The sequence below is a fragment of the Eupeodes corollae genome, chromosome 2 (assembly GCF_945859685.1).
Source record: "Eupeodes corollae chromosome 2, idEupCoro1.1, whole genome shotgun sequence".
Taxonomy (NCBI): Eukaryota; Metazoa; Arthropoda; class Insecta; order Diptera; family Syrphidae; genus Eupeodes; species Eupeodes corollae.
In genome coordinates, this window is record NC_079148.1 from 30,230,422 (window position 1) to 30,372,674 (window position 142,253).

Consider the following 142,253-nt stretch of genomic DNA (forward strand, 5'->3'; position numbering starts at 1 on the left):
TATTCCATTTGAATGCTCATACGTATTTACCTACTTAAAAATATCTATTGCATAAAATGTTATATTTATTTACATTAACAAAGAAAAAAATTGTGTGATTTGTTTATATTTTTTGTTGTTGTTGATGTTTTTTTTTATCAAATAATAAATATTTTGTGAGTTCGTGTGTTTTTGTAGATTTTTTAGTTGTGGTGGTTGGGTGTATGGTTAGAATTAAAAATGTGTTTGTTTCCTTTTTTATGATTTTTTTTTAAATGTATTTTATAACTAATTTTTATTATTTCTAAAATTATTCTTTATTTTATTATTATATATATAATTTTCTTCCTTTTTTTGTTTTTAATTTAATACAATTTAAATATTGGCTAAAGATCATCTGACATAAATGAGTTTTGGGATTTTAATTCCTCTAATAGACGAATTTGCTGACGAAGATACATAATTCTGAAAACAATGATAAGATGTGATTAGATTGGTTTTAATTTTTTTTGTTTAAATATACTCACTTTTGTTCTTGTAGCGTTGCTGTTATTTCTGTTATTCTAACTAAACTTCTAGCTGATTTTAATTCGGCGGATACTTTCGTGCATTGCAGGTCACCATGCGCGTGGGTTTCCTCAGAACACTTTTGAGCCTGAAAGAAATAATTAGCATTTTTCATTATATTGATTCTTATATTACAAATTTTAAGGATGTTGTCTTCGACATTCAAATATTGAATCGTTTTGTAAGCTTTTGAGGTTATAATGGGTGATATTCTTGATATTTTATTTTTGGCAACATTGATTTTGACTGCTCATGTACGTTTCGAGTTTTGTGTCACTGTCAAACATTTTCAGTTTGGTCTGTAATTTAACCATGAATCTTCTCACATAAGAACAACGCTTGCAAATTATTCAATTTTATAATAATAATAATAATTAGTAAGTAATAATAATAATTAATAAGTAATAATAATAATTAATAAGTAATAATAATAATTAATAAGTAATAATAATAATTAATAAGTAATAATTCAATAATTATTATTATAAAATTCAATTATTTGCAAGCGTTGTTCGTTTGTGAGAAGATTCATGGTTAAATTATTATTAAATTATTGAATTTTATTACTAAATAAGAGGTACCCGTGGCATGATGGTTACTGCGATGGACTGTCATGCGAGAGGTCTTGGGTTAGATCCCTGCCTATGCCACCTAAAGTTTTTTTCACGGGTACTGCCTCTTGCGAGGAATTGACAAATTCTCCAAGAGTAATTCTTGTCATGAAAAGTTCTTTCCTAAATTTGCCGTTCGGGTTCGGCTTACAACTGTAGGTCCCTTTCATCCCTGACTACAGTACTCGCACACTTGCGCCACCCAATTTATTTATTTATTATTACTAAATAAGAAAGTCTATAGCGCAGTTCTTCCATTTTATGGTCTGGTTAATCGACCTACTGCTCTGGCTAATGAAGCTTTTGTGACTAAGCACCAAATTAGCATTGTTGGATATTAATCCATCAACACACTTTTGTAGATTACAAACTGAGGAAAAAATAACAGCTTATGATGACCACGAATTACCAATTCGGTTGGCAGTAATTAGGCCTCGTTTCTGCACTAGAAACCGAAATTTTGATGAATGAATTTGACGAAAATCCAGTGTTCAGCGACGAAGCTCAATTTTGGTTTAATGGATACCCGAACAAGCAGAACTTTGGTATTTAAAGTGAAAAGCAGTCAAAAGCATTGTTAGAGCAAGCAATGCATCCAAAAAAATCTTTCTTTGGTGCTTATTATAGAGTGACGGTATCCCTTGTCCGTGAGATGCAATGCCATTGTTCAGTTTACTTTCATAATTCTCCGGAAAATAATGACTGTTTACCTTTAATAAAATAAACATCGTTCGTTAACGCCTGGCGACAATAAATAGTTAAAAACTTATAACGATTTAGTTTTTCTCTGGAAAAACAGCCATTTCATCTTAACTGGGTCACATAATACTATATTTTACTTTAAACGTAACAACGCATGAAAATTAAAAGTATGCTTCAACTCGAATTGCAAACCGAGATATTTAAAATCTAACTTGGTATAAATAATATATGGGTAGGCACATCACACTCTGTGAATGGTGAGCGCTACTGTGCGATGATAGCTATCTTGTTTTTGTGCAAAATGTAAGAGCTTGACTTGCATGACATGCGGTTTCAACAAGACAGCGCCACATGACACACAAAATGGCCGGTGAACAGTTTATTTCACGTTTGAAGACGGTCTTTTTTTCGCATATATCGTGCAACTTAACGCCTGTGTTTTTTTTTGTGGGAATATATTAAGGTTCATGTCAATGATTGACGCACTGGAAGAAAACATTTAGGCATTTATTCGTAAGATACCGGCCGAAAAATTGTACTTATCTAATTGATTATTTGAGGCGACAACATTATCATGAAATAATCTTCAAACATTAAGTTATATCGATCGTATAATCTATTCAAATAAATACTTCATGTATTTTGATGAATTGTATGTGTTTATTTTGTGATTCCGAAAGCTCTGAAATTCGATAAAAAATAGAAGTAATTATTTTACGATTGGGCAATAAAGAAGAATGTGCATTAAGATCGACCTATTGCCTTCAAACAAGACAATATTAGCCCTAATACATACATTTTGAAAACAAGCTGAAGACCATGAAAAATAGTGTCCCATTGACTGTTTTTGAACCTTCGATGAACTGAGTTCAAAATAAAGAAACTTTTGTATCAATGGCCTAATCTTATTAGATTTAGCGAATTAAACAATTGCGTATTATGCCCACGATTGAGATTATGTAAGCTTAATTCAAGAGCATTTTTTTGACTATGGACAAAGAACCGTAACCATGAGGCCTAGGCAATAGACGTATTTTATTGGTAAATTATAGCTAGTGCAGTAATGGAAAGTAAGTGCAGTAATGGATAGTGTGAATAAAACATATGTTCACTATTATATGCACTCTTATTTTAAATCTCCAAGTTGGTATCTGTGCAATCATACTTATGTCAAAATCAGCTGTCAACAAAAAGAATAATTACTTGAAAAAAAAAATTAAAATGGATAACGAAACAAAAAAGTGAAAAGTTATTAAAATTTAAACTTCTTGCCAAAAATAACTTTTTTTATTTCAAATCTTATTAGAGTATTTATTGGACTAATCATCAAGCAGTGAAGAAAGCAGTTCATCATCAGAACTTGATCGCTTAATGAGCTCTGATCATTCTTCATCTGATGAGAAGCACGCAAGCGTTTCGAATTTTAATGAAAACTATCGAGGATAATATTGAGCTCGATTTTAAATCCCACTTCAGGTTGAATCGCTAACTGTAGAGCAATTTGGGCTGATCGGTGTGGACTGGGTGTTAACCCACACAAAACCGATCTGGTCTTATTTTCGAGGAGATACAAAATTTCATTTGTCAACCCTCCCTATATTAAAGGAATCCAATTAAAATTCTCAGACGAGGCTAAATACCTGGGTCTTGTCTTAGACAAAAAAACTAAATTGGAAACGCAACGTACAGGAAAGAGTCAAAAAAGCTACTGTAGCTCTCTTTTCTTGCAAAAAAGCTATTGGTAATAAATGGGGTTTACAACCCAGAATCACGCATTGGCTATACACATCGGTAATCAGACCGATTTTAACGTACGGTGTGGCAGTATGGTGGACTGCTTTAGAGAAAGGTATAAACAGGGATAAGTTAAATAAAGTCCAACGTTCAGCCTGCCTATGTATAAGCGGGTCGCTTTGCACGACCCCGTCTGCGGCACTGGACACCTTGCTCTACCTTACACCTCTTGACATATTTAGCAAACAAATAGCTGCAAGATCTGCTATTCGCCTTAATGCTTCGTCGCAGTGGACTAACAACAACATTGGCCACTCCGTAATTCTAAGGTACTTAGAATCAATTCCAAAGCACACAGACTACAAAATCCCACAACTTCCAGATTTCTATACCTACCAGATCTTTTTGGAAGGATAGGACATTCTTGGAGGATAAGTCAATCCATTTTTACACAGATGGCTCAAAAACCAAAGAAGGGGTTGGTGGAGGTGTGTACTTTGAACGACTGAAATTTCCTTCCCAATCATTCTAGCGTGTTCCAGGCGGAACTTTTGGCGATAAAAGAAGTCTTGTCTTGATATCCGTATTTTCTCTGATAGCCAGGCCGCTATCAAATCTCTGGACTCTGTCTCTACAAACTCTATAAGAGTCCATAACTGTCGATCATCTCTAATTGAGATGGCGCAACAGTTTAATATTCACCTTTGCTGGGTGCCGGGTCATAGAGACATTCCAGGTAACAGTAAGGCAGATGAACTCGCCAGGAACGGTACAGTACAGCCCATCCTACCACGTTTGGCAAGTACTGGCATACCAATCGCTACTTGTAAACTGCTGCTAATGCAAGACGCTGTGAGGAGGGCAGGCACCAGGTGGAACAACATTACCACGTGTCAAGTCACAAAAAACATCTGGCCAACACTGGATTTAAAACGTTCAGGGTGCTTGCTCTCTCTAAGCAGATCGCATATAAACTCGATAATAGGTGTCATAACCGGACACTGTCTAATAGGAAAGCACGCCACGAGACTAGGCGTATTCTCAAATGACTTTTTCGGAAGCTTTATGAACGAGGAAGTGGAAGAAACGGTTCTTCATCTTCTCTGCACATGCCCTGCTCTAGCTCGAAAACGCATTAATTACCTAGGAGAATTCTTCTTTAACGATCTAAACGATCTAAATCATATCGGTATAATCAGCCTCTCACGTTTCGTAAGGGACTCAAGCTGGTTCCATTGAGCTTAGGACGAAGCCTCAAGATTCATGTGGTATCACAATGGGCCATTAAACTGGCCTAAGTGTGTCCGTTTCCATCTTGGACAGCCACTTTAACCTAACCTAACTTGTAGGTTCATCTAATTATTTATTTAAAAATATAAAAGCATTTTCTATTTATTTTCAGAAAAATACTCTCAATCCGATTTTTTTTCAACAAGAATGGATCATGGAGGCAAAACAAAAATTGAACCCAGAAAAGAAGTGTATTTCGGAAATTGGGAAACCTATTTTGAAGTGCAACGTCGTCAGCATGGTCTGTAGTTGGCCGTGTGAGCAGCTGGTTGTTTTCTATAGGAAATGAACATATTAAGTGGCCACAAGGTGATGTCATTGACCAAATTTCTCGAAAATTTGAAACCAAAAAGAAAATACCGGGCATAATCGGGGCCATCGATTGTACCCATATCACAACTACAGCTCCCAAAAAGCAACAAAGAGGCTTAAGGTCCAACTATAATAGGCATAAGCAAACATAAGCTTATGTCAAAAACCCAACGAAAATTTACTTAAGTTTGCGAAATTACTGCATAGCCATAATGCAATTTTGTTCACGTATCTACATGTCAGATTTTACTTATGCGGCGAGCGACTGGGATCGCTCTTGCTTAAGGGTGCTTAAGTTAACGAAACTGAGATAAATTGAACGAAACGGAGCTAGACTCCATTATGTTCACTCGTATTGAGATTCTTTGTATTCGCACGTTTACTAATGCGCCCATATGCTAGCTTATGCCTATTATAGTTGGGCCTTTACTATAACCGAAAACAAAACTTCACTATCGTGTTGCAGGCCGTCGTTGACGTTGACAAGAAATTCATCGAAATATTATGTGTTGGAGAACCTGGTTCTCTGCATGATAGTAGGGTTCTCAGAAGGTCTGCGATGCGCATAAATTTACCAATAAAAAACGCCTTATGTAGTTGGAAATCTGACTTCACGAGCATAATTTTGACTATGGACAAAGAACAGCAAATACAACCTAGGCAAAAAAAACTTTCTTCTAACAGTATGCAATTCTATTTTGTTTATTAAATTAAGAGTTTTTTTTTAACTTTTGGAAGTTTTTCATATCTGATATCAAAACAAATACATCCTGCAGCTGACTTATAAAATGTAATACTCGCTTATAAATGTCAATTTAACAAAATATAAAACATTTAGTCTTTGTTTCAATTTGTAGTGTTTTTCCTTTTTTATGACCTTATCATTGGATCTCGATTCTGGGCCTTATGGGACTATGTTCCATATGATATTACCAATTCCGCTTTGTACATAGATTATAATTTTTATCGATTTAAACCATAAACATATGTAGACGTTGCAGTGATTTTGAAATTGGAAACAGAAAAATCGAAATTCCTTTTTTTAAACATGAAGTTATTTTTATTGTCATGGCAACATATGTTATTTTAGTTATTTCTCTTTATCAAGGACCTTTATCTCGTGGAAATAAATTCAAGATTAGGCACGAAGTGATAAGATATACTGTACTATCTTTTGTTATCTGCAAACAAGATAAAGAGCTGAAATCCGAGAGAACTCATGAAAGTAAGATAGTACCAAAATGGTGAACCATGGAACTTGCGCATATTCATGTAGAGGTTTAAGGATAGCAAAAATAATAATTTATTCTTTGGCAAAACCGATGAAGTGCGTTTATCAAATATTTAACATTTATATAAACTGTCATTAGTAAAAATATAAATACATTTATGCATTTAAACAAAAAAAACTCACCTGTTTTTCCAAAATGTCGGCTGGCCAATTTGTTACATGTGTTATCAAATCGGCTCTAAAATACTTTGCTAATTTTGGGGACAAGTCAGGTCCTTGCCCTCGACCAGCCTGACCCGTTGTGGCCACACAACTTTGTAAAGTACTTAGAGAAGCTGATGTACCTTCCACTAGAATAAAAATTAACAAATAAAATTTGAAAATTAATTTTATCGAATAAATTATGTAGGTACTTACATTTTCTTTGCTCTGTGTTGTTGCCGCTTATATCTAGTTCCTGTGTTGGTGTGGGTGGTCCTTCAACGCCTCCACTGTGCCCACCATTTCCACTAGACACAGCACCACCACTCGAAATAGACGCATTTGTTAAACTAGATGGGCAACCAACCATATTTGGATTGACGCCCTCAACAGTCTTTAGGCCAAATTGGCTGCATGGGTATGAACCGCCAGAAGCGCTGTTATTTGTTCCCGTTACCGGACTTTTTGAGTAATTCAACGGTGACATACCGTGTGCATGCGATAAATTATAATGTGGCGAATTAAGCGAATTATCTCTGAAAAAACAAAAAGCTAGATTAAATAAATCTTTTTTGAGTCTTTAAAAATGTTCGTACCTTAAACTAACAACGCCGGGCACTGTTCCAGTATGATGTCCATCAATTAGTACAGCATTGGCCTCTGAAGCGCTAGTTCCAGAAATTCCGTGCGCCTGTCGAAGCATTGAACCCTTTTGTTGGGAATTTATGTCCATAGACTCCAACGATTTTGTACCCAGTTTTGGGGGGCCAGGAGCGTTTGAATTAATATGATGATCATTTTGATTCGACGTTGAACTTGAATTTTGCGAACCAGACTATAAAAAAAAACCAATACATTTCATTTAATATTGCTAATGCTATAAAATATAAATAATAATTATTTACAGTTGCTTGTATGGGAGGAGAAACTGATAGATTCACTTGTTGCACTACAGACTCTAGCTTTCGGTGATTACTGTTATTGGATTGCGCTCCAGAACCACCCATATTCACATTACCACCACTGGAAGCCGATGTAGTAAAATGCATTTGAGATGAAAGCACTGAAACATTTGTTGGATGTGATGCGAGACGGGGTAATGCATTCGGTAGTAAAACAGTAGCAGCTCCGCCAGCTGCAACTGTCGATGATCCAATTGTTAATGGGACAGATTGATCATTTAATTGGGCTGTGTTGGGTGTGCCCGTTAGTGAATAGCTAGCTTCAGATGTTGGTGTTGAATCCCCTGGACTTATATCCATATCAGGATTGTCTATTTAAAATATAAAACTAAAATAAATGTCTCTTGTGTAATTTCGTATGAATGCACCATCAATTCGCCTTCTATGGGCAGGAGGTCCACCACCGTCATTTTCATAGCCCCACCTTAAACGTGAATTTCCCCGAGAACTGGAATGTTTTGTGTAGGCTGCTGATATGAAAAAAAAATATATTATTATTGTTCTTTACCTTTGAAATTCCTTTTAAGTGTATAATTGCTTTGTAAAAAATATTAAAAATATGTTAGAAACACTCATCTATAGAGTAACGAAATGAATAAGTTTAATTTCTTTCAAAACAAACTATTTCAATGTTTTTCAGGTGTTTTCACCTGATTTAAAATAAATTATCTGCGATGTTTCTAAACCAAGCAGACATTAAGTTAGTTCACACTCGTCATTAAATAATTTATCATATTTATAAATATTTCAATAAGCTTTTATTAAAGCTTTTGTACTAATTCGGATTACAACAGATACACTTTTTTTGTACAATTTTAAAAAATGTGTATGTATCAAATCACTAGAATATGTGAAGAATGGAAAAGTTGGCTCCAGATAACCCTCATTTGAATGCAATTTCTTATGCTTTTGAAAAGTGAGTAGATTGAAGGAGTTTTCGATACAAGCATATAAGTTATACATTTCAAAAATGAGGTTTGTATTGGCATGATACTTGTATATTATATAATCAAACTAAGTAAGTTACAAAATACAATTTTCAAGGAAATTACATAGTTTCCAAAAAACATTTTAAAACTAAAAAGGGGGATATTGACGATATTCCGGGCATATCATATAAAAAACAACTTTATGTACATCACAAAATTTGCTTGAAACCGATTTCCTTGAAAAAGTTAAACTTATCTTGAAACCAAGGACATGTAGGTGAAACATTATCATGTGTTTGGGTTTAAATCCGTTTCCTATGTATTGTTTTTTTTTTGTTATCAAAATTCTTTTTTCTCGAAAAAAACATCCAATTTCATCCTTAAAAAATTGTATAAATATTTTTTTGTCGATAAAATGTTGCTTCTACAGTTAATATACATATATTTGATATAAAATTTAAGAAAACATTTGTAGAAAAATTTGTATGAAACAAATATTAAGTTCACTATTTTTTAAAAACGTTTATGAATTTAATTTGGGAGTATTTTGAATTATAAAAAACTACTAACCAGATCTTGAAAATCTATCTTCACGTTCCCTCTCGCGTTCTTTGTCTCTATAATCCTTTTCTCTATGTTGATCTCTTGTAAGAGTTCTAAATGAAATAGAAACGTATACAATTAATGTTTTGTATTTACTAAATTATTCAATTTGTTTCTCTTACCTTTCCTTTTCAACCCACTCCTTTGGTTTTTCCCATTGCGATTTTTCAGTTTTGCAGTTGTAGTAATACATTTTACCTATTTTAAAAGAAAACAATATTTAATTTAATTTGTGTTTTTAAGATTAAAGATTTTTATACACGAATATAGAATTATTTTGAAAAACAATAAAATGATTTTGTTTTGGTTCCTATACATGGGCGTTCTAACTTTTTAAATTTCCTCGGTTGTAACTTTTCTTTTCCCTATTCATCTTTAATATTTTCAAAACAAGGGGTTTACATTTTATGGAAGGAAAGTTTAAAGGACATCATTTTAAATAAAATCGGAGTTTAAAAAAAAAAACAAATTATGGTCACCCAGACTTTAGGTCGTTTTTAAATATTTGACCTAAAAAAATTTAAACAAAAACTGTTTTCTAACAAAAATTAAGCAACGATTTTCTTGAATTGTGCATTAAAAGTTTACTTTACTCTTAACCACATTTTCATTAGTATAAAGTTTTCCAATAAATGGCTTCTTTTGAATATATTTAAGCAGATGTCATTTTTAGAATGTTACCTGCCTCCTCTTCAACCTGGCCAAGTTACCAATTCCAGCCAGACATTGGCTTACGTAGACGACATCGACATCATTGAGAGAACCCAACAAGCTTTGCCCGATCGAGCAGGCGGCACAAAATCTGGGGCTGTAGATTTTTGAAGGAAAAATAAAGTACAAGGTTGCGTCGCCTGCGAGAAGAACAATAGGTCAAACAAACAAGGTAACGAAGCATGAATTTGAAGTAGTGCAAAACTTCAAATACCTTGGGTCAATAGTAGCAGTCGATAACATAAAAATAAAACGCAGACGGTAGCTCAATGCTAAAACAGTCCGTTTGAGAACTAGGTCCTAGTGACTGACAAGAGGGATGGAAGGGACCTACAGTTTTAAGCCGAATCCGAACGGCAAATTTGAGAAAGAGCTTTTCATGACAAGAATTACTCTTGGAGAATTTGTCAATTTCTCGCAAGAGGCAGTACCCGTGAAAAAAACTTTAGATTGCTTCGGCAGGTATCGAATCCAAGACCTCTCGCACGACAGTCCAACGCATTAACCATCATGCCACGGGTTCTGCCAGTACTCATATATATATAGTTCCGAGACTTGGGTGCTTAGTTTTCTAAGTACTTTCCGAGTACTCCGACCTCTGAGGCGCATTTGAGAGGAAAGCCTTGCGGAGAATTGTTGCCCTCTTAAATTGAGAGAGGACGATTCCGGAGAAGCTACAATCAATAACTGTACACAATCTACCACGAAGCTGAAGTTGTTACAAAAAATAAGCTCGGTAGGCTCTTGGGGTGCGCAGCTGATTTGCGTTAGCTCGCTATCGAGGTATAAGGAGAAAATTGTTGTATGAGGCCAGGTCCGAATGTAGATTGTCGAGCCGATGATGACCTTATTGCCACACAAGGACGCAAAAAATTGCAAATTTTAAGCAAAGGTGATCAGAATTTCCCAACGAAATCTTGTGATTTAACACCTATAAACATTTTTCTTTGGGTCACGCTAAAGATAAGGTATACGCTAATGCTCTTCAATTGAATCAAGACAGATGCAAATAAGCAAATTGGTGATAGAAAAATTCATAAAAATGATATGATGTTGCTTATACTTTTAATGTGGTTGTTGTCAGATCTTTCTGTTTATAATAAATTATACATTTAATAATTTCTCTTAAAAAAGACTTGTTTATTATTATTATCAAAATAACACAAATAAAAAATGGATGTAGCTTATCCTATCGCTATCACGATCTCATTCCCACATACGTGTATAGAAAATCTGGTGAATCTATTTCCGCCGACTGTGATCGATATCCACTACATATAGCCCCTATTTCATCGTGAGGTACATTTTCATTAAAAACTAGTTATAAAAAATTTTGAGTACCACTTGAAGACCTCTAGTCAAAAGTTGTTTTATGAACATTTTATATGTCGGATAAAATAATTTTTTGGCACAAAATATAATTTTGCAAAAAGGGCTGGATATATTTTGTTTTAGTATTGAAAAAATTTAACTAAAAAGTAGATTTGAACGGACGACTAAGAAAACAGCAAACAACTAAGGCTGAATTATATGAGTTTAAATCTTCATTAAAAAGCATGATGTGAAAAAAAAAATATCTTCTTGCTTTATGAAATTAAATGTCTGAGATCTTTGATAATTAAGTTGTCTAAAATTGTCTAAAAAGTCCTCCCGAAGTAAAAGAGAAGTAAAGATTGCCATATCTAAGTTGAAGTCTAATAAAGCCGCTGGAGCGGATGGCTTGAATGCCGAGCTTTTTAAAGCAGCTGGAGATAAGTTGGTTAGGAGCATGCACCAACTTATCTGTAAGATATGGTCGGAAGAAAGCATGCCCGATGAATGGAACCTTAGTATTGTTTGCCCGATCCTGAAAAAAGGAGACCCTCTAAACTGCACCAACTATAGAGGAATAAGTCTACTTAACATCGCATATAAAATCTTATCTGCCGTAATATGTGAACGTCTAGAGCCCATCGTCAACAACCTGATAGGCCCTTATCAGTGTGGTTTTAGACCAGGAAAGTCCACAGTAGATCAAATATTCACATTACGGCAGATCCTGGAAAAAACTTAAGAACACCAAATCGACACCCACCATCTTTTCATCGATTTCAAGGCCGCATATGACAGCACCTACAGGGACGAGCTGTATAGAGCCATGTCTAGTTTTGGCATCCCTGCCAAACTCGTCCGTTTGTGCAGGATGACCATGGAGAATTCACGCTGCTCCATAAAGGTTGGAAACAACTTAACAGAACCTTTCGATATCAAAAAAGGTTTTAGACAAGGTGATGCGCTGTCATGCGATTTTTTTAACATCGTGCTTGAAAGAATAGTGCAGAGCTCACACGTCAACACTAGAGGCACTATCTTTCAAAAGTCTGTCCAATTACTGGCATATGCTGATGACATTGACATAATCGGAAGAACTCAGCGTGATGTCAATGGGGCTTTTGTGAGTATTGAGGCAGAGGCGGCAACAATGGGTTTAACGGTTAATGAGGGCAAAACAAAGTACATGCTGTCGTCTAGAAAGGACATACAAAACCGACGTTTTGGTCAAAACGTCACAATCGACAGACGTAACTTTGAGGTAGTCAAGGACTTCGTCTACCTAGGCTCCGCTGTAAACGCAGAAAACAACACCAGCGCTGAGATAAAACGCAGAATAACTCTTGCTAACCGCTGTTTCTTTGGACTAAGAAAGCAATTGAGTGGTAAAGTCCTCTCTGCGGATGAAAGCACCTTGGGTCGCTTCGAGAGAAAAGTTCTTCGTTTGATCTACGGTCCCGTATGCATCGAAGGGGAGTGGAGGAGAAGATGGAACGACGAACTGTACGGGCTGTACAGCGACGTAGACTTAGCCAGAAGAGTAAAAGTCGAACGACTAAGATGGCTGGGTCACGTAGAGCCCATGGAAATCAATGCTCCGGTGCGGAAAGTCTTCGAATCAGCACCCACAGGACAGCGCAGTAGAGGAAGACCGCGGATCAGGTGGCGCGCACAAGTGGAAGGTGACCTCACCCAATTTGGAGAGCGAAACTGGAGACATCTACCTAGGGACCGAGCTAGATGGAGAAGTTTGTTGGGTGAGGCCCCAGTTCACACAGGACTGTAGCGCCACCTTAAGTAAGTAAAATTGTCTAAATTATTTTGAATATCGATTTTAAACTAAGGTTTAATAGACACGGGTAAATCGCTTTAGAAAATTTCCTAAAGCTAAAGAAAGTATATTTTTTGTTGTTGCTTTAACTTTTACTCACCAGAAGAACTGACATGTTCACTCCAATCACTTGCACAGGAAGCTCGTTCACTTCTGTCATTCCTATCACGTTCGCGATCTCTATCACGATCGTTACGGTCGCGATCACGATCTCTATCACGCTCCCTATCCCTGTCTCGATCACGGTCATTTCTATCTCTTTTTCCGTCTCTTATTTCACGTTCCCGATCACGGTCCCTGTCATCCGAACCAGAACGCTTATCACCACTTGAAGAGCATAGTTTTGATCGTCGATCAATTCTATCATGATTGGTGCGGTGTTCAGTTTCGCGATCATTGCCACGTCTATCTCGTTTGTCTGTAAGTTAAATTTTAAACAAAAATTAAATTAAATTATTAATAATAATTATAAAAAAATAATGATTAACATTACCAGAATATTTATCCTTTTTGTAGACATCACGATCACGATCCCTCATCTTTTGGATGTAGCTGAACCTATCGCGATCACGATCTCTATCACCACGTATATCGTGTCTAGACGATGGTGAATCTATTTCCGGTGATTGTGATCGGTATGCACTATTACCATTGTTTAGCGAACCACCAGTAGGGGTGTTATCACGTTCGCGGTAATTTGATCTACTTGAAGCCTCTCGATCATAGTCGCGTTTTGAGCTATACTTCGAACTCTAAAATTAAAATTTGAAAAAAAAAAATATATTATGAGTTATGCCGTTCTGTCATAAGTATCAGGAAATAACGTTCGAATTGATCTACACCTATCTATAACAACAACAATGAAATAAGTATTCTCCAACATTGATTTCATAAAACTATTAAATGCTGAGGGTAGCTGAGAAAAATAAAAAAGTGGAATTCAGACCTGCAAGAATAAGAAAAAAGAAACAAGAGCAGCAAGAGAAATATGGTGATTCAATTTTGTTATGACATGAGAGTAAACAAATTATATTGTTTTCCCAAAAACCCGACAATAACAAGTCAATTTAAACAAATCAAAATTTATCAAATTTGAACATTGCAGTAGCATCATTGCAAAAGCAGTTTATTTTTTTGAAAACGTCCATGAACATTTTCAAGCGTTATACACCGAAAAGCTTTGTCGATAAAAGATTAAATTGTATACCATTAACAAGGCTACGAGGCAGTTCTTTTCATACAATTATCCATGACCAATTCTCAATTCGCGGCTGTATATTCTCGGTAGATTCACGAATATTATCTTAAGGAAATGATTGTAGAACAATTTTTTTACATTCTGTAACACAATCCATTTAACGTAATTGTTGCACCAGCCTCATTTCAATAAAGAAAGGTTCCTCACCAAACCAAACGGTGCCATGTTGAGGACGGACAGACTATACAGCAATTATTCTTGTTTTATTGTAAGCACCAAATGCGACCGATTCTGTTTATTAAGGTAACGAAGATGATGTTTATACGAAAATAGGTATCATTTTGATTAATTTCAAAGACCCAATCAGCGAACATACGACATTGGTGGTAATCGGCAAGTTTGAAATTTTATGTTACTAGACTTTGAAGTTATTAAGACCAAAGTATTTATGCAAATTGCGGTGAATTATCGTTTGTGGAATAAATGATTCCAAGGACCGACGACGAATAAGAAAAACCATACTTTCGTCAACACTACGTGCTACAGGAGCAATATTTTTAGTTGTTTCGATTCTTCACATCACTAAGTTCCCCCAATGTTTTAAGAATTTCAATTCGTTGTTAACGCGTGGTTTGTTCCACTTATAGTGTAGTTTTGGCTTGTCAGATGTTGGCATACCAGGGTTTTAGCTGCTCAAGGTACTCAAGGAGATGGTTAATTAAAAAAAATTAAGAACACATGATAGTTCACTTTTTTTACCACTGGAAAGAACCACCGCATAGAGTTGATAATAATTTTTAATAACATGGAATATTAGCCTATTTGAAAGTGATGGAATTATCTACCATTATTTAAGAAGTTACTAGTTGATTGAAGATATTTTTAATATAATAGCGATAAAATTAGGTAATTTAACACTGAGCTTCAACAGCTGAGGCTACATAAAGATTTAATTCATAGCTATACAGTGATACAGCCCACGGTTTCCAGACAATGTATCCTATCGATTTGTTTTATTTGCCTCAAAGCAACTAGCTGAAGTAAGAGAGCCAATATTAATAGCTATTTATTATGGACTGTAAGTGCATTGCTCAAGGTGCTCGTTTTTTAAACAACTTCATTATTATGGTAAATGTTATACGTTTCCTTTATATTTTACAACAATTTAACTAGCAGAAAACCCAATCGCCTTCTCTAAACTATTTTACTAACCAAAATCGTGGATTAAATATAAACGATTAAAGAAAGAATGATTTGAAATCGATTAGCAAAGTATTATTAAAAATGCAATAGAAATTCACTTTTTTTAGATTCAGTGGAGCAAAATAAAATGAAATGTCACTCTTAAGCTTTTTAGCAACACAGGTAATATATACACATAAATCTTCAAATTAAAATAAAAGGAAGAAAAAACAAATCGATAACCCCTGATAAATAAGTTTTCTTCAAAAAAAGATCCAGCACAGACATAAGTTAAATCCTACACTTGAATTTCGGTGTATATAAGAAAAATAGAAGCGTATATACATTCCCCCCCGAACAGCATCCATCATTTTAGAACAGAACTTCACCAACAACCAGCAAACCAGCACAGGCACAGCCCAACCCTAATGCAAATTTTTACTACACTTCCGCTTAGGCCAACTAGATACAAGATACAACATAATAGGTATGTAATATGAAAACACCGGATAAATTTAGAAAGAGCAAAAAACTCCTCAAAAACTAAGATTTTTCAAAACCCCACTAACCAATAACACTTTTGTTTAAATTATAGGAATGGCATATTTTCAACAACACTCACCTGATAAGAATGGGATTGATGCTTCTCAAAGTACCTGAAATGAAAGTAACGAAACAAAAAAATAAAAATGAGTTAAAAAAGGAAAGAATCCATAAAGGAAAATGTGTGATGAGAAGTGGGGTTGATGATGGATAGAATGATTATTAGTGTGTGGACAAAATATGGAGAAAAAAAAAATAAAATAAACCAAAATGGAAATGGAAATGAAAACAAAAACGAAATAATTAATGAATTAATTGAATTTATGATTAATTTTATTACCCTAAATTATTAACAATGTTGTAACTAATAATAAAATGAAAAATATAAACAATAAATAAAACAAAATGAAATTAAAGAAAACAAATAAATAAAAGGAAACAAAAAATTACCCATCGCTCATACGTTGCGGTTTTCTAGCATGCATTACCATCAATGCAAATTCTTTTGGATGTCTCTATACAGATATTTCAATGATTATCTTGTAGTTCCTCTCTCAACTAATTGATAGTTTATTTTATTCTATTCTATTTGAATCAGTTTTAGTTTTAGTTTCTGTTGTAGTTTATTTTCCTTTTGTTTGATCGATTTGTTCGCAAATTCAATTGGAAATTATTTCATCTTTTTATATTTTTTTATTTCTCCTTTTCCGTGCGTCTGACTTCTGACACCCTTCCTTTAATATTTTATATTGTAAAGGTGAAAGAAGCGAACGAAGCGAGGGGCTGCGCCTTTTCCTATCGCAATTTGTAGCAAGCTGTGTGCATTGGTTGGTGCCCAGTGGAGCTCTAGTCGATTTTTCTTCTAAATTATTTTCTATTAGACGCGATCTACGGATCTACTATTAAAATGTGAGTTTTAACCGCAGAATCAAAGCTAAAATGTTAATTCTTTTTCTATTTTTCTCGTAGAAGAGAAAAATTAGAAAAAAAAAACTTTGATTGCGCCTGGTGTGCTACATATATATGTATTTAAGAAGGCTCTCAATATGCCCACGTATTTTTCTTGTTTTATTTTTTACATTTATATTTTTGTGTCCGGCATTTTAAATTTTTAATTTGAATTACTTTTTTTTAAGATTTTCAATCTGGAAAAAATTTCTGTCGCAAGGATGAGGAAAAGAAAAAATTACCGACTGATGGCTGCGCTGATTGGTGGTGGCAAAGGCAAAAGCAAAGGCAATACACTTTGGAACGACGAAGGCGATGTCTTCGTCGTCGTTGAAGTTGTTCGTGTTTTTAATTGCTATTTATTATGCAATATAATCGCTTAATTACTGGCAATTCGTATTACCAATGTATTTTTAATGATTTATTGTTGAAAACTTAATTAATTTCAAATAAAAAATTCAATTAAATTTAGAAATATTTGTGTGAAAAAATTCGCCTCAGTCTAACTTTATTTCTCTTCTACACAGTACAGCAGACGCCGCCATGTCACATTCGGGTGAGTGAGATGGATTAAATGACAGATTGTAAAATCGTATAGGGTTTGCTCGTTTGTTTGCTCATGAAAATACTATCTGTCTCATTTTAATGTGGTGATTAGGTCAAATGTCTTGCTCAAATTGGAAATTTTGCTGTGAATTGAGGTGAGAATAAGAGGAATTGACGATGAAAATTGGGAGAATGGAGTGTGGTAGGTTATGAAATCCCTCTAGACACTAGATGGAGCGATTCAAAATAAAACTTTGTATTCACTGATGTACATTTATGTTTACACCAAGTTCACATTGTTTAGGGTTTTGCAATGAGACTTTTTTAGGTTTTAAAAAAGCGATTATTTAATAACAGATATCGATGGATGTTTTTTTTTTTAAATGTAACGAAGCAATGGAAAACGGCTAAATGTCACAGCAATGGTTAGAGCACCATATTCTTTTTATGTTAGGTTCCGTGACCAAATAGCACATCTGCACCAGTAGGTTGTCGATAACTTAACGTATCATATCTTTTAAGTCTTCAATCAATGGTGGAGCATTAGCACATAAATATTCTTTCACGTGATTCCAAAGAAAAAATTCCCAAGGGTGCTAAATAACGACATTTCTGTGAGCAACAGTGATAACCTCTTAGACATGTTAGTTCTGGTAGCAAAAATTTTACCATTTTTGCAGTGAATCTCAGTTTGTTGTAAGTCCTATATCATTCTATATTGAATAATATTTTGCTTTTTACCTGTAAACTTTCCAAATAACGGGCTTGCGAATCATGTTATTAGAAAACCCTATAATAGCAAGTTTAGATCTAATAAATCCACTACTTTTTTTTATAATTTCAATATAAATCTTATCAAACTATCAAATGATTACATTTTTTCCTAATTTTCTTATGACGTATAATTCTATGAAAGTATGTTTTGTGAATCTTTTGGATTGATTTAGTTATGGTATTTTTCCCTAGTTAAACAGTGACTTTATATTTCTAAATACATACAAATTATACCGGCCGAATTGTCCACCTTCAAATGCTTGAACAGTTAAAGAAAGCAGTTGTAAGTAAACAATCCTTTGAATTACATGTTAAAAATTTGATGAGTCAATGCAAGGTGCAAGCTAAAATATAGTCAATTAATATTGAACATATTGAGAATACAAATGCATGATATATTAATATCGCATATAAAACTTTCAGGAGGACACAGAACAGGACACTTCATTTCAATTGACCAAATTCGCTATTCGCAAGGTACTGTTGCCACAGAACTAATGCCACAGAAGAAGAAACAGGCTTATTTGCTTTTCTTTTTCCTTTGCCTATAGAAATGGCGATCTCAAGGCAACCTAGCCTGAGATCCAATTAGCGCTGTAGTGCGCCATTTTGATACTTCCTTTGCCTATAATGTCATATATATTTGGAATAAAAGAAACAGGTTAGTGCACTATTTTTCTTTAATACTGTCGTTTCGTATTAATAAACAAGTTTGGAAATAAAATTAATTTTCTAGGTATTTTTTTTTGTTTGTTTAAATGCGATTATTTTGATGATTTTCTAGGAAATTCTCTAGCTACTTCGATAAGCTTTCTTGGTCGAAAATATTCCATAAACATTAATAATAAATGACACAAAGAAACTACAATCAAATATGGCCAAACACCACTATGCAGAACACCCACTAGTTTTTCACCCAACGTCGGTTCAGGCTCACTTAAAATTCTTTGGTATACTTTTTCAGTACGCTGAGTCACATTTTCCCAATTGTATAAACTAGCTACAATTTCGTTGCATTTAAACGGATCTAGTACGGCGTCTTCACTAATTTTACTGGCAGTAGGTTTAGATTGCGAGGCTTTTGCTTTTAGTTTCTTGAAAATTTTTCCCACCTTCTTGCCCACCGATCCATTAGTTAGTGAATTTTTTCCATCTGTGGTTAATAAATTGCCATAATTTTGGTTTTCACTTAAATTTAATCGCGTTATAGCTTTGATAATTCCTTCATAGATGGAATCGACTTCTGGATCAGTGAGTATTATTAAGTTCGAAGGAAGAACTTCTGGAATGCCGCCAACACAAGTAGATACTACTTGTAATCCACACGACGCTGCTTCAACAATTGCCATACAATAAGCTTCGGTTAGAGAGGTATTCAAAAATATATGACCACGTACAAGAATATCACGAACTTTGGAATGTTCAACAGATCCAATAATTTCTACTCGTTCTTGCATATTTGTCTTTTCACGAACTTCCTCGAGTGTGTCACGTTTTGGACCTTCTCCAGCGATTATAAAATTTATATTTGCCATACGTTTAAAACGAGGAATTAAAGCTGCCAGCAGGTCGATGCCTTTTCGATAAACAAGGCGAGAAGCAACCACAATGTTTACTGTAAACAAAAATGAAAACAAAATATATGTATATTTAAAAATTGTCTATGTACATTATTGCGACTAGAAAAGAAACTTATTTAGGTTAGAACTTTTTTAAATATAACTCGCTGTGTTCTTTTTTTATGAAAAAACAGAGGAACCCTGAAAGATGTTTTTTTATATGTATATATTTAAGTTGAAACGTTTAAACACAGTCCGAGGGTTCAGGAATTTTAAACTTTCAACTTTGTAGACCTTATATTATTCATTAAATAGTTTTTGTTTTTTATTACTTTACGTTGCATATTTTGATTTATTAAGGACATAATTTACAACTGTGCTAAATCTTAACTTTAAATCTTCACTAGTTAGTTTTTGATTAATGGTACTCATTTTAAAGCCAATTAAACTTGGTTTAAAGGAAAATAAGAACTAATCACTCAAACTAATTTCTTCAAATCGATTGAGTCTGTAGAAAATTAGTTTATAACTTTGTTTACTTCAAAAATAGACCCTCGGTATTTGTGGTGTAGCACGTTAGAACTCGTTTTACTTAAAATACCATTTTCTCAGAAAAGTATCTTTATCTCTTTGAGTGGAGACAAATATAGTTAATTTTTATATTTGTAAAGGCTCAATTTAAAAATATCTTATGACTTACTGGTTCCATTTTGAGGTCTTTTTGTTGGATCAGGTGTGAAATGGGCAGTATCAACAGCATTAGGGATAACAGAAACTTTGTCTTTGTGAACTCTTGCCCTCAAGACAGTATTTTCTTTACCTAAAATGGAAATGGAGATATATATTTAAATCATTGTTTGATTATTATAGTCGACAGCTAATTTTTGGTTTGCAAATATGATCTAATTTGACGATATGACAGATCATTAAATAGTTGTATCAAATGTAAAGTCTTTAGTGAATCTTACAAAGATAAGATAAACTTTTACAATCATAATTAGTTAAACTCTTGTACTCAAAATGTTCATACGTTTCTGAACCAAAAATAAACTGTCGGTTTAATTGAAATCAAGATTTATAACCTACCTATATGGGACACACATATACAATGATTGCAGGTTGATAGACTTATCTCTAAGAACTTATTTGTAACTACAGCCGAAAGATCAGCAAATCCAAAGAGACTGTGATCCGTAAAAACTGTCTGTAATAAAATAAAACAAAATTATTCAATCATTTAAATACAACACTTTATGATTTAAGACTCTTACTCTTAAACCTAATAATTTTCCTATTAACATAGCTTCATGAGCTAAAGCGCTAAATGCCGAATGACCATGAACGATGTCAATTTTTTCACGTAATAAAATACACCGCAATAGAGGAATATTGCAGACCATAGTTGGAAGAATGCATTGATTGTAGAAGACGGTTATTGGTAAATAGTAGACTTTTAATCCATTCGTCATGTAGCGGACGCCAGTTCGGTCACCATAGGAATGTGTTATCACTACAACCTGCGATAATAAATCTTTACCATTAGATACAAAATTCAATATAATTTAGTTCTTATTATGTTTATACTTTGTGTCCATGGGAGAGTAGGATTTGTGATAGATTGAAAATGTGTTCCTCCACTCCACCAATGCTGGGAAAGAAAAAGTCTGAAGCCATACTGAAATCATTGTTATGATATGATTAATTTTTTGCTGGTTTTGTATGATTTAAAAAAAATAGTTGCTTACCATAATCGCATTATTTTTATTGCAAAACATAACAAATAATTATGTTTTGCTGGAGAGCATTTAATTTTTTTTTTTAATTTTTCAATGACAGCTAAAGCTAATTTATGTGACATAAAATTGTGCCAGAATCGGATGTCAAATGAAGTTCAGGTCGACAATTTTTGTTAAGCGCCTGTTACATGCGACAGCGAAATTTAACATTTCATTCACATGAGACATCTTGAATTTTGTTGAACACCATATGATATTTTAAAACTACAAAGTAAAAGATTTGTTAAAGGAGAGTTTTTATTTTGTTGTTAATAAAATTAAAGTGTTCATTAAGCGAAATCAGTAGATATTTATACTAATATAAAATATAAAGTTGCCATTAAAAATGGAAAACTATATTATTAAAATTAAATTTAAGGAATTTTGTGGATAGTTTCACGACCTATCTCAATTGATTAAGGTGCAATGGCATAGAACTTGCCTTTCCCACGACCCTTAAATAAAAAGTTGTTAAATAACAAGATTTTGGGGTTCAATTTTGATAAATTCTTCAACAAATAGCTCGGAGATGTAACTTTTCTTACAAAACTGCGAACTTCAACATTTGTATATTAAATGTTAACAATTAAAATACATGTGTTTCATTTTTAGTATAGCGTAGTTTTTTATATGAAAACTTAAAAAAATGACAGGTTCCAGAAGTGACAAAAAACGTATACACAAATTAGCATATTTATTTTGAGGTTGGACGAAAAATTTGCAGTGAAAATCGTTTCAACTTGCAGGTTATTTCCAAGTATTCAATGTTGTGTTATTTTGAACTGTCTTCGTATTCAAGATGTTTTAACGTGAAATTTTTAAACATATGAATTATATGGGGTTTTTCTATCTACAGAGAGGTAATAAAATAAAATGTTTCTTGCAATTTAAAAGTAAAAGTGCGTCTGCCTGCAAGAAATAATAAATATAAAATAATTAGCCTTCGATATGCCTTAAATAGGCTAACAAAATGGGGTAAGCAATGTGGCTTGGACGTCAATCCACGTAAAACAGAATTAATACTCTTTTCGAGAAGATATAAAATTCCTCAGATTATCCCACCCAAGATTAAAGGAATACCATTAAGCTTTTCCGACCAAGCTAAATATTTAAGCCTCATTTTAGACAAAAAACTAAATTGGAAGGCAAATATTGATGAAAGAGTAAAAAAGGGTACTGTAGCACTTTTTACTTGTAAAAAGGCCATACGATCAAAATGGGGCTTCTCCCCAAAAAAAACTCACCGATACTCATGTATGGAGCTGTCGTATGGTGGACAGGACTGGACAAGATGGTAAATCTAGATAAGTCCAGCTGTCAGCAGTCATGTGCATCACAAAAGCACTTCGCTCAACACCAACCGCTGGACTGGAAGTACTTTTAAACCTAACACCTCTTGACATCTTCTCCAAAATGGTAGCAGCCAACTCATGTGTGAGGCTTAGAGCCACCTCTCAATGGAACACTAACAATACTGGACATACTACTATTCTAGACAGTATTAGATCTATCCCAGACCGCTTAGACTATACCACCAGAAAAATTGTACTCGGTAAAACCTTCCATGTGTCCATCCCTTCAAGATTCTACTAGGAAAAAGAGAGACCCCTGGAAGACGATGCGGCACACTCCTATATAGACGGTTCAAAGACCTATCACGGAGTTGGAAATGGTATCTATTCGGAACAACTGAATCTCAGTCTGTCATATAGACTTCCCAATCAATGTAGTGTATTCCAGGCAGAAGTAATGGCGATTAAAGAAACACTATCCTGGATCAAAGAAAACGTTATATCTTGCAATCTTATCAGACAGCCAAGCCGGTCTTAAATCTCTCGCGTCTGTCTTTACAAACTCTCAAATAGTCCACGATTGTCGATCATCTCTGAATGAGATGACGGAATAGTTTAATATTCACCTCATTTGGGTGCCGGGCCACAGAGACATTCCGGGAAATTGCAAAGCCGATGAGATCGCCAAAAACGGAACACTTCTGCCTAATGTTAGACAAAAACATAACATAGGATAGGAACACCACTTGCTAAATGCAAATATCTTTTCAAACAATATGCTCTAGAATCAACAAATGCTAGATGGTCACAGAGTACCACCTGTCTAGCAACCAAGCAAATATGGCCAAGCATAGACTTTTTAAAACGGTCAAAAGGCTTGATATCCCTGAGCAGACAAAGTATAAGCTCTACAATTGGAGTAATAACAGGACACTGCCTCATAGGAAGACATGCTCTGAGGCTAGGGGTCTACACAAATGACTTCTGTAGAAGCTGCATGGACGAGGAGGAAGGGGAAACAGTCCAACACCTTCTATGTACATGCCCATCACCTTCCATTAGAAGGAATAACTTTCTCGGCATTCCCTTCTTCGATAATACCAGTGAACTGGCAACGATTGGCACAAAATGTCTCTCTAACTTTATTAAAAGTACAAAATGGTTTGTTTAATTTCATTACTCTCCCATGAGTTCCCTCATTAGTGGTATCACAATGGATCCTTGAGTTCTAGGTGTGTCAATGACATCTGGACAGCCACTCCAACCTTTTTTTTATAATAAACACACACTCAAGGGGATATTACTACACTTATTATACACAGGCACAGTGTGAGCACTAGGAAGAGGAGAGAGGGTTTAAAAGGAGATGTCGGTGGACATTGGTTTTGAATTCCTGAATATTGCAATGACTAGGAAAGACAGAGTGTGGTAAGGCATTCCACATTCGCGTAGTGCGGCTAAAGAACGAATCTCTGTATTTGACAGTACGGCCGAAGTTGGGCTTGAGGGTATACTGATGAGCATTCCTAGAAGGGCGAGTATTACGGTTGAACTGTTTAGGGGAGGAATGCAGCTGGCTAACCTAACCTAGCCTTCGATAAGAAGAAGGACAATTTAATCCTTTGAATATGAGAAAAAAAAGATGTTTAGTTTCTACCAGAAACAATTTTAATAAGATATTTTTACCCACGGTATATTTCCTATTTTATGGTTTAAAAAACCTGTGGAATAGTCGTTATTTATGAATAGGACTATTAAGGAATAAAAGACAGAACAATATTAAAGAAATATAGAAAAATACCTTTTCAAACCTAAGCCAAATGAAACTAAGCAATATTGAAAACAATTAATGAAAATGTAAAGAAAAAAGCGCAGCGAGTCAGCAGTTTTTGTATTTTTTGGCAATGTTCCTTTCAACGATGGATTTGACTTTGACCCAAAAATCCATCAAATCATATGACAGAGGTACTGAGGCACTGTTAAAATAAACATAATCGTTACTTACTTAAACTTATTTTATTACATTATACGCATACATACATTTTAAATTAATTATTTATTTACAAAAAGAATACATTTTTATAATAATTTATTGATCGATTTTATATAAATACATTTGTATAGAAAATATTCGAACGATTTATATGTATTTTATTTTGTGACATAATAATTTTTAAAACTAAACAACATAAGAATTGCGGCAATTCGTCAATAGATTTAATTTACTATGTACAAACATGTCTTAATAATTGTACAATTTAATAACAAAATAGTCAAACTATCTACGGCAAAGAAAAGGAATATTATTTAACTAAATAAATAATTTAAAAAGAAAATCAATTTTTCTATAAAACTAAACAAAAAGCAGTTTACTACTACTGTCATTCATCGTACTTCCAGAAGCTAATAAGCTATTAGTTTTTGTGTAGTATTTGTTTTCGTAGTCACCTACAGCGCTACCGTTTTTGGATAAACCTCCGCGGTAGTATGGATCAACACTTCCCTGCATTGGGGCGTATTTTATGTAGTGATTATTTGTTAGTGGCAGCACGTTGTTTGTTGCCTTTGAAATGTGTTTGGCCTGCGTAAAAAAAAAAGAATTCAAACCTAAATGCTGAGAGTCTTAGTATTATATTATATATATGTAATTACTCGATTATAAAGAAGAACACCAATGATCGCAAGGGTCATTCCAAGGCAATTTAACCATGTCACTGGATTACCAAGTATTATTAGAGACACACCTATCACAAAAATACGCTTTGATGCACTAGCCACAGCATAAGTTAGCGGCGTGACTAGAGAGAGCACACTAAATGCTATAATGTTCTGTAGCCAATTTAATACTCCATCGGTAAATAACAATGCTATGACTCTATAGTCTCCATTTGCCTTAAAATTATTATTTAAAATTGGAATACGATTTTTAAATATAATACAAAAATTATCTTACTATCACTGGATGCCTCAATACACTGAATCCATCAAAAAATATCCAAACAGGTATAAACATAACTAATGATAGTTTACCAAGAAGATGCAGCAATCGCAAATGGTGAATTCCTGTGTCTTTAAGCACCTGGAAGTATAGAAAATCATTTATTTTAAAAATAAAAAGAAATGGGTTTATATACAACAAATATATTATAATAATGTTAGCAATATTTAAAATGGCAACGAATTCCTTAACGAAATAATCCTCTGAGTGATCAAAAAAGTATAGTTAATTAAACTCGTATTCGTACAGTAAAAATAGTAATATTTTCATTCAAGAACCACATAAGGTTTGAGTGTTATTTGGTTGTAGGGTCAACGATCTAATGAACATTTAGATCTGTTTTAGTATACAAAATACCATACCAGTTTATTTGGTAAGGATTGGACGTTTTTTGCTGTTTCAGCAGAAATTGTTTAGTATTCTTGCAGTATCTTTTTTTTTAGACCACTTGCAATTCTTATGGTTTGTTTCCTCACTTTCTGGTCTGAATGGTCTGATAACTTTACTATTGGAGTAATATCCAGTGGCTGAGTTGGAGTATCATTATTTTAGGGCAATTATAAATCATCGACATCCGGGTAATATAGGCTTTATGCTTTGGGTCAATATTCTTGTAGAAGTGAAAAAAGTTCAGTTAGATCCAATTTTTGTGCAATTTCTCTCAAATTTTGTTTTAAAATGTAATTGTAGTACTTGTGGTCTATTTTACTATCCATAATACGCAGTTTACCTATCCCAGCTGCAGAAAAATAACCCCAACCATCACCTCTAAGCTTCACTGTTACGACAATATTTCTTTAAAGGAGATCTGTAGTTTAGTTTCCAAAGCAGAAGCAATAAATTTTGATTCGTCTGCAAAAATTACTTTTTTCCATAAATCAAAATCCTTAGATTGATGATCTTTTGCATATTTAAACTAATTACATCACTTATGAACGGATTTTCCCGGCAACTTCAACGTTGAAAAACCAATTGCAAATAGGAAATACATTCTACAGAGTTTCTGTTAAAATTTCGTATAATGTTCCTGCACAAACTTTCAGGCAGTTTTTGGTGCACTTCTTCGGGGATTTTTCGTTACTTCAAGATAACGCGCTAATCATGAATATTTGGAATATATCGTATGTGGGGGTTTTCGGCTTATTTTCAAATCGATTTTTAATTACTGATAGCACAGGATAGTTTTTTATTTTCGAACACAATTCTTAAATACGAAGGCGTTTAAATGATAAAAATGTATTAAGCATTGTTTGAAACGAAAATGAATTTGATTTTATATTTTTCCGATTTGGAATGATTTGACAAAATTAAATTAATAGTTAAGAATAACTTATGATCCAAATTAATTGCAATTCAATTATTTTTTACTTTAAAGAGTGTTAAAATTATTTCAAACCTACTGTACAAATATTAATTTGACTAACTGTATCTGAAATTTGAATATTTTTGTTCGTTTAAACAAAAGAAAATATTTTCTCTTTTATTACCTGGATGTCATAACAACTTTAGTCGCACTCTTGTATTATTTGTATAATATTTAAATTAAATAATGAAATGCAAATACAAATCTTTAAGTATTGTCACCTTTTTTGAAAATATGTTTTGTAGAGAAAATCCCATCGTGGATATAAGAGCGCAAATAAGCCCCAGCATATCAAAAGATATTTCCGTCATTGTGGCTATGCCAACACCTGTGATAATTGGAACTAGACTTAGGTACACCAAATTACTTTGCTTCTCTTTAAATATAACTCTCGTGAGGATCACTGTGAATAATGGCATCGTAGCCTTTACTGCAAGGATTAGAAAAAAGCAATGTATAAATACAAATTTGAATAAGAACACTTAAATTTCATTATTTACCTGTATGTGCATAGGAAACAGGTACTTTCCAAATTGATATATGAGATGTTACTGAAGCCAAGAACTTCCCAAGTGCCAACGGAACAATTAATTTTAAATAATATGGCCAAGCAATGCTTGAGTATTTACGTATTCCCCAGAGATTAAAGAATGGTCCACTATACAATGTTATGCTGCATAGTTGGATCATTGTCACACTAACTGGATAAGGGAATTCATTTAACACCATTTTGCCAATAACATTGTTACTAGACGAAACTATGTACCAAAGGAGGCACAGGGTCAGAACGACGAATACGTGTCGAGAGCTAGTCCGTTTTCCCACTTGCATTTTGGTGAATTGATATTTTAAACAAGAATTTGTGTATTAAATTTTGTTTATTATGCACAATGCGTGCATTTATGTAATGGACTTAGTTGTTAATAAAATACATTTTTTTGCAAATTTACTTCTTGAAAATCTTATTGCAAAATTTGTTAAGTTGACGTTGACAATTTGGATACGATGACAGTTAATTGACATTAGTGGTGAATTGTGAAAGCATTCAATTAGGCACATTCACAATAGGTATTTTGAGAATTTGATCATTCAGCAGGTTGGTTGGTTTCCAATCAAACAATTCAGGTTTGAGTTTAAAATTTGAATAAGTAGTTTTAATTTTTTTAACATAGTGTATGATATTTTTCATTTAAAAAATGATATTAACAAGTTCCACTATCTGTGGTTCAGCACCTTTAATTTACCGATTGATTTTTTAATTCTATATTTAATACTTTTAAAATAAAATGCTTGTAAAAAAATTTCCTTTTCTTGCGACAAATAAAAAAGCATAATGCATTTTTGACACTTTTTATTATTTTCTTACATAGTAAGATGTCTTTTCTTTTATTTTTATTTATGTACATTTTATGTTATGTAAAAATTCACCAACAACAAAAATTAAAAGTTCCAAAAAGTTGTTTGAAGTTCATCGTTGTTGCCACCTTAATTTTTGGAAATTAAGCAGATCAGAACCCTTTGGCTTCTAGTTTCCTTGGACCAATATTTAGAGCTTCATAAATGCAGATTACATGAAGTTAAGTCACTTATTAACACAATAGGTTTTTTGGCATATATCTGTTCCTCTATACTTTTCTAACAAGCCTTCACGAAAGTGTATTGAAATAAATTAAAAAATAACAAGACATAAAAACAGTAAGAAAATTAGAAAATATTTTCGGACGACCAAAAAATATTGATTTAAAGTAAAAAGTTGGCTATAATTAGGTACACAAATATTAGGTGTATTTTACTTATTGCTCTAAGCCAGCTCAGCATTCAAGTCTGAATAAAACGAGTTAACTCACTCTATAAATCGATTTTAATTTTATATTTCAAAGTTGGCTAAAGTGATATAAAATGCCAAAATCTGTTATCAAAACTCAGATGCTTTTGTCAAACAAGAACTATAATATATTTTGTTTATCTGTAATAAGTAATATACAAAAAATTTACAATTAAAATGATTAAAATGGACAGAGAAGCCATACAGGTAGAAGCTTTTGTGTATTTCCTGTTTTCCTTAGAAACATAATTCTTTGGTGAGAGCTCCGATGACTCTTTATCAGATGAAGATTTCCATTCAAGTGTTTTAAATTACACAGAAACCATTGAAGCCTACAGCGATGATGATTTCAAAACACATTTCACATTGAAAAGATCTATTTTGAAGGAATTAGTGGGTAAGGCATTTATTCATTCTTTTCTTTTAATAATACTTTTTCATGAAACTCATGACTAAAGGGAAATTTAGATGAAATGTTTAACAGTAGCAAAGTTAAAAAATAAAAACAAAATGTAAAGCTTTTGTTGCTTTTTTAACATTCTGGTAACATTGATGCCATTAATCTACTAGATATTGACTAGTAGTAGTAGCTAATAGCCACCTTTATTTTATATAAGACTAAGTGTCAACTAGCAGTTCATATCTAGTATACCGTTGACTCATGATACAGACGAAGATAATAAAGATGAGTAAAAACTGTAGGTCCCCTCCATCACTCATCAAACATTACTCGCTCACAGAAATGATTGATAGTTGTAAGTCAATAGGTCCTAGTTCTCAATGGACTATTCCACCACTAATTTATGTATTTAGATTCGTCTTCCCGGGGCGACTTTCCATTACCGCAGCGCGAATTTCCTTCAGATTTTTTTTTTACAGTTAGGTAGGGGTCTCAATAGAACATGTTTTAAATATTAGGGCGAGGAAACAACTTTAAGTCATAAAAAAAAATATTTTCTTTTTCGGACTTAACCCTACTTTTTTTGTATTGCATTTTTTGAGCCTAAAACAAGTTTTTTTTTAATTGATAGCACGGCTGCTAGGTATGTAAGGGGGGGCATGATGCCCCCCTGCTTGGGGTCACTATAGGATTTGGGGTGGGTGCGAGTTTGGGTATATGCAAAGTACTTTTTCATTTGAGCACTAAAATAAAAGAAATTACCAAGAAAAAAAAACAAGTATGGCAACACTGAACAAAAAACAGGGAAGAAATGTTAAAAAAAATCAACCATTTTTGTGGGTTTTTTATGTAAAAAAGTGAACTTTAAAAATTAATTAAAAATAGAAATAAATGTTTCCTCGCTCTAAAATTGCCAAAGTTATTATTTATTTGCACATATCTTTCGAATAAAAAAATCGCGAGTCGAAATTCGTGCTGCGGTAATGGAAAATTGAGCCGTCTTCCCTATAACCATGACTTCATTATTTCCGAATCTCTTATAATATAAAAATAAATATTTTCTTCATTTTGGTATTTTCCTTATTTTTGCAAAAAATCTATTGCAGGTACATGTAAGCCAGCCATAAGAGTCATTAACTTTTGCAATTAATTAATTTCCCTGTTTGTATTCGTTGAACACATCCTTAATCTGAAAACAACTCATTTAAACTGACATTCGTCTGACATATTGTTTTTCTGTTTTAAAAATTAGTCGCTTGTGCTTGTAGTTTGCCTGCTGGTAGAACTTTAGAAATAAATTTTATATTAATAAATAATTGAATTCCTTAACTAAAATAATGGAGCCCATGACATTAGGAAGTCCCAGTGGAAGCCCTGCTACCGGTACAAGCCCTTATTTGCCATCATTTCTAATGGGTGAGCCGAATGCGCCGTCAACTCCACGAAATAACACACTGTCTCCAAATAAAGGGCGCAATATATCTTTTGGTAAGTACTTAATAAAAACTATCACAAATTCAAACGAAATTTCAGAGTTATTAAAAAAAAACAATGATTAGCTCCTTCACCGGGTGCAACATCACCACAAGACTTCAACCGTTCATCAATGGGACAAAAAACCCTCTTTGGATACCAGCAGGCATCTTCGGGAGGAGCAAATTATCCGGGAACACCAATACAGAACCACAACGCTAGCATGTCTGGACCCCCAACTCAAGTAAGTCAAACTTTCCACATAGAGTTTTCATTTCATGATACCAGAACTATGGTTAGGGTCTCTTTGATTCACTCCACTCGGATCGCAATATGGTTCAAACACCTACACGCTCCAATCCCATGGGTAGTTCTCAGCATCAATCCATGCAGTACGGCACACCACTCAGTCATCAGTATCAAATGAATCAATCAATCAATGATTCTTTCTTGTCGGCTGGCAAAAACAACAGTTTTAACCCATCTCGCCTCACATCACCGCCAGTGCCAAATGCAATGCCATTCGACTATCGCAACAACAACAACTCTAACAATTCTAACCTCCTTCAATGTGGGTCGTCGATGCCCAGGTACACCGAGTTCTGGATAACTGTCTATGGATTTCCACAAAGTGCCACTTCAATGATTCTATCGCATTTTTCTCAATGCGGTACTATTATCGATAAAGTTTTCCCATCACAAAATGGCAATTGGGTACATTTGAAGTTTTCTTCACGTCTAGAGTGTGACAAAGCCCTTAACTACAATGAGAAGATTCTCGGAAGCAATATAATGATCGGTGTGACACAGTGCAAGGACAAGAACATCATAGACAAGGAAAATGTCTGCGAAAATAATCAGTAAGTAAACATAATTATGTTGTTTCTTATTTCCATTTTAACGATGAATTTTTGTTTCTTTTTCTAAGGGTAATATCTAAAATTCGACCACTCTCTCAAGTTGCCTATAGAAGTGCTCAAAGCGAATCAGCCGTCATCGCTAGTCCCAACGCTCCACAAAAAAGCTCCGGACTCGTTAACAAAGCTATGGATCTATTTTTCGGATGGTAGAGGAGGATTTTGATTATAATCAATTAAAAACAAATTTAAATTAAATTTTTTATTGTGTTATGTTTTCTTTTATATGTATGTATATTTTCATTAAAATTGCATGTTAAGTGCCTTTTACTCGGGCCACTTAATATTGTAAAATCATTTCAACACAAAACAGACTACTATGTGTATAATCTATTATTGGTTTTTCTTGTTTTTGTCTTGTTTCAACTTAAAAGAGTAAGTAATCTAATTCGCTAAAGGAAAAGCTTATAACGATTCAACATAAAATTCCTTCCAAAGTAAAAAGAAAATTCAAAATAAAAATATTAAGCTACAATTCGTTCCTAGACTTGTTTGGGCTCAATGAGGGCTGCTTCGAGATCTTTCATCTTTGGATAATTCACATCGCAGCTGTCTAGCTTGGATTGGGCCCAAATAATCATCTTAAGCAAATACATAACACGTGGAGTTGAATCTTCGCAGTGTTCAGATTTTAATATGGCAGCATTTAACTCACTGGCAACCTAAAAATTATTAAAATTTAATTTTTAATTCGATTTCCTTTTTTGTGATGGAAAATTACCTTTTGGCGATGTGATTGTTCTAATAACTCAGAAAATGGACTGTTTTGAGGCTTCTCAAAAGCCAGTAATGCTAGTGTCCTTTCGAGTTCGTTAAGAGCCTCAGGTATATCTTCACCAGCTTCAGATAATTTTGTTTGAGCAAAAGTAAGAGCGTCTTCTATTTTCCCAGCACTGAAATTTGATACAATTTTAAAGTAAACATACATTTTATATATTAAATCGCATTTAAATAAAATAATAACGACACACTTTGTAGAACATGATATAATAATTTCGACAACCACTTCTCACTTTCTTTATAAGACTCAATGTTCGGATGTCAAACCCACCGCCATCAGAACAGCTCAATTGGTGTGGTATTTCATCTCAACTGTAACAAATCATTATCCGTAAGATGATATCAGGTGCTTAAACAAGCAGTCAGAGCAATTAGTAGGGCACTGTGTCACAGTTACTACGTTTTTCTGAGCAAGGCATTGAGAACTCGTAAACGATGAACATGAAGACATTAAATGAGTCGTATTTTATTTTGTAATTATTCAACACCTAAAAAGCATTATATAATGAGATTAATACGTGTGGTTTGCTGATGTTTTGAATCCCATGACTCCATTCACGCTCGGCTTGGATCGGAAAAGAAGTTGTAGGAGTTTGGTTGAGGTCACTACTACTGCTGGTCACTTCACTAACAACCCACTAACCGCGTTGATAATGGACACGAAAAACTCTTCTTGAGAGTATTAAAGTTTTATAGACAATAGCCAGATTAGAGACAAAAATATTCTCAAGAAGAGGTTTCTAAAATACAAAACGAGAATTTTGAGACGTCAGTTTTGTTGGTGCAATCGCTAATCATTGATGTTTAAATAACAAATTAGGTACAATACGCAGCATTGAGTTTATGACGCATTTAATCCAACAATATTTTTTATTCCTCGGGTCATAGTTTAATTTGTATTATAGGTTGACGTTAAAAATCCAAGAGCACGCTTGTGAACCTAAAAACTAGCATTTAAATCTAAGGATATATCGAAACCGGCAAAATGTGAAAGTTTCGAAGAAAGAATACAGCATACCAGCATTTATTTTGGGGCTTGAGTTAAATCCCATACTAATTGCATTGAATGATACATCAAAACCAAAAGCACGCATTTTCGACCAGAGATTCTGATGCTAAATTCAATCAAATACTTTTAATATATCAAACGCAAAATTTATTTTGAATTTCATATTTCTTTTGGAGAAGTGCGCATTTGAAGGAATATAATAATAAAGTTGTAGAATTTTTAAGGAAGAGGCTAAGAATAACAAAATATCCCTTCCCGCCATTCCCCCAAATCTAACATCATTCAACGAGTTTGTTGTAAACATATCGAACCATTTAAAAAACACTGTGGATGGTTTTAATTTGTCTTACTTGATTCCTTACAAATAATATAATCAAATCTTATTTTATAAAAATTCTTTTCATACCGTATAAGTTCAATCAATTGCAATTGTTGTAAATGGAAGAATAAATAACGATCGTTATCCAATAATTCAGGATGCAATTGATTGACCAAATGTGTTGCCTCTTGTATGCGTCCATTTTGTACAGCTTCTCGGATGAGTATTCGATCGTCTAGAGAGCTCAACTCAACACTTGGCTCCAAACCAGCTTCAAGCTGAAATTTCTCAGCAGCCTCTTTGAATCCTTCTAAAAATTAATGGAATTTTTATTTCATTGCTCAATTTCTCTCTTTCATTGAAAAGTTATACCTGTGACCAAATAATTCATTATTAATCGGTTCATGTCTGATTGTTTGAAGGGAAATTGCGATAAACGCAAAAGCCATTCTTCCTTTGTGATTCCATCTCCTTTGTCGTTGTAGCTCATATTTATCGTTTTTATAAAAGAAAACAAATTTAGTTTATGTTTAAAGCGGATTTCGTTCTTTGCGTTTTAAAGTAAGTGTTTTTTTAATGAATATTATTAAATTTTGTTTGTATGAAAAAATATTTTTAGATGTTTTGTGAAAACATTTGATACGACTAGCACTAGACAACAATGATGCTCTTACGATTTTAGGTCAAAATAAGTGACATTTCTGGGACGTAAGAACGTAAGATATTATTGATGTATGGATGAGTTCAGCAAAAATGAGTACGTTCAACCGTGAAATATTCTATTTTTGGTGACCAATTGACGTCACCTAAACGTAAAATTACGTTGCCAGGAATTTTTGGAAGCAACAAAACCTTAATTAGTTACATTCTGTGGTTTATTGCTCCATCTTGTTGAAACGACATATTTTCCACATCATGGTCTTTAAACTTACTTACTTACATAAGGTGGCGATACAGTCAGGATGGACTTGGGCGTCAAACAACATGCGTCTCCAGCCAGCTCGGTCCCTAGCTAGCTGTCTTAAGTTTCACACGTCAAGTTGGTTGAGGTCTTCACCTTCAAACGCCAGTCAAAAAATAGGTTATTGCTATCATCATAAGACTTGCACTTGCATCAAAAATACTTTTTATGCGCATGTCTTATAATATTAGTAACGATTCCACGCTCTTCAATTTTTTTTGATAGACACTAGCCAAACAATCATGACAGAAATAACTATCGAGAAACGTATGCACTAATTTTGCAGTAAGTTTTGATATAAAAACATTTAACTAATTGTTTCACAGTTCAAAAACAGCTAAGTTTGACAGGTGTCAGAAAGAGAAACCTAGCCTCTTTTAAATTCCTATACAATTTTTCTCTCGAAATACAAATTTAACTTATTTCTCTAATTTTCCGCTGGTTTTCTGTTTTCATCAAAATAATATTAAATTATGAAAAACTTTGAATAACAAAAATCTAGAGAATTGAAAACTCCAAAGAGGGATCCTGCTTTCTAAAAATAAAAATAAATTAGGTAACGCAACGGTCCATTGAGAACTAGGGCGTAGTGAATTACAACTCTCAATCATTCCTGTGCCGAATCCGAACAATAATTTGAGGAAGCACTTTTAATGACAAGAATTACTCTTGAAGGATTTGTCAGTTCCTCGCAAGAGGCAGTACATGTGAAAAAAACTTTTATGTCACAGGCAGGGATTGAACCCAAGACCTCTGGCATGACAGCCCTACACAGTAACCATCGCGCCACGGGTACTAAATCATGGTTTCTATCGGTGCAAATTTCAAAAATTCAATTTAAACTGATGTTGAAATAAAGTAACAAACATAAGGAAAAAAGAGATAGAGGTATACAAATCTTATTTATTGGACCTTCATCGTTTTTTTTTCTTTTTCGTAGGATATCTTATATCCATCTTTGACGATAGTAAAACGCAGCTGCTATATTTTACTAATCAAGTTTTTTGGGTTTAATAAAAATGCATTAATCAAGTGTAAATTAAGCCTTATTTATTTATTTATTTATTTCATTTTTCGTGATTGCCTACAATCTGTAAGATATAAAATCTTATAAAATAGAGGTAAGCTAATTTTACAGAATTGAGCCAAAAATGTTACTTTAATTAATAAAATTGAAAACAAATTAATTATATGAGATATCTAAATATATACATAAGTTCAATTAATATCGTATAATAGCAAAATTAAATTCAAATTGAAAAATGAGCTTTTAGAACTTTTTTAATGCTTGTTGCACTTTGGTTTTCTTTTAAGTTACGCGGCAATGAGTTCCAAAGACGGACGGAATTTACAAAAAATTGTCGCTCCGATGTTAGATATGAGAACCGAGGAACGATTAACTGATGAGATCTGTGCGAGGATCCAATTCTAATTTTTTCAAAGCAGTATTGTGGCTGGCGTGTTATAAGAATATCAGAGAATAAAATTAAACTTCGATAATCGAGATAGTTTTCAAATGGCATATTCAGTAGGCGCGAAGCAAAACCAGATATTCTGTCGTATCTCCGTAGCCTTACATAATTAAGATTTGTTTTACTGTGAATGCAACACATTTCAGTTTAGACAACCCAATGAAAAAAAAGTCGGCAGGTTTGAAATCAAATTTGACATTTTTCCAACGAATAGAATAGAAATAGAAATAGAAGAAAGCAGGTTTTCTAAAACTATAAACAAAAAGATTTTATATTAAAAAATTGGTGCAGATTTTATTTAATATTTATTAAAATGGATATACACCATATAAATCAAATGAATCGAAGAACAGAACAGCTAGAATACGACCATCCAAAGTTGTCTGCCGTAATGTCTCATCTCAAACATGAGTTTGCCTCCTACAAATACACTGTCTACCGGTGCGCCTCTAAAATAGTTACTTTACAAAAAGTCTTCTATAGTAAGTTAAATGACTTAATGTTGAATGGAAACAATTTAAAATGATATACTTTTAGCCTCTAGCATTCCCTACAAATTGATTCTGGCCGTTCTGGAGAGATATAACATCACCCAAGTCGATCCAAACTATATGGTTCCACCATTTCAGCTTACTTCCTTGATCCATGACATGTATTTCGCATGTGAAAAACTGGGACATTTCACAAAATCTGTTTCTTATAATTTGGAAACAGCAACTGCTGTTTTGTCTGATTTCTTTTGGAATATATTTGATCCGTAAGTTAAGCTGCTGGTATCGAATTCAAGAAATACCATATATCAAACTTTGATTAACATATTGCAGGCACAGACGACATTCGATTTCCCCAATAGAAATAAAATTAACATTTCTGTTGTTGTGTAAAATACACTCTTCGGAGCAATTGGTTGATGAATTCTTTCAACTGGTCCGGGACCAAAATGATTATGTGACAAAATATTCTATGAAATATTTGCTAGTGATTTTATCCAAAATCATGACATATCTCGAAGAGGGAACCGCATATGGTGAGCACAATATACCAACTGTATTGGATCAATGTTTTTCAAGAGTAAGTTCAATTTTTTTTCGAATTTTTCTATTAGTTCACTGAAAAACTTCAAAATTGAGATCTTTATAATAAACATGTAATTTGTAAACTAAATAATGTTCCCTTTTATATTTCTTTATTGCCTTTTAATCCGGATAAACTTTCGAGCTTCTTTGAAAATTTGCAGTAAAATAGTTGGTAAAAGTTGAGGTTTAAGTCCCAAAACAATTCAGTTGATATAATAGGTCATTGTAAGGCTGATATAACAGTGTGTGGTGGTTGCTGGCTGTTACAAGACAGCCAATCTAAAAAAAACATGGCCAACATTCAGAGACTAGCACATGAGAGAACTACCATATCGAGATGGGGGTAGATCACATTTACGGCCATACAATAAAATACTATTTCGTCTCGAGGGAAACCACAGTAGTGGTTCTTAATATAAATCATTCTTTAAGAGAACTATACCCACATTTTATCGACCCCTTTGGTCTTGAAAATTGTATGGCCGAATATTTCTAAGAAAAAGACAAAATATCTACTTTAGCTAAGTAGGCCCTACTGTACCCCTTGCTGTGGGTCATAACTCAATAGGAACCCACATGAACAAAATTAATTCATCTGATTTGTATATATTTGTGGGATACTGTCCTTCCTACGTGCTTTAGCCATCGGAAAAAATTGTTATAGCCATTGAGACGTTATTTTTGCGACTTAAGCACATCTAGCAATTTTCCCCATCTCAAAATTGTTCCGTTAATTTCCACCTTCCTTCTATCACTTTAGAATTTTAGATTTTCAATCTTAATTTAAGAACAGAACTAAATGAACAGAACTCAGACAACTTTATTAAATAATTAAATTTTCAACCCTGCTACACTAATGTTTTAGGGTAAACACAGAGCTAATATTTGTATTCATTTGTAATTATTATTATGATAATTAAATATTTTTGAAAACTAGAAATCTTTTGTCTAAATTAGGATGCTTATAGTTGATGAACTACATTTTTGATTTTCTTTTGTAAGACAAGATTTATTTAAATTTGATTGCAGTGCCAAAGCATTAAAGGGATAAGTCAATACCAATTCCACTGTCTGTGGTCAACATCACAGACTCGATTCTTAATCTATGCCAATCTTATTGCTCTGGTTAAACGCATTGAAGACACCGAAAAACTAATTCACAGCAATGTATGTGCGTCATGTCAATCGGAGAAGATCATAGGAATACGCTTCAAATGCCAAACATGTAAAAATTTGTCTCTATGCATGAGATGTTTTGCTACTGGTTTCGCATCAAATAAGCACGAAAACGGCCATCGAATGTATGAAGTATTTACAGAAGTATGTTCTTAATCATTTTATTTTTATAAATTTACATTTTATAATCTTTGTTATTATATTCAGGATCTTCCACCAAAAAAGTTTTCCCATTACTTTGCCAAATTGTGCAACATCTTCTTCCAAAGAACCCACGAAGAATCAACTGGCTTTTGTAATACCAACGATGCTAGCACAGTCAATGAAACCGAACTTGTGACAATCGAGACAAAGCTATCTGATTCGACAGCAATGCCCCAAACCAAAACCGATTCAACAATTAGAGATTACTTAAAAAACGACTGTAAGTAGTTTCTGATAAGCTGTCTTAATACATTTGTATTTAATTTCAAACCCGTTCATAGATTCGTTTCAACATTCCCAAGTGAGTTCATCAAGTTCATCATCAATACATCCGTCCAATAAACTACAATCCATAATTGATAAGCTCCTTCAACAGAATGCGTAATTTCAACTTCTTTTAATCTTACAAACAAACAGAAAGTCAATAATATCATTTCACTTTATTTTCATTTTCTTAGAAAAATCGAAATGCAATTAAAGTGCATACAAACATCTTCCACAGCTGATATTACGAACTTTCTTAATGCACACCAAGAATTCCTTGTGGGTATTATAAATGAGATGAGAAGTTTCACAGTGAGTTTATTGTCTGCTTTTTTTAGCATTTAATTATATTTGTTTGATTTCAGAGTAGTGCAAGTATATCGTATCCAACATCAAGTACACCTAATCGCACTGCATTTGCTAAAAAAGCTGCCGCAGAACTACAATCTCAAAACCTTTCTAGATCGTGTAAGTTGTTTTTTTTTCTCTAACATTTCTCTTATAAATAGATCATTTATAAATTTTTAATCAACAAAAAACGATAGTGCACGGAGCTGATATAAATCGCAGCTACTTGGACGCCAACAAATCTGATTATTCAGTCTCGGATTTAAGTGGATGGTTTTATCAGAAAAAAATGTCCACACCATATACAGGACTAGCTGCTGTCACAGAAGACGATGGCAGGGATACCGAAATGTTAAACTTTAAATTACTTTTACATAAGGTTAAGGAAATTGTGGATGATTCCTATAGTGATAATACAGAACTTGCTGAAGCTACACAGAATTTAGAAAATGCTTTGGATAACATAATACTGGATGAAGAAAGACGTTTACGAAATTGTACCTAAGATATATGAGTTGTTTGTTATGGTTATAAGACTTATATTAAATTTATTTACAACATGGATTACAAAAACACTATTTTTAAATAAACATTATTTTTCCAACTAACTTGGCATATGTTTGTAATTTTCTTAGAAATAGTGATGGGCATTTTAATTGTATTCAGTTTGGACTAAGAATAATGGGTTAGTTTTCTAATTCAGCAAATTAAAAGTGAACAACGGTTGAGGCCAAAGGATGTCCAAAGAAAACTTCACGACTCATAGAGAGACAAATATTTAGATATGGTCTTAAGGATCTATCTTCAACCACTACTTTAATCAAAACGAATTTATCTTGGCGGTTGGCTCCTCATCGCCAAGAAAGGAAGGAAAATATTAAGATTTGGAGTTGCAACACCTGTGATAACTTACGAAGAACTTATCTCCTCCAATTTTTCAAGCAGGTGAAATTTTATAAAATATATTATTTTTAAGAATGGAGCGATTGAACATTAGCAAGTTTAACACTATTGAGCTTTGGATTTTTTTTTCTATTTATTAATTCATTTTGGTTGGTTTACAATGCTTACAATTATAATTTAAATAGAAGACGTTAAAGATAAAAACATATCATTTATCTCAATTAATTAATATTTAAAGGTATCTACTAAGGCAAAATATAATAATCAGCTAATTCATTATATAAAAAAATTCAGAATAATTTAAAACAAACATTTATTAATTAAGTGATTTTATTAGTTACCTGAAAAGTAATATTGGTAATGAACCCACTTTTGTAACCAAAAATAGGAAAGTGGTACTTGATATTACACTTACCTCTGATTCGATCCACAATATGATTTTAAACTGACATGTCTCAAAAGACAATTCCTTCTCTGACCACAAATACATTCAGTTTGAGCTCAAATATGTAGCAAATACATCTACGGGATTTCGAAATCACCGGAATACAAATTGGGAGCGTTATAGGGAGGTACTAGCACAACTGCTTAATCACAACCTTCTTAAAAGCTCCTCCAGTAAAGATGAACTAGACCTTTCTGTAAATCATCTCACCGGAGCCTTAAATGAATCAATGAGAACTTCATGCCCTGTAACCATTTTAAAGGGTAAAAAGAAACCTCATTGGTGGCATAAAGAACTAGAACCATTCAGAAAGAGCTGTCGCAAACTCTTCAACAGATCTAAGTACACTAGATCTCCTTCTGACTGGGACTTATACAAACAAGCTCTAAAGCAATATAAAAAGAATTAAGAAAGAGTAAGAGGTCTTCTTGGAGAAATTTTTGTGGTAGAATAGAAAATACTTCAGAAGCCTCAAGACTCAGGAAAATTCTCTCAAAAAGTCCAACAATACCCAGTGCTTTAAAGACAGAAGCAGGCACGTGGACTATGACAGATGAAGAATCTCTTAATCTGTTATTAGACACCCACTTTGCATTTAAGTCTAACATAATCAATGACTTAACATCAGAGTCTTTAGCTTATACAAGCGATTTAGTTGATCTAATAACGCGGGAAAAACTGCAATGGGCCATAGACAGCTTTGATCCATATAAATCTTCAGGACCAGACGGAATTTTCCGGCCGAACTACAAAAATACTCAGACATGATTATTCCACAATTGGAAATCATTCTGACAAGCTGTGTAAGGTTGAGATATATTCCCAAAGCCTGGAGAATGGCAAAAGTAGTCTTCATTCCCAAAGCAGGGAAACCCTCAAACGTTAACCCTAAAGGTCTACGATCAATCAGCCTATCATCCTTCCTTCTTAAAACCTTGGAAAGATCGATTGAAATTTATATCAGACATAATTTAAAACCATGTCTCATTCCCACAGCTCAACATGCTTAATTGCTTACTCTAAGGGAAAATCAGGAGAATCAGCACTTCACTCGCTGGTACGTATTATTGAATATTCCCTCGAATACAAAGAATATAACCTAGTAGCGTTCCTAGATATTGAAGGAGCATTCAACAACCTCAGTTACCAGGCGATCACCACAGCAATGGATAAGCTGAAATTAGAGAAATCACTCATAGATCTTATAAGTCTCATGCTCAAAAGCAGGACAATAATTTCTAACATGAGAAGTTTTACTGCCACAAGATCGGTGAATCGAGGCAATCCCCAAGATGGAGTCCTTTCGCCTCTTTTATGGAACATGGTAGTAAACGACCTACTTACAGCATTGGAAGCAGAGGGTTTTAAGGTGATTGCCTATGCTGACGACGCACGTTGCGTATCTGGAAAGCACCCCAAGTTCTCTCGGAACTTCTACAAAATGCCCAAAACAGGCTAACTAAATGGGTTTAGCAATGTGGATTGGACGTCAACCCACACAAAACAGAATTAATACTCTTTTCGAGAAGATATAAAATTCCTCAGATTAGCCCACCCAAGATTAGATGAATCCCATTAAGCTTTTCCGATCAAGCTAAATATTTGGGCCTCATTTTAGACAAAAAACTAAATTGGAAGGCAAATATTGATGAAAGAGTCAAAAAGGCTACTGTAGCGCTTTTTACTTGTAAAAAGGCCATAGGATCAAAATGGGGCTTCTGCCCAAAAATAACCCACTGGCTATACACTTCCCAATCAATGTAGTGTATTCCAGGCAAAAGTAATGGCGATTAAAGAAGCACTATCCTGGCTCAAAGAAAACGTTATATCTTGTAAGGATATACGAATCTTCTCAGACAGCCAAGCCGCTCTTAAATCTCTCGCGTCTGTCTCCACAAACTCTCAAACAGTCCACGATTGTCGATCATCTCTGAATGAGATGACGGAACAGTTTAATATTCACCTCATTTGGGTGCCGGGCCACAGAGACAATCCGAGAAATTGTAAAGCCGATGAGCTCGCCAAAAACGGAACACTTCTGCCTTATGTTAGACAAAAACATAACATAGGAACACGAATTGCTACATGCAAATATCTTCTCAAGAATATGCTCTACAATCAACAAATGCTAGATGGTCACAAAGTACCACCTGCCTAGCAACCAAGCAAATATGGCCAAGTATTGACTTAAAACGGTCAAAAGGCTTGATATCCCTGAGCAGACAAAGTATAAGCTCTGCAATTGGAGTAATAACGGGACACTGCCTCATAGGAAGACATGCTCTGAGGCTAGGGGTCTACACAAATGACTTCTGTAGAAGCTGCATGGACGAGGAGGAAGAGGAAACAGTCCAACACCTTCTATGTACATGTCCAACACTATCCATTACTTTCTCGGTAATCCCTTCTTCGATAACACCAGTGAACTGGCAACGATTGACACAAAACGTCTCTCTAACTTTATTAAAAGTACAAAATGGTTTGTTTAAATTCATTACTCTCCCATAAGTAACCTCATTAGTGGTATCACAATGGACCCTTGAGGTCTACGTGTGTCAATGATATCTGGACAACCACTCCAACCTAACCTAACCTAAGTTAGAAGATCCTGACAGACTAAAGTACATTAGTTTTGTTTTATTACTTAATACCATTTTATTAACTGCAAACCAACGACTTAAGATATCCAAGTCTGAGTTGATGTCAGAAATTAAATTAACCAGAGAACTACAACCATATGAAAAGGCCTTATCATCAGCAAATGCTGTAATTTTGCCTTTGAAATTCTGATAGAAAATAGAATTAATAAAGATCAGAAAAAGTAAGGGACCCAAAACCGAACCTTGGGGAACACCAATAATAATTTCACACAAACTACTTAAACTACCATTTATTTTCACTAATTGCTTTCTATTGGATAAATAAGAATCTAGCCATTTATAAATAAATCCACGCATTCCTGCATTTTTTAATTTTCTCAAGAGAATATTATGATCAACTAAATCAAAAGCTTTAGTTAAATCAAAAAAGAGTCCAGTTGTAAACAAATTCTTGTTTATGTTTTCATAAATTTCACTGCAAAATTTTAATAACGCATCTTTAGTTGATTTATGGGCTCTTAATCCAAATTGAGATTCACTAAAAAAATTATTTTTATCAAGAAACTTTAAAATTCTTTTCTTGATTGCTTTTTCAAAAATTTAAGAACAAACAGGTAACAGTAAAATAGGCCTATAATTATTCATAATGCAAGGGTTTAATTTTTTGTGTAGAGAAATGACTTCAGCAATCTTGAGAGCGCTTGGAAAAACACCACGTACACACTTTTATTGAAAATATGTGAAAGTACATCCACAATATTGTAATCAATTTGTTTAAAGATAAAGTTAGAACAATTACCGTTGGTCACAGAACTTGATTTTTTTTTTTAACTTTTTAATGATAAAAAGTAATTCACCAGGCAAAATAGGAACATAAAAAAGACTTTCTGTATTAACATTATCACTAGTTAAACCTTCAGTGAACAAACAGTCATTTCTGTTCCTTAATACCTCAGTAGAGTAATTTTCAGAAATAGAAATGAAAAATGTATTAAAACGTTTAGCAATTTCAGTAGAATCAGTTATTTGAATGTTTTCATCTTCTATAAGTAAAGGCTTTTCTGATTGGTAACTGCGATTTAAAAGTTTATTCAAAATTTTCCATTCCCCTTTAATATTACTTTTATTTTTTTCCAGTTGACCTATAAAATAATTTTCCTTACAAGTTTTAATTTCTGTTGTTAATTGTTTGCATACTTTCTTGTATTCTGTTTTAAAGTGATTATTATTTGGATATTTCTTACATTTTTTACCAAGTTTGTTTTTAAGGCTTACTTTATTCAAAATATATCCTGTCATCCATTCCTTCAGGGGTTTATTCTTACTTTTTTTGATCATATATGTTGTACAACTATCAAGATAGTTACCTTATTTATGAATTTAATATAAGCAAGTGAAGGATCACTTTCATTATAGACACTGTCCCAGGATTCAAATCGTTAAAATAAATTGAGACTAGTAAAATCAATTTTCTTAACTTCACCATCTAATATAGTTACATCTTTGTTAACCACGAAGTCTACGTAATGAAGACTAGTCATGCAATGATCGGTGATACCTAAATCGGCCAATGAGCTAACTGGTTTAACAACACGAGATAAACTATTCCTGCAGAAAATATGGTCAATACATGTTTTAGAGTTTTCAACAATTTTAGTGGGCACATTTATATAAGAATCTAATCCATAAGAAGCCAACAACATTAAATAGTTATCCACGTATTGAGTTTTTTTTCGAGATTTTGGATTTTTACGTTTACCGGATCTTATTTTTTTTTTGTGATATCATAGGTTCTAGAGATGTTCCCATTAACACATTATTCCAAGAAATTAAGCTTTTATTTGCTTGGATAAAAGCTTAAAGACTTCAATATTTTTGTCATTAAATAAAAAAGGTTGCGCAACAGTCCATGAAGAACCAGGGCCTTGGGGCTTAGAACTCTCAACTATTCCTGTGTGCGAGTGATGTTGTCAGAGATGGAAAGGACCTACAGTTTACATGCCGAATCCGAACGACTTATTTGAGAAAGCCCTTTTCATGACAAGAATTATTCTTGGAGGATTTGTCAATTCTTCGCAAGAGGCAGTACCCGTGAAAAAAATTAGATGGCTCTTGACAGTCCAACGCACTAACCATCACGCTACGGGTACTACTTTTTTGTCAGGTTGCGCAACAGTCCATGAAGAACCAGGGCCTAGTGACTTACAACTCTCAACCATTCCTGTGTTCGAGTAATAACGAGGGATAGAGGGGCCTGCAGTTTTTATTCCGAATTCCGAATTTAAGAAAGTACTTTTAACTAATTCCTCGCAAGAGATAGAACCCATAAAAAAAAACTGGTAGGAATTGAACCCAATACCTCTGTTATGTCATATAACGCCATGAGTACTACTTTGGCCATTACGGTTGACACCAGAAATTTGAAAAGCATTTCAGAACACATCTTTTCATCGTGCAACAAAAAGATCCATCAAATAAATTTTTAAAACATACATCTTATATTTATTTAAAAAAAAAACTTTTAATAGATATATAAAATTCTTGTGGCACCTTAAAGATCAAGGTTTTTCTATTCGTGCATGGTAAACAAATATAATTTAAATATATTTACAAATTTTATTTTTTTTTATTTATGTCATAATAGTAAATCTTTAAATAACAGGTCTGTTTTAAGTTGTTTTGAATGTAAGTGATTGTGTAAACTTTGTTTCTTATTTATATCTATGCGATCTATTTTCATTGCACTGTTCGAATAGGTTTCCAGACAACAGCAAAATTCTTCTCGTAGAGCGGCTTCCAATTCTATTAATTTTATCGATAGAGATTTTACATTATTGTGTAGGTCTTTTATGCCACAAATTGCTTTTAAATCTAGTCGAAGCAGCTTAAGTAAAATTTTGGATTTTTCTTGAGATTTTGTAAATATTCTTATATAGGCTGAAGTTTCATTGATATGGGATATTTCTAGCAAAGTTCCGTGCCAAAATGAATCCGAGTTTTTGTTGAAAAATATTATTTTTCTTTTAATTGGAAAATCGACATTATCGTCGTCATCTTCTCCATCGACGTTCATTGCTTCAGAAAAGTTCTGATTGGCGGGAATTTTATAAAACCCTAATTTCTGACAAAGGTAATCCTCAAATGCCACTCCCGATACAGCATATTCTAGTCTGATTTGAGTTTCGTATGACGAAGCAATTACGGTTAGCAAATCTCGGTGCAAATTTTTCTCATCAAATAATAGCCTACACGAATTATTTGAAAATATATCCCGAAAAAATATCGTTGTTAAGAAACATTTCTGATTTAATGTTTTATTGTGTGTGCGAACATCATAGAAGACAAATAAAGGAACATTCACTGCGCTGGACTCAAAAAATTCCTGGATCTTTAACTTAAGGATCAAAACTACGAATGTTTCAGGAAGCAAGTTGACATCTAAACACTGTCTCCAGGAACTGTTTGAAGATTGTTTTTCGTCCGAATCGGAGTCATTAAAAAAGCTCTGAATATTTTGAATATCACAAAAAGACTTATTTAATTGATACAATTGAAATGAGTGGGTTAAATCTCCAGCACCCAGGAGTACCGCTCGGAAATTGCGCAAGATTGTCAGTCGAGAGCTGCAGTTATTAACTATAGGGACTCCAATTATGACAGCATCATTGGCTGTAAGCTTAATCCAAGAATTACCACATTTTGAAAGGATTTGCAGCTCGTCCAAACGAGGAGTTCGTAGAATATTGCAACCAAACAGTTGTGTGCTCTTTAGTTTAGAGAACTCTTTCCTTGATATGGTTTTATGGACTAGCAGTTCAGATTTTTGTTTCTTTATTTTTTCAATCATTTTTCGGTACACATCTGCTGTTGGTAGTTCAGCCGCCGTTAAAGTTTCAATTCCATCTTGAAAACTTGTGTCTATACTTTCGCCTTTGTGCAGGAATGATATTGAGACCTGTGTTTGATATTTGTTTAGCTTGGACACTTGGAAAGACATCACATCTTCAAATTCAGCTTGCAAACAGAATCCCTCCGGAGTTCTTTTAATAACAACCATATAATTCCAGCATTTAATAATTATATACACTATTTTATCGTTTCTATTTAGATAGATATACTTGCCGAACACTATGTCACCATTATTTTGGTTTGGACATGTTTTGGAACTGGCCATAATATCACTAGCTTGAGTGGATGTTCCATTTGTCTCGGGTTCTATGCTATCGAATTTATATTGTATTTTATGAAGTACTGTATGTTGTAAGTCGATAGAGTTTATGGTTTGCTTGTTATAGACTTCGTAAAATTGTAAATTCCTTATGAGGGCTAATTTGGAGCGTTGCTTTCGAGAAATATTCAGATTACAAGAATGGATTAGTTTGTCTTCAATAAAATGGGGCAGATGAGAAATCATTTTTTCTTAAAGAGCATTTCGAGTAATTAACACGAAATGTTTATTTAATAATTTTTAAATTTAAAATTTTTAACTTATTAGTGTTGTAAACAAAAATTACTCTATTCACAATAGGCGCTATTACTTGTCAACTTGACAATTTAATGCATTCAGTAGAAAAGAAACATATTTTTGTACAGTGCATTCAGTAAAGTATATTTTTTTTGAAACATCATCGATTATATATATGTTTTAAATTGAATGTAGTAGTACCCGTGGTGTAATGGTAAGTTCATAGGACTGTCATGCTGTTCTTGTCTTGGATTCAAACCCTGCCTATGCCACCTTAAGTTTATTTATTAGTTCTGCCTCTTGCGAAGAATTGACAAATCATCCAAAAGTAATTCTTGTCATGAAACGTGCTTGCTCAAATTAGCCGTTCATATTTTGCGTCAAATTGTAGGTCCCCTCTATCCCTGACATAATTTGCACACAGAATTGGTTGAGTGTTGTAAGTCACTATTGTTCTTGTTGGCTGTCAGGCCAACTAGTTTATTTTTTGACTAAACTATAGTGTTTTATAAAAAGATGTTCAATTTTATTACTAAAAATACCAGTGTTTTTTTAAAAGAAAAATCAATTTAAGTTTAAGAGGTATGCCAGAACAGTGGACAGTCACTTCTCGATTAGCAGCATTAATTTTCGGTACAACATATGAAATTTCCGATGATCAATTCATACATTTTTGGCTGTAATGTCGGATTAGCTTCACGAGGTAAAGCATTTTCAAAAGTCTTAAAGTATAGGCAACTAAATTCACCTGTTTGAGATATAATATCTTCACAAAACATCAAAAAAACACTGTAGCAATATAAAATGATTGCTATTGTACTCATTGACCGATTGAAAATAAGGAATTATATTAATTTTTAATGAATCAGTGTACTGGGAACTAGTCCATTCCTAAGGACGTACATAGCGACCCAGCATATCATCTCACTCTCACACATTTTCATATTTTTTTCAACAAGTAAAAACAAGATAATCTACTATTTGAGAAGAACTTATATTTTTTTAAAATACATGTTTTAAGATTTAGGACTCCCTGCAAGGCTTTTTAAGAACAAAATTCAAAGCCTCTGGTTAATTAAATTTAATTAATAAGCTTAATTCATAATAAACGTGTAAAACTATTGATATCCTTATAAATACTTCAACACTGAATGCAATCATTGTATTTTCTTTGAACCCTGCTCCCAACAAAATGAACAGTGATTTTTTTGCTTTGACATTTTTCTTTGATTTGACATTTCATTGTCGTCTATTCGGAATGATATTTTGGAGATTTGGTTACAAGGAGTCTGCAACACCTGTCTTTTAAAATCGTGTTTTGTGTACGGAATTTCTGGCGGGTAGAAATATATTTTTATTTTTATAGAGAAAACCCCATATAAATAACATTCCTCCAAATTAAATCACCTTCATTGCAAAACTAAAAAAATATAGGTTAATAAAATCAAAATTGCAACCTTGTTGACCAATCAAGAATAAGAATAAGAACTACTGGTAAAAGAGTGTGGGCATTCATTGTTTTATTTCTGTAATATTTTATTAAAACAAAAGAAAAAAATCATGTATGGTGCGTAGGGGTTTTTCATACAAATATCTTTTATACACAACAAAAAAGGTCACGCAATTTGCACAGTAATGATTTTTGGGCTATGAATAGTTACATTACGCAAAATAAGATCATAATCAATAACTGCTTGTCTTTATTATTAAAGGTTAACGGCATAAACATTTAACTGGTGGTATTAAAATTTGACAAAAATTACTCATTTGACATGGTAAGTTGTTATGTTTTAATAAACATTTATCTAACAAATATTTCCCACTTAAAATAAGACAGTAACTTTTTTTTTGTTTTAAATATGAGCTTTTTTAGTCTCACTCACAATTTCTCTAGCTATGTAGCTACTGACGCTTTTCGATATTTTAGAATCAGAACTCTCCGGTTGTAACTCGCGGAGGAGCACAAAAAGCTAAAATACAAACCCGAGCTATGCTAAAATCAGTCGAACAACGACGTCCAAACGCGACACTTCAAGAAGCAAAGCGTAAAGCAAAGTTGCTCAAGATGCAGCAACAATCACAACAGGAGATTGTTGTTAAAGATATTTTCCAAAATGTAAGTGTAGTATTATTATGTTGTCTCAGCACTTTGTTTACATTACATTAAAATAAAAATATCATCTTTTATATAAATACCTAGGCAATGAGTGCAATAAACTCTGTGCAGGGTTACACTGGGGTTATATATGATGAATCTATGTCCGAGCACAGATGTCTTTGGGATGGAAACTATCCAGAACGACCTGAACGATTTACCAGGATATTAGAAAGGTAATATTTACCTATAGTAAAAAATAATATCTTTAATAAGCTAATGAATATATAAGCAGAGGTATGTATAGAGTTATACTGAATATTTATTAAGAACAATAATTTACCTAAAATAAAACTTTCAAACCTACGTGGCGTAGTATTTAAACATGTTTTAGGGACCTTTAGCCTAATACTTAAAAAATGTTAAAATCTAATATTTTCTTAACAAAGAGTTTGCAAATTTCATAGCAATAGATACTTTATAGTGTAGGTAAGATTCCACATACTATATACATATGTTTCTACCAAATGTATGGACTATGTGCAAATATACGAGTAGTAAATTTAATTCAAGTCGGTCAACTCGTTAAGACTCTAGCTAGATGGGCGTAAAAAAGCAATATAAAAAATAAAAACATTTTTTTAATTAATCCTAGGCTGTAAAGTGTTCACGTACAGGAGATACGAAATTATAGACATTTCTGATAAAAATGTTGATATTTATAAACCATCAAAAAAACAACAAAGCATAATTATCTTCAACTGCTGTTTTTAATCTTTTAGTATACTTGTTTTTAGTTATTTACTTGCATTTTCTGATAGATAAGATATTTTATATTTTGATTAAAACTTCAAGTTTGATGACCTATTAACACAAACGCGATATAAAACATCAAACTATCGGGCGTTATTGTGTATTCGTTTGTTGTGTTTTTGATATGGCCAAGAAGATTTTTTTGAAAACAATAAAGTTACTCTAAAAGATTTCATATCTGAGATTTTAATTTTTACAAAAATATAAATAATATTTTCTTTTCAAATATATAGAAATAAATTCTTTGCCGTAATTTATTTCTTATATTGTAGTGTTTTTGCGCTTCAAAAAAAGCCGCCGTTTTTATTTGATTACTTTTTGTGAAGTCCCAATTACCGGTAATTTATACCTAGTATCTCTCATGCAGCTTGACAATAAAGTTTTTAATTACACAGCTTAGTTTTACGTTAATAGATTTATTGGCATCATAAACTGATAACTTTAAAAAATCTTATAGCGACGATTCTAAATATATGATCCTTCTACTTTCCATTTGAAATATTACTTTTATTATTATTATTTGATGTACATAAAGTATTTAATATTTTTTGCGTATATCTTTTTTATGTTATCTATAGTTTTGTATCCCTTTCTTTAAAGTTTATCTTAATAATAAATTTAAAAAAAATTAATAATACTTTTTGCTTTCAAAATTAACGTTTATTGTGAAAAATAAACATAAAGAGATAAACATCAATGACAATAGGAACACACACAAATTTATAACAATCTCAAGATAATTCATGTATAGTACAGTATTTTGTCGTCGTTCTATTAAAACTCCCTAAGTCCATTTTTTGTGTTTTGAGATAATTGCATTAAAAGTTTGAAATCACCATGCAAATTAATAGATTTTTTGAGTTTTAATTCCTTATAATTTAAAAATTATGCATCGTTAAGCTAAGGGAGTTTTAAAAAAATATAAATTTTGTCATTTGCATGAACTTAGTGTATTTATTTCATTTTTGCGGAAAATGGACTTAGGGAGTTTTCATAGAGCGACGACGATTTAATCTAAATTAGCAGTTTATTTTGTCAATTACTGTATTTTAAAAAGAGAAGTTTTCCCATTTCTAACCAGGAGTGTACAAGGCTGTGGAGGTTAGGTTAGGGTTAGGTAATAGTGGCTGTCCAAGATGGAAACGGACACAATTAGGCCAGTTTAATGACCCATTGTGATACCACATGAATCTTGAGGCTTCCTCCTAAGCTAAATGGAACTAGCTTGAGTCCCTTACGAAACGCGAGAGGCTGATTATACTGATATGATTTAGATCGTTAAAGAAGAACTCTCCTAGGTAATTCTTGCGTTTTCGAGCTAGAGCAGGGCATGTGCAGAGAAGATGAAGAACCATTTCTTCCTCTTCCTCGTCCATATAGTTTCTGCAAAAGTCATTTGAGAATACGCCTAGTCTCGTGGCGCGCTTTCCTATTAGACAGTGTCCGGTTATGACACCTATTATCGAGCTTATATGCGATCTGCTTAGAGAGAGCAAGCACCTTGAACGTTTTAAATCCAGTGTTGGCCAGATGTTTTTTGTGGCTTGACACGTGGTGATGTTGTTCCACCTGGTGCCTGCCCTCCTCACAGCGTCTTGCATTAGCATCAGTTTACAATGGACTGTTATAGAGTTTGTAGAGACAGAGTCCAGAGATTTGATAGCATCCTGCCTATCAGAGAAAATACGGATATCAGATGTTGATATCACGTTTTCTTTGAGACAAGACAAGACTTCTTTAATCCGCCTGGAACACGCTACAATGGTTGGAGTACACAATTCCACCAACCCCTTCTTTGGTTTTTGAGCTATCTGTGTAAAAATGGATTGACTCATCCTCCAAGAATGTTCTATCCTCCCAAAAAGATCTGGTAGGTATAGAAATTTGGAAGTTTCAGTCGAATTGTAGTTGGGGGATGGTGTAGTTTGTGTGCTTTGGAATTGATTCTAAGTACCTTAGAATTACGGAGTTTCCAATGTTGTTGTTAGTCCACTGCGACGAAGTATTGAGGCGAATAGCAGAGCTTGCAGCTATTTGTTTGCTAAAAATGTCAAGAGGTGTAAGGCAGAGCAAGGTGTCCAGAGCCGCAGACGGGGTCGTGCGAAGCGATCCGCTTATACATAGGCAGGCTGAACGTTGGACTTTATTTAACTTATCCCTGTTTATACCTTTCTCTAAAGCAGTCCACCATACTGCCACACCGTACGTTAAAATTGGTCTGATTACCGATGTGTATAGCCAATGCGTGATTCTGGGCTGTAAACCCCATTTATTACCAATAGCTTTTTTGCAAGAAAAGAGAACTACAGTAGCTTTTTTGACTCTTTCCTGTACGTTGCGTTTCCAATTTAGTTTTTTTTCTAAGACAAGACCCAGGTATTTAGCCTCGTCTGAGAATTTTAATTGGATTCTTTTAATATAGGGAGGGTTGACAAATGGAATTTTTTATCTCCTCGAAAATAAGACCAGATCGGTTTTGTGTGGGTTACCACCCAGTCCACACCGATCAGCCCAAAGTATTAGTCTGTTCAAGGCATTTTGTAAGAGTTATTTTAGGATATTAAGATGCTTTCCTGAAACTGCTATAGCAACGTCGAAAACGCTGTGGAAGTTCATGGAAATTCTAAAATGTTTAGACTTGAACTAATCAGTTGTAACAAGAGTATATATGTTTTAATAAATATGATTTAAAAATTTAAATCAAACCAGCTTAAAAGTGTTCATATATGCGTTTCGGCTCGATGTAATGGTTGGGCTCATCAGAAGATGACCATTACACCTTTAATTGACGCATATTTTCTCGAATAAATCGAGATTCCATAAAATATATGTTTTTCCCCGAAATAACTGTTTATATCTTAAGATTTTAATGTTATGTGAAAATAATTTTGGTAAAAGGTAGAAAAATAGGGTTGTCTTGATTTAAGACTAAAATCATCTTTTACTGTTTTTATTAATCCGCAATGAGTACTGTAATTAAAAAAAAAAAAACAATTTTCATAATAAAATGGGTGTTAAAGTCGACTGGAAATTAATTATTTTGATAATTTCAAAGGAATACTTTCAACAATATGCACTTTCTCATTTTTCAAAAATGATTAATATTTCTATTTATTCACAATATCATCAAACATTTTATTAAAATTTAAGAATTCTTTATAAAATAACATTATTACCAGCTTGCATCTTAAATAAAATACATTTTTCTTATTTTATTTTTAGATGTAAGTCGTTGGGCCTTCTTGATCGGTGTCAAAGAATACCTTCGCGAAGGGCAACAAAAGATGAAATCCTTCTAAAGCATACTGATGAGCATTATGAACTTTTGAAGACAACTGCAAACATGAAAGATGAAGCAAAACTGGAAGATCTAAGTTCTCAATTTGACTCAATTTACCTGCATCCGGTAAGACTAAAGTTAGCCGCCCACAAAAAATTATGTATAAGCTAATCAAAGTTTTGTTTTGTTTTTAACAAAATAGTCAACATTCGATTTGTCACTCCTAGCCACTGGTTGTACAATTGATTTAGTCGAAAATGTTGTCAATGGTAGTCTCCAAAATGGAATGGCAATAATAAGGCCGCCCGGCCATCATGCCATGAAAGCTGAATTTAATGGGTCCGTACAATGATACATTTTAATCTATAAGTAAAAGTTATGTATATGTTTGTTTTTTATTCTAGATATTGTTTCTTTAACAATGTGGCCATTGCAGCGCAGTATGCATTGGATATTCTAAAACTTCAGAGAATCTTGATTGTCGATTACGATATTCATCATGGCCAAGGAACACAACGATTATTTTACAATGATCCAAGGTTTATATTCCCCATTGTACTTCTTTTAAGGCATAATTTTAAATAATTGATGTTTTTTTTTTAATTTACTTTAAATCAGAGTCCTTTATTTTTCAACTCATCGATACGATCATGGAACTTTTTGGCCAAATATTAAAGAATCAGATTTTGATGCAATTGGTGAAGGTGCAGGCTTGGGATATAATTTTAATCTTCCATTAAATCAGCCAGGAATGACTAATAGCGATTATTTAGCTATTTATCAACAAATCTTAATTCCAGTTGCCGTTGAGTTTCAACCAGAGCTCATTATTGTATCGGCAGGCTATGATGCTGCTCTGGGATGTCCAGAGGGCGAAATGGAAGTGACACCTGCATTTTATCCCCATCTCCTTAATTCTTTCGTTAAATTAGCCCAATCTAAAATAGCAGTGATTTTGGAAGGTGGTTACTGCCTGGAATCATTAGCAGAAGGTGCCGCTCTAACACTCAAAACTTTACTTGGAGACCCATGCCCTCTTTATGTGGAAGATCTGACGCCACCTTGTGAGAGTGTTCAGGACACAATTTTGAATTGCATTTACGCTCATCGTCCGTTTTGGAGATGTCTTCAGATCCAGCAGACGTACACCATGGAAGAACTAAATAATGTGAACCCTCAGCCAGATTTACATAAAGTTAGTCGAATTTTTATCGGAGGTCCACCTCTAGAAGAAAGGTTTCCCACAAGGGATTGTTATCCAGTTCAAAGTCCAGAAACAATCCAAAAACTAGATGCACGTTTGCAATGGCTTAAAGCTGGTAATTTTCAAAAATATTTATGAACGGTGAATGTTTCATTATAGTTTTATGTTTTTTTTTAGAAACGAATCTTTCAGTGCCACCGGTTAGAGTTTGTTATGTTTATGATGAAATGATGCTTGAACATCAGAATATGTTCGAAGAAGGTCATCCCGAGCAACCCAAGCGAATTAAGACAATTTATGACATGCATTTTGATTATGGCCTTCTAAAACGAATGGAGAAACTAAAATCGCGTCATGCAACAACAGATGAGATATGCCTGGCTCATACTCGTTCTCATTTAAATTCTATGCGTCGCACTGGTGCTAAAGAAGAACTTGCGGCAATCGGTGAAAAATACAATTCAGTATACTTCCATCCAAAAACTTTCGAATGCGCTACTTTGGCTGCCGGTTCAGTATTACAAGTAGTTGATAGTGTTCTTAAGGGTGAATCGCGAAGTGGAGTTTGTATTGTTCGACCGCCTGGCCATCATGCTGAACCCGATGTACCACAAGGATTTTGTATATTTAACAATATAGCTATAGCGGCACAATATGCCATACGTGATCACAAACTGAAGAGGTATGTTAGCTACAAAATTATTCTTTTTTTGATCCTAAAAATAATCTGTTTGTTGTTTTAGAGTTCTCATTGTCGATTGGGATGTTCACCATGGAAATGGTACTCAACATATTTTTGAGAATAACCCGAATGTTCTATACATTAGTGTGCATAGATACGACAATGCAACTTTCTTCCCCAAAAGCACTGATGCCAATTATGATGTTGTAGGCAAAGGACTGGGTGAAGGCTTCAATGTTAATATTCCTTGGAATAAAGTAAGTGGTTTTGAGACTTTATTGAAAGTTCATGTGAGTTATTACATACTCTTTCATTGTAGAAGGGAATGGGCGATGCTGAATATGTACTTGCATTCCAACAATTGATCATGCCAATTGCTTATGAGTTCAATCCAGAACTTGTTTTAGTATCAGCTGGCTTCGATGCTGCGATTGGTGATCCTCTGGGCGGTTGTAAAGTAACACCAGAAGCATATGGCCTGTTCACACATTGGCTTTCAGCCCTAGCAAATGGACGTATTATTGTGTGCCTTGAGGGTGGCTATAATGTGAATTCGATTTCTTACGCTATGACAATGTGTACAAAGTCTTTGCTTGGCGATCCATTACCCCCGATAAGCACGCCGAATATTTCTTCTAAGCCCTCGGCAGCTTATAGTAGTTGTATTGAAACAATTCAAAACTGTCTAACGGTGCAGCAGCGCTACTGGAATCACCTTAAGTTCAACAAGAAACTACCTGAATGTTCAGGAGAAAATAATAATGAGGATTTTCTTTCTGCTACACTGAAAAATTTAAATATTACTTCCGATGATGCTCAAGGCGCTGCAGGAGGTTCAATTGGAAAAGCTCCAACTCCACCACCTCCTCTAGTTGATGACGAACAACAGCCGGGGACCAGTAAACCTGCTGAGAAGGTAAAAACTTTGAAGGAATTTGTTAGTGAGAATCTCGAGGTAAAATTTAGAAATGAGCGATTTCAATTGAAAGACTTATAAATGGTTTTCAATAGGCACTGCAAAATGAAGAGATGTTTGCGGTTGTGCCGTTAAAGACTTGTCCACATTTATCTCAATTGTGTCCACAGGATGCACCGACAAGTAAGACAATTTGAGTAGTTTTGATTTAGAATTGTTTTTTTTTTCCAACAATTATATTGTTTTGCTTTGCACTTTGCTTATACCTAATTGTTTTTGATTTTTTTTCTTTTTGCCAGCATGTTTACTCTTTACCATTCTTTTAAAACTCCTATTAATTATTTGTAAATGCTTACATTTATTTGAGTACGTTTCAAATCAGAACTTACCAAAGAACTATAGATATCCCTTTCTTTTACTTGTTAAGGTATTCAAATATTTTATTTTTCTCTCTCTATTTGCAATTAATTTTTATATAAGTCTTTCTTAATGTAGATTTGAAAAAGTAAGAAAAGCATGAGCTATAAATATTCAGTGCTATCGCTAGTTTTATCGTTACAAAAACTTTTACGAATCCCAATATATACTTAGCAAATCCCTTCGGAATTCAAGTTTGCATTAAACTTTCCACTTCCACTTCGTATTTGTTAATAGTTTATTATAGGAATAGGTAAAAGTTTCTAGTTATAATCTTTGTATATATATTTGAATAGTACTATTATGAAGAGGGAACGCTCGACCTGACATCTTTTTACGACTTCCTAAACAATTCGTTTCACATGTTTTGCATGTGGAATGTATTGAGGTGGGTGCAAAAATGAGTGAGAATTCCAATATAAAATAATAAATTTCCAGATTATTAAAAAAACAGAAGATAGAGAAAAATGTATTCAAATTCAGTGAAAGTTCGAGGGAGTCAATAAAAATACATTTTTGTTATAATTTATTATTTACTCGTATATTTTGTATAATTTGTTTTTTTTTTTTTTTTTTTTTTTTGATTGGTTGATTGGCAATGAAATCCTTTAAAAAAACACATAGAACAAAAAATAGAAGAAAAATTAAAATATAAACTTTTTATGGTTGCCAATTAGCAAAATTAAGGTTTTCCCTATTTGTTTCGAATCATTTTCAAATGAGACAAATATTTTAAAACCATGCTAATAATAGTGCGAACATTTTTAACTTAACATAGGAAGATATTGTAATGGGTCCGATATTTCAAATTGAAAATTTTGACATTTCTCGAAATTTTAAGGTCCCTCGAGTCGAAATAAAAGATTTTTAGAGAGTTGTCTGTGCTTGCGTGTGTACGTTCGCGACTTTTTTTCGTCGTCCATAGCTCAAGAACCAGTAGAGATATGGACTTGAAATAAATTTTGTTATACAGATAATAATGTAGAAAGATGCTAAAAGTGCTCTCAAAAAAATTGCGTGGGTGGTTTTTTTGACATAGTAATTTGAAAAAAGGGTAAATATTTTGGTAAACCCTAAATATCTCACGAACAATACCAAACAAATATATTTTTTTTGAAAAATTCAAATTAACGTTTTTTAATAAATCAAAAAAACTGAAAAACAAAAAATTGTTCACCTAGAAAATTATACGAACAAAAAATGATTTTATCTCCAAAACAATTTTATGTAACGAAAAATAACGTTTTTGCATCTGGTAAAATTATGAAAAAAATTTAATTGACAGTTTTTGTACAAAATATAAAAAAAACAATACTAATACTTGGTAAAAATGTACTTTTACCTCAAATACCTTTTTAAAAATTAAAAACATTGGCTTCAAATTAGTTTTATCTCACAGAAAATATTATTTGCGACATTTACCTATTTTTTATTAAAATCCAACAGTTAAGTAATTAATCGGAATGGAAAGTTATCAGTGTGGGTTGCATCCCAGCCACTATATTGAAAATATATTCATGTTCAAATAACAGCTTTAATGGTCACTTATTTAAAAGCTCTTTTTAGTAGATTTGATGTTAGCAGCATAGAAATAAATCAATAGTAATTGACGTGAAAATTAAAATTGACAAAGATTTAGTTAGAAATAAAAAATGAATTTAATTTTGATTTGAAATTTGATGTGTGTTTCTTCAATGTTAAGGTTTTTTGATCTTTATTCCTTAATAAAATTCCTTAAAATTAGAATGTCATTTTTGTAACGTGATTACTAAAATAATTAATTACACCTGACAAGCCGAAACCATTTGCCATTTTTCCTAAGAATGCAAGAAGCAAGAAGAAGATAGTGTAGTAATCTTTAGGCATTTGTCCGTTTTGTAAAACAACCAAAATAAGGGTGAGGAGAATAGTAGGTTCTTAAACTAATTTTGTTACCTTTTTGGTTTAATACATTAATTTAACAAAACTTTCTTAAATTTTGATCTACGCAACAACCTGCCAACCTAAACACATACTGTCATACTAATTCATGTACCTATTTTAACTCCAAAAGGATAAATATAGAAAATGGGAATGGCCCAAGCGCCTTGACTACCGGACAGCGGGATCGAATTATTAACACCAACACACAATCATCTTCCTCTATAACATCACAACCGAAAATAAAAGTAAACCGCACACTTCAAATCCAAAATTTACTGAAAGTTCTTCAATGGAACATGAAAGGTTACTCAAATAACTACGATGAGCTTAATCTTCTTATAAAGGAACATTCACCTTGTTTTATTTCCTTGCAAGAAACGCACTGCTCTTTTCAATCTACTCATGTTGTCCCAAAATCGTATATAGGATACTTTCATAATTTTCCAACAAACTTTACGAATAAACAGGGTATTGCTGTTTTAATAAAAAATAACATTCCCCACAAACAGATAGCAATTAACTCTAACTTACTAGTCCTTGCTATAGAAATACAATCTGGCATTAAATTAACGATTGTTTCTATTTACATTTTACCTCATCAAAATTTTAACAAAAATGACCTAATAGATATTCTGTGTCATATAAACACCCCTGTTTTACTAACAGGAGATGTAAATGCTTGGAGTGTACTATGGGGATCGCCCAAAACTAACGCTAGAGGCTCTATTATAGAAGATTTCATTCTAAGCTCCAACCTCTCAGTTTTAAATGATGGTTCGCCCACGCATTTATCAACCCACAACACTTTGACACATATCGATATTAGCTGCTGCTCTGGCTCTTTACTACCAATAGCAACTTCCCACACTTTAGACGACCTTCACAATAGTGACCACTTTCCACTAATTACAACTTTTGATTTAGGAATATTCAATACACAAGTTATTAACTCCCCCAAATTTATAACAGATCGAGCAAACTGGCCTAGTTTTGGATTTAACATAAATAAATACATGGCAAATAAACCCGTATATTCAGACTTAAACAAAGAAGCCGCCTTACTGGTTAAAGCAATTCGATATTCTGCTAACTTATCAATACCACAATCTAATCCTAAAATAAATAAAAGAGTTGTACCGTGGTGGACTCCGGAAATAGCTAACCTTAGATTAGTTAAAGTAAATGCTTGGAAAAAGTTTAAAAAAAACCATAATCAATTAAATTTAATTAGTTATAAAAAAGCAAATGCCGCCTTTCGACGTCAAGTTAAAATCAGCAAAGCCAAAAATTTAAATGAATTTACTTTATCAATAAATAGAAACTCAACCACCGCAAAAATATGGAGCAACATCCGATGTTTAACAGGAAATTTTCCTTCGAAAATAATAAGATGTATAGTGTCACCTCAAGGCCCCATCTCTAATCCTTCTAAAATTTGTAATTACTTTGCTAATATTTGGTCTGAAGACTCGAGTGATATTAATTTTCCGGTCAGTTATTGTATAGAAAAAAACGTTTGCATCAATAAAAACATGCAAATACACACAACTGACACCTCGGCTCTATATATCGAAAACCCTATTGAACTCAAAGAACTTGAAAGCTGCCTTACTAAACTCAAAGGTAAAACCCCAAGTCGGGATAGGGTATCTTACCCGATGCTAAAAAACCTTCCCCTTGAAATAAAATGTAGGCTACTGAACTTATATAACAATATTTTTTCAACTGGAGTTATACCTCTGAGTTGGAAAATTGCTTGTGTTATTCCGATTCAAAAACCTAAAAAAGACATATCCACCATTAGCGGCTACCGCCCAATTTCTCTTATCCCATGTATTTCTAAAATCATGGAAAAAATAATCGCGAGGCGTCTTCAATGGTTTACACAAAGAAAAAATCTAATTAGCCCCAATCAAGTTGGTTTCAAACCAGAAAAGGGTTGCATCGATGCACTTTTACATATTGATAACTACACAACAAATGCTCTATCATCCCGGAATCATGTTTCAATCCTGTCAATTGACTTTGAGAAAGCGTTTGATAAAATTGGGATACATCTTGTTCTGAACAAGCTACACTCTTGGAGGGTAGGTCCTAAAATAATACAATACGTAAAATCATTTTTAACTAGCCGAAGATTCTGTGTAAAAACTAACAACTCCTACTCTTCAACATATAAGCTTCACAACGGCATTCCTCAAGGCTCCCCGCTATCAGTGGTCCTGTTTCTTATTGCCTTTCAAGAATTATCAATAATTGTAGATAGACATAAACTTCTAGACCATTGCATCTATGCAGATGACCTCTATGTCTTGAGTAAATGCAACGATTTAGTCAAAACTAAAGAAATGTTCACTAACCTGATAAATGAAATTCTTGTTTGGTCGAATACATCTGGTGCTAAACTCTCACTAGAAAAATGTAAAATATTGCATATTTGCCGAAAACTAACTTGTTCTCAAACACTACTACTTCTTTTAATAAAAAATATAAATGGAATGATCACATAATTAATCTTAAAAAGAGCCTGGCTGACAGAGGAAACATTATAAGTTATTTAGCATGTAAGAAAAGTAGTGCACATATTAACACATTATGTAACGTTGTCCGAGCCCTTTTACTTAGTAAAATTGATTATGGTCTTTGTATATACGGAAGTTGTCCTAAGTCCGCACTAAAAATCATCAAACCGATGTATCATCATGCAGCGAGAAGGAGTATCAACGCTTTTCCCACCACCCCAATTAAAAACATATTAGCAGAAGCAGGACTGCCCTCAATCGAAGAACAAATTATAAAAACAAGAGGAAACTGCTTTGCCAAACTTTCGTTCTCATCCGGATCTATAGCTGAAAACTGTTTTAAGTCAGCAATTCGCCGGCATATTCCTAAAAGAATAGCATCCGCAATAGAAACAGTTGTTGAAGTTGCAACTGATTTGAACCTTCCATTGAGACATTACTCCAAATATAAGGCCTTGCATCCACCTTGGACAATCAAAGAGTCTTCTTTTATTCTAGACCTTAACTTCAATCGAAAAGGCATTACTGACAACAGATACTACCGTGCTATCTACAATGACATCTCTAACGAACTGAAATCAAAAGGATGGTCTTTTATTTTCACCGACGGGTCAAAAATAAGCGAAAGCGTGTCATTCGCGGTTGTCGAAGAGAATGGATTGCTCATTAGCACGGGTCTACTATGCGAACAAGCTTCTATTTTCACGGCAGAGGCTCATGCTATATTGGAAGCGGCCAAAACTTCTCTAAAAAGAAAGGGTAAATACATTATAACAACCGATAGTATATCTGTTATAAACGCTATCCGTAATGATAAATACAATGTTTCCGTTATAAACAAAATTAGAGACATTCTCATTCTTTCACCAAAAAAACTTAAAATAATGTGGACACACAGGAATTCAAGAGAACGAATATGCCGACGAAGCTGCTACTGCGGCTCACAAAACACCACTCTACCTCTTTGAAACATTCACTAAAAAAGACCTAGCTAACGCTATTCAAATTGGCAATGCAAAAATGAATCAAGAGGAATGGAAAACATATATTCACCACTACGTCACCATTAACCCAAAACGAGACAAGCCAAATTACCCAACATCTACAACAAAAATCGAGAACACAAATTTCATAAGACTTCGTTTAGGTCACACATCCTCCACCCACCAACATCTGCTCCGTAAAGAAAACCCTCCGATTTGCACTACATGCAACGCAGTCATCGATATAAAACACATTTTGGGCTTAGGACAATGTTCACTACCTAGTTCCATCATAAACGATATTCTTAAAAATAAATCTATTATATCAATTTTAAAGGCTCCATCCATAGAAAATATATTAATAATTAATGAATTTATAAAAGCATCAAATATTTCTATATAAATTGTATCTAAACATTAGAGCCGTTAGTCCCTGCAGCTTGTGCTCACTAAACAATATTACCATTGTAATTATTTTATAATTATCTTGTTAATAAATAATAATAATAATAATAATAATAATAGAAAAATATGTTTTAAGATAGGTAAAAATGCATAAATTCTCATTTTTTTCCAATTTTAACACAGTTGTTTCGCACTGCAAAATATTAAAGTAAAAAGTCTGAAGCTACTATTAGAAGGTCAACGTTAACTGTAACGCGTTGACTCTTTGACGTAAAATAGACGTCATTTGTAGATCTACAATAATTAAAAACCACACAATAATTATGTTATAGGCTTACACTGTACCAATTTTAACATTCTTTCAGACCCTAAAATTGTACCTCCTTCAATAAAAGGTATACCACTAATTTTTACCAATGAAGCCAAATACCTTGGTCTGATATTGGACAAAAATTAATACAGGAAAGAGTTAAAAAAGCTACAGTAGCTCTTTTCCTTTGCAAGAAAGCTGGGGTTTTCAACCTCGCATAACCTACTGGCTATACACATCGGTCATCCGACCAATACTTATGTACAGGGTTGCAGTATGGTGGTTTGCACTGGAGAAAGTCACATACTGCGACATACTCAGCAGAGTTCAGCGCACTGCATGTCTCTGCATAATCGGGGCATTGAGAACCACACCCTCAGCAGCTTTAGACACTCTCCTCCATCTGACACCCCTCGACATCTTCAGTAAACAAGTGGCAGCGAGTACAGCGATAAGACTCGACGCCTCATCTCAATGGACCAACAACAATGTGGGGCACTCCATCATTTTGAACCTCTTTGGTTCTATACCAAAGTACATAGACTACACTATACCTAAACCCCTATTTGGAAAAAACTTTCAGGTATCCATTCCATCCAGAGATGAATGGGAAGACAAAAAACTCCTGGATAACAAAAGTATTCATTTTTATACAGATGGATCCAAGACAAATTGCGATAGCAAATTCTAGGTGGCACAACTTACCCACATGCGCAGCCACAAAACTCATATGGCCTTCACTGGACCTAAAGCGCTCTAAAGACTTGTTATCTCAAAGCAGACTTCATATTAGCTCCCTAATAGGTGTCCTTACGGGACACTGTCTTATAGGCAGACACGCAATACGACTTGGCGTAGCCTCAAATGACTTCTGTAGGAGCTGTATGGACGAAGCAGAAGAGGAAACAATCTCTCATCTCCTATGCACTTGCTCTTTCACTCAGACGCAAACTTCATGTGGGGGAATACTATTTTGATAATCCCAGTGAACTAGCTAAAAAGGATATCAAATATCTTCTTCGCTTTATAAAAAGCTCAAAATGGTTCGACTAGTTAGAAGTAATTCTTTAGATTCATGTGGTATCACAACGGGCCTTTCTCTTGGCCTAAGTGTGTGGATTCTAAATCCGCAGCCACGTTAACCTAACCTAACCTAACCAGACCCTAATATGAAAAAAAAATAAAAATAACGTTGGCTTAAATAAATATTATTTTGTCTAATCGTGTGATAGTCAACATCTTAACAGAAAATCAAAAATCAAATGAATATAATTTTCAGCCAATTGATAAGTATAAATAAAAAAAATCTCAGGTAACGTTGGTAACGACTTATTTTTGTTTAGATTAGAGTAATTTATTTTATTTATTTATTTCAATGTCTTTATACTTCCAGTCGCTCTTAGATTCCACACTTAATTTTCGTCCGCCTTTAGTACCAAAATGTTGTGTTCCATGATAGTACTATTCAAATTAATATAAAAAGTTATAATGTAATTTCTGATAGAACTTATTGACATTATGTTTTTATTGTTTATATTTGAATATTTTTTTGTTTTAAATATTGTATTGTTACGAATTATATTTACTACATTTTTGTATTTCTTTTCACAGTAATAGACGTAACTACCCCATGCTTTGAATGCTCTTCCACTATCGAAAATTGGTTATGCTTAATTTGTGCCAAAACACTTTGCGGACGCTATGTTATGGAACACATGTTATACCATAATTTAGAAAGCAGTCATTCTTTAGCATTAAGTTATAGTGATTTGTCAGTTTGGTGTTATCCGTGCGAGTCTTACATTGACAATAGTAAACTGCATGTATATAAAAATTTAGCTCATCGAAATAAATTTGGCGTTGATATGGTATGGTCTTATGAGAATGAAGACGTAGCCGATAATAGTGATGATGATGATGAAAGTAATTATATCGTGTTACATTCTAAATGATATTTTCTTGGCTTTATATTTTTTAAGTACAGTTCATTTAAAATATTAATATTATATAAAAGATATCTTAACTTATCTTATTTCTGTTAAATTATATATTGGCGGTTATTTTGAGATTATTTAACATCTAATTATTTTTTCGTTTAAATAAAAGAAAAATAAGATTGTAGATGAATTATTCAACAATCATATGTATAAGTAATTATTGAAAACAACAAAACTCGGCTAAAATTTGTTGAATTATATTCATTGGGATATTTTTGTTTTAGTACATTTATTGAAAAAGGAATTTAATTTAGATCGAAATGCAATAAGATTGTTGGTGTTCATTTTTAATTCTTTCAGGTGCCAGTTCTAGTTTTCATTAAAAAATGCTATAGTAAGGTTTTGATACAACTTCTTCGATCCTTAAAATAAACTTCTTGAAAAAACGGAAAGTTTCAACTTTAAAATAAATTTTTCCCTTATTAAGTTCTTTGTACTTCATTAATACATCTCTATGGTAGAAATAACTGGGCATTTACAATTATTTTTACAAATGTATATGTAATACATATATAATTTTGTTAAATAATTATTATTAACTTACGAAGAGGTAGGTATGGTTAAGAGTACAAAACTGAATTATATTAAAAGACGTTTGACTAACAAAAATTGAAAGAAAATTAATTTTTTAGAGTTATTGCACATGTTTAGTTTGTTAACTTTTTTAATTAAAAGGAAAACAAAATAATTAAATTTAATTTCAAAACTTTTTTTCTATTGTCTTTAAAGTATTCATTGGCATCTTACAATAGCTCTTATTATACTCAAAAATCTAACTAGCCAATTCAAATTGTTATTTATTTATGAACTTCTAAACCTATTAATATGTTGAAATAAAATCTATATTATATAAATGTACATTTATATATTCTTCTAGTTAATATTATTGTTTTATTTAGAATCAAGAATTGTATAAAGGATCGCTTTTAGCTTCCAAGACTTTATTCCAGACTCTATTCAACTATTTGTAGTTTTTTGGTAAACACAAATATATCGGGCTTTAATAGTCACTTGATACCATTATTATTATATTTTATTAACTATTAATTAAAATTACAGGGTAATATACATAAAAAAGGAGAGAGCCTAGTTGCGAAGACTATTGGCTCTGCTTGTTATTAAAATGTCTATACATTTAAGTTGAGGGTTGTAAGAAATTTATTTACATTTTCGATATTTGAGCTAGTGGGGGTTTTCAATACGTCATAGATCGATATATTTTTGAAGATTGATGAAAGAGCATTTTTCGATGATTGACAGTTTTCGAGGAGGTGAGTTAAACTCATGGTTATATTGCAGGTGGAGCATATCGGTGCATTGTTTTTGTTTAGAAGGTGTTTGTAAGCTGATGAGGTGTGACCAAGTCTTAAACGGATGTAGTTAGAGATGATTTTTAGTTTTGATACGTTTGTAGGGTATTGAGGGTAGGTTTTATGTTCGTTAACTTTTTTATAATGGTGGTGGTATAGACTCCTTTCGATTTCTTGTTTTTTTCTCAAGGTGTTCAGTATTTGGGTTTTCAGGTCTTTATTGGTGTATATATTGAATTTATACACTGGTGATTTGTTGGTAGAGTTTGCTGCTTTATCAGCTTCTTCGTTTCCACGTATATTTTAATGTCCTGGGGTGGAATCGGCTAAGGTGATTTTTGATTGTCACCTTTGTGATTATAAAAAGTGATCAAAGTAATTTTTGCGTCTGTGTAGGGTGATCACCAAATATTGTTTAGAATTTGGTATCACTTTAAAAGAAATTCACTGACGTTTGTTACAATTTGTTACAATTGTAGTGTATTGTGGTTGTATTCAAAAACCGATCTGAAGCTATCCGGATTATGTAATTATAAGTTTTGATGTACCAAGTAGCCACCAAGTAGGCAAAACATCAGCCTGCATAATAGTCAGCATTTAATTTTTCTCGTTGAGCACTCTGTCTCCATACAAAGCTGTCGTGAGCACACCCTCCATATTTTGCATTTATTGCCAGAATTTATCTGTTCTCGTTGCAGATCTAAGCTACAAAAATTAATGAATCAAAAAATTGACTTACGATCATAGCGTTTACACTATGTCTTCCTTTTCTATTGAAATACATATGCTCATTTTCCGAAGGGCGCAGAATCATAATATGACTCCCATCAATGCAGCCGATTACTAGGAAACAAATAATAAAATAAACAAGTAATAAAATTAGTTTGGTAGTACCCGTGGCATGATGGTTAGTGCGTTGGACTGTCATGCAAGGGGTCTTGGGTTCAATCCCTGCCTGTGCCACCTTAATTTAAAAAAAAAATTATTTTCGCGGGTACTGCTTCTTGCGAGAAATTGACAAATCCTTCAAGAGTAAAGAGTAAGAACTAGCCGTTCGGATTCGGCCTAAAATTGTAGGTCCCTTCCATTCCTGACAACAATACTCTCACACAGGAATGGTTGAGAGTTGTAAGTCACTAGGCCCTGGTTCACAACGGACTGTTGCGCCACCCCATTTGATTTTTTTTTTTAATAAAATTAGTTTATTTTTACTAAGAAACAAAATCCCGGCTCCAGGAATTTGATATTTTTCGTAGAAGAACATTTTTGTTGCTTCTGAAGCCCATTGATTAAATTTGGTTGTAAGTGGGCACAATTTCCTCTCTATTTGTTTTAAGGTCAAAGAAATAACCTCACAAACAGTACTTTGGCCCATTGGACTTGGAAGATGAAGAATGTTTATTTTATTGCGGAGGTTAATCCTCAAGAGCCGGACATTTCTATTATGATTAATATTTTCATTTTCAGAATGTAAAATCAAAGGCACAAACACAATCATATTGTCTGGAAATTTCAGCAACTAAAAATAAAAATCAATTTCGAATGAAATCAAATCGTGATTGTTACCGGTGACTATCACCTTACACAGACCGAATTTGTTGATTGTGACTGTCACCTATCACAAATCACCTTACCCGATTCCACCCCTGGAGTCCACATCAGTTTTATTTTATTCGGATTCATTATTATCTTGTTTCTTATCGCGGAAATAAGATCTGAATCGTTGTTTGGATTTTTAACTGCTTTAAGGACTGATATGCTATCAGAGCATATTACGAACTTATCGTTGGAATTCCTTATTGATTTGGTTGCTTGCAGAATAGCAAAGGCTTCTGTGGTGAAAATAGAAGCATATTCCGGGAGAATGCCAATATTGAGGATTTGGCCATCTTCAAGTGTGACTGCATTATCTTTTGATTTGGATCCATCAGTAAATATAAATTTCCAGCCTTTAGTTTTTAGTTCTGATAAAATACTTGAGAACAGTGATTGGTATACTGCATTTGTATTTGTTTTACTGTAGTGAGCGAGGCTCAATACAAATGAATCGGCTTTTATATTCCATGGAGGATATGATAAAATTGAGTTTTTTGGAGTTTTTGTTGGTATATCCATTTCTCGAGCTTTGTCGAGGATTGTTTTTAAAGCAGATGGAATACGTTTCTTGCACTTAAGATTCATAGATTGATGAATGTCTTTATCGATAACTGAACTTACAACTAAGTTCGGGATGATTTCTTCGAAACGTTGCTCAACAGAGGGAAGACCTGCTTCCGCAAGAATATTTTTGAGCGGTGTTGTAGGAAAGGCGTTGATGCTCCTTCTAGCTGCTTGGTGGTAGCTTGTTTGTATTATTCTTAAAGTTGTTTTTGGGGAACTGCTATAAATGCAAATTCCTTAATCGAGTATACTTAATATTAACGTTTTGGTAATATATGAGACAGTGCTAATGTGTACGTGGCTTTTATTACTAGATAAATAATAAATTATGTTGAGTCTCGCAACTAGGCTTTTTTTTTAATTTAAACAATGTTCTTTCCATCTACTATTTACATTTTCAATTTGTACATTATTTATACTTAAGATAATTTTTTGGTAATGGATTTTTCTACAGATATGTAGCATTTAACATTTTTGTAATGAAAGTCTAGCACCTGAAGCAAACGACCAATTAAGAATATCATTAACAACATTATTAAAAAGGTTCTTACATTATTCTAAATCGTTACTTTTAATTAAAATATAAATGTCATCTGCATAAATACAACTATCTCAAAGTTTATAATTATTTGTTATAGTCAAAATATCGTCGAAGGCGATAATAAATAGAATTGTGATAATGGGGATCCCTGGGGGATAGCATTTTGCAGGGAATGAGTAGATGAGTAAATATTATTAGCTCTGGTAAAGAATTTTCTATTAGTTAGAAACAACACCCCTTATATTTAGTACAACATGCAAACCGATTCTGTCGAAGGCTATTTCGAAATCAACCGAAAGCACGGAAACATGATTTTTTGCTGATAATGCTCGTGATATGTAGTAATCTAGGTGAAGATGTGCGTCGACACATCCCCGGTTAGTTTTAAAAGCAACTTGGTTGGTAGATAAAAGTTTTCTTGTTTCTGCGAACCACATCAGTCATTTTGCTATGATTTTTTCCATAATTTTGGAAGAGCAAGAAATAAGGGATATGGGACGGTGTCCATCAATTAATTTCTTATCTTCATTAAGTTTCGGTATGGGAAGAAGTGTTGCAGTTTTCCAAGCTAGAGGGATAACAGCAGTGTTAAGTATGCTATTGTATAGTTTAATAAGTCTCAATTTTACATTAAATGGGTTTTCAACATTGGATATATAATTTTATATCTACCAGGGGTTTTGTTTAAGGAAGCTTCAAACTCAATTAGTGACATACGAGTAGGTTCTTCAATACGTTGTTCAAAAATATTGTCGGTTGTTACATAAGGGGAAAGGTTGAGAAATTCATCTTTTTTTTTAGAAAGTAGTATGAAAATTGTTATCATTTGAATGATTGGACCAGGTTTGCGAAAAGAGATCAGTTATTTCTGTCGGATCTGCGATAAGTGAATTAGTTGATTGGATACATGGTATCGTTAAGGGGTTGAGGTTACCGGTAAGACAGCGGATGTTTTGCCAAAGTTTGGTAATGGATGATCTGGGATTTATGCTAGATGTGAAGCTTGCAAAAATTTTTGTTTTGCTCGCTTTAAGTTCCCTTCTAAATTTAGCTTTTGCTTTTTTATCTGAAATTAGGTTTGCTTTAGATGGGGATATCATTTAAACGGTTTCTACTTCAATTTTCAACTAAGAAATTAAAAAAACTATTGTTCAATATTAAATATCGAAATTTTGAGCTGATTTTAGGAGAGAATGCGTTGGGAGCAGCCTTTCTCAGATCGCCGATTACAATGTCGTGGATTTTTTTTTGAGGAAAGGTATGCTTAAAATGTTTTGAACAAACTTTTTGATAAGCTATGAAGTTAAGCCATTATAATTAGTCTCAACCACCTAAGAGCATTTATGAAAATGTCATGAACAAGATAAATGTTTTAAATAACATACATACTTGCCTCAAATCAAACGAAAGAAAAAAACAACTGTTTTAAAAAACATACAATTTATTTGATTTAACAACAAAACTATGATTTTCTCTTTTGACGAACAAAAGCTCCAGGCGCAGAAGCACTACCATTGGTGTTTTTTTTAGCCTTCTTTTTATTTTTATCTATCTTCGGACTTTTCTTTTCATTTGTATGTTTCCTTTTTGTTGTTTTCTTAGGGCTGGGAATTTTAGATTCTTCATCATTACTTTCAGAATCATTGTCTTCTTCTTCATCATCGTCAACTTCGTCGTTTTTCTCGTCCTCTTCGTCGTCGTCATCGTCGTCATATTCAATAGTAACTACACCTCTTTTTGGTTCAGAAAATGTTTTTTCTTTAGCTGCTGGGACAGAATTATCACTTCCAGCAGTTACACTCTTTGTGCTATAGTCAGCGCCAAACTGATCTAAATCAAGAATGCCGATGCACGTTGGACGACATCCTATATTTGTAGAGGCAAACTTCTCTAGTCTTTGATTTTCTAAGTCCAAATTCCAAAGTGTTATGTCTCCAGAGCTGGAAGTTGGAAATTGGGCAAATAACTTTCGAATATCATTTATATAAAATTGTTTTATTTACCTGGAAGCGGAAACAACAATATCATCGAAAATGCTCATGGCCTTGACTCTAGACTTGTGTGCATTTACTGCTACTGTTTCTACTTCATCGTTCATAGAAACAAACAAAATAGAACCATCTTCCAATCCAACCAAAACAACATCATCAGACGCCCAAGCCAAGCATATTGGCTTTGATTTGGTTTGTTCTGCTTTCACTACCTCGGCTTTCTTAATACACCAAATTTCTACGACTCTCTGTCCCGTTAGAGTAAAGAAGTCACCAGTAGGTGACCAAGACAAGCAATCTGGAGATCCTCCCAGTGATGTTTTATTCTTGAGGTTTGTCTTATAGGCAACTCGACCTTTCACCAGATTCCATGTACGTAATATTTGATCAGAGCCTAGCGATAAAGCTAATTTACCACTAGGATGACAGCTTATATGGGTAACTGGTGAGCCACTGTGTGCTTTTTTCCAAGTCGCTCCAACATGCCAGTTACTGAGACGCACCGCTACCAAGCGTCCATCGTCTCCAGCTGATAGAATATGAGTATCGTCTGAGGTAAATTCAATGCCGTTCACGGTACCCTCATGGCTAAGTAAAATCTAAGATAACATTTAATTGAAAATTTCAAATTTATTGCCAAGTTGAGTGTTTCGTATTTACCTGTGATTGCTTTCGGGTTTTCATGTCGTAAATAAATATACGGTCATCGGACCCGCCTGTTGCAATGAATTTCCCATGCACTCCCAAGCATTTGATCGAACTCGTATGCGATTTATCGGCAAATGATTGAACAAGAACTTTTTCGCCATTCTATTATTTTGTTGATTAAGTAATTGTAATACATTTTCAAGTAAAAGTTATTGAAAAATAATAAAATACCTTGTAATCCAATTTGTAGCCAAGAAGGAATTCTTCATAAGTGCCAACTATTATTTCAATGTTCTTCGACATAAATGTGCGTATAAGGGAAATGAAATAAAAGTAAAATGTAAGGTTTTATATTTTTAATTATAATTGAATTATAATTTGTCTTTTAAAATCTTTTTTAATTCAGTTTAAGTTTTTAAATATTTGTCGCGACCATGTGGGTAAGTTTTGTAAACAGAATGAAATATGACAGATGTCAATGGCTGTGTTCAACCATAAATTTAAAGAAGTGCGTTCTACGCTAAACATTCAAAACTGTATATGAATGCACAAAGAATTAAAAAGAAGAAGAAGCATTTTGTTCACTTTATTGTTATAAAAGATACATTCAAATTCAAATCCAAAATGTCATTGTTATATCATATTGTGGGTTAGCAGTGCTTACCCGATCTAAATCTTATTCTATCAGTAATTTATCTAATTAGTATTAAATCTTCATCTATACCTAGTATTTATATTTTCACGCCTTGACTTAAAATTATATTTCTTAAATCTGATAATACTATGGTACAAATACTGTGATTAAAAAAAAAGAAAATCAATAACAAGACTTAATGTTACACTATCCTTAAAGTATATGTAACTACTTTATGTGTGTATTTTTGTTCTTTAATTTGATTGTACTATGTACACATCGACTTCTTAAAACTAATATATAATATATTCCAAGTATGTATATATATTTTTCAAATAATATAGCCATCTCACTCACTTTTCAACAAAATTTAATTTTTTACCTTCAAAGAGATTTTAGCAAAGAGAACAGCAGAAGCTGTATGGACGAGGAAGAGGAAGAAACGGTTCTTCATCTTCTCTGCACATGCCCTGCTCTAGCTCGAAAACGCAAGAATTACCTAGGAGAATTCTTCTTTAACGATCTAAATCATATCGGTATAATCAGCCACTCACGTTTCGTAAGGGACTCTAGCTGGTTCCATTGAGCTTAGGAGGAAGCCTCAAGATTCATGTGGTATCACAATGGGCCATTAAACTGGCCTAAGTGTGTCCGTTTCCATCTTGGACAGCCACTATAACCTAACCTAACCTAAGAGATTTTAATTATTAGAGCGTCCTTGCTTTCAAAACTTATAAAAAGAGAAAGAGACTTTCAATTGCTGGCGTTCGTTATTTTTGTTATTTAATTTTAAGTTAGTATTTGTGCAGAGGAAATTATTCTTCTAAATAGAATAAATAATGCTTCATAGTTTGAATTGTGGACAAACGCCGTATTTGACTGATACATCCTTCCACAAAATTCGGAATCGATTTATTGTTGTTGGCTTGTTTTTTTTGGTAATTCTTCGTTCTGGTTACCAATCAAAACGATCACAATTTTTAAGACTATTCCAAAACAAAGCTAATTATTGGAAAATATAACTTTCGTTTGTAATCAGGTTAATATATGTGTTATCGAATCGCGTTGCTATTTTGTATTGCAGTTTAAACAAGATGATAGACGCAAGTTAAAAAATAATAAAATTAAGCAGATCTCTTCAAAAGAATCCAATGTTAAAGCCGGTTTGAAATGCGATTGAATGTTGCCATTAAGATTTGTCTTGCTTTCAATCTAGATATCCTCGACTAAATGTACCCTTCAACAAATTCGACGGCACCGTCACGTTCTCGCTGAAGGAGCTTACGTTACGTTATAGCGTCCGCAACCGAAAAAAAACTTGAACTGTCAACTGCAACAAAATCCAAATCCAAAGTAGAATTCGAGATGAAACAACTTTTATGTTGCTATTTTTGAATTAAAAATGTAAATCCGACTTTAGATACCCATAAATAAAAACCATAAAACACTAAAAAAATGTATATTAAATTCGAAGCAATGAGTCCTTTTTATGTTTTAATTGTATTATTGTCAATAAGTCAATGTGTGCTTTCACAAAAATCTCCCAAAGGTAAGCATTATGAGCATTGCTCTAAAAATAAATATGCAACTAAGATTATTTTTAAACCTTTTTTCAAGTAATTTACCTGGAAGCCGGCGATGTGGTTAGCTTCGAGCCCGAAAATCCAAGAAGGGGCTATTTTCAAAGCGATTTAAGAATCTATTGCCATCGTGGTAATGCTAAAACAATCGGACGAGCCTTTGAAACAATTCAACTACAACTGGACATCGAGGACGATGACTTTACTGAATATGAAGGCGAAACTCCCGAAATCGTGAAGACGCGCTATGAAGAACAAAAGTCAATATTCTCAATCAACTTATTCTCGCAGAAAAAGACACGCCGCAAATTGAACCCGTTTGTTCAAGAATGCATCGGTATCGATACCATTCAACCGTATCGGATGCGACTGCATTTGATTCGGGTGGACTTTTGGAAGATCATTCAAATAGTTGTTGGGCTTTTCATATTCAGTTTTGCAGCAAAATTGAGTGAAAATTCAGTTTTCTATTATATTACGGGAGTATTGATTGGCATTTGTACTTCGTTTATGTTGCTCATCTATTTGGCGGGAAAACTAATTCCTAAGCGGCCTATGATGTATGGAGTTATGATTGGTGGTTGGACAATTGGAATTTACGTTATTCAGAGGTTGTGGGAAAATGTTCAGTTGATCTTGGTCACCTATCAGACTTATGTGTTCTGGTACATACTCATTACGGGAGCCATAAGTTTTGTATTTTGCTATCGCCTTGGACCACCAAAAAACAAACGCAGCAAAAACCTCATCAAGTGGGGTCTGCAGTTGATGGCTCTCATCCTTATATACTTTTCTAGTCAGTTTGAAGAAGCGTCAGCGGCTCTCATTATCATAACTTTTGTGACGCACTACTTTCCTAGAAGTTGGGTGCGTAGAATTCGTATCGCCTATCTGCATCGTTTCCCCCCAAAAGTGCGCCTTCTTACCAGCGAAGAATATTACGAACAAGGTGTTAAGGAGACAACAAAAGCCCTTGACGAGTTGCGAACATTTTGCAGCAGCCCTGAATGTAAACAGTGGCGAATTATGAAAAAACTAAAGGATCCTCTTCGATTTGCCGAATTCGTCGAAGGTGAATCGCACATTCGTGACGAAGAGATTCTTCAGTACGAGAGCTCGCGGCAGGATATCACTGACTCTGAGTTGAGTGAAGAAGAAGAGGAAACCTATCGCCCTGCTATTAGAAGATCTGTGACTCGGAGGGAGGAGATCAGTGAAGACGACGGAGACCCCGGATATCGTTCAACATCAACATTAAGCAATTCAATTTCATCGTATCGAAATTCTATCAATGGTCGTCGTCCAATGACCGTCACCTCAAAAAACTACAGATCTCCGCAAATAAGCACTACTCGAGGTGATCTAAGTGAAGAAGACTAAAAAAACTACTAATATTCTAGGTTTGTGTATTCGTGTTAACTTTTTTTTGGTACATTAGTATTTTTTCTCATCATGTAGATAGATTTTTGTTCGCCATGTTCATCAATAAAAATAAAACTAAGTTTAACAATTTTTTATATTTCTAAAAAGCAAACACCTAAACATTTTTTTTTCACAACAGCTGTATTAACATTCTTAAAACATCATCACAAGAATAACAAGTTTTCAACTAGTTAATATGGTTTTTAAAATTTTACACTACATATGATTTTCGTTATATCTTTGGACGTTGAGTTTGTAAAAGAACGATTTTCCATATTCAAAAGATGATATCATCACTGCACACGCGGGTGCAACTTTTGCCAATCGTGGTAATAGACCAGCAAATAAACCTCGAAAACCATGTAGCCGATATACTTCTTTGAGTCTTTCTGAAGTCGTTTTTATGGGAATGTTCGGCCGTGGCTTGTCTATAGGAAGAATAAAAAAATAAAACTTTAGAATATAAAATAACTTACAAGACTTGTTAATATAAATTATAAAATAATTTTAACTATTTGTTTATTATAAGAAAAGAAAGATAAATGATTTTTCAAATAAAGATTGAGTTAAAAAAAAACTTGCCTGTATAGATTACTTGTTCGCCAAACTCTATTTGCTGATAAGTTTTTATCAAATCAAAAGGTGTTGTTATTGTAGCGGCAACCTAAAAATTAAAACGAAAATATTTGTATTCAATAATTAAATATTCGACAAAATTTGGAGTTATAAAAATTCAAATAAGTACAGCTATAAAATTAAGGCTAAATTTGATAAAATTCAGTATTAAGGTGTGGTGAATTTTCAATAAAAGTTTTCTAAAAATATGTATAAAATTCGGTTGGGAAAGTTTGAATTAACTTTAAATTCGAGGCTTTACCTTACTACCAGAAGTTCAACGGTTTTGTTTGACAACAGTTACATTAAGGCAATTACTTTGATGCCTCCACTCCCAAACCTTTAAAAATGTATCTGAATTAACAAAAGATTATTGAATAAAAAATAGTCTGCATTCCTTTCTTAGCGTCTAGTTACTTATAAATGTTCGCTTGTTCTTTTTTTAAATTATTTCTTAGACTTAGGTTAACGTGGCTGTGGATTAAAATCCACACACTTAGGCCAAGAGAAAGGCCCATTGTGATACCACATGAATCTAGAGAATTACTTCTTACTAGTCGAACCATTTTGAGCTTTTTATAAAGCGAAGAAGACATTTGATATCCTTTTTCGCTAGTTCGCTGGGATTATCAAAAGAGTAGCCCCCCAGATGAAGTTTGCGTCTGAGTGAAAGAGCAGGGCAAGTGCAGAGGAGATGAGAGATTGTTTCCTCTTCTCCTTCGTATTAGTGTAGTATTAGACTTAAGGGTTGAAAATAGATTGTTTACTTTACGAATCTTTAGAAATCCTTATCGAAACAAGTTCTATAAATAAAATATCTACTAAAAAAATTATTCGGACATTGGCATTTAAAGAAAACGTTTTCCGTAGTGAGCTTATTGATAATGAGATAACAAATATAAGTTGGAATAATTTAAATGATACAGCTAAATCTTTCAGTATGAAATTAAAACATAGTTTGGAAAAAATGATAATTTCAAGATCAATTAATGGGAGGAATGGAAATTTTGATTGGTTTAATCAACATTTGTCTAACATGAAGCAAATGAAAATCCAACTGCATCAAAGAGCTGTTTGGACAAATAACACCGGTGACTGGAGTATGTATAGACTCTATAGAAACAGGTACGCGACTGAACTTCAAATGGCAAAAAATAATTTCATTGCTAGAAAGATTGATCAATCAACGGATCAAAAAACCATGTGGAGAACAATAAAAAATCTAGTCCTTAATCAAGAGAATAGTGAAATAGAACAAATAATCTGTGATAGTGAAGTGATTAAGAATAAGTCTGACATAGCTAATAAGCTGAATACATTTTTTGTTAAAACAAAATACCATTTGAACATTATAAAAATTTAATAAATATAAATCCAGAAATAAGTTTTAAATTTAAGCGAATTAATATGAGTGATTTAACACAAATAATGAAAAACATGAACAATAAAAGGGACTTCAATGGTTTGTCAACTAAAATGATGTTGTGTACTATGGACATTATTGGACCTTGTTTTTTGAGTATGATAAACGAATCTCTTCGTAGTGGTGTTTTTCCTAGTTCCTGGAAAGAATCAATTGTAGTGCCAATAGAAAAAGTTAAGGGGACTGTTAATCCGGCTGAATTTCGGCCGGTCAACATGCTTATGACGGAGAGTAAAATTCTTGAAAAAGTTGTACATAATCAGCTGCAGAATTATATGGAAGCCAATCATTTCTTAACGGATTATCAGTCTGGATCTAGGCAAAATCACAGTTGTGAAGCATTACTTAATCTGGTAATTACGCAATGGAAAACCGATGTTCACGACAAGAAAGTTATTGTTGCGGTTTTTCTGTATCTACAAAGGGCATTTGAGACAATTGATCGAGATATAATGCTGAAAAAACAGAATCGATATGGTATTAAAGGAGTGGAACTACAATGGTTCAAAAGCTACAATGGTTCAAACAGAACTCAGAGAACCAAAGTGTCAAGTAATTTATCAGAAGTTTTGGATGTAACGCTGGGTGTACCTCAAGGGGCGGTGTTGGGAACACTTCTTTTTATAATTTACATAAACGACGTGGAAAATGTATTAAGACATGCGAAGGCTAGGCTGTTTGCGGATGATACATTGTTATATGTGTCTGGAAGATCTGCAGAGGAGTGTATCGATCAACTGAATGCGGATTTAAAAAACATTGAATCTTATTTTAAAATGAATAAATTAAAGCTTAACACTTCAAAAACAAAAGCTATTATAATTAATGGAGAGTCTGTATAAAATATTATTATTAATGAAGTGGCAATTGAAAAGGTTAAAGAAATTAAGTATTTAGGAGTTATTATTGATAAAAAATTAAGTTTCGAAAATCACATTAACAATATATGTAATAAAATTGCTAAGAAAATAGGATTTTTCCAAAGAATAAGAGGTAAAGTATCTATGAATTGTGCAATTAAAATTTATAATGTAATGATCAAACCACATTTTGAATATTGTTCAACAATACTGTTTTTGGGTTCTAGACAAATGTCAGAAAGGTTGCAAAAATTGCAAAACAGGGGAATGCGCTGTATTCTCATGTGTAATAGGTTAACACCGATACAACTTATGTTAGATACTCTAAAATGGCTAAACATCAACCAAAGAACATTAATGAATGTACTAATGTTTATCTTCAAAATGAAAAATAATATGTTACCTAATTATCTTTATAATGAAATAGTCTATGTATCTAATCTGCAAACACATAATTTAAGAAATGGTGGTGATTTCAGGCTACCATTTTTTACAACAAGTAGATCGCAGAATATATTGTATCATAAAGGTTTTAAATTATTTAATAACTTGCCTTTTGACTTAAATTCAGAAAATAATTTTATTGTTTTTAAAAGAAAAATGATATTATATGTAAAAATGAATTATATTTAATTAAAAATATTAGTTTTTATTCCTTAAATTAGTTTTAAGTTAAAGATTGTAAAAAATAGCAGGAGCTAAATAAAGAATCAAATCAAAAAAAAAAAAAAAACTTGTGTCAGGAAAATATGCGCCTAACGAAGATTTATCATTCTAGACCGGTCATTTTGGACCACCCTCTGAATGTCCAAAATGATTTTTTTCATGTTCTAGGCAAAAATAAAATAAGCCCATGAAAATCAAATGATCCTTTGTAAACGGGTTGGTTCTAAAAGACATTTTTTTTCAAAGTTAACTTAAAATTATTTGAAAACGTCTAAGTTCTAAATATAAATTCGACCAATTGGAAATGAAACAAAGCATAAATAACATTCCCAAAAATATTTTGCTCTGGGTGATGATTAATTTTTACTTGGGCTAAAGGAGCGGGCTGAATATGAACATTTTAAAAGGCTTCGTGATTAGTTTTTAAATTAGTCAATTTTAAACGGATTTTTAGTCAAAACATCTTACATTGATTCAAAAAACAAAAACAGCATCCCATTGAATTCAATTTTTGTTACTTACAGCTAAGTTTTGGATATCAATTGGGCTTGAAATAAATAATTTGGGAAAGTTTTTAAAATCAATCAAAAACTAAGTACAAATGTACTTGTCTTTCAAATTAAATTTCTTATGTTTTTTATTTGAATTCAGACTATTTTTTTGTGATATTTTTTTTAAAGTAAAAAAAAGCTAGAAAATAAAAAATGTTATGAACATATTCATAGTTTTCTTCTTTGTAGAATAAGAAAGTTGCCAACAAATTCTTTGCATTGAGGGAATTGATATTATTAGACACAAAAGCATAAGCAAACAACAAACATTAAGTACAGTTAATTTTTGTTTGCGACAAGTGCTATCAGCTTTGATTAACTTACAAAAGAAGATAAGACTGGATGACAAGTGTATTTGAACAATCTTATCTTCATACAACTACGGAAAATTTAAAAACTATTTAAATATTTGTTTATATATGTTTTACAATAAAATGCATATGTGAAGAATTTTCAATTCATTTAGGTTTTGTTTGTTGAGAATTATTTCATCCCTACAAAAATCAAAAACAATAAAATACGTACCGATCCTGCAACTGCTCCTGCAGTAAAACTAAAACCAAATGTAGGATCTGTCACTTGATAATACCATTTAAGAGCTTCATAGCATGACCAGTAGATACCTTGAAAAAAAGACAAAATCTTTCAAGTATTTAATTTGAATAAATTATGAAAAATCTTACCAGAAAAAGGAACATCACGATAAATAGTTGGAGGTAGACCCTTAAAAAGTACCAGTGCTCCATCTGCTTGAATCATAGTGCGGACAGCATTGGTCATTTCTTTGTAGGTCATCTTTTGCGATTGCATTTTAGTTCGTATTAGCTCAAGAGGGCTAACCATTGTAACGGCAAAGATGCGAGACGATACACCTGCAAATAGGGGTACATACAAAGGCATGTCCGTTCCGCCAAGGTGTTTATTGTGAAAGTCTTTGGTGTGTCTTCTGATTTGTTCGTAGGCAACAAAATAGATAACCGTAGAAGGAAGAGCTGAGACTAGAGTTGGTCCGAGACCTGACCAAAGAGCTTTTACGCCTTCAGAGCGACTAATTTTTATGAATGCGTCCTAAAATATAGAAATTCAGTTAAAAAAAGATTTTTTTTTTCACGTACAATAAACTATGACCAAAAACATACAATGGTGCCATTTAGATGAAGATGATTCTTCAATGGAGCAGAATTGGGTCCACACGGACATAGGTGATCCATAAGACCATTGCAATAAAGGAAGCATTTGTTGGAGAGTAGTAACTTTTGTTGCGTTTGAATGCGCGTTTTAACAACATCCAATGGTGTCACTTTAATTAATTGAATTATTTAAAAAGTGAATTCAAAAATACAAAAACAAATATATATGATTTACTTATCAATGAGGTAATTATTCCCCCAGTACATGCCGAGGCGATTTGTTGATACGGCTTTATTCTAAATCGAGGGTCATCTGTGTTAATTTTTCGGCGGCCAGTTTTTTCTGGCAGTTTTGTAGAAGGTGTCATTTGATGAAAATTTTATATAATGTTTGTATTAATACAAAACCGTTTTTGTGAAATTCGAGTTTAGAAATAAAACGTGTTTGATTTTATTAGAGGCAAATTTAAATGATAAATTGCTAAAGACTGGATAAGAATCGAAGTTTTTATTATGACATTTCACGAACTTACATTAGGTTTGTTTGATTTGAAAAAAAAAACATTGAAATGTAAGTGCTGAATAGAATTTTAAATCTATTACCTTTTGGATGCAAAACAAATTTAAATTCTTAAGACGACCATCCACGAACAAATCTGACGCGAATGGTGCGGGCTAGTAAAATTTCAATTTGCTGCAAGAGATTTTATTTCGAATAGGGAAGGGAAGCTGTCACTTTTGCAGCTGAAATTTGAAAGGTAAAAAAGGCAGTAAAAAATATGGAACTATTGGCACAATGGCAACAAAACAATAGAATTTTTTCAAGAAAAGGTTCCTTATCATATCATTATTCGGAAATATAGTCACAATATTGACCACCCAAATCTTTTTAGCACCATTTTCTATGGTCTCGGAAACGCAATATTTATTAGAATCCTCTTAAACAATTTAAAACTCGTGAATAGATAATGCAGCATTCAAATGAGCGCGACCAACGAACGACGAATGACTTACAAAATGTGAGTTTATATTCGTTTGAAGACATATTTCCACACAAATTTTTAACAAAACGATAGTAATATAGTTTCTATTTGATTTATGATCCATACTTTTACTTTTGAAATACCATATATTATAATAAATTTAAGAAAACAAATTTATTCGTCCCGAAAAAAATTTAAGTTGATACGAGCTGTCAAACTTTATTCGCGTTCCACATTATCCACACTTGCAACGAATAAAATAATCGCCGTTTTGGTTTCGGTGATCAAAGTCAAACTTTATTCGCGACGAATTAAAAACTCTCATGTAAAAGAAATGTCAAAATCAACGAATATTCGTTCATTCGTTGGTCGTGCTCATGTGAATAAAGGCCCAACTATAATAGGCATAAGCAAACATAAGCTTATGTCAAAAACCCAACGATAATTCACTTAAGTTTGCGAAATTACTGCTTAGCCATAATTCAATTTTGCTCACGTATCTAAATGTCAGATTTTACTTATGCGGCGAGCGACTGGGATCGCTCTTGCTTAAGTTAACTAGACTGAGAAAAATTGAACGAAACGGAGCTAGACTCCATTATGTTCACTCGTATTGAGATTCTTTGTATTCGCACGTTTACTTATGCGCGCATATGCTAGCTTATGCCTATTATAGTTTTTATAAGCCTTAATGCTTAAGAAGTATTTAATGGTGCACTTACACTTAGATTAAGTACTTTTATATCCGCACAAATAGAGGATGAAAAACATTTAAAACACATTTGGATTTTCGGCAAGCAAAGCATTTTTAAGTTTGAAATAAAAATTTAAAATAATCATTAAAACAGTTGCTAGCTTATTTTTGAATGTTTAACTTTTTAACTTTGTGCATGTTAGGAGGTCTTTAAGATGATTGTTCTACTACGCACAAGTTCCAACAAAATTTGAAGCAACAATCCTGTTTTCTCTCTTCCAATCAGTTTTTTTGTTGCATGTGAAATAAAACGACCATATACTACTCAGCTATACTTTTTTTAATAGTTAGAGTGAGAAACTTATACTCGTAGTATGAGGAAATGAAGATAAGGACAAAAATAACTATAAATACTAAAAGGTATACCAGCCTAGAGAGAGATAAAAGACTTGAACTTTTTCCCCTAATTCCCCTCTTAGTATATGAATGAAAGATTGATTACTCGCCAAAAATAAGAATAAGAACAAAATTAACCAATTGCCATTCCAATTTCAATTTTGCCGGTCTTCGTCTTGCTCTTTTTTGGTTTATACATCTGGATTTTTAATTATTAATCCAGCTTTGATAAAAATAAGAATAAAACAATTTTATCAAAATCAAACCATAAAATGATTGGTAAAATAATATTTTTCTTGGCACTTCTGTGTCCTTCAATAGTTTTAACGGAGTCGGAAGAAAATTTCGCAAGAGCTCTATCACCCGAGACATTCGATAAAGCAATTGAAGAAAACAATCATTTTGTGATGTTTTTTGCGCCATGGTAAGTTTCAATAAAGTAATTGTTAAGAAACAAAAATAAAATACATTTTTAAAAGTTAAGTTTTTTTTTCCTTTTTAAAATTTCAATTTTTATGACGTGTCTTTGAATTGGTAAGGAAAAGACGCATCAAGATAACGAGTTTTCTTTTATTTCGAAATCAAAAAAAAAGAAATAAGTTCAGAAAAGTTAGGGTTCGTAATCTTCAGTAAAGATAACGACCGGAAAGTAAGTGTTTTATTGAACACTTAAAACGTAATCTACCATTGAGTGTTTGAGTTTTTACAATCAGTTGCATAGGGACTAGAAATTAAAGTTTTCAATCAATGTCCATTCTTAATTTAGGAAATTATAGTTATTTAATTTTCTTTCTTTAAATATTATGAACAACCAGATATGCCTCGAATATGCTTTATTTGGCGGCTTCACATTGTCATTCGCGTTATCGTGACCTAAAAACTATACTCATCAAAATTAAGTTCAGTCGCCCACAAGAATAGCATATTTTAAAATAATGTTCGACTATTTTAAAAAAGCCTTATTATAAATGATGTCATGGCAGTTAATATCCTAATACTTAGTTATCATGCATTTTTTAACTGTGCTAACATTATTTATTTTGTTATTAAATTATACACACATTATGTCTTTAGATTATTAGTATCTACTTATATTAGTTTTTCTTTCAACTGCATGAGCTATTTAATATTAAGACAGTCCTAAACTTGATTTTGTGTTGGCCAAAGTATTTTGTATCTGAGCGACCAAATAATATCTGGAACATATTAATAGATTCCATATACCTAAATTTCAATGTTAAACAAAAGAAGTGCCATGTCATGTAAAATCACAAATCAATTGGATTTTTTCTTCGAGCGCATACGGTTCGCCTTAATCTTAGATTGCATAGAATCAAATTAAAAATCTCATTTACGTATTAAAAACATAAAAAGCTTGCATTAAATCCCAAGAAATAACGATCATCTTTGTCCATTAAAAGACAATATTCTCAGTAGAAGTTACATACATACATACATACCTGTGTTGGCAACGTTAGTTACTCTGAGGAAGCTACCATATACATACTTACGTGTAGCTAATTGTAATTAGTTACATCTCCTTTTCTGCGTAACTAATATAGATTTAAAAAATTTACTTGGCAGAACATTGAGGTAAATATACCATAAAATTTATAAGTACCCGAACTAAAATGTGTATTTAATAAAAACAACAAATAACTAAAGAAAGATTATAAACAAAATTCAGAGAAGTTTCAGAGATAACTAAGTCGAAACTGAAATTTTTTCGGACGCTTGATTGTTTGCTATGCTGGGTCCAAACTGGTTTCAGCTGAATGAACTTATTTTGTTACACCGTTGACCAAGACCAATTGTGAAACTGTCGACTTCATCTCTATCCCATAATTGAATCTTAACACATACACATTTTACACTTTAACTTTCTTGCAACTATAAAAATATGATCTCCGTCTGCTAGCAACAAAAATGCAGTGCATGCAAAATTATTTTAAATAAAACTTAAAACATAAAAAGAGCTTTAGTGTTGGAAATGTTTTTAAGTAAAACTCCTTAAGATTCATTAAAATTTAATTTTTAGTAAGAATGGAATTTAATTTATTGCTAATTACCTAATCAGTAATCCAAAAACGAAATAAACCTGAAAATAAATCGAGCAAAATAATAGCAGTGATTTTCTTTGTCTATTAAATTAAAATAAAATAAGGGCAAAGTTCTTTTAAATGGTATTTTATTTAATAAAAGCTAGTATTTGGTAGCATGACCATAATTTTTTGCAACTGCTTCACAGCGACGTTTTATTGACTCCACAAGTCCCTGACATCTTGATGGTGTTATTGATTGCCAAGCCTGCTCACCAACGCTCCATAACTCTCTGTAATTTTTTGGTTTTGCCTTGAATAATTCTTTTTTAATATCTGGTCAGGAGACTGTGCAGGCCACTCCATGACCTCAATCCTATTATCTTGGAACAATTGCTTGGCTGCTCTGCTGGTATGCTTTGGGTCGTTATCCTGCTGGAAGACCCATTTGAGCGGCATTTCGTATTCGGCATATGGCAGCATGGTGTTTTGATGGATATCAACGTAAGAGTGCTGATTTATAATGCTTTTGATATAGTATATTGGGCCAACTCCATAATAGGAGAAGCATTCCCAACCCTTTATAATGAATCTCCCATGCTTAGTTGTTTTTGTGGCGTATCTGGAGTTATATTCCATGTTCGGATGTCTTCTCACAAACCGTCGAGATCATTTACCAATATAGGGAACTACCTTGCTCTTATCAGTCCAGAGAATGTTTCGCCACTTTTCAGGAGCCCATTCTAAATGCTCGCGCGCAAACTTTATTCTTTTAACTATATGGTTCTTCATTAAAAGTGGACCCTATCATGGACTGCATTTAGGTTATGCTCCCTTAGTATTCTCCTGACCGTATGCACACCGCACGGAACCTCAAGCTCGTCTACATGGCGTTCCGTATTATCTTCGCTGCACAGCTAAGAAGTTCTTGAATCTTTTTTATAAGTTTTGCCTTCCAAAACAGGCTTTTTTATAATTTCCCGCCTCTGCAGTGTGCAGTGCTTGCCTTGTCTTACTTTTAATTCTTAAATTTTATAATTTTTCTACAATTTTATTGGAAATATAAAATAGAATAACAGGACTTACTTTTAATCACTTTTGAAATCAAAATTTAAATTAAAACACAATTATTTGAATTAAATTTGTCAATCACTGCTATTATTTTGTTCGCCTAAAATAATGAATCACTCTACACAAAGCGCCATTTAAACAAAGCAATGAGAATTTACCCTTAAATTATCACTTGCACCTGTAAACATAATAACTCTGACTACCAAAATACAGTAGAGTTGCGAAAAAGTCGCTGTCTTATTGATTTATGAAAAATTATAGGTTCTTGCCTATTACATTGCTATTATTTTGTTCGCCTCTGTATGTAGGTACATGTTTCTCCATCGTTGCGATTACAAGACCACAAAGATTGTCAGTTGTGGATTAAAAACATACTTATGTCCTTTTAATCGTTGCAGAGCTTTGTTTTCAAATTTTTTTTATGAATCTTTAATTCTTATACAATTTGGAAACAGGTCTTACGGATTGGCATCTTTGTTCCTAATTGCGACATTTAAACTTTCAAATCTGAACTTTTTAACTTTACGTAGAAAGTTATTGTAATCGGTCCGATATGTCAAATTTGAAATGTTGACTTGTCGCGAAGATTCAAGGTCCCTGGAATCTGAATTAATTGTCCGTACATTTGGATCACCTGTTTTCATCGTCCAAGAACCAGTAGAGATATCGACATCAAATACATTTTTTTATTCACATGATAACACAAAAAGCTGTACAAACAACTTTAAAAAAATGAGCGTTTGATTTTCGTTCTATTGCAATTAAAAAATAGTGAAAACTTTGGTTGGCGCAAAATATTGCACCTCCAAAATAATTGTATTCAAAAAACTTTTTAAAAATTAAGCATATTATTACTTAAAACTAATTTCATAAATTATAAAAAAATATTGTTTTCAACATTCAATAAAATGTGTAAAAAAAAAATCTAACAGATAGTTTTCTTCATACAAATTAAACCCTACAAAAAATTCTATACAAAATTTGTAAAAATTGATATTCGATTCTTTATATCTCGTGAATAAATGAAGATATTGGCTTTAAAGTGATTTCGTTCTACATACACATGCTTAATTTTGTTGTTAAAGGGAAGATAATGATTTGAAATGACTAAAAATTAGTTTTCGACTTAAAATCTGGGAAACAAAACCAGATATTGAAATCAAACTTATTTTTTCATATGAAAAATATTGTATGAAAAGTATTGTTTTAGAAAATTTCAAGTTACAACTGTTTTTACAAAACACGAAAAAAAAAACAACAAACAAATAAGACTCAATTTAAGAACAGGGATAGATATTGACTTAAGATGTCTTTTTTTTTGTTATTAATTTTTTGTTAAGGTCTTAGACAAATTGACAGAGGTGTACCAATAGGAAGTTATCAGTGTGGGTTAAATGGCAACTTCTTTTTTTAACTTTTAAATCATAACGCATACAATTTGGCTTTTTGTTTCGAGTTTTATTTTAATATGAGAATTTTTCTGCAAATTTGTAAAAATCGCGTTACTTACAAAACACTGATATACAGTACTGTGTAAAAAATTTGCAACTAGAATCTCCAACAATTTTCTTAAAAAAAAAAAACAATTGTTTAGAAAATCAAACAGCAAAATTCTTTCTTTAGTTTTCTTAACTTAATACTCTTAACTTAAACAAAAAATAAATAACTAAATACTTTCATAGTTGGTAATATGTCTGTGCAAAAATTTTGCAACTTGGATCTTACAACTAAATTTCAAATTATTTTCTTACTTCAAGGCAAGGAAATGTTAGTATTTAATTGCACACCCTTTATTTTTAATAACGGCTGTATACGAGTATCTTCTGGGCATTTAAGCTATAGGGTTATTAATGAGAGTTTTTGGAATGTCATTCCACTGCTTCTGAATTCCAGCGAAGAGGTCACTTCTGTGCTTTAAATGTTCTCTTCACTATTTCCCACAGGTTCTCTATTGGGACTAGGTCTAGGGATTGGGCTGCCATGGTAAAACCTCAATCTTTTTTTCTGCAATCCAGTTTGTGGTCAACTTCGACTTGTGTTTGGGATCATTGTCGTGTTGGAACGTCTATTTCCCAACAGCATGGTGTTACAAAGGAAGTCCAAATAGTCTTCAGACTTACAAATTCTTCAAGAATTCTCTTGTCATGAACAGTGCTTTCTCAAATTTGCCGTTCGGATTCGGCTTAAAACTATAGGTCCCTTTCCATCCCTGACAACAGTACTCGCACACAGGAGTGGTTAAGAGTTGTCAGTCACTAGGCCCTAGTTCTCATTTAATTTAATTAAATTTCTTTTTGCGATGCTCTTTTTCAAAGAACTCAAATTTCTGGATTTTTTTTATCGATCAAAGTCTTGGCTAAAACTAACTTAACAAATCAAGTTACATGTTTAAACAGATTAACCACTATCAAAATGAGACGAAAAGAGAATTCGCTAATTGTAAATGTTTTGCACAACTAAAATCATTATGTTTTTGGAAAAGTAGTGCGTTTGTAGAATTTGCCAGTGGATAAGTGTTTTAAGATTATAGGGTGACATAAAAAAGTCTAGAGCAATACAAATAATTTGATTGGAACAACTTAACTATACACGAATGTTCGATATCCTGATTGACGGTTTGATTGCACAGTACTGTATACCTGCCACCAAACAAACAACAACATTCTAAAATAGAATGAAATCGACTTGTACATTGTAGAACAGGAACGATTAATAATCAAATTAATTTGAATTAACAAAATTTTATGCAAGGTTTTCATTATTTGGTGCATTAATTGCTGGTTTATTTTGTATCATCTTAGTTTATTGCACATTTGATTAAGCTTATGAATTTTAATTGTTTCTTTTTAAATTTAAGGTGCGGCCATTGTAAACGCCTTCATCCACTATGGGAGCAATTAGCCGAAATGATGAACGTAAAAGAAGATGCAAAAGTAATAATCGCCAAAGTTGATTGTACTGAACATCAAAAATTATGTGCTCAACATGAAGTCACAGGTTTGTCACCACTACCTTATCCAAAAATATCTATTTTAAATTAACTTATATATAAAACATTTAAGGATATCCAACATTAAGATTCTTCAAGTTAGGCGAAACAGAATCAGTCAAATTTAAAGGCAGTCGGGATATGCCAGCTATGACTGAATTCATCCAACAACAGCTTGGATCAGTAAGTAAAATTATTATAAATAAAACATACAATTATATAAAATTAAATTCGTTTGAAAAACAGGAAAATGAAATCTATAACGAAGATGATGAAGAGAACGAAATCGAAAAAGACGTTCCTGCAGGAAACAAATTGGTTGAATTAACAGAAAATAACTTTGCCATGCATGTATCAAGTGGCAATCATTTTGTCAAATTCTACGCTCCATGGTGCAGCCATTGTCAGGTAACTAAATTTGTTTCATAGAAAATTTCTTAAATTAGTATTTGCTTTCTATTAGCGATTGGCACCAGTTTGGGATGAACTTGCAAATGCTCTTCAACACGAAACCTCAGTTACAATTGCCAAAATCGATTGCACCCTCTATCGTCCAATCTGTCAAGATTTCGAAGTAAAGAGCTATCCAATATTGCTTTGGATTGAAGATGGAAAGAAAATTGAAAAGTTTTCTGGCTCAAGAACTCTTGAAGATTTAAAGGCATATGTAGAGAAAATGCTCGGAGGAGCATCCAAAAAGAACGAAATCGAACAAGAGGAAGACCAATGGAAGGAAGAAGACCTAGCTGGTGTTGTTCAATTGACTGCTGATGCATTCGAGAAAACAATCAAGAGTGGAATAACATTTGTTAAATTCTATGCACCATGGTGTGGACATTGTCAGAAATTGAGTCCAGTTTGGGATCAATTAGCTGCTAACACACATGTTAAAAATTCAGGAATTAAAATCGCCAAGGTCGATTGCACTCAATCAAATAATAAGGAACTCTGTCAAGAGCAACTAGTAGAAGGTTATCCTACATTGTTTGCTTATAAAAATGGTCAAAAACTAGGCGAATACGAAGGAATACGATCTCTGGAAGACTTAAATAATTACATTGTCAAGCTTGTTGGCCACGACGAGCTGTAATTCAATTCATTGTTCATCAAAGATTAAATGAAAACGCATTTCAATTCACATTTTTTAATAGATTGTGTGATACTATCAATGTTTTAGTTTTATTTTTAATTATTTTTTCCATAAGATCTTCGATGTATGTATGTGCCAGATCAGCAAGTTTAGTCAAAAGTGATTATAAAAGAAAACTTTTGCAAACAAAGTAACAAAATAACCTTTTTTTTTTGTTTGTGTTTAAACGAGTTTTTGTTTTTAATTTTATTGAAAAAAAAATATACTATTATATCGAACAGAATAAAAAAAAATTCGACCTTTTCTAAGTCATGCAACGATTGTTTTAATTTATAAAAGTAAAAGAACAACAAAAAAAGGCCGTACCTTGGCGAAACGCGTTAAACTAAAAGTTGTCCATTGCTTTTACGAGGGACGTTCAATATATTCTCGGTATCGGGGTGAAGCTGTGGTTATATATATAAATTGACTTATTTATCAAGTAATACTATTATTTTAGTGCATTCATGTAAAATTTCATATAAATGTGATTATTATTTACCGTTAAATCTCTATTTAAACAGAATCATAACGGCAACTGAGAAGATGATGGTGAAAATTGAGCATCGCGCTGTAATTAAATTTCTCACTAAGCAAGGAACAAGCCAAAAAACTATTCATGAAGAAATGGTGGCAGTTTACCAGGGTTCCGCACCTTCATTATCAACTGTGCAAAAGTGGTCAAGAGAGGCAGAGAGAGGGAGAAAGCATCAAAGAAATCGAAAAACTTGTTCTCGAGGATGCCCGAATAAAGGTGAAAATGATGGCAGAGATAACCAGCTTTCGACTGGTACCATTCACACCATCCTTCATGACCATCTTAACCTTTCAAAGGTCAGTGCAAGGTGGGTGCCACGAATGCTCACAGCGCCTCAGAAAAAAGTTAGAATCGCATGCTGTAGAGAGCTTTTGGAGATGTGTAGTGAGAACGCGGACGGTGTTATGCATCGGATTGTTACTGGGAACGAAACATGGGTTCACCACTATGACCCTGAAAGCAAACAAGAGTCCATGCAGTGGCATAAAAAAGGAACAAACCCCCGAAGAAGTTCAAAGTCACTCCGTCTGCTGGGAAGCTCATAGCCACATTTTTTTGGTACTCAAAGGGAATCTTACTCATTGAGTACAAAAAAAAAGGTGAAACCATCAACGCCAAATCCTACTCTTCCACTTTGCAACTCGCAGGGGGTGTGTTGCTTCTTCATGCCAACGCTCCTGTTCACACGGCGCGAGTTTCCAAAATTTTCGGATGATGAAGAACTCAAGTCGGCAATAAATGGGTATTTTGCAGGGAAAGAGGAAACTTATTTTGTTGAGGGTTTAAAAAAGCTTATCTCAAGATGTAACAAATGCATTGATGTTAGGGGAGATTATATTGAAAAATAAAAACAATTTAAATTGAATTCGCATTTTCCTTCATATTAATACCGAGAATATATTGAACGCCCCTCGTAATCCAAAGCCCACAATAACAATAAAAGAAAAATTAGCTTTTTCATAACTTCTTAAAGTTACTCATAATTTAAAGAAATTATTTAAAGTCTGTGATGAAAAATATGTACTTTTTTATTATTTTAATTTGTTTGGTATCTTATTTACAATTAAACAATTGGCGAAGAGCATTATCTTGCTCACTACGTGTAACAATGCAAATTGTTTATATGGATATAGATTTGCTTATTTTGTATGTTCCCAACGTTGTCATCGCCAATTTTAAATGACTAAAATTTTAACCAATAAATTTAAGCTACAACGCTAAGTGAACTCAATCGAATTTGAAATTTATCTAAATTCGTAAATTTCAATACAATTTTCGGGCACATGATTTAATTCGATGGATTGATACAGCTCTGATGACTTATGATAATAATATCCTTCCATTTTGCCTTTTGATTTTGTAAAGCATATATAATAGAATCCAGCAAATGATGCACCATTTATGTCTTTAATTGTATGATCCGGCACCTAAGAAAAAACAAAAAGTGTTTTTTTAAAATACCACCAGAATGAAGATTTAATCATATTTTTTTTAGTAAAACGGATATTAAATACAAAAACTTACTAAAAAGTGTTCCTTCCATCGCATAAAAACATAATCACTTTTCTCCAATGTCTCGTAGTCAAAATTATCAGAATAGAATATATCTTTGTAGTCAGCAAAAGCATTGAATTTACCCTACGAAAAATATAAAAATTTAAAATAAATCTTTTTAAAAGAGAAAAGGGTGTCATAATTTACCCAATGACCTCTATCAACATCTGCGTTAGCTTCCCACTTTCTTGTCAAAAATGGATATTTTTTCGAAATTATTTCTCCATCGAAAAATGTGGTTAATGTTGGGAATTCAAACGTTAGCCCGTTTATCTTAAGGTAGCCGCATAAAAACGAGTTCTCCATATCTACGTGCTGATTAAATGAATAATATGAGTTAACATTAAATTAAGTTAAGAGAGAATTTCGCGTCATAATTTAAAAAAAAAAATTACCTGCAAAACAACCTCCACATCGTAGGAATTTCCTTGTGATTTTTGAAATCCCTGGAATTTTGATCCATTATAGAGCAATGTTTTAGTAACTCCTGTTTGTTTTGAATTAGCTGGTGGCGGAGGTACTATATCATCTTTGACGGGCATGTTTGAAGTCGCTACAAACTGGAAAGGTATGATGTTACGCACAAAAAGTTCTTAAATCAAATGATTGTAGTATTCAAATGTTAAGTACACCTGTAGAAAAAAATAATATTTTTTTAAATTAAATTTATCTATTAAAAATTATAAATGTGTCATATTAAAAGAGTGGGCAATTGCTATCGATAAAGTAAATGACGTCGCAAAACAAGCTAATTTTGGTAAACAGTAGAGAGGTACCTTATGCCAATATGACCAAAAACCTTACAATAACTTGGAAGCAAAGTCTAAATAAAAGAAACACGTACAAAAGAAAAGAAAACAAACAAACTTAAAGTGCTGGTAAATAGGAAAAATGTATTACCTATGAACCCATCCAAAAAATCCAAAGCAAAGTCGTTTGTGGAATAATATATTGTTATATAAGAAATAGCGATCTACATCGTGACGTTGAATTTCTTATGGAAATAGTTCAAAGACAACCTTTGATTAAATAGAATTTAAAATAAGCGACGGAAAATTCATACAACTCCGAAGTGGAGAAATTCTTAAATGTAAAGAAGACGAAGAAAAAAGGGAAGCAAAAGCATTTTTTTATGAAAAGGCTAGGATTCCGGGAGTAATGGGATGCGTGGATAGCAGCCACATAAGAATTCAAGCACCAAAAAAACAAGAACAACATCGTTATTATAATAGAAAAGGCTTTTTTAGTTTGAATACTATGTTTGTATGTTACTAGTATTACCTTGTTGGTTCGATTGTGTCTTTATACAATTTAAATTTAAGGTTTGTGATCACAAAATGCGGAATCAGATATGTAGATGCCAGACATGCTGGAGCTAGTCATGATTCCTTTATATGGAAATCGAGTGAGCTTCGGGGGATCTTCCAAAGGAATTTCGAGAGTGGAGATGGAAATACATGTCACTAGGTACTCGTATACAGCAAAATTAACTAAATAAAAAATAAAAAAAACTTTGAAAATCTAAATTTGCAGGTGACGCTGGCTATCCCCTTTTACCCTTTTTGATTACACCTTTCAGATCCACCCAAGAAGGAAGCAGTCAAACCGACTTTAATATGGGGCATTCGAAATCAAGAAATATAATCGAAAGAACGATTGGTGTTCTAAAGAATCGCTTAAGATGCCTGCTCGGTGCAAGACTATTGCATTACACCCCCCAGAAATCGACCCAAATTGTGAATGTATGTTCGGCTCTTCACAACATTTGTATTTACTACAAAACACATTTTTTGTATTTATTTATTATCATTAAGCATTTTAAAACATAGTCTTATTTTTAATACTAATTATGTTCAGATTTAAATTTTATCAAATTAAAAGAGGAATCAAATTAGTATGCTAAATTTACAATTTGCTTGAAGTTAACAGAAAACTTGTTTTTAGATAAATGGTCATGATAAAAAAACATACATTTTTAAATTCTAAGACAAAGTGATTTTTATTTTGGAAACATTTTCAGCATTTGTATAAGTTCTTTTAAGAGTTTTCAAAACGAGTGCTGCTGTGTATCCCTCTCAGGTTAGCAGGCAAGGAGTTCCATAGGGCAACAGCGTGTACAAAGAACTGTTGTTTTGAATTTCTGAATTTGAAGGAAGGGACAATTATAAGACCTAACCTAAGCCTTTCGTATAGATATTCAGGAGATCTAGTATGAATAAGTCTAAAAAGAAATGTCAAAGTTTGATAGTTTATGGAGTTGTTGAAGGTCATGTTGAAAACACTACTTGCTTGCATCGAAACATGATCGAACCGTCGCAAGTCATAAATTAAGCGAACAACATTATTAAACGCGACTTGAAGTTTTCGTTTATTAGCGCTGTTAAGGGCACAGAAAATGGGACTGCCATAGAAAAGTATTGGTAGGACAAGAGATTTTGCTATAGTCATTTTTGTTGAAACTAGAAGACAACTGGCAGATATATATAAAACCCGCAAAGCAGCATATATTCGACAAGTCAAGTGATCGTCCCATGTAAGTTTCTGGTTAAAAACAATCCTAAGATTCTTAACTGTTCTAACGTAGCTTAACGTTTTCCCCTCAAGTTCAATACTAGGGAAATAAGAAGTATCTATTGCTGTGTTACTGATGACGATTGCCTGACATTCCTTCGGGTTAAGATGATTCTCCCTGGACCACTGGTTTATACACATCAAATCTTCATTTATTCTGGCAGTTGCGTCTTCAACCATGCCGATTTTGTAGCTCAAATGAATTTGAACGTCGTCAGCATACATATGAATTTTGCAATGCCTGAGTACAGATGGAAGGTCATTATTGAAAAGTGTGAATAAGAGTGGTCCCAAAATCGATCCCTGGGGCACACCGTTAGGGGTAGGGAGGAAATCCGACAGCCTAGAGTTAGCAAAAACAGCCTGAGTTCGATGGCTTAGATACTGTGCTATGAGGGTTAAGGCTGAGTTTTCAAAGAAGAAGAAAGAATTCAGTTTTTTCAGAAGAATTGTATTTGAAACAGTGTCGAACGCCTTAGAGAAATCAAGGAGAACCAGAGTTGTGACTTTATTATTATCGATTTGTTGTCGTATGTCGTCACTTATCTTAAGAAGTGCAGTCGTACAGCTGTGTTTCGGTCTAAAGCCAGATTGCGTCGGTGTAATTAAATTCCGTGTTTCCAAGAATGCTGTTATCTACTGACTAACGATCTTTTCGAACGCTTTTGAAATGAATGGTAGGATGGAAATTGGTCGGTATTCTTTTTGTTGTGAATATGACTTTTTACGAATTGGCAATATTTTTGAAGCTTTCCATAGTGCCGGGTAACAGGACTTTGTTAATATTGAATTAAAGATATGTGTCAAGAAAGGAGATATAAAAGTAAGAATAATTTTTACAAACTTAGGATGCATATTGTCTAGTCTAATAGCGTCCGATTTTATGTCTTCTACGGCCTTAAATACCTCAACTTTAAAAACTCTTTTAAAACTGAAACTTGAGAGAAGCTCATTACTTCTTTCACAGTTTTCAAAGTTTGTGTCAAACGCAACACCATTATTTGTGTCAGAAACAGAACTTACGAAATGTTTGTTTAGTTCATTTACATCACAGTCATCCTCAGCAATCTCTTGTTTCGTCGTAATACCAAGAGATTTTATGTTCTTCCACAGTTTTTTGGAAGAAACATTGTTAAATCTCGACGCAAAAAATCTTCGCTTGGAATTTCTGATTTGAATATTCACTGCATTTCTTAATGTTTTGTACTGCATGAACAACAGTGGTAACTTGAACCTTTTCCAACGTTTGTAAGCTATATTTCTTTTCAGAATAAGTTTATCAATGTAACTAGTGTACCATCCTATTTCAGGGTTTTTGATTCGCACGTTTTTAATTGGCACAAAGGTTTCAAAAAGCTCATTAATTTTATTAGTAAAGAAATAAACTTGCTCATCTACGTCTGAGATGTAGTATATATTTTCTAAATTAGAGTTATATATATGTACTTGTTACTCAATGATTGCATATCGATTGTATTGAAATTCCTAAATGAAATGCTTTCTGTTTTTGAGGTCGGATTTAGGTTAATGTTATAAAAAGCGATAATTAAGTCATGCTTGGAAAATCACATCCACCAATAGATCAAAATCCTGACGTTGTAGAGCACACATATATCTCCGGATTCTGATACCATCCATGATAGTCTCGTTAAAAACAATGAGATAGCCATTAGCATAAGAAACCAATTATTGTTACAAGAATGAAAAGATTTCGATAACATAAATAAAGACTTTATTTCAAATTCAGTGCTTTTTTAATAGTAAAAGCACAGATAATAAATATACAGATGTCTCACCCTTATGGCGAGAAATGATATATGAAACTGAAATCAACCAAAAAAAGAGCTTTTTCAAAAAGTTCAACACATTCACTAAATGAATACAAGAAAGCTCGTTGCTCGTCTTCTTTCCTATGAATGAAAACTAAGGCAAAAAAAATCTGAAATCATTTTTGTATGTTCTTTTCCTCTCATAATCCTAATGCACAGTAACACATAATACACCAAGATCATTCTTCACAAATGAAAACAAAACTGTTTTATTTTGATTTTTTGTGTTGTGGTGTGGCTGGTGGTGATGCGTTGAACATAGGTGCAGGAGAGTTGATCGCTTGTCGACGACGAGAAAAAAAAATATTTACAGTTGTCTTTGGAAATAGAAACAAAGCTAGGACAAGGTTGTCTTTATAGCTCGAGTTCTTATAATCGGATATGTAAATGCTAGTTGCGTGCATTTATGTGGATTTTTTATATAAATTCTTCTTTTTCTTCAATTTTGTAAAATCTCCACAAATACATTTTTCTGTTTTATATGTTTTTATACGTAATGAAGTGTTGTTGACTGGTGTCAATTGGATGATGAGGTACCTACAGTAGCGAGCAAAAAAAATGCAAACAGTCACACCAAAATCAATTATTATTGCTTTATCTTTCGTAACGGTAAAATTTTGTTTTTCCGTTTCGGATATGTGTACTCATTGTGTAGGCATTCTGTTTATAATAGCAATATGTAATTGGTCTCTCTCTAGTGTTGTCAAATTTACATTTAGTTAGAAAAACATAATTTTACTGAGAGCAAAAAAAATGCAAATGGCAAATATGACTAGGAAGTTAGGTACATAAAATTTATTCTTTGGTTTCAATTAATTAGAATATGCAATTAATAGAAGCAACTATCGATTGGATGCAAAAAAGCAATAATTAACGCTGCTAACAACGGAAGATTGATGCAGGATATCGCTTTGGAGTTTTGTGTAGCAACATCAACAATATCGCGTATTATATCCCGATATCGGGAACAAGGGGACATCAATCGCAAAGTGGGAAGTGGCCGTCCACGCAAAACAACTTCCAGATTAGATCGTGAGATCATAAGGCAGGTTAAAGTTAATCCCTTTAAAACTGCAGTGGAAGTTACTCAGGACATGAATGAACATTTTGATGTTAACGTAGGGGATAACAGTTAGGCGACGATTAGTGGAGTCAAAACTGTATGCAAGACGACCAGCTAGAAAACCATACATCAGTTCCATCAATAGAAAGAAAAGGCTAGATTTTGCAAAGCGCCATATGCATTGGACAAGTGAGCAATGGACAAGAGTTTTATGGAGTGATGAGAGCAAGTTCAACTTGTTCTCGTCAGATGGCATTAGGTAAGTGCAAAGGCCCCCGGGACAAAGGTACAGCCCTAGATATCAAGTTCCGACAATTAAACATGGAGGAGGGTCAGTAATGGTGTGGGGTAAGCAATTTTAAATATTTATGAAATCAAATTTGTAGTTGGGCTTTTTCAAAGGCTCATTTTCTCGTCAAGGCGTGGGCCCGATTTGTCAAGTAAGCGGCCGGATGAATGCCCAAATGTATAAGGGCATTTTGGAAGACCATATGCTTCCACATTTGCTGACGAATATGCCTGAAAACAGCTTATTTCAACACGACAACGACCCAAAACACACCAGCCGTTTGGTAAGAAACTTCTTAGAAGAGAAGAGGGTTCATGTTTTGAACTGGCCAGCACAATCTCCCGACCTCAATCCCATAGAGAATTTATGGGATCGTGTAGATCGGGAGATAAGAAAGCGAAATCATTCAAATTGTACCGAGTTGATGGAACAAATAAGGACTGAATGGGAACAAATACCTGCGAGCTATTTGGTGTCGTTGATTGACTCAATGCCTAAAAGGTTACGCGCCGTTATTGCCAATAAAGGTTTCGCAACAAAATATTAAAATATTTAAGTACAAAATTTCTTCAAATAAGATGAATAAATCCGTTATTTTTAAAATTTTCCACGAATTTGCATTTTTTTTGCTTGGCTTAAGATCCAAGTTTAGGAACATTTTTTACAATAACTATTTTCATGGAGTAAGATTGGGTAAAATTCAAATCTGTTTAAGGAAAAAAATTAATTTGAACATTTTATGCTAAATTTCAAAGTATTATAATTTAAAATAACTTAGTTCTTGCTAAAGATTGTACCATACTTTTTCGGTTGCATTTTTTTTGCTCGGTACTGTACATATGTCCAATGTACATGTATATACCTCATTGTACATAATGTTGCAACAATTAAAAAAAAATATTTTTTTTCTAGTTGAAAAAGAACTGATCTTATTTTTTTTATTCAAAAAGATAACTTCCTCAAAAATGGACAAGTAGATTTTGTGCAGCAAAAAATAAAATATGTACTGTTTTCTGTTCAAATAAGGGTCTTCCTGTAGATTTGTATTGTCTGATTTGTATGTTTCCTTGACATAACTGTATACAAAAAACGTGTTCCTTTTTGATTATTGTAATGGGTCCGATTTGTCGAATTGAAAATGTTGACATTTCTCGACGTTTTAAGGTCCATATAGTGGAAATAAAAGCATTTTGGGAAAATGTCTGTGCGTGTGTACCTACGTTCGTGACTTTGGGGAGAGTACGATAACTTTGGCGCCGAGATATAATAACGGTTTTTGGTAGAGGGGCTTAATACAAGCATTTTTTACTATGGGAGGGGGGGGTCTATCTCCCCCCGTTTAGGCGGTAGGGGCAATTTAAAAAAACATGTACTTTAAATGGAAAAAAAATAATTAAAAAATAACGGTAATACTTACAATTAAGTATTATACCTTTTTTTAAAGCCAACACTTGTGTCTAGTAGCTTGTTTTTAAATCAAGTCAAAACTATGCATAGTTTGCGAAAAACACTGTTTTAAACTCAAAATTTGGTCAAAAAAAAAGTTAAAAATATGGTTTAGAGTGTAATATTTCAAAACTTTTAGATTATCTACAATTTTTTTTTTAGAATACATTGCCCTTATTTATTTTTTAACGAAAAATGAAAACTAGATGTTTCTATGTCTTCTAGTTTTTGAGAAAATTGAAAATTACCAAAACAAAATATTTCAATTAAATTACTTTTTTTATATCCAGTTTATTTAGATGCATATGAAATTTTGCATGCACTCACCGAACCTTTCACCCTCTCCACCTTGCACCCACCCTAACTCGCACCCACCCTAACTCGCACCCACCCCAAATCCTATAGTGAGCCCAAGCAGGGGGGTTGCAGGGGGGCAGCATGCCCCCCCTTACGGATCCCACTGTTGCATACAACCAAACTTGCACCTACCATTGTTACTATCAAAATAAGATTTTTGAAGCAAAAAAAAAGAATTAAATTAAAATAGTAGTTGTGGTTATTTTCAATTTTCTCAAAAACTAAAAGACATAAAATCATCTAGTTTTCAGTTTTCGATCAAAAATAAATAAGGGCAATGTATTCTAAAAAAAAAATTGTAGATAATCTAAAAGTTTTGAAATATTACACTCTAAACCATATTTTTAACTTTTTTTTTGACCAAATTTTGAGTTTAAAACAGTGTTTTTCGCAAACTATGCATAGTTTTGACTTGATTTAAAAACAAGCTACTAGACACAAGTGTTGGCTTTAAAAAAAGGTATAATACTTAATTGTAAGTATTACCGTTATTTTTTAATTATTTTTTTTCCATTTAAAGTACATGTTTTTTTAAATTGCCCCTACCGCCTAAACGGGGGGAGATAGACCCCCCCTCCCATAGTAAAAAATGCTTGTATTAAGCCCCTCTACCAAAAACCGTTATTATATCTCGGCGCCAAAGTTATCGTACTCGTGCCGCGACTTTTTTTTTGCTGTCCATAGCTCAAGAACCAGAAGAGATATCGACTGCAAATTTTGTTATACAGATAATAATGTAGAAAGATGCTGAAATGAATCTCAAGAAAATTGCGTGGGTGGTTTTTTTACAACAGCAGTTAAAACAAAAGGCGAAGATTTTGGATAACCCTAAATATCTCACGAACCAATAACGCTAGAAACTTCAATTAAATTGTATAGGTATTATATATTGTAACGTCTATATAAGGAAGATGGATGGGGCAAGTGTAATCATGGTTGATCTCTGAGAAAGTTGAAACCGCAGGACGAACGTTTGCGATAAAATAAGTTTCGCAAAAGTCTTGGTGTTTTGATTTATACCTTCCATTAAATCGATTTCTCTTTCGAGATAATTCTTTTCATCAGACCAAAGCCTTTTTTTACTCTTTTTAAGTAGACTAATTTTCTGTAACATGTTTATTTTAGATTTTTAATTTGTCATATTTTTGTATTTCTCCAGAGAAGAACCGTTATTTTGTTTTTAAGTTTTCTCTAGAACTAATGAACCGATTTGTTTTGTCTGCACAAGCCATTATACTTTCTTAATAATATTATTAATAATCAACAAATTCATTACTTTTTATATTTAAACAGACTCTTTGGATACATGAGCAGGTTCGTGCGATCCAGTCGTGCATTTCAATTGTTTTGCTTTTCGTCCAGTTTTTTCAAAGTTTTTTTTTTCAAGTATCTGATTACTTCCCATCCCGTTAGTTTATTTATTTTTACAAATTTTAAAATAACCAACAATATTTTATATAAGGAAATAGTTTAGTTTGAAAATCTAGTTTTATTAAATAGATTTTTAGTCGAAAACAAATGTTTATCAATTTTATTAGCATATCATAAATTTTACAAATTGGATGAATGAAATTAATTTGAGAGATATCAAGAAACGAACACCATTTTTACCAAATTTGCGTACCATTTCTTGCAGATTTTTTTTTATGAAAAACGGACTGTTAGATTTTAATAAAAAAAAACTGCTAATTATCGAAAACAATATTTTCTGTGAAATAAGAAAGAGTTGAAGATAATATTTTTAATTTTGAAAAGCTATTTGAGTCGAAAGTAAATTTTTACCAAGTTTTAAAATTGTTTTTTTGTTAGGTTTTAACATTTTTTTTAAACTTTCAGTTCTTTTTTCTCAAAATTGTATTGAGTCGAAAATCAAATTTTACCAAATTTTATTAATTTTCTTGTTTAGGTTTTTATTTTTTGTAAAAAAAACTGTCAATTTGATTTCTCTCAACATTTTTCAGAACGTTGAAAACAATATTCCTTATAAATTAAAATTGGTTGAAAACCATAATCTCAAATTTTTAAAAAGATATTTAAGTCGAAAATCAATTTTACCAACTTTTATTGAGCTGTTTTTTATTTTTTATTTTTTGTAAAAAAAACTGTCAATTCGATTTTTCTCAAAATTTTACTGAATGTTGAAAACAATATTTTTTAAATTAAAAAGTAGTTTAAAGCAAATATCTAAAAGTTTTGAAAAGATATTTGAGTCGAAATTCAATTTTTAAAAACTTTGAGTAATGTTTTCTCAGGTTTTTATTTTTTATAAAAAAAAAACTGTGAATTAGATTTTTCTCAAAATTTAACCAGATGTTAAAAACTTTATTTTTCGTTGCACAAAATTGGTTGGGAGATAAAATAATTTTGTATTCGTAAAATTTTCGAGATGACAAATTTTTGTTTGGTTTTATTTTGTTTTAATAATAAAAAAACCTTTAATTGGATTTTTTCAAAAAATATATTTTTATCTGTATAAAAACATTTATTTGAAGTCGATATCTCTTCTAATTTTGAGCTATGGACGACGAGAAAAACGTCGTAAAACAAGAAACCAAATCATCTGCACATTCACTTGCCCCTTCTTGCCCACACAATATTTTCATATAGCAATACACAAGCAACTTCTTCTATTCTCCTTACCGGACACCTAACAATCGACATTCAAAAAAAATAAACAAAAAAAAGATCCAACATTATCACCCCATTCTTCTTTTACGCACCAAAACGCGTATAAAAAAAGATAAACATTTGTTTGCAACGCACCAAACTTTGTTTTTGTATTCGTTGGCAAACAAAATGACAAATGAGAAGAGAAAAGTTTCTAAAACGAAAAAAAAAATAGCAAGGCAAAAAGAGCTTTCTCAGCTTTATTTTTAAAAGCTCTTGTCTGTTAAGGCTTGTCTGTTAAGAGAAAAAAATGTTTCATTTTTTCCTGCTGGGATGAGACATCTGTATAAATTTATTATCTGTGGTAAAAGGTTCTAGTCGGTGGCCCCAAGGAATTGAGGGTATTCTCAACCGATTCCCATTTTTGTTTTCTATCATCTGTTTGGGGGACACCTCTCTGAAAATTTGTGGCCAATGATGGGTTAAGTTCCATCAGTTCCAATAGCTGTGTCATTTGGTCCGGATTCGTAACTTTCACCTTAATTAAAAAAAATAAGTGAACACAGATGAAAAACAGACAAAAAACCCAAAAGTCTTACATTTTTGTTGTATTTATCACACGGCGTTTGATAATTTACAGCCGCCAGAAAGGAACGTTTTACTTGGCTTCTTAGATTAATTAAACGACAACTGCAATATTGATGAGAGTGACATTTGTCGATCAAAAATTTAGATTCCACAAAACGCCAGATTTCAAGTAGCGTAACGCTAAGTTAAACACTATCATAACGACATTCACAATACCGACTTGAGTGAACGACAATTGTCATACAAATAAAACGCCTGCTACAATAGGGGTGAATGTTCGGAGACTAAGAAAAAGCTTTAAACTGCCACAAGAATGATTAATAAATTAAGAAAGAAAAAACATTTGTTGATCTTTTACAGATTTACTGATGGTTTTAGTAAGATCATAAATCCGAAGTCTTAAAGCTTAGCTATTTTTTTTTTAATTCATTTATCTACAAGCGATTTGCTTAACAGATGCAATTACAAAAATTGTACTTATTTATTTAAAATATAAACTTATACAATAATTCAATTTTAAATTTATCTCGAGATAAATGAAAATCCAAAATAACACATACTTCATTGAACGAGGAAATTGCTCGTGATATTGGTTCATTTTTTCCATAATTTGTTCTATGCAGTTTTTCAAAAAGGAAAGAACTTGTTCTTAACTGTCTAGGTGGTACATAAATGGAAATCTGAGAAATAGCAAAAACGGACTTTTTATATGATAGCAAAGTATATCTCTCACAAACATTACATCATGATTCTAGATTCTAGGGATTTTATCCCGAGCAATTGGCACTTAGCTTTATAGTCTGGACTAAAATTCCAACGCATTTTACGAAACACAAATTTAGTAAGCCGCCTTTGGACCTGTTCAATTCTATCAGAATGAACTCTATAGAATGGGTTCCAAATTACATCAGCATATTCGATTGTTGACCTAACTATTGAGGTATAAAGGGTTAGTAAAACATAAGGATCCGTAAAATCCTTACTATTTCTTTTAATGAAACCAACAAGGGTGTTCGCCTTAGCCCCAATGAAATTTATATGCTTTTTTGGAGACAAAGTATTATCAAAAATAACGCCTAGATCTTTGATATTGTTAACTTTAGTCAAAAGATTCGATTCGATTTTATATGGAAAATTAAAAGCTAATGCAGATTTAGTAAATGATATAGCTTTGCATTTCCCAATATTAAGTTTCAAACTGTTCAAAGAACACCACGTAGAAATATGGTCCAAATCTTGTTGAACTCTTACAAAATCATCAATGGTTTTAATTTTAAAGTACAATTTTAAATCATCAGCATATAGCAGATAATTACAATTTTGTATTATGTTAACTATATCATTAATATATATTAGGAAAAGTAAAGGTCCAAGATGACTTCTTTGCGGAACGCCGGAGGTACATGTTATACTTCTCGAAACTTTGTGGTCAATAATTACTCGTTGAGTTCTGGTTTCTAAATACGAAGAGATCCATTGAAGCATCTCAAAATAAAAACCAAAATATTGAAGCTTTTTCAGTAAAATAATATGATCTACCGAATCAAAAGCTTTACTAATGTCGGTGTTAATAGCATCTACTTGACATTTATTCTCCATTGCATTCGGGACATATGAAGAGAAAACAGCCAAATTAGTCACAGTAGACCGACCTGATACGAAGCCATGTTGTGACTCAGATAAGCATTCCTTTATCATAAATTCTATTTTATCTTTAACCAGACTTTCGAAAAGTTTGGGGATGGCTGCGAGCTTGCAGATTCCTCTATAATTTTGTACTAGATTTTTAGAACCTGCCTTGAATATAGGAACAAGAAATGCTTTTTTCCATTCTGGTAAAAAGAACCCCATGGACAATGAGTTGTTGAACAATTTCAACAGAGGCAAACAAAAAGAATCATTGCAATTTTTAAAAATGCTTGATGGTATTCCATCGACACCGCAACTTTTATTTATTTTAAGGGCGTGAAGCGCTACTAAAACCTCATCGAAAGGCAATTCCATTGAACCAATGTCAATTTTTTCTTCCAAATTTGAAATAAAAGTGTTAATTGGGGAGGAGTAAACAGACTAAAAAAAGTTCCAAATGAGTATCAGCAATTGACGCATTAGGCGTGTACCATCAACTGAGCGCTTCGAGCGCTCAACTATTTTTTAAGTGAGACAAAAAATCTCAGCTGAGCACTGAGATTTTTTGCGGAGATTTCTGAGACAAAAAAAATCATGGATTCATTTCTCAATTTGGTTGCTCATCCAAAATAGCTGTTCAGTTGTCATTTGTCTGGTGTGGCGCGTAATTTAAATAATTTTTAAGAAAATTTTTGTATTTTGTTAGCTAGGTGTACTTACCACTATCAGCATCCTCACTATGCTCGCTTATTAGGAGTTCCATCAAAATCTTTTCATGCTCCTCATTCCCTTTTTTTATTTCTTATTTTATCTGATGAACTACTTAAAATTTGACGCAAAACTTGTTCTTGTTTGTTATCCATTTTAATCGTTTTTTTCCAAAAGTAACAAAGTATTATCAATAGAAAAAAATAATAAATTCACATCAAAAACTACAATTGACAACATATGTTTTTGACAGCTTATGTTTGTACGGAGATTCTTGTCCCATAAAACGATATTGCCTCCGTCAATCTGACATTGAGCGCTCAGTTGATGGTACACGCCTATTGACTCCTTTATAACTAACATTTTGAGGAATCCCAGATGACTTTCTTTTGGAGTTTATGATAGACCAAAACGATTTACTATTATTTTGTATGTTGTTTTCAATATTCACAATGTAATTTCTGTAGATTAATTTATTTAATACTGAAAAATCTCGTCTAAGGTTACTAAAAACCGTAAAATCAGTGTGGTATCTTGTTATTTTAAATTTCGCTAATGATTTATTTTTAATATTTTTAATGTGTAAAAGCCTTTTGTTATACCATAAAGGTTTCGAAGATTTCCGTTTTTGTACACGCGAGACAAATTGATTTCGATTTGTTGGTAATCGTACATAACAATATTAATAACAATTTCTTTATGGTGAAGAGAATTATTAAGTAAAGAAAATGGAGCTTCTATAACATTAACGTTTAATTCATCAGAGCAAATAAAAACAAGATCTAATATTTTCATTCAAAGGCCTAATGAGCAAATAAAATCAATAAAACAAATTTCAAAATCTCGGTTTAAATTACAAGCAATAAGCGTTTTTTCATTTTCACAGTTAGAGTAATTTCATCACTGGAAAGTGTAGTGCGAACAGCAATTATTAGGCCACCACCACGTTCAAGTGAAGTTTTGTACCGATCAATAAGAATGACATTGTAAAAGCGACAGTCAAATATTTCTGTGGATAAATTGACTTAATATAATTATGGGGTCCTAGGCTAAAGATCATCATCATAATTATACATTCTCTTTTTGATTGTACTCTTCAAAAGAAGCATAGTAACTACAGTAGTTGGCATAAATATTTTGACGAAACCTTTTTCTGATTATGGAACCTAGACTTTGCTAATTATCGTTAAATAACAAACAAAAATGCATGTAAACAACGCATTTTTGTGTGGCATAAGTATTTTGACGAAATCTTTGTGTACCTGTTTTTACACTTTTCACGTGAAAACCAAGCAACTTATGCAATATTAAACTTTATTTGAAGTGAAACGTTAATAAAAAAATAAAATTAGATCAAAAGTTATTTAAAACCATGGTTAAAACAGTGGAGTTCAATTTGGTTATCAGATCTTCCATAGCGAAGTTTAACGCTCGAATGGCAGTAAAAGATATTGCAAATGAGTTTAATGTGTCACGTCAAAATGTGCACTATCAAATTAATAAGTTTAAAAAGCATAATGACATAAGAAACTTAAGGAGAAAACAAAACAACGCCCACTGAAGACCGAATCCTTTTACGGGAATTTAAAAAAATATTTTTTTGTGAAGCCTCAAACTGCTGCAGATAAATGGAATTTGACATCTGCACAAGCCAAAGGAATTGTGGAGAAGCGTCCTATGGACAGATGAAAGCTCCTTTGAGTATAACTCATCAAAAAATAATTTTTTTGTAAGATTGCCAAGGTAGTAAGGCAAAAAAGGCACGTTTGTCAAAAAGTGAGACACGGTAGAGGCTCTGTCATGTTCTGGGGATGTGTTGCTTATAATGGACTGGGTGCCTTGGCTCCTATCACCGGCTCTATGAATAAAAGCCAATATGTTAGTACCCTCAATTAAAATGCCTTTCCATCCGGGGATATGCTTATTGCAACAGGACAATGCCCCATGCCACAAAGCCCGGCTGGTAGTGAATTTTTTGAAGGATGTTGGTGTTACTACTTTGGACTGGCTACCTCAAAGTCCAGATTTAAATATTATAGAAAACGTCTGGTCTCTTTTGAAACGCAAAAGAACAGTTTCTTTAAATAAAACCAGAGAGGAGACAATTGCTGAGATAACTTCTCTTTGGAAAGAGATATCTCCAGATATTCTTCAAAATTTAGTGGATTCAGTACCGAGATACCTTCAAAAAGTTATTGAAGCCAAAGGAGGTTATACATTTTACTAAATTCTTCATTTCTTTATTTTTTTTCAAATTTAAACTTTGTTTTCTTAATAATGCATACTTGTCAAAATACTTATACCAACGAGTAAAATCAATAATTTATTTATATCTTTTTAAGTTTCTATGAAAAATTATTTGTTTGACTATTTTAAAGATTGTGTTATATAAAAAGGAAACAAAATAAAGAAAAATTCTTTATAAAGCCAATAAAAAGTTAAACTGAAAAATGCACGATTTTTATTTCGTCAAAATACTTATGCCATCTAGTGTACATGAAGTGATAAAACATTGATGATTAAAAACAAATAAAGGTAGCTCAGCATTAGGTCAGTTGCAAATACCAGGTCATGATATTAATGAAGTTATTTATTGTAGATAAGAAATAAGACTAATCCTGACCTTATGCATGCTAAAAGCTCATCAACGTTTAAATTTAATTGTTAAAAAATATTATCTTGTTTGTGGCCCTGCTTAGAAAATAAAAATACATTTCCTCCAAAATTATTATGCCAATTAAACATTTAATTGTATTGTAAATACATTTTAAACGGTTTTATATTTAATGTCTATTTTAATTTTTTTATATGAAAAATATTTGTGCAGCGCAGGTATTAGGTGTTTTTCAGTACAAAAAAGTGAAATATTTATTGGGCTTCTTTGTTCACTTTTTAGATTGCCAGGGAGTTCACTTTCTTATGTGCTTAAACACTAATTATTATACTCTCATTACTGTAGTAAAGGCAGAAGACCAGCACCTCTTACCTTCTGAGGATTAGCGAGGAAAGTCTAGGGGCTCTCGAAAAGGCCGAGTCGAACTTAGTTTTGGCATAAGGAATGCCAAAATTAAAATTCTGCAGAGTCGGGAAACAGACACCGACAAAGCTGATGACAACGTCGAGGTTGACGATGTTGTTAGCGGAGTAGAGGGCCCCAGCGAGTTGCCGGGCCCCATCTCTGCAGCTAAAAATAATTAAAAACGCGCTAAAGGTCATCCAGATTAATCTGAAGCACTCGTGTGCTTCAGATAATGTGAGAGTTTTCCTTATGGAGGAAAACTTCGACATTGGCGTTATCCAAGAACCGTTGATAAATGGCCTCAAGGTGCGAGGCCTCCAAGACAACCAATACGACCTCATTTATAAAACCGCAGATCAAGACCAAGGTAATTCCAGGACTTATATTTTAGCTAAGAAACATTTAAAAGGTTTTTTATGTCCAAATTTTAGCACTACCGATCTGACAGTTGTCAGATTTGAAGATAAGAATACACAGGGTTTGCTGTTGGTCTCTTTTTACTCTTCCCATAATGCACCATCACCTACGGAGCAGATGTGCAAAATCATAACCGAAGCTAAAATCAAAAAGGCAAACCTTCTGATCGGAGGCGACGCAAATGCTCGGCATACTCTTTGGGGAAGTTCTGATATCAACGAACGAGGTGTGACACTTTTTGATTTTATTATTGAACATAATATGACCATTTGTAACAGAGTCAATACTCCCACTTTCGTCTTTCCGAGCTCGGAAAGTTATGATGGATGGGAGGATGTGCTTGAAGTAACTTTAGTAAACAACCGTAATTTATTAGTGGAGAATTGGAGAGTTTCCCTTTAAAATTCGTTTTCGGATCACAAGTGGATTCTTTTTAAAATTCAAATGAATCAAACCGAAGGTGGAGCAATTTACCCAACTGCATTATATCTAGGAAGATATGGCCCATATTTAATAAAATCCGTACAAACGATCTTCCATGCAGGCCAAGACAAGACATTAGCCAGGATTGTTGCGGTTTGTACCGGACATTGGCCTAAGGGAGTTCATGCAGAGAAGTTGGGTATCTCTTACAACACCTTTTCCCGTAGTTGTAGTGACCAAAGAGAAAGTGAAACGATAATCCATTTCCTCTGCAAATGTCCTGCTTTGGCAAACATTAGAATGAAATACTTTGGAAAAGCATCCTTTCACGAACTTGATGAGCTTTCTGAGACTAAGATTAGAGACCGCTATGAAGCTTCTCTATAAATCTTTCCCTTTCTACCACAGGTCAAACGAGTTTTTGGTATCAAAACGGCCAGGTTGCCTTGAGATCGCCATTTCTACCTACCTACACTTTCATTACACATTTTAATACTGTATTGGAACTGCCGATGTACGTCTACCAAAAAGTTGTAACAAAACATTTAATTGTGATAAATCAACAATTCGGGAGGAAAGTTCGAGATTGAAATCGTGGAAGGGAGTACAATGTCAAGATCTAATCTGGAGAATTATTTTGTTAAGTTCAAGCCCAAGTTAAGTGCAAGCTCAAAATAGGCAAAGCAGAGCAACTGACATTGCTGCATCGTGACCTCATAAAAAAAAATATTTAAGGGATCTGGAACCTGAAACGCATATCAATACTCTCCAAACCTAGAGGTTCATTATTAGGTTTAAACTACACATAATATATATGTACCTAACTTCAATGTTAAAAGACTAATATATAGTATCTTAAATGCACTAAAAGAACGCCTTTAAGTAAGAACAACTTAAAAGGAGTAGAAATAGAAACTAAACTGAAACTGGACGAAGAAGAAATTGATGGAACATTTTAAAAACGTGATATGAAAATATCAATTTCACTTCTTTTTCGGGTTGACGGCAAATGTCAATGCTACTATTATAAACTTTTATTCCAAATAGTCTTATAATATCCAGTCTAAGCTAAGTGCAGTTATTACTTATATTTGGAATAATGTGTATTTATTGTATATTTTTAATATAACAAATAATAATAATACCCATATACCTATATCTTCATATCTATGTGTATATTATTAAGGTATTACAAATCATATCTACAGACTTACATTGATTGCCTTCTAAATTCTAATAAAACCAACTGAGAGATATACATTCAACTAAGAATTATAAGTACCTGAGCGAGTTTAATGCTAACTGCGTATAATGAATTTGGCACAAGATATCAAGGGAAAACATAAGAAAAGACGGAAAAGAATCTTCACCCACTTATAATTTTGTAGTTAAACAAAAAAAAATGTATTATTGCTCCGGTCTTGCTACCGTATTAAATGGAAGCAAAGCAAAACGCCTAGCCTAATTAAATCAATACAATTTTAATTATTTCCTTTATGGCTATGAATGCAGAATGTTTGTCTATTTTTGGATAAATTACAATCATGTACAAAGTCTATTGTATAGAACATAACAACTTGAGAGAAATGCAAAATATTGTTGTTTATTTCGTTTACAACGTAAAATTTAAGATGGTATAGAATGATCTAGAATACAATCAAAAACAAATAAGAAGTAATGAATGCATTATTTGTATTATACATTTTTATTTGGAAAACTAATTCTTTTTTCTTTTTTTTTGTGAAGACGAACCCCTTCATGGCATTCATTTTTTCGAAGTAGTCTTTAGATTTATTGTTTATAAAATGTTTATACTTACTTGAATACGAAAGCCTTACGGTAAACTACGATCAAGTATATTATAAATAAATTATTTTTTTATGAATAATGTTAAAATGTTAATATTTTTTTAGATATCACGAACAAAATTTGCTCACTTGACAGAAACAAACACAGAAAATCTATAAAAAAGTGACAAAGGTTTTCAAACAGCTGACTGACTTTTCTTGAATCTTGACATGGGTCTTGTTCAACGGCCAATTTGCTTTGAACTTCTCAACGGCTGTATTCAGCACTTTAATAAAGTTAACGGAAAGGTGTATAAATTTGAACATCTATATGAATCACGGTTGAACCTCAGTTACTCCACAATCGCTTGAATATGTTCGCAACGTTTTATGCCTTTCGTTGTTTTACCGGTACTTTAACAAGAAATGTTGCCTCGAAATAGCTGTATTAGTTGAACTTTTAGGGTTGCCCATTACTTAACCGTTAAGCTCAATTCCGGACGTATTATCAAATCAAGTATAGATTTTCTTTTTCCACCCGCACATCAAAAATATGGAATGCTTTATCCAGCTCTGTTTTGTTTTTGACATTCAAAACCTTAAAACCAATATGCACCGGTATCTGCTCTTAAATTCTTCTTCTCTATTTTAATAGCACAAGCACTGTGCTTAAACACATTAATACTATGAGAGAGTGTTCCACAATACCAAAGAAAAGTGACAGTTAAGCTACTTGGAACCTAGTTAGTACATACATTTCTTTAAAAGTGAAAGAAGCTATGAGCTATGTTTTCTCTTTAATAGTGTGTAAAATGCTTACCTCCATATAAAGACAATTTAGAAACCATTGACAATTTAAAAAGCGTAAAAGTCACAGCCTTACCTAGTTATTAAAGAAATAATGAAATCAATTCAACATCGGGAAAGACACAATGAATACAAAATTGGATTAACTAACAAGGATTTACCAAAAATAATTGTATGAGGTGAATGGATGTGAAACGCACTATACGCTAACTGAAGAATTTAGCTGACAAATTCTTCCTTATTTTAGACATAATCGCCATTGGCCCAAGCGTAGCATAACTAATTTATCGATTACAGTAATTGACGACTTTCTTATAACGCATCAAACACCAGTTAAAACAAAACATAAAAACCAAAGCAAATCAAAAAAACTTGTTTAGTTGCGGACATTCTGTTTTTTTTTTTTCAAAACTAAAGTTTGATTCAGCTGTTTTTCCTTTGTTGCAGCTTACTTAAACAAAATATGTGTTTAAATACATAACATTTTTTGAATTTCGAATTAAAAAACGTTTTGTTTGATATGTTTTTAGCCGTAATTGTTTAATTGGAAGCAATTGTAAAATTCATTTTGGTCAGGGTGCCTAAAAATATGTTATGTTTGTTAAGCTTACGTAAAAATCTGGGGACGCTTGCGTGACGCTATTGCTAAAAGAAAAAATAGACTTATAAAAAACGGCTATTCATTATTTGTAGAAAATCTACAATTCTGAAGTTTTCGCTTTGGAATTCAACAAATGTCTCACATTCAAAAATGACTCAAGAAGTTTAAAGTGTCTTACAGCCCTATTATGGTTATCAAATATCTACACGATATTTGATAATAGTTGATAAAAGTCAACAAAATTAATGAATCGGTATGGTGATCAATTACCTATCAATATTTTTGATAAAATAGTGAATTAAAAGATTTATTGTGAATAGCTTTATTGATAAACTCGGTATTACGGCTATCAAACATTCTACCAGCTAAAAAATCTTCGTTGACAAATGTATCAAATATTCGTAAATGGTTAGGTTAGGTAAGGATATAGTGGCTGTCCAAGATGGAAACGGACACACTCAGGCCAGTTTAATGGCCCATTGTGATACCACATGAATCTTGAGGCTTGCTCCTAAGCTCAATGGAACCAGCTTGAGCCCCTTACGAAACGTGAGAGGCTGATTATACCGATATGATTTAGATCGTTAAAGAAGAATTCACCTAGGTAATTCTTGTGTTTTCGAGCTAGAGCAGGGCATGTGCAGAGAAGATGAAGAACCGTTTCTTCCTCTTCCTCGTCCATACAGCTTCTGCAAGTCATTTGAGAATACGCCTAGTCTCGTGGCGTGCTTTCCTATTAGTCAGTGTCCGGTTATGACACCTATTATCGAGCTTATATGCGATTTGCTTAGAGAGAGCAAGCACCTTGAACGTTTTAAATCCAGTGTTGGTCAGATGTTTTTTGTGACTTGGCACGTGGTGATGTTGTTCCACCTGGTGCCTGCTAGCAGCAGTTTACAAGTAGTGATTGGTATGCCAGTACTTGCCAAACGTGGTAGGATGGGCTGTACTGTACCGTTCCTGGCGAGTTCATCTGCCTTACAGTTACCTGGAATGTCTCTATGGCCCGGCACCCAGCAAGGTGAATATTAAACTGTTGCGCCATCTCCATTAGAGATGATCGACAGTTATGGACTGTTATAGAGTTTGTAGAGACAGAGTCCAGAGATTTGATAGCGGCCTGGCTATCAGAGAAAATACGTATATCAGATGTTGATATCACGTTTTCTTTGAGCCAAGACAAGACTTTTTTTATCGCTACAATGATTGGGAAGGCGGAATGAGAGACTTAATTTCAGTCGTTCAGAGTACACACCTCCACCAACCCCTTCTTTTGTTTTTGACCCATCTGTGTAAAAATGGATTGACTCATCCTCCAAGAATGTCCTATCCTCCCAAAAAGATCTGGTAGGTATAGAAATCTGGAAGTTTCTGTCGAATTGTAGTTGGGGGATGGTGTAGTCTGTGTGCTTTGGAATTGATTCTAAGTACCTTAGAATTACGGAGTGGCCAATGTTGTTGTTAGTCCACTGCGACGAAGCATTGAGGCGAATAGCAGAGCTTGCAGCTATTTGTTTGCTAAATATGTCAAGAGGTGTAAGGTAGAGCAAGGTTTCCAGAGCCGCACATGGGGTCGTGCGAAGCGATCCACTTATACATAGGCAGGCTGAACGTTGGACTTTATTTAACTTATCCCTGTTTATACCTTTTTTTAAAGCAGTCCACCATACTGCCACACCGTACGTTAAAATCGGTCTGATTACCGATGTGTATAGCCAATGCGTGATTCTGGGTTGTAAACCCCATTTATTACCAATAGCTTTTTTGCAAGAAAAGAGAGCTACAGTAGCTTTTTTGACTCTTTCCTGTACGTTGCGTTTCCAATTTAGTTTTTTGTCTAAGACAAGACCCAGGTATTTAGCCTCGTCTGCGAATTTTAATTGGATTCCTTTAATATAGGCAGGGTTGACAAATGGAATTTTGTATCTCCTCGAAAATAAGACCAGATTGGTTTTGTTTGGGTTAACACCCATTCCACACCGATCAGCCCAAAGTATTAGTCTGTCGAAGGCATTTTGTAAGAGTTCTTTTAGGATATTAAGATGCTTTCCTGAAACTGCTATAGCAACGTCGTCCGCATAGGCTATCACTCTGAAACCCTCCGCATCCAAACTAGTTAGGATTTCATTCACCACTAGGTTCCAGAGGAGAGGGGATAGAACACCACCTTGCGGTGTTCCTCTACTAGCGAAGAGCTAGAAGAGTTGCCCAGTTTTGAGTTCGTAAATGGTAAAGAATTGTAATTTAAATACGATTTATAAAATCCTTCATAATATTTGTGTAAAATATAGATTGGAAAATCCTGAAGCTATCGAAAAGGAATCCGAAAATGTTCTTGGAAACCATGATATGTAAGATGATTCTGCAATGTTCACTGAAAGCAGTCGGATAAAGGGTTCAATAGCAAGATTCATGCAAACCGAATAAATAAAAAAATGTATCACAAAATTAAAAATCTGTTGTTTTATCATTTTATTGTTCGGTTTCAAAAACAATTTATGTACAACAAAACAAGATATGTACGAAAAGCTAAAAAAAAACATAAATATAAATTATTTACAGACCAAAATACAAGAACTCAACACAAATGACAAACGTCAAACACCAAACAAAACCTATTCACAATCGTATATTGATTAGTATTCACACAGGGTGAAAAATTATTATTTGATACTCATAATACCAAATTATCAATAAATTGATAGAAGTTATCAGTTATCAAATAATTGATAATTGAACCATCTTATCAAAACCACAAAAAAAACAAAACCAATATGAATTTAAATTTCAGGTAATATTATGCACTGATTATGGCTATTGCTTTTTATACCTGACTTGATTTAACTTTGAATTTTTTAAATACTTTGCTAATAATTTATATACAAATAAAGGATAAGCTAACAAATACATTTATAAACACGTATTATTTAACTTTATTAATCTCAATAATTTTATGTCATTTAGAAACACCTGTTGGAAATTTCAATTATAACGAAATTGTGGGTTAAAAAAACAACTTCCACAGTGCACTCATATGAAAATCTTAAATATTAATAGTTTTTCTTCAGACTTAGATCAATATTTTTTGAGTAATAGATGATTTTTCAACTTTTCTGGAATAGTTTTATATTTTTGTATTTTAAGACCATATTTTTTATTTGTATAAATAGATCTTACTTTTTGTATATAATAGGCAAAAGTTGCACAGAGCATTGAAGTAACAAATGGTTGATTTAACGATTTTATTTTCTGCAAATATCGAAGTAAAAATTAAAAAAAAATTTCATTACGTCCAGTATTCACACACATTGAGATTTTTCAATGGCAAAAGCAAAGACACTTCATACATATGGAGTGTCTTTGGGCAAAAGTTTAAGCTGTAATGGCTGTCTATCAGCCCTTCGTTTTTTTTTTGGTGCGAGATTGCGAGATTAAAAACCCAAGAACACCAAATCGACACCCACCATCTTTTCATCGATTTCAAGGCCGCATGTGACAGCATCTACAGGGACGAGCTGTATAGAGCCATGTCTAGTTTTGGCATCCCTGCCAAACTAGTCCGTTTGTGCAGGTTTACCATGGAGAACTCACGCTGCTCCATAAAGATTGGAAACAACTTAACAGAACCTTTCGATGTCAAAACAGGTTTTAGACAAGGTGATGCTCTGTCGTGATTTTTTTAACATCGTGCTTGAAAGAATAGTGCAGAGCTCACACGTGAACACTAGAGGCACTATCTTTCAAAAGTCTGTCCAATTACATGCATATGCTGCTGATGACATTGATTTAATCGGAAGAACTCACCCTGATGTCAATGGGGCTTTTGTGAGTATTGAGGCAAAGGTGGCAAAAATGGGTTTAACGGTTAATGAGGGCAAAAAAAAAAGTACATGCTGTTGTCAAGAAAGGACATACAACACCGACGTCTTGGTCAAAACGTCACCATCGACAGACGTAACTTTGAGGTAGTCAAGGACTTCGTCTACCTAGGCTCCGCTGTAAACGCAGAAAACAACACCAACGTTGAGATCAAACGCAGAATAACTATTGCTAACCGCTGTTTCTTTGGACTAAGAAAGTAATTGAGTGGTAAAGTCCTCTCTCGAGGGACCAAAGTGTTGCTATATAAGACCCTTATCATCTTCGTCCTGCTATACGGTGCAGAATCATGAACTATGACAAAAGCAGATGAAAGCACCTTGGGTCGCTTCGAGAGAAAAGTTCTTCGTGTGATCTACGGTCCCGTATGCATTGAAGGGGAGTGGAGGAGAAGATGGAATACGAGCTGTACGGGCTGTACAGCGACGTAGACTTAGCCAGAAGGGTAAAAATCCAACGACTAATATGGCTGGGTCACTTGGAGCGCATGGAAACCAATGCTCCGGCCGGAAAGTCTTCAAATCCACACCCACAGGACAGCGCAGTAGAGGAAGAACTTCCACTTGTGTCGCGCACAAGTGGAAGGTGACCTCACCCAACTTGAAGCGCGAAACTGGAGACATCTAGCTAGGGAACGAGCTAGATGGAGAAGTTTGTTGGGTCAGGCCCTAGTTCACACAGGACTGTAGCGCTACCTTAAGTAAGTAAATAAGAGATTTCCAATGCAAAAAAACTCAATCTTTAATATTTTTAACATTTTCAAATGTAAACGTTGTAAAGTTATTGACTTATTTTAAAATGCAGTTGTTTTATTTGAGGGAACCAAAAATATGTGTGAAATTTTGTATTTTTATACAAAATTATTTTCTTTTAAATACAAACAAAAAAAACTAAAAGCATTTTCGTTAATTGAAAATTGTTGTTTAAAAACAAAACAAACTTAATATCCTTAAAATATCTACACTTAAAATTACATACATATGGATTCAACAATTACAACACTCTAGAGCTCCAGAATAACCTGTTGATATTGCATACTTTCATCATGACCATGGGAGAGTATAAGCTTTAATTTAAAGCTCAAATATTTATCATCTCATGAGTTACGCGCAATCGCTATCAAAAGATGCAAATCTTTTCTCATAGTTAACAGTTTAATTTTGACCACAAAACCATTCGCATGTGAATTGAAGATGGCAAAACATTGTTGATAAATGTAAAATATACATCGATGTGCTTCTAAATTAAAAATTTATTATTTTCGCGTTTCTCCAAAAAATATTCATCCAAAAATTAAAACAGATATTAATTTTAAAGTATTAATTGTTTATGTATAAATAAATTATGGTAATTTTGAGTATCGATTATATCACACGGTGTTTCATTTGTTGTAAATATTTTGTATTTTAAATTCGTGTTGTTAGCAAAAAACAATTGTGAACTAATTCGAAAAAGATATCTTTTATATGTTAAAAATAAGAGTGGCTTAAGTGTCTTATGATTTCTTAATAATAAGTGCAAACATACCAAACTCACTGTTTTTTATGTGTTTTAAGGATATAAATAATTATGACAAAAAAGGACTTCCACAAAGACTATATAACAGAGGACTAATAATATAAAACCTTGAACCTTGACGATTGAAAACTGACCTTATACCCAGTATCAACTCTCTTTTCGACCTTGCAATTAAGCTCAGGGAAAAGTTTCTTGCTTTTTTTTTGCTTCAGATACAAACCCCATATCATCGTCCCATATGATATGACTTGGCTATACACATGGTTTGCTTTACAAAGTGGAGTTAAATTGATGCCTACCTAACACTATAATATGTGTTTTATAACTGAAAATGAAAAATATTCGTATACCTATAACAATTCAAATTCATAATATTAAAACACCCTTGAGACATTGATTTTCTTAGGCATGTTATGTGCATTTAAAAGAATCTTTATTTCTTGTTTTGGCACATATAGTTTTCTTAAGGTATATGTTACATTGAGTGTAAATATGTATAAAGGTATGTACTCATTTTGCAGCTTTTTAAAAACTGCATTGTACCTATGTATGTACAAACATTACATACTCCTATATTTAAAAAAGGATATTTTAAGTGATGCGTTTTATCAAACTGACCATTTAAGAATTTGTGTTATTATGCTCTATTCAATTTTAAAATATAACTCCAAGTTCAATTGACAAATGACAACTGTCACAAAATCTATAGATATACAATAATAATAGTGTTTACTTGAATCCTAAGCTTCGCTGGCAAGTTTTCAACGATATGTATTCCTTACAAAATCAAATCCTAGCTACGTCCATGTTTTGATATATCGTGTGTGGTAGACAAAACATTGGGGTCAAGGATGATTTACCCCCAAAACAAAGGGTATATTTTGTTATCTAAATGAGTTACTGTTTTGACATATGAGTTTGTTAAAACTGTTTTTAACCACAGGAGGTCGCTTGTGGTTATCTTGTCAAAAATAAACTGAGATGGGTTCTGTATATTGTGTTATCAGCTGTTTTATGGTAATAAACTAAACTAGAAATTATCAAACAACAAAGACAAAATACCAAATTTCTGGTTTAAAAGATAACAATTATTATTCTCTTTTGATAAAACTCTTGTCGCCACAAAACAATACACAATCAAAGAGCAATTATATACAAATGCTTTACTATAAAGAGAAGACTAAACATAAAAGTAATAGGAGATCTCAGTTTGCAATTCAGTTGGCAGTTGGCATTCAACCTACCCTAAAGATATTATTGTCTGCGATATTTTTCTTTTTATTCTTATATTTGAATTCTGTTTTTTTTCAAAGAAAAGTGAAGTTCTAGGCCGAAGAAAGAAGTAAATTAAAAGTGAAAGTTTTTTTTTTTAAGAATACCAAATCGATTTCATTGCAGGTAATAACTTTTTGACCGTAAAAAAAAACTCTGTGAGGCATAAAAGCCGGATATGACTTAGATGTCAAGTGTATTTTTGTCTGAATTGTTTTATCTTTTACTGCATTATTTTAGATTGAAATTAACGAAAATCTGCCAAAAAAATTCCATCCGAATTGACAGCATCGAGATTATTTTGTTGTGTTTTTTGAATTGTTGTTTAAAAAAAGACCAAAGCTAAACGCACAGTAAATTCTACACGCAATATGAGTACGTGGGAGAATAATGAGGAAATCAAAATATTCCGAGAATATCTTCAAATACCAAGTGTTCATCCTGATATTGACTATGGTAAGTGAGACTGTTATATTTTCTTTTTTGCAAACATTAAAAGATGCCATCAATCTTTCGAATTGATTGGTTGGATTTGTGTTAATTAATTAATTTATTATTGATATTTGCGAGAAGGCAAATTGGCAAAAATACTAAGAAATATATCATTCATGTGCAGACAGTCAGTGTGTTAAGTTTATTTTTAAAAAGTATTGGATTGGGGCTTAATCGTTTATTGATATTATTTATGCAATTTGAATTTTACCTACATAAATATTAAGGAATGAAATAGTGGTTTCGGGAAAATATTTAAAATTTTCTAGAACATTATTTCTTGTTTTAATTTCTAGTCAGATACAAAACAAAAACCTTCACCGTGAAACTAAATTAGTTCTCTTAACCGGTCTCAATAAGAAATGAAACATTTTTTTTCCGAAAGTCGCGTCATCTTGAATATTCCCGTTTAAGTTCAATATAATTAGAATGGTTGTTGCGGATTTTAACAGTCTTTTTTGGTTTGCCGTGAGATTCTTTCAAATAAAGAATTAAATTACATGTTAAAAAATTTTCGGATTTTTCTTTTCTTCCCTTAGCACATTAACTTTGAAAAAATCATGAGAAATTCTTTTACTTTTGTTTATAAAGTCTTTAACTTTTCGTTAAAATTCCCATTAATGTAATTGTACTTACTACAAGTTGTTTTTAGATAACACTGGTCAACACTGGTTTTGTCACACGAAATTTGATAGCTAAATTTGTTTTGTCAATCTAGTCTCATTATTAAATCACAATTGTCAAGTGTCAATTAGCCTCAGTTTTGTTGTGATACGGTATAACTCAAAACTTCTTCTACGCAGCAAATTAACAGAAGCGCTTCCAAGTAAACCGTTTTAAAAATATTTTGTGGTTGCATTTTAACACCTTATTGTTATTAACCCTGTGAACATGTCGAGGAAGTGTAACAATGATCATATCTATTATCTAAAAACCAAAACATTGGTGTTATCACCAATGTTTTAGTTTTTCTGTCGCAAATCAAGACAAATCCTGGGCTCCTAATGTCTGTTGCATAACGTGTGTGAAAAATTCAACCGACTACTGGAAGAAAGGCGCACGACCTATGCCGTTTGCAGTACCCATGATATGGACTGAAAAGCGAGATCACGTTTCGGATTGCTATTTTTATCTCACTGACATAAACGGTATAAAATACCAGAAAAAAATACTTTTATTTACCCTAACTTATCTTCGGCTATAAGACCAGTCTCTAATTGTAAAAAATTGCCAGAACTATTACTAGTTGCAACTACGTCTGTTGAGAATGACCATTCACACCCGTCCACTTCAGGTTAATGTGTTGACGAGGACGATGACTTTCAGTTTAAAGGAATCGCAAACGAGCCAAATTTCATAACTCAAGGAGACTTAAATTATTTAGTTCGGAATCTAAATTTGTCAAAAAACAATCAGAACTAAACGGTGATTTTTTAAGAGCTTGAGAACTTAAAAAAAAAAAAAACGCATAAAATTTGCAAAATCTCATCGATTCTTTATTTGAAACGTTAGATTGGTCCATGACATTTACTTTTTGAAGATAATTTCATTTAAATGTTGACCGCGGCTGCGTCTTAGGTGGTCCATTCGGAAAGTCCAATTTTGGGTAACTTTTTCGAGCATTTCGGCCGGAATAGCCCAAATTTCTTCGGAAATGTTGTCTTCCAAAGCTGGAATAGTTGCTGGCTTATTTGTGTAGACTTTAGACTTGACGTAGCCCCACAAAAAATAGTCTAAAAGCGTCAAATCGCATGATCTTGGTGGCCAACTTACCGGTCCATTCCTTGAGATGAATTGTTCTCCGAAGTTTTCCCTCAAAATGGCCATAGAATCGCGAGCTGTGTGGCATGTAGCGCCATCTTGTTGAAACTACATGTCAACCAAGTTCAGTTCTTCCATTTTTGGCAACAAAAAGTTTGTTAGCATTGAACGATAGCGATCGCCATTCACCGTAACGTTGCGTCCAACAGCATCTTTGAAAAAATACGGTCCAATGATTCCACCATCGTACAAACCACACCAAACAGTGCATTTTTCGGGATGCATGGGCAGTTCTTGAACGGCTTCTGGTTGCTCTTCACTCCAAATGCGGCAAGTTTGCTTATTTACGTAGCCATTCAACCAGAAATGAGCCTCATCGCTGAACAAAATTTGTCGATAAAAAAGCGGATTTTCTCCCAACTTTTCTAGGGCTGATTTTGGTAATAAAATTCAATGATTTGCAAGCGTTGCTCGTTAGTAAGTCTATTCATGATGAAATGTCAAAGCATACTGAGCATCTTTTTCTTTGACACCATGTCTGAAATCCCGCGTGATCTGTCAAATACTAATGCATGAAAATCCTAACCTTTATTAGAATCTCATCTAAAAATTAAGCGATTTAGAAAAATGCACATAGAAGGCTTTTAAAAATGTTGTTGCAAATTTGTTGGGTAACCACAAGAGTGACAGCTACAGGGAGTTGGTTAGCGAGCTGTTAATGACATATAAAGCTTTGGGTTGCAACATGTCACTTAAGATCCAGTTTTTAGGCTCCCACCTAGATTTTTTTCCTGACAATTTAGAGCCTGTCAGCGACGAGCACGGTGAGAGATTCCATCAACACATTTTGCATATGAAAAAGCGGTACTAGGGAAATGGAACCCAAATATGTAAGCGGATTACTGCTGGGCAATCAAAAGGGACCAACCAGAAGCGAAACATGGAAGACAATCTAAGATTTATTAAGTCATTTATAAAAAAATACAGTTGTGATTAACAAGATCGGTGTTATTTCGCAATATTTTAAATTACTCAATAAAATTAAAATCTTTGACCAACAAATTTTTGTTAACTATTTACCAAAAAAGTCCGTGTGGCAAAAAAAAAAGTTAAAATTTTGTTGACCAGTGTAATTTTGAAAAAATTACAGTTTTGGGGAGTTATTTAACAAAATGCATTTAAATCATTGTTTTCAACATGGCGTCACTTTACTCTTCCGGTAAAACTATAAAATTTGTTTTTTAACAGAAACATATTTTCCTCACTTAAAAATCAAAGTTTTATTGACATATTAACTGCAGTTTTTCGACAGTTGTCTTCAATTCCATCAATTGAATAAATAAAATGTCAAAATATTTGTGTTATAGATTAACTTTTCGTTTTGATTGTTGGGTATCCAGAAACTATGGTTTCTGAGTGATTGGGACATTTCTAGACAGCTTTCTAGCTTTTACAATGTAAAAATGCAGATATTCACAAGTGTTTAACTTAATCGGAATTTTGTTTTGAACTAAGGCCATTTTTGTAAGAAATTTATCTGGAACATTACAAACAAAAATTTTAGTTGCCGTACAATTCCATTCTTCGCTATTTTTGGTATTCTATGCAGTTTACAGTTATTGAAATAAAATTACAATAAGGAGATGAAAGCAAGTACTTAAACAAATAAGACCGTCTGTTTTGGTAAATTTGGAGCATGATTTGGATCCATCCATCTTTTATTTATCAACCACCTGTACAGTACATACACAACCCATTTAGATATACAGTTGTGTTCATAAAAATAGCAGTGCTGGTCACATTTTATTAGATTGTCAATTAAATTTAAGAACGGAAATTCTTACAAAAAAAAATTGACTTGTTACTTGCATTTAACGGTCTTTCGTTTTCATATTAGATACTTTTAGCTTGAAGTTATACTCTACTTTTTCCGGTGAACACCGATTATTTCAAACTCTCTGGATAAAGAGGGTTCATAAAAATAGCAGTGCTTTTGTTTTTGTACCATACTAGCATATACAAAATTAATAAATATTAGCTCAAAAATAAACAATCGGTCGGTCAAGACACTGCAGCGAAGAAATTCGAAAACTGCGGTTGGAGGGAAAAACCTAAAAAAATATTTAAGACATCCTAGCCTGCTTAGCAAAGATGGTCAGTAACGCCTTAAAATGGCAAAATAAACCGAAAACGCGAGGCCCAAAAAGGATGACTACTGAAAGAACTGACAGAAAAATTGTTCAGTTATCACAACAGAACCCTTTCATAATCTCTAGGAAAATAAGAAATGGACTTGAACTGTCTGTTAGCGCTGTCGCAATACGAAGACGTCATTTAAGAGTGAAGCTACTGGCCCGAATTCCAAGCAAGGTACAATTCTTGACGCAAAGGCAATGGAGTTTGTTAAAGCGCATAAAGATTGGGCAAAAGAGAAATAGAGTGAAGTGATGAAGTGATGAAGAAACAGTGAAGCATGGTGGAGGAAAAATTATGATATGAGCTCGCTTTTCATATTACGGGATTGGGCCTATTTATCTCATGGGGGTTAAAGGGAAGCAAACGAGTATATGAACATTCTCGAGGGGGTTATGTAACCCTATGCTGAGGAGAAAATGCCGTTGGCTTGGGTATAGCAACAAGACCATGAGACAGAGCATACGTCAAAAAAGGCAAAACCAAGGTTTGCGCAGAAGAAGTTATCCGTTATGGAATGACCCACTCAATCAACCGACCTTAACCCCATCGCAAATTTGTGGGTGGATGTTAAAAACGCAGTTCATATAGCAAGACCCTAGAATTCGAAAGAATTGTGGAAAGTGGTTCGTGATTTATGGAACGCAATACCAGTCGAAAGGTGTCAGGTTTTAGTGGACTCGATGCCATGTAGATGCGAAGCTTCATAAAAAACAATGGTTATGCTACAAAGAACTAATTATAAGCTATCATTATTTCTACACTTTCAAATAACTTATTACAATTTTTCTTACTTCTTACGTAATAGATCTAGTACTTTGTCATGCACTGCTATTTTTATGAACAGTTTTACTGTGACAAAGCTAACGGTAAAGAACCGATAGTACTTATTTTCTGTTATTATGAATAAAATATTTTAGTTTGTTATTAGAAGTTTAATGAAATGTATTATAACGTTGACATTGAAGGCCTTTTTGTTTTATTTTGAGAGCACAGCTATGTTTATGAACACAACTGTATATGGGTATGATAATTAAAAATTACAGTTACTCAGATGTTTTGGAAAATATGTGATTTCGTTTCGAATATTTCATTGACTCATGCATCTTTAGTATAGGCCATAGAAACTTGAAATCGTTTTCATTCACAAAGCTAGTGGCTACGAAGTCAAGGGATTCTGATTGGCTAAATCTAACTACAAAATAGTTGAACAGTAATTAAAATTCCCCCCCCCCCCCACGTAGTGCACAAATTTTGGCTACAAAGTTAGTGCACACTGGTTTTGACGTATCCCAATCACCTGCTCGGTAAGGACACAAGAATTCAAAATGAAATGAATCTTTCCGTATTTAAAAACAAATATAAATCAATCATATTATATCTTCTAATATGGTTTTATTGAATTTAAAAAGAAAAAAAAACTGTTTTAAGTTCTGAAATCACAAATGTTTCTTATTTCATATATTTGTGTTTATCATTACTATGACAGTTGTAGATTGACTAGCTTTGTAGTGAAATTTTGCATTCACAAAGCTAGTAAAATTTTGATTACTTGGTCACTAGCTTTGTGAATGCGTCCATTTTTATAAAGCAGTGTTACATCAGTTGCAACCAAAAAAACTATGTTTGGATAAAGGGAAATTGATTTTAAAACCAGAGTGCTTTTCTTTTTTGAACAATTGTTAACTTTTCTTGTTATGCCAAAAAAATGTTACGAAGTGTTGGAATTCACAAGAATCGTTTAGGAACAACAATTGTTAGAAACTGTTGATCTGTCAATCTACCCATGAACATTTCTTGCTTATAACATTAACGCGAAAATTAAATAACGGAAAAAAGCTTGAAGCTGCATTTAAGATGATTAGGAATTTTAATAAACATCAATTAATAAGAAAACATTTCTGAAAGAAATGAAACAACGAAAAAAATTGGTTTATTGTATAATACAAATTTGTGGTTAGATTGAAGAACTGTTAAATTCTTTGTTTTCTCCAAGCCAAAAAAGACAATTACTTCTTTGTAAACAAATGATTAACTTTAACAGTTCAACTCCGCTAACAAACTGAGTTGTGGATTTTTACAAATCGAAAATATTTGACATTTCAGCAATGAGTTTATGAACGGTGTGATGACGTCTTATTGTTAGAAATCGTAAGAATCTAAGCATTCAGGAATAATAATATTAACAATAGCTTAATCAAGAAAATAGACCTATTTCTCAAATTTCTTTAAAAAAATATAGCTTACAAAATAAACACTCAATAATGCCTTGATATTTTTGTCTCAAAAAATAACATGCCTCAAAAAAAAAAGAAAGTGATACACGAAACAAAATGATCTTCTGATTAAAGGTGGATAAGTAGAAATCAAGGAGTTACTTACCATGACGATCACTATTCATTATTTGATCGTTGGAAATTCCAGTAATTTTTTCCTATTAATAATTAAGTTTTATGACTTGCTAAGTTGGTACCTACTAAAGGCTTTAGTTTTTGGGATTAATATTTCCAACAGACATAAATAAATTGCTAATATCGTTTTTAAAAATAGTGCAATATCCTTATTTTTAACAGCCTTTTCTTTAAAGAAATAACGTTACTTGCAGTGGGCGCATTTACAAAGCTAGTAGCTACGTAGTCAAAATTCAATAAGCTTTGTGAATGCAAAACTACACTACAAAGCTAGTCAATCTGGAACTGTCATATTATTGAAAGATGCAAATATATAAAATAAGAAACATTTTTGATTTGATAACTTTAACTTATCTTCTCTGTTTTTAAATTCAATAAAATCAAATACTTCACTTATTCAAATACTGAACAATTTATTTTATTTTGAATTCGTGTGTTTTTACCAAGCAGCTGATTGTGAAACGTCAAAATCATTCTCCACAAACTTTGCAGCCGAGTTTTACACTACGTCGGAGGGGAAATTTCAACTACTTTTGTAGTTAGATTTAGCCAATCAGTATCCGTTGACTACGTAGCCACTAGCTTTGTGAATGCGACCAATACGACCATTTTGGTAAACTTTGAATATCTCCAATTTATATTTTATTGCATCCTGGTAGTTTACAAGCAATATTATTAATAATGGCTACATTTTAAATAATGTAGAACAGTTAAATTATTTTTTTCTAATTTTCCATTAATGGTTTATGAATTAAAAAGCTTCTTAAAATTGTGAAATAACTCAATTAGTTCGATTTTTCATATATGTATATTTGCAAATGCTTTAAATTAATTTCATTTCTCGACGTTTCAAGGTCCCTAGAGTCGAAATAAATGATATTTAGAAAAATAATAAATAATAAATTTTGTTATACAGATAATAAGACAGAAAGATGCAGAAAGGGCTCTCAAAAAAATTGCGTGGGTGGTTTTTTATTTGAATAAAATTTTATATAATATACTGTAATGTGATATCAAAAAAGTACATTTTTTGAAAACATCCATTTAACGGTTTTTTTTATAAATCAAAAAACTAAAAAAAAATTTATTACCTCCGAAATTTTACGACTAAAATATGATTTCATCTCCAAACAAATTTTGTGCAACGAAAAAAAGTGTTTTTGACATTTGATGAAATTTTGAGAAAAATCGAATCGACAGTTTTTTTTATAAAAAATAAAAATCTAAAAAAAATATTACTCAAAGCTGGTAAAAATTGACTATCGATTCAAATATCTTTTCAAAAACTTGAAATTTAGGCTTCAAACTTATTGTATCTTATAAAAAATATTATTTTCAACATTCTGAGAAATGTTGAGAAAAATCAAATTGAGTGTTTTTTTTACAAAAAATAAAAACCTAAAAAAAAATTAATAAAAGTTGGTAAAAAATAAAAACCGATAAAAAATTAACAAAAGTTGGTAAAAAATGATTTTCGACTCAAATATCTTTTCAAAACATGAAGATAATAACTTCTATTTAATTTTAACTTCTAAGAAATATTGTTTTCAAAATTATGACAAATTTTGAGAAAAATATAATTGAGTTTTTTTTTACAAAAAATAAAAACCTAAACAAAAATTTATAAAAGTTGGTACAAATTGATTTTCGACTCAAATATCTTTTCAAAAATTGTAGATATTGGCTTTAAACTATTTTTATTTTTCAAAAAATATTGTTGTTAACATTCAGTAAAATTTTGAAAAAAATCGAATTGACAGTTTTTGTACAAAAAATTAAAAACCTAAACAAAATTTAACAAAAGTTGGTAAAAATTGATTTTCAACTCAAATATCTTTTCAAAAATTTGAAATATTGGCGTCAATCTAGTTTTATCTTATAAAAATATTGTTTTCAACATTCAATACAATTTTGAAAAAAATCGAATGGACAGTTTTTTTACAAAAAAATAAAACTCTAAAAAAACAATACTAAAACTTGGTAAAATTTTACTTTCGACTCAAATAGCTTTTCAAAAATTAAAAATATTGGCTTCAAACTTATTTTATTTCACAGAAAATATTGTTTTCGATATTCAGTAATTTGTATATAAAAATCCAAAGTCCGTTTTTTCATATAAAATACATATAGACAATAGTACATATAGACAAACTTTTAAGAAGAGATGGGAAGTTATCAGTGTGGGTCGCATCCCAGCCTCTTTTTTATTTTTGTATTTTTTTTCTTAAGAAATTAATTTTATTCTTATCATAACTTTCAGAACCATGTGTGGCCTTTTTGAAAAAACAAGCCCAAAACCTTGGATTGCCTTTGAAAGTCTATACACCAGGTGGCGAAAAGAAACCAATTGTTGTTATAACATGGATTGGTTCAAATCCTGAATTGCCATCAATAGTATTAAATTCACACATGGATGTTGTGCCAGTTTTTCCAAACGAATGGAAACATCCACCATTTGGAGCAGAGATGGATTCCGAAGGTCGTATTTTTGCACGTGGTTCACAAGACATGAAATGTGTTGGAATGCAACATTTAGCTGCTATTCGAGCCCTAAGAAAAGCTGGCATTCAATTGAAACGAACTATTCATGTTACATTTGTGCCAGGTAAATATTTATTCAAGTATCTTAATTACTAGGTAAACCTTTTTATACTCAAATTAATATTTTAGGTAAACCATAAACATTATATTTAAAGCCTAGTAATATAATGTACATACATTTTTATTAAAATTAATAATTGTTTTATCTTAAGAAACTGTTGATATCGAAAAGGTGAAGATATCAAATTGATTACATTATCTTAAACAACCGCCATATCCTGTTAAACAAATAACTTAATGATATTGTTTTAGATGATTCGTAAACCCGAATGAATAGATTTAAAAGTAGTGGATACGATAAGATAATGTAGATGAAATACAAAGAGTAGAATATTGTTCAAATAAAAAGAATAGGAATGTATTTATTACTTTTATTTCTAGGTACACTTTAAATACTATAATAGTCTTGCACGTTTATGATGAAGATTATTATTCAGATTTCAAATTATCTTAAAAATAAACATATAATGCATGTGTTTTACATTATGTAACGACATTTAATATTATTCCTGCAAAAAAAAAACTTTCAAATCCATACAAACATTCAAAGAAATCAACTTTACTGGTCTGACTGTATTTGAAAAGCTACGTTTTTCCTTGAGATGGTTCTGCTTCTGTATTGGACATTTATAATGTTTATTCCCACGATTTAAATTACAAATTAAACAATAACTTTTAGTCAAACTAATTATCAGTCGATTATTTAACCAATATTTGGACATCAAAATCAATTACTTTAACGTATTCAAAATTAAATGATTAAACTCGAAAAAAGAGAAGTTTTGAGCTCACAGAAGTGTTTTCTTTAACCGCACTGCACGAATGTGAAATAATTTGCAAAACTCATAATTCCTCACTTTGGTATTTCTTTGATAGTATGATAGTATGATAGTAAATTGTTTTCGGCGTTTACAATGAGAGGATTTGTTTACGTTAAAAAGAACCGCCACGATAAAGCTCTTTTGGTAGAGCACATTGATGCTCTGAATTATATTGCTACGAAATCATTGAACAGCTGATTAACAAGACGAACCTAAGCTATTGATAGTAAACATTAATTTTGTTTTCTATTTTTTTTTAATATCATATTATAAAGCCTTCCGCTATTCTTTTTTGTCTGAAGGTTCACTTCTTACGATAACTTGCACTTATCTTATAAATAATATAATATTTTCTTTCTAATACTATATTATAAAGCCTTCTGTTACTTATTAAGTAACAATGAAAAACGCCTTTTTTAAGTAGTACAATTTATTAAAATATTATCATATATTTATACAAAATTATCCCAACTTCAAAAATAAGTGCGTTAGGCGCAGAAAACTTTTCACGAGTAAAAGCGTTAATATTTAAATTTCTGGGATCAAGAATATTAGAAAGAGAAGAATAAAGTAAATAAAAAAGAGACCACCTTATGATGGTGGACACCAAAAATACTCCATTTACCAAGATCGGAATCTTTCGTACATTTCACTCTCCCAAACCCTTTTGTTTACATTGTTGTATTTGTAATTTTGTAATTTTTTAATTTTTTTGATGTGAAAACAAACACAAAAAAAAAACGATGCCGTGGGCTAGCGGCACTTTGCAAAGCAAACACAAAATGGGAAGGCTAATAAGTTTTTTCTTTTTACTTTTTGTACTTCATATACAACTCATTCAATAGATTAAATAATCGACATCAATGTTTATTGTTGACGTAAAGAAGTTTTTTTTAGTGAATTCCCAGTTTTACGCAAAATATAATTTTCATTCATTCCGTAAAAATGTTTAGTTGCCAAAGTTCAAGTTAACTTATTATTGTTTAAAGGGTATGTTTAATGAAAGTGCTGCTAATAATAACAAAATTAATGAGTTACGTATATATTAAAAATGCTTTACACAAAGCAACTTATTTTTAAAACATGGTTACCTCAAACTTGTATTTCAAAATTTAACTACAAACGAAATTCTTACTCTAACATAGTCCCTCAAAAAAAATGTTCAGAAATATTCCTGCAACAAATTTGGTCATGCAATTATCGAACTGCTTAAATGATGAAAATACTAATCTAATTAAGGAATCTGAACTAGCTAAAGTTGGCAATGGAACTTCACAAGTATGCTTCTCGAAGCATTGTTTGTACAAAGAAATTATATTGAAATTAAAAAGCTATACAAATCTTCCAATTTAAGACCATGTCAGCACTTCAGATTCTGTTGGTTAGGATTGTTTAGTTTTTGAACGAGGCCATAAAACATTCAAAATAAAGCATTTAGATGTGCCTGCAGACTATAATGCAGCATTTTGATGAGCCGGAACACTAAATGTGAGAATGTGTTTGGTTTTTGCATCATTTCACGCACACTTTCTTACATTTCGTGTGTACTTAGCTTGTAGGCAAACCGAAATGTCAGTCTGAGATTCCGATCTTGGTAATGGAGTATTTTTGGTGGACACGTTCAGTGCAAGCCAATTTCAATCCTGGGCCTGTTTAAGTATCTTGTCCTTTTTTGTTCTACATCAGCAACACCTTCTGTTATTCTTTCTTAACTTCTTATTAAAGCTTAACTTCTTACGATTACCTTTTTTATCATCCATTAACTCATATTTCAATCTTTCTTTATTTTTCTTTATATACATTTTTTTTGTAAATAACGAATTTCAATATTCTAAAATATCATCATCTTCTTCTATCCGTTTCTGAGCTTTCTTCTTAATCTAGTCATGCAGTTTAGGACTTTTCCCTTGTACTGGACCACTATGGGTCCATGTCATTTAAAGTTTTTCAATAATGATTAATCCTTATCCTAACAATAGTAATAGGGAGTATTTTTTCGATAGTGGTAGTGCAGTTGAGTATCTATTCATTGAGATAAAATGTAGGTTAGGTTAGGTTGGAGTGGCTGTCCAGATGTCATTGACGCACGTAGACCTCAAGGGTCACTTGTGATACCACTAATGAGATTACTCATGGGAGAGTAATGAATTTAAACAAACCATTTTGTACTTTTAATAAAGTTAGAGAGACGTTTTGTGTCAATCGTTGCCAGTTCACTGGTATTATCGAAGAAGGGATTACCGAGAAAGTAATTCCTTCTAATGGAGAGTGCTGGACATGTATATAGAAGGTGTTGGACTGTTTCCTCTTCCTCCTCGTCCATGCAGCTTCTACAGAAGTCATTTGTGTAGACCCCTAGCCTCAGAGCATGTCTACCTATGAGGCAGTGTCCCGTTATTACTCCAATTGTAGAGCTTATACATTGTCTGCATTTGTTGATTCTAGAGCATATTGTTTGAGAAGATATTTGCATGTAGCAAGTGGTGTTCCTATGTTATGTTTTTGTCTAACATTTTGAGCTCATCGGCTTTGCAATTTCCCGGAATGTCTCTGTGGCCCGGCACCCAAATGAGGTGAATATTAAACTGTTCCGTCATCTCATTCAGAGATGATCGACAATCGTGGACTGTTTGAGAGTTTGTGGATACAGACGCGAGAGATTTAAGAGCGGCTTGGCTGTCTGAGAAGATTCGTATATCCTTGCAAGATATATAACGTTTTCTTTGAGCCGGGATAGTGCTCCTTTAATCGCCATTATTTCTGCCTGTAATACGCTACATTGATTGGGAAGTCTATAGGATAGACTGAGATTCACTTGTCCTGAAAAGATACCACTTTCAACTCCGTGATCGGTCTTTGAACCGTCAGTATAGAAGTGTACCGCATCGTCTTCCAGGGGTCTCTCTTCTTGCCAGGAGGATCTTGAAGGGATGGACACATGGAAGCTTTTACCGAATACCATTTTTGAGGTGGTATAGTCTAAGCGATCTGGGATAGATCTGAAACTGTCTAGAATAGTAAAAGAGATAAAATATAACAACAATAAAATTCTGTGGGGATCAGTTTATCGTCCACATACTAATATTGATTTAGCACCACTGTTTTCAGTAATTGATGAGTTATCTTTTGTATCACCTTTCGTCATTGTTGCGGAAGATTTTAATAATAACGTTCTCAGATGCTTTGAGCTCACGGATAGTATGAAATCACTTAATTTATTTCCTGTAAACACTATAAGCCGAGCTCATTTTACAAGATACAATAGTACCTTACTGGATATGTTTTCTTTGAATAATTTACATAAAGTTCTTCTTTGTGACCAACTTTCTGCTTCCTGTTTCTCTCGCCAATAATTAATTTACCTAACGTTTGAATGTTGACCTCTGCAATTATCCTCTATGTTTAGCTAAAGAGATTTCAACAATGTTGACAAACTGCAGCTAGAATATGATTTGAATTCAATTGAGTGGTACAAGTACAATTTCTTCATACTAATATCAATTATCTCTTCAATTCACATGTCCCTATTATTACAAAAGAATGCCGTAATAAAAACCAGTATTGGTTTGATAACAATATTAAGTCTCTAGTAAGAGAAAGTAACCTAGCATACAGACGCTGGAAGACTTTAAGGCTTGATGAATTGTATAATTTATACAAAGTTCTGAGAAATAAGGTAATGAGCAAAATACACGAATCCAAAAAACGATTTAATGCTCCTAAATTAGACCCTTAGCCTTGAAAAAATCTCAACGAAATTGATGTTGGTAAGCAAATGACCAAAAAAGCTACATCAATTGATTGTAATGAACTTAACCACAACATTAAATGCCTCATACTCTGAGAACCAAATGGATGAGTCACAACTATTTGAAACAACGTTAAACGGACTTTCTTGGTCTGGTTTTAGTTTCTCTTCCGTTAATGAAACTGACGTTTTAGAAAGCATCTTAGCCATAAAGTCTACCTTCGCGTCGGTGTTGATGGCCAGCATCCAGTTTTTTTTAAAGCCATATACTGCCCTATGTACTGAAATACATAACCCCCGCGGCTTGGAAACAAGCCAAGGTTATTCCTATTCCTAAAAATCGTGAATGTGATGATTTCCGACCAATATCTATTTTACCGTTCCTTTGCAAGGCTTTGGAAAGACTAATGAATATACAAATAAGGGGTTTTCTTAGTGCCTGTGGAATGATATGCATCAATCAATTAGGTTTTAGACCTAAGCATAGTTGTACCACAGCCTTAATTGGGATTGTGGAAAACATAAAGAGTGGCTGTCGATGATAATAAGGTTACCATTCTAACTCTTTTAGATTTCTCTAAGGCATTCGACAGCTTCAATCGTATCACACTTTGTAAAAAGCTTAAAAATCAGTTTTGCTTCACATCACAATCAGCAAAACTCATTCTTTCTTATTTAACTGATAGGTCCCAGGCAGTGTATGCTAACGACTCGATGTCTTCATTTCTACCTTTGTGTAGAGGTGTTGCTCAGGGCTCTATTTTGGGCCCTCTGTTGTTTTCAATGTATATAAATGATCTACCTTTCTGTTCGCTGAACTTCTCCTTGCACATGTATGCGGATGATGTACACTTGTACAGTTATATAATAGCTTTTCACTTGGAATGCTGGAGAATGGCGCATACGAAGTAAATGAGGATTTGGATAAAATAGTTGTCTGGTCCCGTAAAAACGACCTTTATTTGAATTCTAAAAAATCGAAGTGCTTAGTAATTTTCAGAATCAATATTGATACTTCCTATTTTCCGACAATTTATCTGAACAATACAGCAATTGGTTTCGTTGATTCGTCGAAAAATTTGGGAGTAACGTTTAATAATAACTATAAATTGGAATGACCATATAAGACTAACGTTAGGAAAGGTGAATGGTGGTCTTCGTATGCTTTAGACTTCTCATTAACCTTGCTTCACAATGTTTTACAATCACGTCAACCGGAATACATATTTAATAAAATTATTTTCCCACAATCTTGTAGATCTTGTGATCTTGTCCCAATACGCTGCTCATATTTAGTATCTGAACGGCAGTTTTATGTGTATGCTTTTCGATCCTCGTTCTATTAGGATAATAAGCTGTACGACCCGGTTTCGAGGAGTGCTCAGAAAATTGTTTGAGAAATTTTGATGATGATAATTTTTCTATTTTTTTTTTTTTTATATTCATTTTTTAATATTTTAAGGATATGCTTAATTATTTTTCCTTTTCTAATGTTTAAGATTCATTTTTGTTCTTGAATTAAATATCAAATGTCACTTAAGCAATTGTAAAACGAATATACTTATAGTATTAAGGTACTGATGTTTGCTCTAATCTATAAGATATTGTATCTTACTGAGTAAATTATAATAAATAAATAAATCTAAATCTAATTATTTTAAGGGTGTTTAAAAAACATATATTATATATATTGATGGAAAGAATCAGAGCTCAAGTTTTTAATGTTTACTTTTATTTTGTATTTAGATGAAGAACTTGGTGGAAAACCTGGAATGGCTATGTTTGTTCACACTGATGACTTCAAGAAACTTAATGTTGGATTTTCGTTAGATGAAGGCATTGCTAGTGCTACAGATGTTTATCCAGTTTATTATGCAGAACGCTTCATAATTCGTAAGTATCAGGAAAAAAGACAATTCAAAAAGCCTATACTACATTCCTGAGTTAATTCACCGGTGAAAAGTCATAACGAATAGCCTTTTCTCAATAAGAAACGTCTGAACATACGAGTATACAGCTGTGGAATTTTTTTTTCAAAATATATTTTTTAAACTTAAAAAATGTTTCCAAAACATAACATTTATGTCATATGGCAGTTTCTGCGAAAACACAGCGTTTATTGGTGGACAACTAATTAGAAACAAAGAGAAAAATCATATCTTATTATAAAATTTATAACTTTATATTATCATTTACCTTATATTTATCTTTAATACCTTGTTGCGAAACCTTTTTGCTTCAAAACTTCCCGACATCTTCGTTCCATTGATGAAATAAGCTAGCACTGCTCTACGGGTATAGCCTTCCAAGCAGCTTATTATTATCTTTAATACCTTCGAAAGAACATCATTGTTGGAGTTATTTTTGAGAGCAACAGCTCTTTTAACATCTGCGCCAAGATGCTCTATCGGATGTAGGTCTGCACTTGATGATGCCCATTCCAGAACTGTTATCGATTGGTCCCTAAAGAACTGTTTCGTAATTCCAGCAGTGTGTTTGGGTTCGTTGTCTTGCTGAAACTTCCATATCACTGGCATGTTATCATCGGCCCAATCCACTAATCGTTCCTTAAGAATGTCAATGTATTTAACGGCTGTCAGCGTTATTATTGGCAAAACGTATTTAAGGTGGAAAGCTGTTCCTTTTGGCGTTCGGACATAACGTGCACCATCTTGGCCGATCCTATTTATTTTAGTTTCGTCACTCCACACTATGTACTTCCATTCGTCTGTTGTCCAGTTGGCGTGTGATCTTACGAATTCCATTCTAAGTCAACGTTACCTTGCGGTTACTAATGGTTTCTTGCAAGAAACACCACCATGTAACCCAACTTCTACCAATCTTCTTCTGATTGTGCGTGGCCTAATCGGGACATCGAATGCAAGCGAGAGTTGGCGTTGTATCTCTGTGGAGCTTATTTTTAGGTAATTTTTGGCCAGCCCACTAACTGCTCGATCTGTTGGCAGCTTGTCTTAGGGTCCCGTTTTCTACGAGGTACATTTTCAGCAGTCCCGAAGTTTTGAAAATGCTTAATTGCATTGAAAACTTTCTTTACAGAACAGTTCATTTGAGATGCAATTCCTCTATAGGACATTTTAAGCTTCCAAAGCTCAAGAATCGCTATCCTTGTCGGAGAATCACAGCTCTTTAATTTTCCCATTGCAATTACCTCCAAATTTTAAAAATTATTCTTTAAAAAAATTTGCAGACAATTTAGAATTTTCTACTTACCAATGAAAAATAAAAAGATTATTTTTATTTCACCCAAATCAAATGTAATTTAACTGTTTCTAATTAAGTGACCAGTTGACACGAACACTTTTTACACTCTACCTTGATTTTATTGTGCAAAGACTTATGCACAAATGATGCTTTTTCAAACAATTATGCAAAAACGCTTGCATTACACCGTTTTGGATGCCGCTATTCTAGTCACACTTGATAAAGTGAATGTGGAAATGAGAAGCAAGTAATGTTTCTAATTAGTTGTCCACAGCTGTAACACCTTGATTGACGAGATGAGTGTCAACATTACAAATAGCAAATATTAATAAGTAACCAATTATCCAGCTACTTACTTTGGGTAAATTTTGTACTGCTAAGTTGGCACTCATGCAAATAGTTTAAGTTCTTATAATAGGCGCAAATTCTGACTGAAATTTTACGTATCTATTTTTTACTTATTTCTTACAGAAATACATTTCAAAATATCCGGAACAACTGGACATGGTTCATTACTCCATGAAAATACTGCTGGTGTGAAATTAAATCACCTTTTGAGAAAAATGATGGAATTTAGACAGGAAGAAGAAAATAAATTGAAAAACAATAAGAACTTTACAATTGGTGATGTAACAACAATCAATCTAACTCAAATCCATGGAGGTGTACAAAGTAATGTTGTTCCACCAATGATTGAAGCTGTTTTTGATATTCGTGTTGCTGTTACGGTTGACCCTGATGCATTAATTCAAAAGGTAACTCCAATATAATAAAATAAGGGGAGTTGCCTCTTAGTTCATTTTTTCTTTTATTATTATTTTTAGATAGAGAAATTCTGTGAAGAATCTGGTGGAGGTATAGAGATTGAATTTGAGCAGAAAGAACCCAAGGTAGAACCCACAAAAATAGATGCTTCAAATATCTATTGGACTGCATTGAAGCAAGCTTTTGATGATGCGTAAGTTTATACGTAGATATATATTTAACATGTTTAATTTTCAACAAAGAATATTTCTTTTATTTTAGTGGCATTAAGACAAGTACTCAAGTCTTTCCAGGAGCTACTGATAGCCGTTACGTAAGATTGGTAAGCAAAGTAAAAGTCATACAAAAGGCTTTTAATTACTCAAGTAGCCCTATCACGAATTTCATCGTAATTAGAAACTTAAACGAATTCCGAAAAAAAACAATAGCGCCTAATACGTTCGCAGGAATTCCTATATGTTTACGATTACGATAGAATTCGTGATAGGGCTGAATGTGACAAAACTTTCACCAATTGTATTGTTTTCTTATTTAAGGACTGATTTATTTAAAATACATAATTTCTAAATTTAATTGATGATATAACATCACTTTTCTATTTATTAGGTTGGTATTCCTGCTATTGGTTTCTCACCGATGAATAATACACCGGTTCTTCTACACGATAACGATGAATATCTGAAAGCTGATACATATCTTGAAGGCATTGAGATTTATAAGAAGATCTTAAAGGCATTGGCGAATGTATGAAACACGCACAACCAATAAAGTGACCTTAAAACAACACTATGCTTCGCCTATGAAATAAAGTACCTTAAAATTATTTTTGAGTTTTTTTAACTAAATTTTCTTCCGAACATCAGCAAAGTTTTCGAAAAAATTATTAATAGGGCTCTGACTAAGTGGGCTGCGGACAACAAAATTATTCCGGATAAACAGTTCGGGTTCAAAGCGGGTCATGACACAATTCATGCTGCGTCTAAACTAGTTTCTGATATCCAATGGGATAAATCAAAACAACAATGCACAGGTGCTGTTCTGGTTGATTTGGAAAAGGCCTTTGACACCGTATGGTTAGAGGGTCTTTACCTAAAACTGAGCAGGCTTGGCATAAGCAAGCCATTGTTGTATATATAAAGTTTGTTGTTAAAAGTCGCAATGGAACTTCTACCACAAGATTCTCAATTAAAAATGGTCTTCAACAGGGAGCGGTGAATTCGCTGATTCTCTTCACTAGCGATTTGATAGGTAGTCTTACAAAGGCAATTGCGTACACCGACGATCTAATTGCGTACAGAACGGCCCGAAAGGTTGAGGTTATTAGAATTCTCTTGCAGCGTGATTTCGAAAAGATTCAGCGATATTGCGGCGACTGGAAACTGAAAATAAATGTCCAGAAGTCGGAGACAATTCTGTTCCAGACTCCGTTGGCTAGGGATACGTATAAGAATTGGCGCAAGATGGTCATCGTTGATCTTCATGGGCAGCCATTGGCGAGCAAAAGTGTAGTGAAGTACCTCGGTATCTGGTTAGATCAGTATTTGTATTTCGACAGACATACAAATGCTACTCTGACCAGGGCCGGGGAGCCTTCGCTCTGACGAAACGGCTGTTTTAAGCAGTCGGCTTGACCCCAGAGTGAAGGTTATTTGCTACATGGCCCTCATTCGGCCAATGATCGTTTATGGTTGTCCTGTGTGGTTCAATGTTGCCTCTTCCCAGATGGAGAAGTTTCGGGTGTTCGAGCGGCAGTGTTTACGACGCTGTACCGGCTTATATCGAACACCCGAATCTTCTTATGTGCTTTACTATTCCAACGAGGTCCTATACAACGGGGCTCGAATAAACAGAATTGACAATTTCGTGATAAAACTCGTTCGAGGTCACATTGCAAGAGCTATGTCTTCGACCAACAATTTAATTTTCGGGGCGTTCTATTCGAACGACGAGTATTTAGAGAGTACACGCTTGAGCGGCTTCATTCCACCAGAGGCATTCCTCTTTTTAGACAGATGCGGTCAGATACAGGATAGATTGTCAGTTCCGCTTATCTAACACGTCAGACGACGAACCGTGGATAGGCGACTCCTGTACATTTGCGACGTCATGGCACAAGGCGCAGGAAGCAGGAGAACCAGTTTTGGTGGCTTCAATCGGCACTTGATAGTGGGTAGTCGGGATGGGGTTTTAAACCTTGTTACTACTACTTGTTTTATAGTTTTAGGGTTTAGTTTTAAGTAGAATAGGCATGGTGGCACAAAAAGAAAATACAAAACAAAAATACAAAAAATAAAAACAAAAACATGGAATAAAAAAAAATAGAAAACAAAATATGAAAAACAAAAAACGTTAGATAGTTAAATTTTCTGCTGTGATTTTTCTAGTTTTAAGTAGTTTATAGGTAGTTTTAGTTAGCTCAAAGTTTTATATTCAGCCTTATCGGCAATTCCTTGGGATATATTTCTCTCACGGAATTTTTCTCTTCTCGAGAACACATTCCTCCTATCAGGAATTCCTGGCGGAATGCTTTTCCCTGGGAATAAGTTTTACCAATATGAAACGAGAAAAAAATATTCGAAAATAATGTTCAAACGGTTTGACATTTCATTTTAAAGAAAAAACAAAGAAGTTAGCTTTGTACAAAATAATTACATTTGTTAAACATTAAATTAAAGATTTATAAAAATGCAAAGAATATCAGTTTTGTTGTTATTAGAGGAACAAGAGTCAAGAAGGCGAAATGAGCCGAGAGCCATACGACACAATTTGAGAGACCATTCTAATCTTGGCTACTGGGTATTGAATTAACTCACATTTAAACAACAGATCAATAAATAAGTCAATCTTTTCAACAGGTGATGCTGGATATCCTCTGGAACCGTGGTTGTTGACACCACATAGAACAACAGAAGAAGGATCTTCGGAAAGTAAATTCAACGAAGCTCATACCTACCCGGTGCAGAAATATAATTGAAAGGACCAACGGGATGCCAGACCTTATTTAAAGTAGTTTCTAAGTAAAAATAAAAAAGAATCTTGATATTAGTTTTTTTTCAAAATTTTCTAATAAATACAAAATAAATAGAATTTAAATAAAATAGATCTTAGGGCCGAAAGGCATTAGTAGTTAGTGTATAGTTTAACTTAGAGTGTCCGTATGGGACCATTACGTTAGTTGTAAGTTAAGGATAATTAGGCTAGTTTTATGAATTTTTGTCTAGCTTTAAGATAGGTCTAAGGATGAATTAATGAAAATGAATTTAAAAATTTTCATAACATATACAAATAGCCAGAAAGTATGCATTATTTAAATATTTGTTCGATATTTCCGATCCAAATTATGTATAAGAAGCGTATTATCACTCGCGAGTCGCCTAAAGTCGAATTAACAATTTGGTGGTATTACCAATGGAGAACTCCGTAATTCGTCTTTGAAAATAAAACTGCCAAAATTAAAAACTGAAAGTGAAATGTCATTCATTGTCATAAATATTTATAAAGTCAGATTGAAGAATATTCTTTTTTTGAAAAAAGTAAATAAAAATAAAGATAATTAGCAGCGTTGAATTGTTTTTCGAGGATGAAAATGAAGAAGTAACAAATAAAGAAGAAAAAATCACGATCTGCAGATTGAGGAAAAGTTTAGGAGATGCTTCCAACCCACTGAAAGTATCAGATAATTTGTAATAAATTCAACAATTACTTTGATAAAATTTATCTAGATTTTTTTAATAGATTTGTGTTATACTTTCGGCTTAGCAAACACACATTTAAATATGTTTTAAGTCAGATAAGTTCAGGATTTCAAGCGACTCAAAGTTCTGCAATTCCACCAATTTTAAAACTTGCTTGCGCACTACGATTTTTCGAATGTGGAAATTATCAAAGTAGTGTAGGAAATAACTTTGAGCTAGGTTTCTCCAACCTACAGTTTCAGTAGTTTTAAGCGAATTTCTTAATTTGCTTGAAGCAAGAATCTGCCCAGTTTGGATCAATGCATTTGTATATATCCACTAAAGAAAAGCAAGAAGCGAGAAACTATTTTGTTTCAAAGAGCAGGCTTACCAGGGATAGAGTAGTGTAGACGGAACTCACATTGGTATCATAGCTCCTGCTCAGTTACAACATCAATATTTAATTATAATTTATTTAATACTTATTTAATTTGTTCTTGCCTTTGTCGATTTTCCCTCTTTTTTTATGTCGCAACAAAAAATCTAGACACCCCTGAAGAAGTTAGGAACACTTACGAAACGTTGGGAAAAAATGAAATAAGTTTTTTATTTGCATTCCAAAATACAAAAAGATAGAGGCGAGCATTCGCCAATTGTAATAGATTCTGACATTTAAATTCGCCAAATTTTTGAAGTTTAAGACGAACGTCAACTTGGCGAATCGCAAACAGTAATGCGAAAAAGTCACATACATGTGCTTATTTTTTAGGCGACTCGCGAGTTATATAATAGGATAGGGCCCTAAAACAGTTTTTGTAGAAATTTTTAGGACAGAGACAACTCTTCCTAAATATATCTTTACGCTTATGATACTTCCTTAGAAACAGTCTTGAAACATATTAGACAAAAAGAGTTCGGATTTCTAGCCAATAAAGAATTCTTCAAACAAAAAATTAGCAATAAAAGCTTATTACAGTGATTGTATCTTACTGAAATTTAATCTCGTTTCATTAGGCATAAATATACAATAGAAAGTTATTATAGTTTGATTATTATTATAACATCTTTTTTCTTTGTTATTTATTATAATAAAAATTAATAAGTTAATTATTTTGTAAGCTGAAACTATATATCTGCGCAGGCGCTGAGAACTGCCTCTTATTGAAACAATTGGGATTACATCTTTAAGTTGGATTTGTGAATATTGCTATATTTAACCGTCCATTGATAACATTAACGGTTAACATTTTAACAATCTGATTGTGTAAAGTCGATATCTTTTTTCACACTTCTTGCCAGTCTATCGAGCTCGGCAGCAGCATTAGTGCATACTGAAAACTTTTCGGGTGTCATTGAGACATCTGTGCCATTAGCTGTGCGAGGTGAACTTAGTGTACCCGTTGGAGTTGCAGGCGAGCCTGATTTTTTGTGCAGTAGAGAATTAAAGAAATTAGCAAGTACACCCTCACCTCCAGGTGTTGATGGATTGAGTTTC

At 33.0% G+C, this 142,253-nt stretch overlaps 15 protein-coding genes across 21 annotated transcripts in view; 6 read left to right on the forward strand and 9 right to left on the reverse strand.

Moving 5' to 3' along the window:
• Window positions 1-17,399, reverse strand: part of LOC129944544 (WW domain-containing adapter protein with coiled-coil homolog) — a 17,865-nt gene extending 466 nt beyond the window's left edge. The window contains exons 1-14 of one of the 3 annotated variants that reach the window (XM_056054051.1): window positions 17,088-17,399; window positions 16,348-16,759; window positions 15,977-16,010; window positions 13,468-13,726; window positions 13,075-13,392; window positions 9,244-9,319; window positions 9,089-9,174; window positions 7,958-8,059; window positions 7,533-7,900; window positions 7,224-7,462; window positions 6,844-7,163; window positions 6,610-6,776; window positions 507-634; window positions 1-444 (exon numbers count right to left, since the gene is read on the reverse strand). The exon at window positions 1-444 is cut by the window's left edge and continues 466 nt beyond it. In XM_056054051.1, the coding sequence (XP_055910026.1) occupies window positions 366-444; window positions 507-634; window positions 6,610-6,776; window positions 6,844-7,163; window positions 7,224-7,462; window positions 7,533-7,900; window positions 7,958-8,059; window positions 9,089-9,174; window positions 9,244-9,319; window positions 13,075-13,392; window positions 13,468-13,726; window positions 15,977-16,010; window positions 16,348-16,388 (2,217 nt within the window). In that variant the 5' untranslated portion in view covers window positions 16,389-16,759; window positions 17,088-17,399 and the 3' untranslated portion in view covers window positions 1-365. Of the gene's footprint in view, window positions 445-506; window positions 635-6,609; window positions 6,777-6,843; window positions 7,164-7,223; window positions 7,463-7,532; window positions 7,901-7,957; window positions 8,060-9,088; window positions 9,175-9,243; window positions 9,320-13,074; window positions 13,393-13,467; window positions 13,727-15,976; window positions 16,011-16,347; window positions 16,786-17,087 lie in introns of all 3 variants that reach the window. The other 2 variants (XM_056054052.1, XM_056054050.1) reach the window with 2 other exon arrangements.
• Window positions 17,400-18,827: 1,428 nt separating this feature from the next.
• LOC129944545 (phosphatidylinositol N-acetylglucosaminyltransferase subunit A) lies at window positions 18,828-21,580 on the reverse strand. Its single transcript, XM_056054053.1, has 6 exons — window positions 21,470-21,580; window positions 21,309-21,399; window positions 20,996-21,241; window positions 20,811-20,928; window positions 20,425-20,544; window positions 18,828-19,780 (listed from the first exon to the last, which is right to left on the reverse strand). The coding sequence occupies exons 1-6, from the start codon at window positions 21,478-21,480 to the stop codon at window positions 18,930-18,932; spliced, it is 1,437 nt and encodes a 478-aa protein (XP_055910028.1). The 5' UTR covers window positions 21,481-21,580; the 3' UTR covers window positions 18,828-18,929.
• A 3,254-nt stretch (window positions 21,581-24,834) lies between these two features.
• LOC129947842 (solute carrier family 35 member E1 homolog) lies at window positions 24,835-28,165 on the reverse strand. Its single transcript, XM_056058573.1, has 5 exons — window positions 27,653-28,165; window positions 27,374-27,582; window positions 25,745-25,870; window positions 25,444-25,683; window positions 24,835-25,372 (listed from the first exon to the last, which is right to left on the reverse strand). The coding sequence occupies exons 1-5, from the start codon at window positions 27,981-27,983 to the stop codon at window positions 25,145-25,147; spliced, it is 1,134 nt and encodes a 377-aa protein (XP_055914548.1). The 5' UTR covers window positions 27,984-28,165; the 3' UTR covers window positions 24,835-25,144.
• A 2,442-nt stretch (window positions 28,166-30,607) lies between these two features.
• On the forward strand, window positions 30,608-32,081 carry LOC129946955 (nucleoporin Nup35). Its single transcript, XM_056057340.1, has 4 exons — window positions 30,608-30,865; window positions 30,937-31,094; window positions 31,151-31,710; window positions 31,779-32,081. The coding sequence occupies exons 1-4, from the start codon at window positions 30,715-30,717 to the stop codon at window positions 31,918-31,920; spliced, it is 1,011 nt and encodes a 336-aa protein (XP_055913315.1). The 5' UTR covers window positions 30,608-30,714; the 3' UTR covers window positions 31,921-32,081.
• Window positions 31,955-34,549, reverse strand: LOC129946956 (glucose-induced degradation protein 8 homolog). The gene is made up of 4 exons (XM_056057341.1): window positions 34,248-34,549; window positions 33,963-34,185; window positions 32,489-32,660; window positions 31,955-32,429 (listed from the first exon to the last, which is right to left on the reverse strand). Exons 1-4 carry the CDS (start codon window positions 34,363-34,365, stop codon window positions 32,250-32,252), a joined length of 693 nt encoding a protein of 230 aa, XP_055913316.1. The 5' UTR covers window positions 34,366-34,549; the 3' UTR covers window positions 31,955-32,249.
• Window positions 34,550-36,545: 1,996 nt separating this feature from the next.
• On the forward strand, window positions 36,546-39,984 carry LOC129946194 (dystrobrevin alpha). Its single transcript, XM_056056287.1, has 9 exons — window positions 36,546-36,790; window positions 36,846-37,065; window positions 37,133-37,379; window positions 38,414-38,704; window positions 38,768-38,984; window positions 39,046-39,145; window positions 39,223-39,340; window positions 39,394-39,496; window positions 39,574-39,984. The coding sequence occupies exons 1-9, from the start codon at window positions 36,622-36,624 to the stop codon at window positions 39,879-39,881; spliced, it is 1,773 nt and encodes a 590-aa protein (XP_055912262.1). The 5' UTR covers window positions 36,546-36,621; the 3' UTR covers window positions 39,882-39,984.
• Window positions 39,985-45,875: 5,891 nt separating this feature from the next.
• Window positions 45,876-47,838, reverse strand: LOC129946583 (uncharacterized). Its single transcript, XM_056056829.1, has one exon. It carries the CDS (start codon window positions 47,736-47,738, stop codon window positions 45,960-45,962), a length of 1,779 nt encoding a protein of 592 aa, XP_055912804.1. The 5' UTR covers window positions 47,739-47,838; the 3' UTR covers window positions 45,876-45,959.
• A 1,205-nt stretch (window positions 47,839-49,043) lies between these two features.
• LOC129944644 (histone deacetylase 6) lies at window positions 49,044-66,212 on the forward strand. 5 transcript variants are annotated; one of them, XM_056054210.1, is made up of 13 exons: window positions 49,044-49,129; window positions 49,502-49,564; window positions 49,717-49,905; window positions 49,990-50,120; window positions 53,920-54,103; window positions 54,180-54,316; window positions 54,382-54,516; window positions 54,596-55,296; window positions 55,359-55,863; window positions 55,925-56,120; window positions 56,183-56,818; window positions 56,875-56,962; window positions 64,951-66,212. In XM_056054210.1, exons 2-13 carry the CDS (start codon window positions 49,562-49,564, stop codon window positions 65,289-65,291), a joined length of 3,246 nt encoding a protein of 1,081 aa, XP_055910185.1. In that variant the 5' UTR covers window positions 49,044-49,129; window positions 49,502-49,561; the 3' UTR covers window positions 65,292-66,212. The 5 variants fall into 5 exon arrangements, with proteins under 5 accessions (XP_055910185.1, XP_055910189.1, XP_055910188.1 ...); XM_056054211.1 differs by lacking the exon at window positions 49,044-49,129 and adding an exon at window positions 49,136-49,283; XM_056054212.1 differs by lacking the exon at window positions 49,044-49,129 and adding an exon at window positions 49,338-49,356.
• Window positions 66,213-70,768: 4,556 nt separating this feature from the next.
• LOC129945727 (p21-activated protein kinase-interacting protein 1-like) lies at window positions 70,769-72,448 on the reverse strand. The gene is made up of 4 exons (XM_056055598.1): window positions 72,218-72,448; window positions 71,999-72,148; window positions 71,351-71,937; window positions 70,769-71,287 (listed from the first exon to the last, which is right to left on the reverse strand). Exons 1-4 carry the CDS (start codon window positions 72,287-72,289, stop codon window positions 70,810-70,812), a joined length of 1,287 nt encoding a protein of 428 aa, XP_055911573.1. The 5' UTR covers window positions 72,290-72,448; the 3' UTR covers window positions 70,769-70,809.
• Window positions 72,449-73,938: 1,490 nt separating this feature from the next.
• Window positions 73,939-75,734, forward strand: LOC129946347 (nuclear envelope integral membrane protein). Its single transcript, XM_056056494.1, has 2 exons — window positions 73,939-74,169; window positions 74,238-75,734. The coding sequence occupies exons 1-2, from the start codon at window positions 74,076-74,078 to the stop codon at window positions 75,578-75,580; spliced, it is 1,437 nt and encodes a 478-aa protein (XP_055912469.1). The 5' UTR covers window positions 73,939-74,075; the 3' UTR covers window positions 75,581-75,734.
• LOC129946348 (probable mitochondrial glutathione transporter SLC25A40) lies at window positions 75,699-81,409 on the reverse strand. The gene is made up of 6 exons (XM_056056495.1): window positions 81,103-81,409; window positions 80,877-81,037; window positions 80,421-80,805; window positions 80,263-80,360; window positions 76,205-76,286; window positions 75,699-76,050 (listed from the first exon to the last, which is right to left on the reverse strand). Exons 1-6 carry the CDS (start codon window positions 81,233-81,235, stop codon window positions 75,839-75,841), a joined length of 1,071 nt encoding a protein of 356 aa, XP_055912470.1. The 5' UTR covers window positions 81,236-81,409; the 3' UTR covers window positions 75,699-75,838.
• A 1,647-nt stretch (window positions 81,410-83,056) lies between these two features.
• Window positions 83,057-90,441, forward strand: LOC129945607 (thioredoxin domain-containing protein 5 homolog). Its single transcript, XM_056055443.1, has 5 exons — window positions 83,057-83,364; window positions 88,908-89,047; window positions 89,113-89,222; window positions 89,286-89,447; window positions 89,503-90,441. The coding sequence occupies exons 1-5, from the start codon at window positions 83,213-83,215 to the stop codon at window positions 90,127-90,129; spliced, it is 1,191 nt and encodes a 396-aa protein (XP_055911418.1). The 5' UTR covers window positions 83,057-83,212; the 3' UTR covers window positions 90,130-90,441.
• A 1,275-nt stretch (window positions 90,442-91,716) lies between these two features.
• LOC129945608 (glucose-induced degradation protein 4 homolog) lies at window positions 91,717-111,176 on the reverse strand. Its single transcript, XM_056055445.1, has 5 exons — window positions 111,026-111,176; window positions 92,656-92,892; window positions 92,408-92,575; window positions 92,231-92,344; window positions 91,717-92,133 (listed from the first exon to the last, which is right to left on the reverse strand). Exons 2-5 carry the CDS (start codon window positions 92,800-92,802, stop codon window positions 91,951-91,953), a joined length of 612 nt encoding a protein of 203 aa, XP_055911420.1. The 5' UTR covers window positions 92,803-92,892; window positions 111,026-111,176; the 3' UTR covers window positions 91,717-91,950.
• An 8,053-nt stretch (window positions 111,177-119,229) lies between these two features.
• On the forward strand, window positions 119,230-137,907 carry LOC129947902 (aminoacylase-1-like). Its single transcript, XM_056058656.1, has 7 exons — window positions 119,230-119,526; window positions 128,188-128,532; window positions 134,844-134,990; window positions 136,791-137,074; window positions 137,144-137,277; window positions 137,346-137,406; window positions 137,691-137,907. The coding sequence occupies exons 1-7, from the start codon at window positions 119,442-119,444 to the stop codon at window positions 137,832-137,834; spliced, it is 1,200 nt and encodes a 399-aa protein (XP_055914631.1). The 5' UTR covers window positions 119,230-119,441; the 3' UTR covers window positions 137,835-137,907.
• A 3,827-nt stretch (window positions 137,908-141,734) lies between these two features.
• The window catches only part of LOC129946330 (cytoplasmic dynein 1 light intermediate chain 1), a 10,843-nt gene continuing 10,324 nt past the window's right edge, over window positions 141,735-142,253 (reverse strand). Inside the window, exon 7 of the mRNA XM_056056469.1 lies at window positions 141,735-142,253. This exon is cut by the window's right edge and continues 8 nt beyond it. Within this exon, the coding sequence (XP_055912444.1) occupies window positions 142,007-142,253 (247 nt within the window). The 3' untranslated portion in view covers window positions 141,735-142,006.

Coding starts and splice junctions, on each gene's coding strand:
- LOC129944545 (XM_056054053.1), bottom strand. Junction 21,242..21,308: donor TACTCTCCCATGGACACAAA/GTATAAACATAA, acceptor TTATTATCGCAG/GTTGTAGTGATAACACATTC. Junction 20,545..20,810: donor TATATGTGTGTCCCATATAG/GTAGGTTATAAA, acceptor TTTCCATTTTAG/GTAAAGAAAATACTGTCTTG.
- LOC129946347 (XM_056056494.1), top strand. CDS start 74,076: ATGTATATTAAATTCGAAGCAATGAGTCCTTTTTATGTTTTAATTGTA. Junction 74,170..74,237: donor TTCACAAAAATCTCCCAAAG/GTAAGCATTATG, acceptor CCTTTTTTCAAG/TAATTTACCTGGAAGCCGGC.
- LOC129947842 (XM_056058573.1), bottom strand. CDS start 27,983: ATGCAAGTGGGAAAACGGACTAGCTCTCGACACGTATTCGTCGTTCTG. Junction 25,684..25,744: donor TATTGAGGCATCCAGTGATA/GTAAGATAATTT, acceptor AATAATTTTAAG/GCAAATGGAGACTATAGAGT. Junction 25,373..25,443: donor GTGTTCTTCTTTATAATCGA/GTAATTACATAT, acceptor TTTTTTACGCAG/GCCAAACACATTTCAAAGGC.
- LOC129945607 (XM_056055443.1), top strand. CDS start 83,213: ATGATTGGTAAAATAATATTTTTCTTGGCACTTCTGTGTCCTTCAATA. Junction 89,048..89,112: donor TGCTCAACATGAAGTCACAG/GTTTGTCACCAC, acceptor AAAACATTTAAG/GATATCCAACATTAAGATTC. Junction 89,223..89,285: donor TCCAACAACAGCTTGGATCA/GTAAGTAAAATT, acceptor TTTGAAAAACAG/GAAAATGAAATCTATAACGA.
- LOC129945727 (XM_056055598.1), bottom strand. CDS start 72,289: ATGTCGAAGAACATTGAAATAATAGTTGGCACTTATGAAGAATTCCTT. Junction 72,149..72,217: donor GCTACAAATTGGATTACAAG/GTATTTTATTAT, acceptor ACAAAATAATAG/AATGGCGAAAAAGTTCTTGT. Junction 71,288..71,350: donor ATTGTTGTTTCCGCTTCCAG/GTAAATAAAACA, acceptor TCCAACTTCCAG/CTCTGGAGACATAACACTTT.
- LOC129945608 (XM_056055445.1), bottom strand. CDS start 92,802: ATGCCCGTCAAAGATGATATAGTACCTCCGCCACCAGCTAATTCAAAA. Junction 92,576..92,655: donor ATGTGGAGGTTGTTTTGCAG/GTAATTTTTTTT, acceptor TCATTTAATCAG/CACGTAGATATGGAGAACTC. Junction 92,345..92,407: donor ATGTTGATAGAGGTCATTGG/GTAAATTATGAC, acceptor TATTTTTCGTAG/GGTAAATTCAATGCTTTTGC.
- LOC129946583 (XM_056056829.1), bottom strand. CDS start 47,738: ATGATTTCTCATCTGCCCCATTTTATTGAAGACAAACTAATCCATTCT.
- LOC129946348 (XM_056056495.1), bottom strand. CDS start 81,235: ATGACACCTTCTACAAAACTGCCAGAAAAAACTGGCCGCCGAAAAATT. Junction 81,038..81,102: donor AATAATTACCTCATTGATAA/GTAAATCATATA, acceptor AATTAATTAAAG/TGACACCATTGGATGTTGTT. Junction 80,806..80,876: donor TTCATCTAAATGGCACCATT/GTATGTTTTTGG, acceptor TCTATATTTTAG/GACGCATTCATAAAAATTAG.
- LOC129946955 (XM_056057340.1), top strand. CDS start 30,715: ATGGAGCCCATGACATTAGGAAGTCCCAGTGGAAGCCCTGCTACCGGT. Junction 31,095..31,150: donor TGTCTGGACCCCCAACTCAA/GTAAGTCAAACT, acceptor AACTATGGTTAG/GGTCTCTTTGATTCACTCCA. Junction 31,711..31,778: donor AATGTCTGCGAAAATAATCA/GTAAGTAAACAT, acceptor TCTTTTTCTAAG/GGTAATATCTAAAATTCGAC.
- LOC129947902 (XM_056058656.1), top strand. CDS start 119,442: ATGAGTACGTGGGAGAATAATGAGGAAATCAAAATATTCCGAGAATAT. Junction 119,527..128,187: donor TCATCCTGATATTGACTATG/GTAAGTGAGACT, acceptor CATAACTTTCAG/AACCATGTGTGGCCTTTTTG. Junction 137,278..137,345: donor AAGCAAGCTTTTGATGATGC/GTAAGTTTATAC, acceptor CTTTTATTTTAG/TGGCATTAAGACAAGTACTC.
- LOC129946194 (XM_056056287.1), top strand. CDS start 36,622: ATGGATATACACCATATAAATCAAATGAATCGAAGAACAGAACAGCTA. Junction 36,791..36,845: donor TTTACAAAAAGTCTTCTATA/GTAAGTTAAATG, acceptor ATATACTTTTAG/CCTCTAGCATTCCCTACAAA. Junction 37,380..38,413: donor TGGATCAATGTTTTTCAAGA/GTAAGTTCAATT, acceptor ATTTGATTGCAG/TGCCAAAGCATTAAAGGGAT.
- LOC129946956 (XM_056057341.1), bottom strand. CDS start 34,365: ATGAGCTACAACGACAAAGGAGATGGAATCACAAAGGAAGAATGGCTT. Junction 34,186..34,247: donor AATGAATTATTTGGTCACAG/GTATAACTTTTC, acceptor ATTAATTTTTAG/AAGGATTCAAAGAGGCTGCT. Junction 32,661..33,962: donor CAATTGATTGAACTTATACG/GTATGAAAAGAA, acceptor ATCAAATTTCAG/TGCTGGGAAAATAGAAGACG.
- LOC129944644 (XM_056054210.1), top strand. Junction 56,121..56,182: donor TTAATATTCCTTGGAATAAA/GTAAGTGGTTTT, acceptor CTTTCATTGTAG/AAGGGAATGGGCGATGCTGA. Junction 56,963..64,950: donor TCCACAGGATGCACCGACAA/GTAAGACAATTT, acceptor TTCTTTTCACAG/TAATAGACGTAACTACCCCA.